This window comes from Fundulus heteroclitus, chromosome 7 (assembly GCF_011125445.2).
Source record: "Fundulus heteroclitus isolate FHET01 chromosome 7, MU-UCD_Fhet_4.1, whole genome shotgun sequence".
Lineage (NCBI taxonomy): Eukaryota > Metazoa > Chordata > Actinopteri > Cyprinodontiformes > Fundulidae > Fundulus > Fundulus heteroclitus.
The window spans coordinates 30,951,424-31,070,195 of NC_046367.1; the positions used below are offsets into that span (position 1 = coordinate 30,951,424).

The 118,772-nt window shown below is 38.5% G+C and overlaps 4 protein-coding genes across 8 annotated transcripts; 2 read left to right on the forward strand and 2 right to left on the reverse strand.

Moving 5' to 3' along the window:
• The first annotated feature begins 7,840 nt into the window (after positions 1 to 7,840).
• LOC105931887 (indian hedgehog B protein) lies at positions 7,841 to 20,242 on the forward strand. Its single transcript, XM_012870772.3, has 4 exons — positions 7,841 to 8,643; positions 10,691 to 10,848; positions 11,099 to 11,202; positions 18,199 to 20,242. The coding sequence occupies exons 1-4, from the start codon at positions 8,338 to 8,340 to the stop codon at positions 18,933 to 18,935; spliced, it is 1,305 nt and encodes a 434-aa protein (XP_012726226.2). The 5' UTR covers positions 7,841 to 8,337; the 3' UTR covers positions 18,936 to 20,242.
• A 1,612-nt stretch (positions 20,243 to 21,854) lies between these two features.
• Positions 21,855 to 47,130, reverse strand: LOC105931896 (myc box-dependent-interacting protein 1). 5 transcript variants are annotated; one of them, XM_012870783.3, is made up of 20 exons: positions 46,769 to 47,130; positions 43,905 to 43,985; positions 43,740 to 43,794; positions 43,553 to 43,647; positions 42,221 to 42,316; positions 41,852 to 41,962; positions 41,682 to 41,774; positions 40,097 to 40,182; positions 39,876 to 39,951; positions 39,426 to 39,481; positions 37,022 to 37,066; positions 35,024 to 35,093; positions 33,115 to 33,237; positions 32,827 to 32,910; positions 29,893 to 29,913; positions 27,346 to 27,732; positions 26,802 to 26,864; positions 26,355 to 26,435; positions 26,149 to 26,250; positions 21,855 to 25,241 (listed from the first exon to the last, which is right to left on the reverse strand). In XM_012870783.3, the coding sequence occupies exons 1-20, from the start codon at positions 46,853 to 46,855 to the stop codon at positions 25,140 to 25,142; spliced, it is 1,914 nt and encodes a 637-aa protein (XP_012726237.2). In that variant the 5' UTR covers positions 46,856 to 47,130; the 3' UTR covers positions 21,855 to 25,139. The 5 variants fall into 5 exon arrangements, with proteins under 5 accessions (XP_012726237.2, XP_035995376.1, XP_012726254.2 ...); XM_036139483.1 differs by lacking the exon at positions 37,022 to 37,066 and having other exon boundaries at positions 46,769 to 47,129; XM_012870800.3 differs by lacking the exon at positions 32,827 to 32,910 and having other exon boundaries at positions 46,769 to 47,128.
• Positions 47,131 to 49,418: 2,288 nt separating this feature from the next.
• tmem198a (transmembrane protein 198a) lies at positions 49,419 to 93,867 on the forward strand. The gene is made up of 7 exons (XM_036139485.1): positions 49,419 to 49,878; positions 72,230 to 72,479; positions 77,368 to 77,606; positions 79,682 to 79,908; positions 82,877 to 82,986; positions 88,181 to 88,494; positions 90,680 to 93,867. Exons 2-7 carry the CDS (start codon positions 72,341 to 72,343, stop codon positions 90,827 to 90,829), a joined length of 1,179 nt encoding a protein of 392 aa, XP_035995378.1. The 5' UTR covers positions 49,419 to 49,878; positions 72,230 to 72,340; the 3' UTR covers positions 90,830 to 93,867.
• A 6,118-nt stretch (positions 93,868 to 99,985) lies between these two features.
• desma (desmin a) lies at positions 99,986 to 108,279 on the reverse strand. The gene is made up of 10 exons (XM_012870834.3): positions 107,585 to 108,279; positions 105,777 to 105,837; positions 105,539 to 105,634; positions 103,566 to 103,727; positions 103,358 to 103,483; positions 103,138 to 103,248; positions 102,830 to 102,939; positions 102,669 to 102,721; positions 101,827 to 101,909; positions 99,986 to 100,679 (listed from the first exon to the last, which is right to left on the reverse strand). Exons 1-10 carry the CDS (start codon positions 108,163 to 108,165, stop codon positions 100,638 to 100,640), a joined length of 1,425 nt encoding a protein of 474 aa, XP_012726288.2. The 5' UTR covers positions 108,166 to 108,279; the 3' UTR covers positions 99,986 to 100,637.
• Between the last annotated feature and the right edge of the window lie 10,493 nt (positions 108,280 to 118,772).

Here is a 118,772-nt window from a genome sequence, read left to right on the forward strand (position 1 = left end):
TTATGGGTCTAAGTCTGTGTGTGTGTGTCTATGTGTTTTAGCTGATACCTTGCAGCATGCAAACCATTTAAATCCCTGGAAAAAGGTGACAGGAATAGCTTAGGTCAAAGAAACTGACAGTTTGATAAATGGGGTTGGTGGAAAAGGAAGATTTTGGTTGGAGATCAGGCTTCCATTTGGTTTGATCTGATCAGAAAGCTGTCTGCTTGAAAGGCCACGGTGTCTTTTTAGGGGAGCAGAAGTTAACTAAAAGATGAATAGATTTAGGGAGAGATGACTGGATTGGAAAATGTGACCACTTCTGAAGCATTGTCGTCAGCCACACTGAAAAAAAAAGACGGTTTTCCCTTGAGCCACTCCTGTATTTATGATCTTCAAAGGAAGGATGAGACACACACTCGCGCACACTCTGCACCAACTGGCACCCACAAAATGCTTTTACTTAAAGGAAAAGGCATGTTTGCACAAGCGCAGGTTCACATAAGATTTGCATATAGTTTTTCACTTGCTCACGATCAACAAAAAGTTTGCTCACGCTTCTATCAAATTCATTGTAATGGATAATTACATACCTCAAAACTGATATACTGTTTTTAATTCAGGCATTCAGCTTTCTAACTGACACAACTGTACTTTAATACTCAAAGAAAGAGGAAGAGCTCAATGTGTTTTTTCATACTATGTTGTGGAAATTTATGTTGATTTCTGTTTGGCAGATTAAAGTTGGGAAATTTATTAGAAATTGTTACTCGGCATTTTGAAAATTATTGGTCTTCTTCAAACCTCAGGCAGCCAGTTTGTTTTCCTCCTGGCTGGTGAAGCCTGATGAGTCTGGTGAGAAATAAAAATAGGCTTAGAGATATTTGAAGGAAGACGTTTCACTTCATGGAACATAGTCTGGGAGGAGGTCAGAAGTCTTCTATATATTTTATGTATATATATATATATATATATATATATATATATATATATATATATATATATATATATATATATATATATATATATATGCACACATTCATAGATACAAAACAATATAACCAGGGAGTTGTGAGTAGATCTCTTCTCAAGTTTAAGTGGAACCACTGCTGTATTAGTCTTTTTGTACATTTGTGATAATTTTAATTGATTTTATTGGTATTGTTTTAGTTTTACTTTATTGTGTCTTTTTGTTTGGATGTCAATGTGGGCATATTTGTCTCTCCAATTAAGTCATTATATATATATATATATATATATATATATATATATATATATATATATATATATATATATATATATATATATACACGTGTGTGTGTGTGTGTGTGTGTGTACCTATGCACGTTACCTTTAGTCCCCCCCTCCCACAGAACTTTCTTTTCTCTTCTTATTGTTTCCTCTTGTAGTGATAAGAAAACTACATCGTTAACATTTGACACCACCCATGTTTTGTTCAAAAAACCTGAAAAATAAAGTATAAAATCAACAACAGAACTCCTGCCAACATGCTCATGTCTGGCCATACGGGCAAGTCCATCATGAAACAGGACCTTAAAAAGGCTGGAAAATCTAACATGTTATTACGTGACCTACAGCGGGCTATTGCTACTGTTGATACGAAGGTGCATGCCTGTACTAGTTTAACTTCCATGGGAGGTGTACAAGGAGGAAACATTGGCTCCCGCAGAAAACCACGGCTGCCAGACTAACATCTAACAGAGAGGGCACAGACAAAGATCAGGAAGACTTGAACAGGTTTCTTTGGAAAAGTGAATCTAAAATGACATGGGCACTGGAAAAAACACTTTTTTTGGCATACACCAAAATGCAGCATTCCAGGAAAATAATAATTTCAATCATGCAGCACAGAGCTGGGAGTGTCATGGTTTGGGGATGTTTCGCTGCAGCAGGACCTACCCAGCTGATGCATGAAGCTGTTGCAGGACTGGAGCACTCCTTCAGTGACAGGGACAGACTGCTGCATCCTAGCCACACAACGGATAACTGCGTTATCGCAGAACACCAGCAGCGGTTAGACTTTGTAACCATCATCGCTTCCAAGAAACTCATTAAGTTGTTTACATCCCTGCTTTTATTGCAGTTTTTCCGTGTTCTTGGAAAAGGTTTGTTGCTGTTTTTATGCACAAATACACATTCTGTACGCTTTTAAATCATCTTACTGAGTTTCTTAAGCTACTTAATCTCAGTATGCCATTTTAATATCTGCATAGTATTTTTTTTCTGATTTAAACCTTTCCTTGCTTTCTGCTGATGTACCTGAATTTCCTCACTCTGGGACAATTAAAGGATTAATCTATTGGATCACCATCATAGAATCCATCATTAATTCACACAGGATGCCTGAGAGAAATGGGAGAAAATATGTAAAAAAGAAAAGCTCTTGCAGAAATTGACCTTGCAGCAGGGCTGGCTTAAGGTTGTTTGATGCCTTAATCGAAGTTTGATTTGGGGCTCATCTTCCTGTTAAGAACATCACTTCCATATTAACAACATTTCAGTTCAGATTTGATGAACTTTAAACATGATAATTGGTTATTTGTTTATATATATTCATGAACATGTTAACACAACAATCAAACAATATATTTTATTCTTTGCACTTTTAAAAAGTCTAATAGCCAATTCCTTTACATTTTATACTATTCAAAATTGTTTAGTGTATCTATGCTGAAACAGTCAAATCACATTTAATAGTGTTGTTATTCTCAATAAACCAATATAAATTTTAGATAAATGATCAGAGTTAAAAATCAGGCCTTTGTGGATGACCCTTAGGGACCCAAGAAGCAGCTTATTTCACATGTGGCTGGTGCCCACAACATGGCAGTGACCCACAACATTCAGTAAATCTAATAAGGACCGGCTGAGAAATAAGGAATAAAAATACTGGGGTGAGTCAAAGATCTGTTTTTTCTTGAGATGCTGTGAGGTGATTACCTGACTCCGCCAGATAGATTTGCTCCGCATATCCATCTGGAAACCTTCCGTTGAAGTAATTTTGGGAAGGGGCGAAAATACTGGTTAGCTGATTGGCCTATGTTGGTGATAGACAGGCCAAATAAACCAATCAGATTCCTCGTCGCTCTGTTACGAGCGACGACGAAAACACAACCACAAGCCAAGCTACTCTTGCTGCTGCAGGTAAAGGCTCGTTAGCTCAGCAGAGAAATACTCTGTAATTCCGATAAAACTTGCTCGATAGCCACGCTAACGCTAATTTCATCGGCTGAAGCCGCCATGTTCTTTAGACTGAACTGTCGCGCTTCCCGTTGCGTCACATCTCAACCCGCCTCAAAGCCAACGCTGATTGGACGTTCGTTTGGTGAACGGCTCCAAATTTTCTTTAACGGAGAGTAGCCAGACTGATTTGCGAGTGAAACCTTGAAAGCTCGCGAGATCAGGATGGTCTCACGAGGCTAGTGAGGTGACTTGAGCCTGGATGTTCATCCAAGAAACACCTTAAACATCACAAGGGAAGACTGGGGCAAACGTTTCTCAGACCGACGTCAGACAGCAGTGGATAAAGTGTCTTATTTAATATTTTTTCCCTGAAGGAATTGAAATTAGATATTAAGGGGGATGGTGTCCTACGTTATTCCTTATTTAAAAAAACAACAACAACAACACAATAGTTTTTTATATTTTTAATGAGTGGGGAAAAGCTAATTGTTGATGAACACTTGTAATTAAATTCCTTTTCTTCCAACAGATACATAGAAAAAGATTAAGAATGGGCATGTGGACATTTCTTTCAAAAGAACGGAATATTTCATTAGGTCTTTTTTTCATAAGACTAAAATTTCCCAGAGCAATGAGTCGTTTGCTGCCAGTGTTCATTGACTCAGAAATAAATGTTTAAGATCCCTTTGCCCTCCGTGATTATAGCCAATATCCATGTTATACTCAAAATTATTTTACTATCACAGAATAATTAAATAGGTGTGCACCAGGGTCTTTAAGTCAGGGTCGAAAAGGGCCTAGAATGAGATACATGACTACATGGGGAATATAGACAGACTACATTTAGTCCCTATTAATTATTACTAAAGAAAATAAGGATGATCATACCCACCTTTTTAGGAGTGAATATCTGTTTTTAACCCCTAAAGAAAACAAGAGTCAAAGTAGAACCATGAGACCATTGTCATTTTTTTCTGTCAATTAAAAAAGAACTAATAAGCTTGATTATATACTAGACTTGGAAGATGAAACATAGGCATTTAACATTTAAATGCTTGCCTTAGTGCACAAGTATTGTCTGGCAATGACTGAATAAGCTTATCAAAGGGAATCTTCAGACTCATTATTATATGTTGATGAGTCCAGAAAAGGGCCAGACGTATTACCACAGATCTCACACACCCAGGGAATGCCCTTTTGGACCCACTTCCATCAGGTGAACGCTGCAGAAACTTTAAATAAAAAACTAATAGACCCAAAAGCAGCATCTTTCCAAAAGCTGGAAGAGCTATCACTTCCATCTGAGAGTCAATATTATATGATACATGTTACAAACACTACTGGTAATGCCTATTTTCACAATCTAGTCTCTCATGAAATGTCTGGCTGGACAACCATCTGTGCAGATTGCACAGTTCTGTAATTTGCAGGTTTAAAATTATTGCATAGTATTTACTGCAGGCATGGGTGCATCATTGATGGAGTGTTTGGATAATTAATTCATGCAGCAATACAGTAATCTATAATGTTAGTAAAAAGACTGCTATCAGACTTTTTTAACACTTTAAGCTTTTCTAGAAGCGTGTTGGTCAGTGCAATCAACTCATTTCATAAAAAGTGTGGAAATATTATGTCCTGTTGTGTCTGCATGTTATTTGTAATCTGTGCGCATCATGAACCAGCGTCTAGCTAATCGAAATTTCACAATGGTAACACATAGGCACATTAAAGGTTCTGGATTCTTGATATGTGCTTCATACAGTTGAATTTACATCTGATTTTCATTATTCTCCTTGCAGATGTAGTTTTGAAATGTTTCCATTCAACCGACAAGTCTGTTTCTGATAGGAAATGAGGTAAAAAGATTTCTCAAAAGATCAGAAAAGAGTGCAAAAGCAATACCTTATTTCATAAAAAATATGGCTTTTAAAATGATTCTCAATAATCAACAGAAAAATCTTTACCATGTTGTTGACTTGCTTTTTGCATGCTTCCACTGGTGTTTTTGACAGTTGATTTTTTTTCTTTGAGATTGCTGTCTTTTATTATCTGGCTTTATTTTCCAATAGATGCTAACTACTGGACCTGTTTTGCACACTGCCATACAGAGCTTAACCAAACCAACTCTGTCTCGCCTGGGAGAGTTTGCATGAAATTGCCCTCGCCTCCCCAGTCAAGAGTTGTTTCATCATTCCTTTTAAAGGTTAAGCCCCCATCTGGCACCTCGCACCCTGACAAAAACATGTCATTTATGAAAAAATGCAAGGTGTGAGGCGCAATAACCAAGATAACCTTTGCTAATTGCCGAGCTTCGCTGATGATAATAGGTGGATTAGGCAACCTTTGGACAGAGGCAGGGTGTCTATTATACTCTGTCGTGTCTAAAAGCTGGCTCACAGACTTTTCCTGTTAACCCGAAAAAAGTGACCATGTCCTCTACAGTTTGCACTTTCTTTAAAAAAAAAAAAAAAAAAACATACTCCAGAAGTGCTTCTTTATTATAAAATAAATGTCCTGTCTGTTTTTCAAAGAGATTTTCATGTACCCAGGGCAAAGTTAAACTTTATCACAGCCTTTCTACTACACGAAGGTGGAAACTTTAACACCTCGATGGCAATTTTCGATTCTTTCATACTTGTTTATTTGTTCCCTCCCAGGAAAGTTTCAATTTACACAAGTGTCCAAAGAGGTTCTATTTTAGCTGGAGGGTAAACAGAGCTATAGATGGTTGTTTACTGTTTGGGAATCCTTCTCTTTGCGCTCCTCTGTTCCATCTAGATACGTGAAAAAAGCAGTGGTGCAGCAAGAAATTCTTTATGGTGTTTACACCCACAAATAATAAAACACAAATTGTGGAAAACCCTCAGCTCTGCACAGTTCAATTCATTCAAAGGAGGCAGCCCTGAGAAACAGTGGTGAGACCACTGATTTTCTGCTGGCAAATATTTGAAGAGCTAATTTGGAGGGGCTGAGTTTGCCTATACTCATGTGTATGTTGGTTTTCATGTGTGTCATGCACATGCGGCCAGAAAACTAGCAACTAAAAGGTATCACATTAAATACATGGAGTGTCTCGCAAAAGTACCTACATACCTTAAACCTTTTTATAGTTACAGCCACACATGTCATTGTGTTTTATTGGGATTTCATGAACAAAATAATCCATGTTTGTAGGGAGGAAGGAAAATGATAAATGGTTTTATCAATTTTGACAAATAAAACGGTTATGTCACAGCTGAGCCATAATGTTGTAGAACTATTTTTCATGGTAACTTAAAACTGGAAGCGCTGAACTTATGTCGCCAACAGCTTTGCATATTTCCTGACTGATTTTTTTTTAACATTGGTCTTTGCAAACTATCTCAAAGTCAGTCAGATTGGATGGAAAGCATAGGGGGAAAATGATTTTTTAAGTTTTGACACTGATTCTCAATTTTATTTCTGTATGGACACAACTATGCTGTGATCTAAACCATTCCACAGCAGCTCTTATGGTATGTTTAGGGTCTTTGTCCGGCTAGAAGCTTTCCAAACTACCACCTTTTGCAGCCTCTGGCAGATATTTTTCCAGGATTCCTCAGTATTTAGCTCAACCCATCTTCACTTAAACTTTGAACTGCTTCCCTGTTGCTTGCTGCATGAAAAGCATACCCACAGCATAATCTTGCCACTTCTGTGTTTTAACATAGGTTAGAGTTTGAGTGATATATCTTAACCATCACACTCGGAGTTTCAAATGTTGGCCACACTTTATCTGACAAATTCATGAAGACCAATGTTCTTTAGTCTTCATGTTTTGTTGTTTTTTTCCCCCCCCCAAAAAATCATGTCTGACAAATCTCTGAGGGACAGGACAACGATGATATGACATGATCCACAAGTATTAATATTTATATATATTAAAAATGTGTCTTCTGTGGAAAATTAGGGGTGTTGGATATTATTTAAAGACATAAGAATGAGGAGGTCTGAATTTTTTTCCCCAGATTTTTATTTCAAAATATTTTATTTTTTATTTAAAAACTATGTCTTACTTTTCTTCCAATTCATAATTTTGCAGCATTTTGTGCTGATCGATCGTCCCAATAAATATATTGCTGATTATATTTGTAAAGTAAACAAAACGAGAAAAAGTTGAAGACGTGAAAAGTTTTGCAGACCAAACGGTATTTATATTATTGCGTGGTTGGTGGTGGTTATCTCGCACCCTCTTTCATACGCTGAGACTGCTTTAACTAAATCAAAGACTTTCAGTCAACCAGTAAAACGATTGGTAATTTAAACAATTCTCCGTTTCTATTGGTAAACAGTGAAACAGCCAATCCGTGTTCACAAGGGATCGCAATCCAGTTGAAAGAAACTGCTGGCAGCCTTGTCAGCTTTGCAAAACTAATCAGATTAATTGATTTTGTTGTTTATTGTCAAAACTGTTTATCAGCATGGAAAGCGATCAGGGACAAAGACAGTGGCGCAGTGCTGTTCTGCCTTCCAGCAGACGAGGACCGGACTCTCCAGTGCGCCCTGTGCCCAGGAGGGGCGGGTTTGGGTGGCAGAGTGCAGGGACAGAGAGCGCAGAGGGAGAGAGGAGGAGGAGGAGGAGGGGAGGGCAGGACTGGCAGGGTGCGGTCTGAAGTGGCAACAGATCACCGTGGATCACCCCAATTCCCTTCAATTCAACTGGAAAGCTGCAGCTTTTCGCATGAGGAGACAGAGCTGGGCATCGAGTTAAAAGAGCGCACACGGGGCTGGTGTTCTTTCAGATTCCCTGGTACACAAGAAAGAGGAGGGCAGAGAAACCACAACACTGCAACTTGGATGTCAGCAGCCGCACTCTCTCTCTTTAACTCTCACACCCACCAAATCGACTTTGAACCTGTTTGTTTAAATACACAGACTTTACAGCCTGCACACTTACTGCTGATTCAGTCAGGCAGTTCAGAGCGGAGTTCCTCTAATCTGCAGGCGTAAAAAGAAAAGCTTTTTTTTTGGTATTCCTATGGTGCCTCATGGAGACAAGGGGATGACCTTATTTCATCCAACATTTTACGCTGCGGTGCATTATTTTTCACGGACAAATGGAAACTGAACCGGAGAGGCACTGAAGACATCTCTCTCTCTCCCCCCGGGAGAGTCCTCCCTCCTTTCCCCGGGGCGATGCGGATCTCCTTCCTCCTTCTCGCAGCCTCTCTGTGCGCCTCTGTCCTCCTCCTCGCACCTGTCACGGAGGGCTGCGGGCCGGGGAGGGGATACGGCAAGAGGCGGCTCCCCAAGAAGCTCATCCCGCTCGCCTACAAGCAGTTCAGCCCGAACGTGGCCGAGAAGACCCTGGGAGCCAGCGGGCGACCCGAGGGGAAAATTACGCGCAACTCCGAACGCTTCAAGGAGCTCACACCGAACTATAATACAGACATAATCTTTAAAGATGAGGAGGACACGGGCGCAGACAGGCTCATGACTCAGGTAAAGCTGGGGAGATGCGTAAAAAGACCTTATTCGTGCGTAAAGCGATAGACGTGTCATTTTCTTAATCATTTTGTTTATCAGAAGGATCGTATTATACTGAGCTGAATGAACCAGATTAGACACACTGCTGCTTCCAATTGTCTGCTGAATGTTTGCTGTCAGTTAAATGTTTAAACCAAAGTGATTGATTCCATTAACCCTTTGTTTCACCTCTGGATTCTGCTACCTGACATGCTTTGCTGGTGAGGTTGCCTTGAAGTGTTTCCTTCGCTGACCCCAATCTTGACATAATTTTCCATGTGACTGAACATACGTGAATCATAGGGAAGCAGCCCTAACCCTCGATTCATAGTATGCTTCTTTTTCCATTAAAAGAGTCAAATTTTATTCAGGTTTTATTCTGCCAACCTGAGAAGTGCTTATAAATAAGCTCACATATTTGCAAATCATTAAAGCGCATGTCCACTCCTTGACTTTCAACCTGGTTCGTGTATGCGGAGTGAATAAATCTCAAGCAAACACCACAATCACAGTTGTGTGCACTTTGACCATTTACCTGACACAGTTGGGAGTTGCAGCTATTATATAGAGGGCAACTTTTGATGTGTTATTCTTAAAGCCTCTGTATTTTGGCTCCTGTCTATAACTTATTTCTTTTTGTGATGTTTCTGTTTTTTCATAGCATTTATGAAACGTGATTATTGACTGGCGACATTGGCTGCCAAACAGTCAGCTCAAACTTTTCCATTCTTCTTAAGATAGAGGAGTTAAAGGTATAACTTTGTCTCTTTACTGGACAAAGCCACTGAACGAGATAATAGTTCAATGTGCTAGATGTGCTGTCATAGATTGTACTACTGGCACAGCTCTTTTTGTTTAGCAGTGTTGCTCTCCTAGACAAAGCCATTTTCAGAGTCACATCTCCCACAAACTCTGTATACTCCTTTGATTCAGTTTTCTTTCCTATATGCTCTGTCTACCTAATCCCCGGCTAGTTCTGACATATGGACACTCTTACTGAGCAAGCTTAGGCTAGAGATTTCTTTAGAGTCGTTTATTTCCACTGTCTCCATGTGCTTGCTCATAAAGAGGGAGACAGCAGCAAACTCAGTGACTCTGTGCAATTTTATGGGATACCATAGATAAATAACTTTTTTACTACTTGTAGTTTTAAACTGAATTTTTAATTTCACTGACAGGGTTGTTTCGGTTAATAGGGAGTCAGTCCCTTCCACTGTTGCCTCATGCTTGATGAGGGACTGCTGCACAATGAGTGACTCAATGCAAAAGAATGGACTTCCTTAGACATTAAAGTTTGGCGTTATGAGCTTCTCAGAAATTCTACTCTTTTACACTTTCAGCTCGAGTTTGCTGTTGAACTTTCCTATACAGACTCAAAACCAAAACCAGAGGTACGAGAACCTTCTGGACTGTGGCCTGTATCTGTGGAGTAGCCTATCTTTGCCAGTTAAAACTGCTCCTTGACCGTTCTTTTTAAAATCCATGCCAAAACCCAAGTCATCTTGAATTTCACTGTTATTTTAATTATTAGTTTTATCAATTATTCAAGTTTCTCGACACCAAATGTTTGACACCTGTAGCCGTGGATATGATTGGAGCACCAGAATCCATTGATTTGTACCCCAATACTTTTGGCAATATAGTGTATATAACAGTATTTTTATTGGCTCTACATTGCTATAGTAAAACATTTTTCTTGTTATCAAGGACTTTAATCAGTGGGTAGTTGATTTTAAATGTGCTATATAAAAAATGTTGATTGATTAAATATGACTGATCTGTATTATAACTATAATCAAATACAAATGTATGTAATTTATTTAAAAATTTCTCTAACTAACTAGATAGTTTTGGGAGGGTTTAAGTATATATTCTTTTTAATATAAATTTATCCGACTAGTTTTGTAAAATGCTTTGAAAGGGTATTTGTTGTGAGTTGATGCTATATAAATAAACTGAAATGAAATGAAGCTGAATCATTCCTCGTTTTTTTTCTCATTTCCTTTGTATTTGTCTCACCCAGCGCTGTAAAGACAAGCTAAACTCTTTGGCCATCTCTGTGATGAACATGTGGCCAGGTGTGAAGCTGAGGGTGACCGAGGGTTGGGACGAGGACGGTCATCACTCAACAGACTCGCTGCACTATGAGGGCCGTGCTGTCGATATAACCACCTCAGACAGGTGAGAGCGCCAAAATGCACACACCTTTTGAATCTAAATTGGCCAAACAACGTTTAAACTTTTGAAACTAGCAATGATCTGTTAACCCTATCAATAAACTAAGTACTCAACCATTCAAAAAGAAAACTAGACATACTTTTGCCCCAAAATCTGAGTGTGGAACTGAATATCTCCTGACTTTTCCATATGTTTTTTTTTTTAAAAATTATGATTCATACTTATGTTTTTTGTTTTTGTTTTTTCCTGAAAGGGACAGACATAAGTATGCCATGTTGGCCCGCTTGGCTGTAGAAGCTGGATTCGACTGGGTCTACTACGAGTCCAAAGCCCACATTCACTGTAGCGTCAAGTCAGGTAAGAACTATGTTTAAGAAATCTGTGTATTTAAAAGTGTCTTTTTGCATCTGTGACCAGCTGTTGTAGCCACTAATGAGGCTGATGCTAGACACCTTGTTGGGTGTCTGCCTACTTGTACAGGATCCCTTTGAGCACCAGTGTTGTCACTTTTGAGGGTGTTTGTGTGTAAAGCCTACTGGGAACCAATCAAAGCAGGATGTGCACCTGTGGTCTTCGCTTTTTGCAGTCTCACCTTATGGTCAGGTCTCATCATAAATTCATCAGTTAGCCAGATTATTGTATATATAATACCTGTCCTACATACCTATTCTTACATAATGTAACGCTCTAATACATTTACAGTATCTTGCAAAGACATTCATACCCCTTGATCTTTATATTTCGCTTCTGAAACACCACAAAATTCAGTATTTAAGTTTTTAATTGGGAGACTATGTGACAAACCAACACAAAATAACAGACACATTTAAATGTGGAAGAAATTAATAAATTATTTTAAATTTAATTTGCTCTTTCTGATATATAAACAAAACATAGGTAAAATGGAACATGCATTTATTTCCAACCCCATTTACTCTGATACCCTTTATAAATTTCTGACCCAACCAGTTGCCTTTAGAAGTCACCTAATCAATAAATACAAATATAAAGACCACTGCTTAATCCAAGCCTCATAGGGATCACAGAAAGCATGTGGAAGAAGGTGCCCCTATTAGGGGAGACCTAAATGTAACTTTTTGGCCAACATGGAAGATCACCTTTAACCCAATATCTCCACCTGGAAACATGGTATTGGCAGTATCATGGTGTTGGGGTACGTTTTTAACAGGGACAGGGAAGCTGTTAAGGATTGATGGTAAGGTGAATAGCTGTAGGTCCAGGGCAGTCCTGGAAGAAAACCTTTAGATGGTGTAAAAGTCTTGTGACTTGGGTGAAGGGTCATCCTCCACCAGGATGGTAACCTTAAACTGATGTGGTCAAGGGGTATCCAGATTCAGTCATCCAGCAATCATCCAGCTACTACCCAGCAACTTTTAGATGGCACACTGATGAGGGAATCCAATTTAGGTGTGCTGTAGAATGGATGCATCCAAAAGTTGCAGAATAGTAGCTCTTGAGGACTGAACTTGGGCAGTCCTGGTTTAGATCAGACCATGTTCATGTGTTACAATGGCACTGTGAAGGACCAGAGCTAAATTTAATTTAAATTCACAGATGCTCTCCATCCGCTCTGACTGAGCTTAAGCAATTTTGCAAAAGAATGGACAAAGGAATCTGGGTCTGTAGATGTGCAAAACTGATGGAGAGACAACCCAAAAGACCTGGAGCTCTGAATGCAGTGAAAGGGGGGGGGGTTGGAATACACATTTTTCAGATTTTTATTTGTAAAAGTAATGTGAAAACTCTGCCTTGTTTTTTTTTCTTCACTTCCCAGTCATGCACTTCTTTTTGTTGGTCTGTAACATACAGTCCTAACAAAATGCGCTTAAGGTTGTGTTTGTCACAAGACAGAGTTGAAACAGTTTAAGTGTTGTGAATGATTCTATAAAGCATTTTATGCACATATTGTGTACATTTGAAGTAAAGTTTGAATCCCCTGGATGCATTTCAGTGACAGACAGCTTGCTTTGCCATGTCTTATTGTTAAAACTAGGTTACATCTTCCACCACAGATACTGTATCAGATTAGGCCTTCCTAAAGACAATGACTGACAGCATTTCCCCCTCCTCCTAATCTAAAGTTTGAGACATTTTAGAGACCTGCATACCCACGTCTGGTACCACCAGCTATTTGATGCCAGTCCACACTCTAGTAGTCTGCCTAGGTTAGCCGGCTGTGAGATGATTAACTCTCTCTTTGTTTTTGCCGTTGCTTTGCCTCCAGTGAGTTTCTTTCAGATCTCTTATCTGAAACTTATCACAGCCCTCCTTTTTGTGCAGCATTCAGGCTTACAGACCCACACACACCTTGGACAAATATTTGGCTGACTTAGGACTGCCTTAAGACAAGGCTCCCTCCCTCCCTCTCCCTCACATACATACACACACAAATGCACACGAACAATTATACTGATTGATTTCTTATTTCAGTCTGATTTGCCTGTGTTGTTTTAGTTCATGGGAATGAAAAATAAGGGTGTCACTTGGTTTAAATCTCTGCAATCCAAACAGTATCTAGAACCCATGTCTAAGTCTGTGTACTTTCCTGCCTCCCTGACCTCGGTCCGTGCTTTGACTGCGGTGATACAATCAGCTGGTTATCCATTAGCTCTCGCCGACTACGCTTTCTTGCCACCTCATCTCACTGCATCTTAAAGGGAACATTAATCCAGGCAGAGTTAAGCAGAATATATTCTGAAGGCCGACAATAGTTGGTGAAGAAATACACTCACAAACGAATACCTAAATAATTACATCTACCGTTTAAAACAGCTGAAAGTGGGTAGTTATTCAATCTGTAATAACAGACAAAAATGTTTGACATAAATTTCAGTTTATGGTTAGGTGAATTAGGAGTACCAAATAGTTTTTTTTATACCACAATGATGAATAAATAACTTTAAAAATCCAATTTTATTCCTTTCTTTACATTCCAAAGGTTGCTAAATGGATTACAAAGCTTTTAAACAATTTATGAAAGCCCAGATTATGATTGGATGTTTGTGTAAGCTTCTGACAGAGGAGGGAACATGAGGCACATGTCAGGTTTATTTTTCGAAATAATTTCCACCTGACGTTGTCAAATTCATCTTTTCATGAATAGAGAAACAAGAAACAAGAATTTTTATTGTCACCATGTGTTGCCATGGTGACACATCAGTCATAAGATGTTCACACTTTTTAAAAATATATTATATATACTATAAAAAATGCTCTCTCACCCACTCCTCATACTCCTGAACAGGGTGGGTGGCTCTCTATTTCTCAACCTCAGGGCCTCCACTAGAGGCCTGAGTTCTTAAGGGTTCTTCTTAGGATCTTAGCTGTTCCTAAGATTGCACTCTTCTGGACTGAGATGTCTGATGTTTGTCCAGGTATCTGTTGGAACCACTTCTCCAGAGTGGGAGTTACTGCCCCGAGTGCTCCGATGACCACGGGCACTATTGTCATCTGTGTGTGTACATATATATATATATATATATATATATATATATATATATATATATATATATATATATATATGCCAGTAGTGTGATTCTTCACATCTAACAGACCACAAACTTCTCTGAAGGGGCTTACAGTTTTTGGAAAGAAGCTGTTTTTGAGTGTATTGGTTTTTGTTTAAATGTTTCTGAGTTTATCTGATGGATGTTGGTCAAACAGTGCATTGGCCAGGTAGGTGGGATCTGTGGCGATACGTTTGCCCCTTTTCTGGACTCACGAAGCATAAACCGTGTCCAGATCCTGTAGACGGCACCCCACTATCCCCCACATTGTCCACACCAGCCTTGCCAAATATTTCCTCTCCTGCACTGTGTAGCTCTCATACAACACAGTTATGCTTAGACAAGAAATGCGTTCTATGGTAGCTCTGTAGAAGTTTTTTAACCGTATAGTGGAAAGTCCGGTTCAGTTTCCTGAGAAGGGAGAGACATTGTTGGGTCTTCTTCAAAAGGTGTGAGGTGTCCAAACAAGTAGATGCAAGTACACCCATGAATTGTGCAGGGACAAAATGTGTAAAAAAACAAAAGCTGACTGAAACTGGTACAATGATGTCACAATCCACATAGAAACGAGTCCCCTACTAACATGGGCTGAAAGGGTAGTATTCAGCGAGAAGAAAGACACAACTTCAAAAGCAGTCCAATAAACCAGATTGTAGTTTGCCAATGCACTCAGGGACAAAAAAACCTAACTCCTTGAGACATGTCCTCTGGCCTGATGTAGGGTTGTTGGATTTTAATAAAAAAAGGGGGAAGATGAGAACACCATGCTATTTGAGAAGTACAGTGGTGGCGACATGTTGTGTGGGAGCTTTGCTGCAGTAGGGAGTGGTGATTTGTACAAAACGGATGAGGAAAAATTATTATATGGAGTTAATGATGGAGTTTCTTAGCAGATGTCTCAAGACATCTGCTAAGAAACATAATCCTGGGCACAAATTTTCAACAGACAGTGACCCTAAGCATACCTCAATGTGGCTTAAGGACAACATAGTCAATGTTTTGGAGTGGTCATCACAAAGCACTGATGTTAAGCTGAGAAAATGTGTGGGCTAAGGTGAAAACAAATTGTGGTGAGCTTGCAAAAGGATACTAAATTATTTCAGCCAAGACAAACAGTTTAAAAGGCAATTATATCAAATACAATACTATGCAAACATCTGAATTTGAAGAAAGTTAAAATAAAACATTATCTCTTACTATTGGTAAATGTCATGTATTATCAAGTCCCGAGGACCCTAAATAGCTTTAAACAACATTCAGCCACAGCAGCGCTAGTTCCTGCGCCACCGTCGCCCCCTCTTGAATGCTCTGTTCTTGCATTTGGTTAGTAAAAATAACTTTGGAGCTACTTACTTACCTAAAACGGGAAAGGTTTATCCTGAAAAAGCGTTTTTTATGCAGAGTCCTCACTGGATATAACAAAAACCTACCATTAGTCATAACAGACAAAGATATGACTAATGACATTATTAATTTTATCTCAAAAATTGCATTCAGTTTCATCTATAAAGCACTAATTCAAAACAAAGGGCACTTTACAAAACATACATTTGGTACAAATAAACAGACATATTCAATGTCAAGTTTGGTCCTTGCTAAAAAACAATGCAATCAAGTTCAGTTTATCATTCAAATGGTAAAAAAAAAAATGTTTATCTGCGGAAAACTAGCAGACTGTATCGAGACACTGACTTGCAGCAATAGCTCCCTTTGAAACAACAAATGGCAATAGGCAGTCGATTGAACTGAGTGGTGTATTTTGTAGTAGTCCTCCATACTGAGCATACACTTGGCAGCAGCAGACAAAGCACTTAAAAAGAAAGATATTTATTTTAAGTTTTATTAGAATATTTATTTAAAGAATAATCATGGAAAAAGAATTAGCACATATCACATCCAATATCAATGCATCAATGTTGACCTATTATTTACGGACTGGCTGAAGAAAAACAAAAAATGCAAGCCTTATCAACTAATAAACAAAAGCAAAGAAATAAATAGATAAATTCATTTGAGGGAGTGAAATTTTAGTCCTCCTTTTCACCAGAGAAGAGAGATCAGAATATGAATTAAGGCAAGAAGAAAACAAAGGCTTTAATTTCACATTAGAATCTGCCCAGGATGTTCGGGAAAGTGACTTTTGTGTCTGACGTGGGCTGCAGTGACAGCTGCTAGTGAGACTGGCTGCACCTCTCTGGATATGTGGCTCCTTTTCTGCCACCTTTTTGGCTCAGAGACACATATGGACAGCCCTGCCCTGGTCGGCAGAACAGTGGTGTTGCTTTCTTTTACGCCAGGTTTGAAGGTCCTTCACTTTTAATTTGAAACTGTGTTACGCAGAAAAGGCTAGATGATAGATACAGATGCCGTTACATGTTGTTCTTAAATGATTTGGGGAAAAAAGATGTGCTATAGAGCTTCCCTCAGTAACAAAAAAACACGTGAAGCACAGTGTTAAAAAAAGCATTGTATCACAGCTGAAGCTGTAAAGACCAGGCCAGGTTGTCTTTGCTCGCTTGGCTTTGTTCTTCCTGTTTGTTTTTTTTTTTTTTTTTTCAATTTCAAACTCAGAAGGCAAGATTTCTCATACAGAAACAGACCCACATGGGTAGCCAGCCATTTAAGAGTGGAATTTGGTGCTGCATGGGAGCTGTGTCATCTAGCTAATGAGCTAAAGGATACCTGAAACTAGCCAATAGGAGTTTTCCCTCTAAAACAACAAAGAATGCGACTGATCTGACATTCAGAAAATATTTTCTCTTTTTAACTAAAACACTTTCTGCTAAGAGTTTCAGGAGCAAAATCAGTTTCACATTCAGAATATTGACATTATAAACATTTAGCTTTGGGTCTCAGGATGATTCTTCTAATTAAAAGGGAAAAAAAATATGGGTAACCATCATGAATTCATGAGACAGCCCAATGTGGCCTCAAGTGATTCTAAATAAACATACTGATACAACACACATTTGGGTTGTTACAAATAACATTACTATGCTTATAGACTACTGTAATATTTAGAAATAAATGATTTGTTGTATCCAAATTAAGTGTTTAATTTGTCAAGCTAATATAATCTAAAAGGCCGTTGGAGGTGGGCCTCTTTAGACCCCTAGTTAAAAGTCCAATATATGGAAATGTATAACAAAACCATCAAGAGTAGGTTTTACTTGTCTCGTCTAAATGTTTCAATATTTTGCTTCTTTGCAGATTGAAATATTTTAGACAAGACATTGTTAAATTTTAAATCCATGTTTGAAGTGGTAGATCGGATCAATTGGTCAATTTCCAAAGTCTTAGAATTTTGAAGCAACTTGCAATAGCTCCTCCAGATAACGTCTACTTGTTTTTTGTGTATACAAGATAAGTGAGAGTGGGAACAATGCTCATAAAAAAGTCAAATTGTAATCTAACAACCACTGCTAAAATGCGTCTCTGAACTTTGTTTCTGGTCATGCACTTGACTTCCAGTCATAATGGGAGAGCCCAAAGGTAGACAGAGAGCAAATAGTTTAAACCTGAGTCATATTGCACACAAACGTTAACGATCCCCCAGTGATCCAACTGAGATAACGTTGTTCTTGAGTCCGTGTCAAAGTCTCACCTGCTTTATGGATCCCTCAGTGACCTGGAATACTGTGCAGGTGTAGTGAGTGAAGAAGGTCAAACTCTGTAATGCTGTGGCTTGATTTAACTGTGTTTTACCCCGTTCTTGTGTTTCCTTTTTCTTGTTTCAATATCAAACTAAACCAAGCAATAAAGATTGCAAGTTCTCAGAATTATATGAAATAGACTGATCATTCTTTTTCTTATTTCACTCACTCAGAGCACTCTGTGGCAGCCAAAACTGGAGGATGCTTCCCCGGCGATGCTCGTGTCATCGTCGAAGGCGGGCGGACCAAACAGATGCGTGACCTCCGCCCCGGTGACCGTGTCCTGGCATCCTCCTCAACAGACATTAATGCTCCGCTGCTCTACAGCCCCATTGTGTCCTTTCTGGATCGCCAGCCGAACGCTACGAGGACTTTCTATGTTATCGGGACGAACGGAGGACATAACATTACCCTCACGGCTGCTCACCTGATCTTTGTCACAGACTGTGCCACCAGACCGAGCAGTTCAGGGCGGGAAGAAATGTTCCAAGAAACCAAGCCTTTTGGTTCCATGTTGCAGAGGAGGGCGCATGGGGCAGGTATGAAGACAGTTTTTGCCAGCGAAGTCCAGCCTGGACAGTGTGTGTTTACATCGTCTGGTAGATCAAACTCACATCCAAGACTCTCAGTTGTGACCTTTGTTGAGGAACAGACAAGCACTGGGTTATATGCCCCTCTTTCCCAGCATGGGTCTATAGTGGTGAACGGCGTGTTAGCATCTTGCTACGCTGCCGTGGACAGTCATTATTTGTCCCACTGGGTCTTGGCTCCATTAAGACTCGTTTACAGAATAATAGGACCCTCACAAGTGCAGAATGACGGGCTGCACTGGTACCCTTGGATTCTGCAAAAGCTGGGGAAAGTGCTTCTTGGCGCTGAACACTTCCACCCCTGGGGCTTTGATCAGTGACACAAAAGAGAGGAAGAGGGAGAAGTTTCAGGATGATGGCATCTTTTATTCACCTGCATGCAGGTTCACAATGAAGAAAAGCACAAACATATTTAGAAGAAATATATATTTTGTACTCACTCCAAGTGCCTGTATTTGCTGTACTCCAGTAAATCTCCTACATATGCTGTTGTGTAAGGCATTAAGAAAGGAATGATTTGAGTTTGCAATAATATCAGAAGACTGACAACTAAAGCTCTTATTCAACTAAAACAGGTCTTGTCATTCATGTTTAATTCTTACTGAAGACAATTCCCCATTTGTGTGTTCTGTTGACATTTAAATATAATCCCCATTTTGTGAGACTGAAAGGAGAAGGTGAGTACAGAAATATTTGAAGAAAAGTAAGAGAAAGATTGAGAAACAGTTTATGCAGTTGTAGAGTTTTTTTCATGTAAATAGGTATTTATACACTTACAACCAGATAGGAATAAAATACAGTTTCGTTCAAGAATTCTCTTTCTTCACTCTTTTTCAAATCTAAACTTTTCATTTCAGGGATTTTTAAGTCAACATTGCATGATGCAGATCAGTGATACACAGATTTGCAAAGTAGTTGGCAGGGAATGATGGTGTATACAAAATCAGAAAAAATCTCTTCCCGAATAGATACTTTAAAAACATCTTTTCACTTGTTTATTCCATCAGCTTTCAAACAACTTGTCTATCTCTGTCTTATCCACATGTTTCATTTACAATTTTTATGTTTTTTATCAGGTGTATTATTGAAGAGATTAGTTTTTATGGTTTGAGGGTGTCACTTTTCAGGTCAGTAATATGACTCAGGCTCTATTCAACTACTGTATTAATTATGTTTTAGGCATCTTGTTAAATGGCAGTATATATTTCAATTAGTGGGTTGAAAAGAGTTTCTAATTTAATAATGGCGATATTATGCTATTTTTGTGCTAATTTCCTTTTTTAAAACACCCACATTGGAGTAGGAAATTGTTATCATAAACAATATACATTTTATGGAAGGCTGTATAGAAATGTTCAAATCTCTAATATATATTTCAGATTACCTAAACTGTCTTTCGTTGACTTTAGAATGCTTAATGACAAGACACAATGCAATTATTTTGTAACTCCAAGGCATTTTTCTACATGACTGCTCAGAATACTGTCAAATATGTATATTAAAGCTGTTGGAGAAACTATTTAAAGATCTATTTTTAGAAAATTGTTGTATTATTATTATTGTTATTATTTTTGGCAACTTTGTTTATAAATTTTGTATTTGACACATAAAAGTTTTAAATAATTAATTGTGTCCTGTCTTCTTACCTTTTTTGTTCTGTAATGAATACTTAAATATGATGTCTGATCACTGGAAATGAAGCGTTTTTTATTATTATTATTTTTTTTACATTTTGCCATCTGGAAGAGAAAAGCGTTCCCAGCATATATATATAATGCAAGCTCAAACAAGAACCACTAACTTGATTTTTGCTTTGATAAGGAATACACCAATAAAACCAGGACAATGGAGACACAACATGGATAGCTGTGGTTAGAGGGTGGGCTGCTTTTTGGTTCAGCACCATGGACAGCCACACCATGTGAAGTTCCTCTTTTCTACTGTAGATGACAGGGGCTTGTTTTGTTTACCTTCTAGCATGATGAGTGAGTCTTTGAAAACAGCACACTCTGCTGGAAGTATCCATATATGCAAAGATTCAAATCTTAGCACACTGGAGTCCCTTGTAAAGCAAAAAAATAAATAAAATAAAAACATTCATATCACCTGAGCTTTCCCCTTTTGTGTTGTGTTCCACCAGACACATGTTTAAACGGTATTTTATGTGGCAGACTAATACAAACTTGCATTTTTTTCTGAAGTAAATGTGAATTGGCTGAAAAATTATATAAAAATTTAATTTTTTAAATTCAAAATTTCACAATTTAAAATCTTTAATCTGTGTAATGCTGTTTTATTCTGTCCTCTTTACTCTGGTTACTCTAAATAAAATTTAGTGCACCCATTTGCCTTCAGATTTGACCTTAACTCTGGTGAACACAAGGCCTACAGATGGCCAAAGACAGCAGACTAGGCAAGGATAACAGTAATAAGAGAACCAACCAAGAGAGCCGTGGTAACTTTAGAAGGGCTGCAGAGATCAGCATCTCAGTTAGAAAAGTCCGTTGTACCCTCCACAAATGTGGAATATGGAAAGTGCAATTTAGGCACAAAGAAACTCATTCATGAAAATAGGTCAGACTTGATAAGAAGATAATTTGATATAAATACAAGAAAATCTTGGTTAAAAATCTGTCAGAGACTACAAAAAACTTGAGCCAGTCTAGAGACAATGTCTAGCCTGTATTTTTGATTAATGTTACCTTAATTGAAGATGATGGTGCTTTTTATTCAAAATATAATGACCTATCTAAGTGACCCCTAACTTTGAACGGTAGTGCATATCCTTGGCTTATCTAGATGACACAGTGATTTATTCATAATGGTAGGCATGGTGTCCTTCTCCACTTTAATTGGCCAAGTAAAATTAAGTCACCAAGGAAATTTTTTTGGACAGGCGTTCCATAGATTTGCTTAACACAGATGTAAGAGCTATTGGTCTAAGGTCATGTAAAGCTTTTGCTCATGCTGTTTATGGCACAGGGACAATAGCAAAGGCAGAATTAAAATAATACAAAACAAAACATATTTCAAAAGGTAAAGTGTGGTCAACCTTAAATTTCTCAATTATGTGCTACCTTTTGATGGCCTATCATATGCGAATAATTTGAGGTTCATGGTTGTAGCATTATAAACTGTGAAAAAGTTCAAGGAGGTTGAATACTTTTGCAAGACTCTCTACTTTTGTTTTCTTCCTAAACGTGATTGCACTCAATACAAAGGAGACTAAAAAACAGTAAAACGGGTTCTAAGTAATTTTTATTCTTACTGGTCATTTCGGTACAGGGAAAAAACAAAACAAAACCTTTTGTCATATCCCAGAAATCACCATCAGAGACTGATCCATAAAGTTGGAGACAGAACCAGACCCAGGAAGAAAAAAAAGTCCAATTTATACACAAAATTTGAGAACAAAACATGACTGAGTCATTTACCCAAATAAGAAAGTTGTTATTCTCACATATGAGAATTTCTTTATTTTTTTTCTTTCAAATACAGGTTGGAAAAAATAAACTAAAAAAAAGATCCACAGTGGCTAAAATACTGAAAAGCATTTAAAAAAAAATCTGTGCACCTGAGTCTGGTTGCATTAACTTTACCTCTATGAGTCCTGCCTCCCTGTTATTAACTCTGTTTTGGACCACGATACCTAGAAACATTTTGAGGCATGGCAGATGGGAAAAAAAAGGATAAACGTATGAGAAAAGTTGAAAAACAAACCCATGTAATGCCCGCACCATCTCTCTTAAGAAGAGTAGCCATAAAAAAAGTTAAAAAAAAATTGACACAAGAAAAAAATGGCTTGTTGCAACTGCCTCAAAAGTGACCCAAGTATCACTGCCTTAAATTAAGGGTGTTCCCACAACAACACATGGAAAGTCAGCATGCTCACAGTTACTCACATACAGATATGAATGTCTTTTTAGAATATGTATCTGTCATCACAGCTTGGAAAGAAATTACACTTATACACAACAAATGCACTATAACACCTGGAACCATAATACCAGCCAGTGGAAAAAGACCTCATATGTTTGACTAGGGTACCATCATAAAACCTTCCCATTGATACACGGTTGACTCTTTCCCTCTGTAAGCGGTTGTGGTACTGTTAATGACATTTGCCTATAGATAAATATTTGTATTCCTCAAAAAACTTGTAACACACGCTCATGCCCACTCACATTCTCTCTCGCGCGCCTACTACACACTGATAATGACATTTGAGACTTTTAAGTTAGAGACTGAATGAACGACTGGGTTAGTACATGTCTATGTATCTACACTGTGAGCAGTGAACCCCAGATAAGTAGAAAATACTCCAGATCTTCCTCAGTTGGCAATTACATCGACATAGGCTATATGTAACTTGTTGCTCAGCAGCGTATAAAAATAAAAGAAGTTGCTCTGGTGCATAATCTCATACATCTGCATTGGAGATTAGAAGTCTCTTTGCAAACATAGCAAACTGTATTCGGCACATTTTTTTAATGAGTTAGGCTGGCTCAGTTGTTATATATTGGACTATATTTAAGGTGTCATCTATCATACTACCAGCAGCAGCTTCTCTGTGATGTTGGCCAGCTTTTTTAGCTGGCCTGAGAAATGCATATTTGGAATCGTGTGAAAACAAGACCTTTCCAGAGAATTTCTAATTACTTCACAATATATTATAGAGGTTTTTATTGTTTAACTTCATAGGAAACCAGAATTGTCTAGGCTGGAGTCCTGCTGTCTGTCTATCTGTCTGAATTAGCTGCTTTTTGCATATGCCACTCTCTGAATTTTTCACAACAGGGTCGTACTACTTGTGCCACCACAGACTCTAAACTAACACAACAACCAAAGGCCTGTTTTCCACAAGTAAACAATGAAAGTAGGAATATAGGATTTGCTGAACAGGTCCTGAAGGCAATGCATAAGGAGTTTAATTACTGGTCAAATTAACTCCGCCTGCAACGCGACAAGCATCTTATCTGATGGGGCTAGAGTGTTTTCAAAAGTATTTTTTTTTTTCAGTTTGGATGGGATGAAATAACAATTTCTGAAGTGGTACTTCTTTTATCCTGCTATGAATATTCTAATCTGTAAGTTTTTTTTTTGCCCTTTTAGACTGTTTGATAATAGCACCTTTGCCCCCTTTTTTTCTTTTTAAAACATAATTCAAAGCTTTTTTTCACAGGTAAAATAAAAGTACACCCTCTTTCAGTTGTACAGGTTTATATACCAGAACTGAATCCCTCCAAAATTATTTGCTCGTTTTTGGAATTGGTTAATAGACTTGAGCCAGTATGACACCTAAAATATGATTATTTTGAGTTAAACTACTATGATTTTAACAGTAAAAAGTTTAACATGAACTAATTGCTTTTGTTTAAAACAGAAAAAAATAAACATATTTCCCTACTGCTACAAAATTAGTATAGCATATAGATTAATCAGAGTAATACTTTCTATAACTTTTATTCATTCTTAATTAGATTTTGAATCACAGAATGAAGAAAAAATTGAAGATAAACTGCCTCTAAATTCAGGACAAATGTTGATTGCACAGGAACATTTTTCAGCTTTTAGCATTTCAACTTTGTTTTAAACTGTTTTACCTTTGTAAAAATGATGGCTGGTGCTCTTTCACATTCCATTTCACAATCTGTGTTTTTTAATGCCTAAAATCAGTTAAAATCAGCCAGATTTCTCCATCTTGTAAGCTGTGAAACAGGGTAGGAGCCTTCTTTCAGTCAGCTGACTGACAGAGACTCAACACTGCATCACTCTCTAATACACACAGCCAGCTAAAACTTTTGCACAATACAGTAAAAGGATTTAAAACCCTCAGAGACGTAAAATTGAGTATCTTGTAGTTTTAAAACATCTAAACACCTTAATACCAATAACTGGCCCAAGGTAGTTGGTTAAATACCACCTCTGGCGAACAAAAATGGGATTTGTTGTACAAAGCTGTTATTTATTTACCAAAGCGTACAACAAAGTCTAGAAGTAGCATCCTGACAGATCCTGACTAATCTGTGCACTTGAAAGAGGACATACTTATTTTTTACTGTGATGATATGTTTTTTTTAGGGTTTTCTATTACATCTGGCATCAACCTACACTTTTACACTTTTCACAATCTGCCGCAGAAATGACAGCACAACAAATCGTATATTTCAGCTGATGAGACGTGACAAAGAATGACTAATCAAAAATTGATTTTAGTTGTAGCCACTGTATAGGTTACGATCAGTACATTTTGTCCTGAGTGAGCAGGACTTGTCAAATACAGAATAGCATGATGGCAAACAGAGCTATGAAATGGCTACATCTGTTCATAAAAAAAAAACATAAATGAAAAGAGCCACAGTGTAGCAGACCTTAGAAATACATGACTTCATCCAGGGCTGTCAGAGCTCTGTTTATATGGCCAAAGTCCTTGTCAGGATACAGTATGGGGGAGGGGGGGGGGGGGGAAAGGACATAAATAGGCAAGAGGAACGGAGTAACAACAAAAGAACGTGCCCCTTCTTTCACAGCCTCTGTGTGAAGTTTTCAGGAAATACTCCTTTACTGGCGTTTTCCTTTTTCTGCTGCCAATCGTCCTGCTTTAGTCCCATCAGCCAGCCATCATCCTGCAGGAACAAACATGAAAAATAAATGGCACAACAGTTTTTGTGCTTCTGGGACACAGACACACGCATGCAGGACCACTTAAAACTTTACATACATCCATCATGGCTGTGAATCTCATATCAACGTTGGGCTTTGAAACTATTTACTCAAACCAGTTCTTTTTGCAGACTGAAACAACCATGCAGCCTAAACAAGTATGAATTCATTTTGTATTTTCTCTAGATAAGAAAAATGTATAACAAAGACTCAGCTATTTAGACACCGTGACCAGGACTATAGTTAGAGATGTCAAAATGAGGCTTTCAAACTGAAGTGGCAGCATTATGCTGTGGGACTCCTTAGCTGTCAGGCGTAACGGTGCATTGCACAAATTGAATGAAAATGTGCAGCTAAATATCTGAAACTTGGACACCACTGGGTGAACCAGTTGTGTGTAAGTTTTAAATAAAGGATAATAAGCAAAGCCTTGGGATCAAATTGAACCAAAGTGTTCCTAAAAGTGGGATCCATTCCAGGAAACCAACCATTTAAATGAGATCTACCATTTCTGATAAGAAATATAAAAATTATGACAGAAGCCTGCTAAAGGCGACACACACGTGGTTGACGTGCGATTTACAGATATATTTTTAAGCAAATTTTAGAAGTGGTGTATGTTTATAATTGAGTTTGTAAATTTAGTTTGTGTCCCATTATGGAGTAGAGAAAATTCACAATAAACCCGGACTTATGCACCCAATTCTTGTTTTCAAAAATATCGAACATGCCCGTTGGAAAACCATTCACTGTTGAAACCAAGAACAGTTGAAATAAATAATCGAAATCCAAAAATGAACGTTATTCACGACCATATGTGAACTTTGACTGCAACTGCATATATATTCTAGTGATAGTGAGATCACATACCTGTTCTTCAGGATTGTCAAATGTGACTACTAGCACCACGTCACCAGCCTTCATCTCCAGTTCATCTGTGTCATTGGCGGCGTAGTCATGCATCACCTGGACCTTTTTTAAAGCAAAATGTGATGTTAAGAAGCTCTTCAAATGTATATATCGCTTACTTGATGGTCAGCCGTTTGCGTTCTTTGTGTTCCGTTTTTTTGTGTTACCTTGAACAGGAACCCGGGCGGCATTTCTGCAGTCTCTGATGAATCTTCTGTTGGTTCTGCTGCGGTGGCAGGAGTCTGCAGCTGTGACACAAAAAGAGGCAAGAAATTGCTGACAAAGCATGTAAAATGGGGCACTTTGTTATAAATGTGTGACATGGTTCTTTTGATCTGATTTACACATAGCAGAGAAAAAGTGCGCCGCCACCTGAATATATAAACATTTTGGCGGAAAAAAAATGTTCCTCATAACATAATTAACGACAGGAAACCCATGTTTAAATGTGTATATATATATATATATATATATATATATATATATATATATATATATATATATATATATATATATATATATATATATATATATATATATATATATATATATATTTTTTTTTTTTTTTTTTTAAATCTGCTTCATACTCATTAGATTAATTGCTCTTAACACACCTCCTCTGCCGCGGCTTCTTCTGCTTCAGGTGCAGCAGCTGATGCTGAAGATTCCTCCTGAAACTATCAAAGCAAACGTTATTAGGAGATTAAAAAAAGGCTAGACCAAGAAAAAGGAGGAAATAATAAACGGGTGAAGACGCAGACAAAACAGGAGCAGACAAAGACACAAGGCGAGAAGTCTACACAGTAAACTCTGCTACACAGAGTAAGATCCCAGAAGTTTCAATACTTTAAAAAAAACTTTTGCATACCAACAACGGTCTTGCATTTAGCAGACAACGAAATCAACTGTTCAGTCGAGAATAAAATGTCTCATTTTTTTTCCCTTATCGCTTCTGAATTTCTTTGCAGCCTGATCGCTTCAACCTCATTTTGATGCATCTAAGCTTCTGATCCAGATGCATCCTAAATCACTCCATGTCGACATGTAGTTACAAAACACATTTACATAGTTTCTGCATGCTCAACTCTCCTTGCCAATGGTTGATGCATCCATTGTTTTCGTCCAGATGCATCTCTCCATTTTTATGTCCTCAGTTACCTGACCCTCTTTTTCTTCCAGCTCAGGAGCAGCTGGGGCGTTGTCCTCCTCGACAACGTCCGCCGGAGCCTCGTCTACAGGTGTTTCAGCTGCAGCTATCTCCTCTTTGACAGGCTGGTCCACGTCGTCGGCCCATCCCTCCTGGGCTTCTTCAACAGTATCATAGTGAGCCGGCTGGCTCCCGTCGTCCTCCCATTCCTCCTGCACTGCAGTCACAGGGTCATAGCGAATGGGTCGGGTCCCGTCATCCCCCCAGCCCTCCGTGGCTGCTGCTATGGGATCGTAGCGGATGGGCTGTGTACCATCATCCCCCCAGGCCTCTGTAGCAGCAGCAACAGGGTCATAGTGCTTCTGAGTTTCTTCTTCCGGGGTATCGGCATCCTCAGGCTGAAGGGTAGGGGTCAGGTTTTAAGCGGTCAGGAGACAAAAGGAATACTTTTTTTTTGATACAGAATGAAGAGGCTTAAAAAAATGAGATGGAACTGAAAAGGTTTTATTAAAAAGTCTAAGCTAAATCAAATGCTCAGTGAAAACTGTAGTCTGAAAATTATTCAACCCAATTAAAAGATTTGTAGAGATAGATAAATTGCTCTTGTTTAATTTGTTTATTGCAAACAGCTGCAAATTCACATCTTTTGCTAATAAACCAAATTGGCATTGACGGTTGAATAATGTTAGTTGCAACTGTACAGTGGGAAGGTAGGAGAGGCTTAGGGTTCACAAGGGTTGGGTTGTACCTCTGTTTCCAAAAAGGTTGCATACTGCGATAAATAAATAAATGCTTCTTGAACTAAAATGCTTAAAATGGCATACGTAAGCGTTTAAAGAGGAAAATCGGTGCATGTGAAGAAGTTCCCCATCTGACAACCTTTATTTTTCTGCATGCAGAAAAATAAACAGACAAAAATGGACAAAAAAAAATGAACTCAACAAAAAAAAGTGCAATTCAATTGCATTCTGGATGCAGTACAGCAGGAAGATCCTGGCATAAATGAGCTTAGATAAAAATGCTTAAAATAAATGTTTTCAACTTTATACCTTGAAAAGAGTAAACAAACTAACACAAATCTTCTCTACGCAGATCATGGGCTGCCACTAGGCATTCTCAAAGCGTAAGAGAAAATAAAAAAGAGGCAAAACATTATATGCACATCATGCTCATTTTTCCCAGATTTACAACTTTTTGGAAACATGACTGTATATATCAATAGTTACAAAAGGGTTTTGCTGTAACAAACAAACAAACAAACCTAAAACAGTAAATAACGAGGTTAATACTTTACATACTTGGAATCTGGCTACTTATAAGTAATAAGAAATAAAATTAAGTCTACTAAGAATTTTTAATTTGATTTAGGTTATTTTATAAATTGTGGAGCAAATACATTTTGCAATTTATGTTAAAATAGGATTATAAAAGATAGCATAATGGGAGCATCAGATACTAAGATAACCATGTTAGGATCCAAGAACATTGAACATAAAGTATTAACCTTTACATATGTTATACAGTTGTAATCAAAACATAAGGAAAATTAGGTAGGGCAGCATTGACGAGCACAAATGCAGAAAAAAAGACAAAAAACAAAAAAACAATTTCACCTTAAAATAAATGTTGAATATATGCATTGCTGTTATGGTTTTTGGACCTTTGCATGATCAGAACACTTATGATTAAACAATGCTCTACCCAGAGTTCTGATATACAAGAGGCCAGTGATTTTTGAGACACATCTCTCTCATAGAGTGGCAGAGACTTAAAAAAAAGGGGGTTAGTCAATGGTCGCATGGCCCACCAATGTTCGAGGCTTGGTGAAGCTGCTCCTGAATTAAAAAAACAAAACAATTCATAACAACTGTGAGCAACTTCACCAAGCTTTTTCATCAAACACAATCCGTGTGTGTGCGTGTGTTACATGTGAGCACGAAAGTCACATGAAAGTGTTAAATGTTTGGTTATAAAAACATGTGAAAACACAAGGACGTGAAGGAAAACCAAAAGAAAAGAGGTAATTCAGTTACAAATTTTTCTTACGCCACATAGGTCCAGAAGAGTGTCCTTTTTATTTGCCTGACTGTTAATCTGGGTGTTATACGTTTTACTATCCTCATGCTGTAAAATCTGAACATCAGACGTAAAGCTGCACAGGGAGATCCATTTTATTGGTCCACCATGTCTACCAGCAATCACTCAATATTCTGTCAATTTGGAACTGAATTGACTCAAGTTCATTCCCAAGTTCAATTTGTGTTGCGCCACAATATCTTCAGTGTTATGCTACTACATCAAGCACTGCAGACAGAGACAACACTCATACAAATTTGGGAAAACAAAGAGAAACCAAAACATGGAAATCTTTTTTTTTACTCGTATTAAGAGGAACAAAGACAAAAGAAACACAATGAAAAATGGATTTTGTGATGCATGTAAGGGTAAAAAAATGTAAAATAATGAATGGCTATTTTATACATAAACAGTCACAACAAAAATTATGAGCACATTCTATATTTTCCTGATGACTCTTGGACATCTTGAGCTATACTTACCCGTGAGTCCCAGTTAGCAGGCTGTGGAAAACATAAAAAGCAACATAATTTATATATATATCAATTTTGGTATTAGTCCTGCATTTATTATAAAACTTCCACACCAGGACCCATGCTTCAAAAGTACAAGCCAGTGGTGCTGAGTTTTCAGCTGAAGAAGAAGTGCAGAAATTAAGGTGCTGATAATTTAAGGAGGTCTCAAGCACAGATGATTCTGCTGAATAATCATTGCACATCTGAAAGGGGTTTTTGCAAAGCAGCAAAGCTTTTTGGAAAGATGCCGACAAGAAAATGTTGACGTTAATAAACTACCAATAAATTGGTCAGCCTCGAAACTATCAACATCAAGCACAGAGTGCACTTTTTGACAGGCTCTTTTTTCAAAATCTTTTTTGTAAAGCTTTACCCTGCAAACTAGCACTCTCTCTTCAGTTCTTGTCGTACTAAAATGATTACAGTGTTCTTTTCAACGTAAAACATTCACTATGGTTTGCCCCAAATGACACCAGTTTAAGTTGTCTGTCACCGGAAATATAAAGTTGTTGAAAAGAGGCTTTGTACAGACAGTTATGACTTGAATTTGTGTTTAATCTCGTTCCCTTCGTATCCAAAACAGCTTTTTACCTTTAGATAATTTCCCCACACCTTAAAACAAAGTAAAAAATGCAAACAAGTTAAACTGCATCAGTTCCTTGCACGCACACACGCGTATACACACACACACACACAAACTATATCATTAGATCTGTTAAACTTCAGAATTGTTAATTTCGTCATCATTAACCACAGGTACAGCGTGATGATTAAAGTTATTTAACTATTAAACCTAAAGCTACATTTGTTAATTCCATGAAGAAAACTGCTCATTTGACACACATCTGCATTGCAGCTAGTAGTGAAATCTCTGCATGTTCTTTACTGTGCAGTAAAAACAGAAAAACAGCAGAAAAACAAAAATAATCCTATAAAAAACGTTTTTGAACTGGGAATGCTAACTCTCACGCTCCTTCGCTCGGCAAATGCTTCCAGAGCAAAGACATGCTTTGACCGGTGTTATTAAGCTGTTTTTCTAAGCTGCCTTGATGTATGGAGAGAAAAGGAAAAGTTGACTGGCAAATCTGTGGGTCAGGCAAATGAAACTCAACATCTGCCAAGCATCGATGCATTTGTAGTGGCAGTGTATCATATTTTCAATATTCAATACTATTTCATACAGCAAACCTTTTGCATGTTTTTTGAACATTTCTTCCATTCAAAAAGAAAGTGCAACAAAAGAGTTTGTTCCCAACAGTATGAATACCAAACACACTTTGTGAGTAAATTTTAGGTGGAGAAACCCTGAGAATGTGGCAGTTGTTTAAAGAACTGCAAAATTGTAAATTTTTTTGTCTAAGGTTTGGTAACTGATGTTACCAATGCAGTGACAACTGGGTCATGGGTCATCCTTAACTACAGTAAAAGGAATTGAAAAGGGGTTGATGTTCAAAATAATGTGCTCGTTCTACGTTGAGATGTCCCAATCTGGTCATTAACTTGACAAAACCATTTTCTTGTTTGTTTGTTTTTTGCTTAGGTCTGACGTTCCGATTCCGATTTTGGCCAATGAAAATTTTCTTTCCAAGGCACACAAAGTTACTTGTGTCAAATGTCTTGCGATTCCTCGAGAGAAGTAATAGTTTTAAATCGAACAGGAAGTGGAGAGATTCCAAGATTATCCGATTATCCATCTTTATGCCTCTAAGCATAAGTCCCGATACTATGTGTGATCTGGACTGAACTCAAAGCAAAACACATTAAAGGACATGATGTTTGTCCAGCTGTATATACTAAAATAAAATGTGTTTTGTTGCAGTTATTCAGTAAAAAAAAACAAAAAAAAAAAACAACAACATTTAAATAATGCTTGAATTTCCAGTACACGCCAATCACCAGCCAGAGCCAATCAAGGGAAATCTGATTTTGTTAACTAACTGACTGGTGTTTTCAGCTCATTTTATTTTATTATTAAAGAGCTATATTTATTTTGGTTATCTCCTTCGTCTAGAATGTAATGACTCAGGCACTAGTGTGCATAAACTAATGCCAAAACAGTCTAAATATGTACAGTGCCATAAGCCAGTTGTTGCCCTGGGTTGGTATTTTTTCTCTTTGATGTGTTTAACACATCAAATTCCAGCTCTTATTCTTCTCAGAATAATATGTATCATGAATGTTTTTTTTCTTTCACCAGCCACCTCTGGCTTTGTTGTCTGGTGCCCAGCATATGTTGAGGCCGAATTAAACATTGTGCATGTGTTTAAATAATAGAACTCAATCAAAATGTCTTGTATTAAGCATTATGACTAAGATTTTCAATCTCACCATTCAAATAAATGGTTTGGGCATTATTAGAAAATTTATATTTCTGAAACATAACGTCTTATGTTCTCTACTGTAATTTCAGATTTGTCCAGTGCGAAAGAGAAACAAATGACATCACAGCAAGATTACAGTCTGGAGTTCATGCTGAAAGTGGTCCGTGAAAATAGTGCCAAAGCAGAAAGAAGTGGTCACTAGAAGCGGGTTTCTAAAGATCATCATGCCATCATCCACCTCAGGTTCAGTTGTTTTGGAAAGAAGCAGAACAGGCAAAAAACCTCAAACTGTGCCGAGCTTAACAAGTGATTCCACACTCTATTTGGCCTTAATAAGCTCATTTCAGTATGTTTTAGGTCAGTCAACGTTTGCACAACATGCTGCACATGTCATATGATATTAAAAGTATAAAGTTCTGACATCTTTCATTGGAGTCACAATGTGACTGCTGACAATTCACAAATACTATGAAATGAACTTATAGGTAATCTGAACAGAAGATGAAATCTCTTGTAAAGGCTCGCACATGTTGCGGCAGAGGTCTCTACGGTCGCTAAGTTCATGCCATGAATGGTCCACCTGAGAGACTGTGGAGACTTTGGTTGCGTCACTGAAAGAGTCCAGGTCCATATCCAGCAGGTTGCTGACTGCAGGACCGTCAAACTGACAATGACAGGAACAGGAGCAGTCATTGGCTAACTGGGTGGAAGATTTAATGAGTTAGGATAATAGAATATAATAGAATATAATAGAATAGAATAGAATAGAATAGAGGTTTTTAGGAGACCAGAAAATGAGGATCTGACCTGGAAAAGGGGAAAATTACAGGGCTGTTTCAAAGTTTATTGAGAGCATCTGTTCACTTACCTCTGTAGGGGAGGTCACACTGATATCAGGATTTGCTGCAGCATCAAACAGGTTGATGATGTTCTCTGTTTTTAACTCCTTAGAAGGAGTTACCTTAGGCGGCGGAGGCACTGCTGGTCTTAACTAGAATTTGAAGGTGGGAAAAAATGGTCATTACATTTTTCTGTGAGCCAAAAAAACAGAATCGGTTTTCGTAGTTTATGCATCCTCAGATTATATGTTTCCGTGTTTAGAAAATAATAATTGCACTAAATGATCTAAGATTTATTATGAAGTGAATTTATGCACAAATAAGGGCAGATAAAAGCTTGAGTCTGAAGTTACTGCCATTTTTGGTTGTTTGTAGGAAGAGTTCAGTGTTAACAAGCAAACAAGAAAATGCATCAAAATGTTGTTAAGGTTTTTCTTTCCTTCAGATATATTAAAGACAAACAAGGAATAAATGTGAGTCTCTTGTGCCACTTGTACCTCACGAACACTAGCATCAAGATAAAAATAAAGCACAATTAAATACCATATTTTTGCATTGATTATATTTTAGAAGCAGAAAACCTAAAAAATCTTGAAAGTATGACACATAAATAGATCACAACCTTCCGTCACATTTTCTTCTTTTTTTTTCAAATCATATAAGCGATTTTGAAACATCTGTTTCTGGCCGTTAAAACCAGATTTGCACTTCCATATGTGGAAGATGCAGCTTTGTTTTATACCAAACTGATTAGAGGCCTGGGCATAAACAAATCTTTTCTATATGGCATATATTGAATGGATTGACCACTTATTGGTGACACAGAAAGAGGATGTAGTGAGCTCTTTTGGTACAAAGATTATCCAGGCAGGAAAAGAGTTTGGACGCCATGGAACCAAATGAGTAAAGACAACAGATTTCTCCTAATCTACCAAAAGCATCCTGTCTATTAGAGACACGTTTATACCCAAGATTATGAAACAACTAAAACATTTTGTTGTAGGAAACATAACAACCCCAAGCTGGGGGAAGAGAACACAACATTGTTCATGCCATAGCTACAACAGGTACCTTCATTTGAGGGTAAACAGTGAGGCGACCGAGGTGTCCACAAGTGTTTGTAAACTTAACTTTCCATGTAAAAAAATAAAGTTTTCTATCTTAGCTGGTCCTCTGCCACTTTTTAGGGTTTAGCTATGATTGACATGCAATCTAATCACTTTACATGGACACTGTGAACTCTATTGCACTGACTGTACTATTTGCACCATCATATTCATTGTTGCAATTCATCCTGTTGCTACATAAACTTGCTCAATTCATATGGTGTCACATGTAGCTTTCTGTATTTATAAAATGTCCTTTTTGGTTTGCCGCTAGATTCCTGAGAAATATAATGAATACCTATATTTATCACTTTTCTCTCTTGCCTTATGTTTTTACTTGGAGCCTTGCAACTAAGTTTCGCTCAAAGGTAAATTGTGAATGTGCATTTGAATGACAACAAAGTCTAAATAGTCTGTCGATATATTAGTATTTTACCTTCCCTTCAATCCACAATGAGTTGCATTAACTTGAAGGGACAACAAATGGACAGAGTCTGAGTTGTTCTTAGAATATATACATGTCTGTAGTTCAGTTTAACCCATATAAAAAATGAGTATTTGAAGAAAAGAGATAGTTGCACAACAATTACATTGATTGCCTAGTTTTACATTCTAAGCATAATTTAATGCGTTTTTTCCACATAGTTTATGCTTTTTGAGTGAATTAAATATTATTCTGAGCTAAGAGTCTGAACTCACCTGAAAAGGATAAGTTGTGGAAAATATAGTATTTACCCTTTAAACACAGCAATATTCTATGTAAAGAAATACTTTAAGGCCCATTTCTTTCAAATCTGAGAAAAAGCATCAGTGTAAAAAAGTTGACATCTACCTTGGATGGAGATTTTGGGATTGGGGGTGGTCCTCCTGGTCTGAGAGTGTGGTTATAGTCCTCTCTATCACTGAATAAACAACAGAAAGATCATGGGGAGAAAATGAGAAAAAATAGATAATATGGAAGCAAACTGATGCTTAACAACAGCACAAAAAAAAACAAAAACAGAACAGCTTTTCAAAGTTAAACCAACTTGTGGAAGGTTACAGAGCATGCTCTACAAGAGTCCAAGCAGAAACTGTTACTGTAAAAGCTGTCATGCAAGAAAATGTGGAAATCAATTCCCGCTGCTCATCTCCCACCATGCAAGCAGGCTTGGTAAATCTAGTACATCCTCATAAGTGAGCAGTGTGAGACACATTTGGTGTTATAGAGAAAAATGTTCTGCAGGTAATAAATGAAAACTCCAGGTTTAGGGTAATTAAAGAGCCAAACATACACCTGCACATCACTGCTGCATCAGGTAACACTTTACAAAGCTTGTTTTAGCCGGCTCAGATATATTTTTGAAAAATCAGTTAATACAACACTGCATTACCACCTGTTGTGGAGATTTTAGGGCTGGGCAACGATTAAAATATTTAATCGCGATTAATCGCACTGATTAATCGCGATTAATCGCGATTAATCGCATTGTATTTACAAACTCCAAGAATGAATTCAAAAGTAGTGTAAAGAGCAGTTTTATTTTAATGTTCTGCTGCCATATGAACAAAAGTGTTGTAACATTTGTAGCACTTATCAGTAACACATATTTAGTGTAAAGCTCAACTTAAACATGTAAAACAAAAAATAGCAATAATAATAAATTAAAGCTTATTGCCACTGACAGGGAATTCTCTTTATGGGGAAAAAATCTACCAAAAACAGGCAATTTCTGAGGTAACAGCAGGGAGCAGCATTACCATTTTATGTTCAATACCAAAGTTTAACTTGGCAGTGGTTCCAACTAACTTGTTTCTGTCATATTCCATGCTGGAAGAACTTTAAACTGAAATGCTTGCTAACTCGATATGCTTGCGTTTATTTGACGTTGACACGCGGTTTTTTGTTGTTGCTTTCTCGCGCGCATATAGTGAATGGCAGGGGGAAAACAGGCAAAAATACATGGATACTTTGAAACGAGAAGCGACTTCACCGACGGCGTCTAAGCAGACCCCCCCCCCCCCCCCCCCCGCTCCGCTCCGCACAAAACTTGTTCCGGCCGCCAACTCACCGCCTCGCCTCGCCTAAGCTCGCTCCCGGTACCTGCGGGAAACACCGCCTTCCGCATGTCAGCTGTGTTTTTTTCCGGCCAGCACCTTTCTTCCTCTTTGAATCTGAGGCTGGGCTGACAGCGAGGTTATTGGCGCATTATCGCCACCTACTGTTCTGATTCAAACCCCTACACCGCAGCAACAGACCTTCACAAAATAAAAGCATGTGACCAACATGCGTTAACGCGCGTTAAAGAAAATATCGCCGTTAATAGTCTAATGAGTTAACGCGAAATTAACGCGTTAACTTGCCCAGCCCTAGGAGATTTATTACTATATGTTCAGTATAATTCGAGCACTACTCAAGAGATGCATCTGCATTGCACACACAGTTAGATTGCTCATGCAGCTGTGTATACTATCACATAAGAATATTTACCAAGTACTTATCCGGACAACCAAGATATAGATATAAGATACATACACTATGCAATCACTTTTATTTGTTCAAAACCCCTACGAGTCAAATTTAGGAAGAGAAGCGACACCTTGCGGCTTTACTATTATGCATCCATCTTGCCTGGTGCAGCATTGAGTAAAAACAGTGCAGGCTTTGCTCGGCTCCTTTTTAACCGCGGCTGCAAACACACAAGTCTCAGATCAGACAATCTTTGCGTGAAAGCACAATCAAGCACCGGTTCCCCTGATCTTATCCACATCTGCAGACTGACTGACATACACCAGCTGTACAGACAGGTCAGGTTAGAAGGACAGACAAGCATCATATCACCGCTGTTACCTCCTGCTCGGTCCTGACGATGCTGCGGCAAGGTCACCTGTCCTTCTGAAAGGGGAGGTTAAGGTGTGTGATTCTGGGTTATTGTTATCTATTCTTTTTTCCAAATATGGTTTAGGCTTTGCCTCAAAAATATTACGATATAGAGGAGTGTCAGTTATTGACGTGCAATATAATTCATGTGATGATCACAACCCGATCCTTTTGGAAATCAGCCCTGTAGATCCAGCAAGTGAAAACTAAAAAAAATATCTAAAGTACCTACAACAAAATAAAATTGTTCACTGCAATTAGACTCACCACCAGCTGTAACTGTATTTTTAATTTCTAAAGGATAAATGCATTTGCCAAACGAGATGAGGTCTTGGGATTTTGAAGAAAAAGACATGTTCTTCTCAAAGCCTAAAAAGACTTATATAACAAAAAGTGATTTATTCTGCTGGGTAAAATGACCTATCAACCAGAGTTTTTAACTGTAGCGAGTTAGCAATCCCAAAAAAGACTCATAGTATTTTGAAAATGGTAATTTTCATTATTTTTTTAAATGTTCATCTGCAAATACAAATTCATAGCTCTATAAATTTCCATTTCAAGCGTCTTTAGTAAAATGTCAACACAAAAAACACAGCAATTTGTGGTTGGTCAATTCTTTCTCTATTGTAACAATGCTACTTGCCTTCAAACTTTTAATCCTTTGCATAGTGTTTTGATTTCCCTTCAAATACTGTCACAGATGTACGGAAAATGCATTTGTTGCTCAGGTTGCATTGATTAAACAATTGCTAGATTCTCTCTGCTGCTATCTCTTGTTTGGTGTTGTTTATTGGCTTGAAGACTGGGGAAAATTTTGCATTTTATTCATTTGACAAACAGGTGCCTCTGTATTGCTTGTGAGAGCCAAACACAGCTACAACACATTTCCACTTCTTCCTCATGCTGGCCACCAGCACTGCTGTGGGATGGCGACCCCATTATGGAGAATATGTCACGTTCTGTTCTGGTTTATGTTTAAGGTATTTTGCCCTCCTTCCTTAGGTTCTCTGGTTGCTTTGAGTTTTGTCTTGTCTAGGTTCTTGTTTACTGTTAGTTTATCCTGTTTTGTCATCAGTTTTAGTCTTAGCTTTATTTTCTGTTTTAGGTTTGTACTTCAGGGTTGTTTTGTTCTTTATTAGATCGTGTGTAGTTTGTTTCTGTCCACTTGTCTTGTCAGCTATTTAGATTTGTCTGATCTGTTCTTGTTTTGAGCCTCAGCACTGATGTCTGGTCTAATTACCCACTCTGCACACCTGCCTAACTCCACCCCTGCTGCAATCACCTCTCACCGGTTTCACCTGCTTCCACCTCCATATAAACTGTTGAGACCAGACATCAGTGCCAGGTCGTCTGTTTGAGTATGGGTGAGTCTCCTCCTGCAAGTTTCTGTTTATTGGTTTACTTTTGGATTTTTGACCCCTTGTCCCCAGAGATCTGAGCCACCCTGTTTCTGTCTGTTCCTGCCTTGTCTGCCCAACTGGACTGTTTGTTTCTCTGCCGTTTTTGGATTTTGTTAATAAATATTATTTTACCGAACCTCTGCTGGTCTAGTTGAATTCTGGGTCCTCTGCTCTGATTCATGACAGAATAGCATTAAATCCCTGAAAGTGGAAATGTGGGATTGCAACTTGTTGCAGAATCTCATCTTGATATATCTCTGCATTGAGAATTTTTCTCATTGCAAAGCCTTGCAGAGATATTGTGAGCCTTTTTTTTTTTTTTTTTCCCCCAAGGAGATAGACGCTGTTCCACAGTATCACCAAAAGCCGTCTGCCATTGGCAGAGAGGATTTGGCAATTTATTTTTATACAACTTAAACCTCATTTCCCTTACAACTGTGGCACCATTTAAAGGGGAATAAGCTGGTTATATTTACAAGTTAAAAAACATCTCTCATTTTCTTACATCTCATGTCAGATTTACAAAAAGCAAAAAAGAAAGGTAAGAAAAATAAAGCAAATACTAATAATGTTCTCCTTCTTTTTTACCCATCTTTCTTAATTTCTCAGGTTAAACATACATTTTATATATATATATATATATATATATATATATATATATATATATATATATATATTATATTATGGGTGTTCTTAGCTCCACACAAATGTTTCTGTTTTGTTTTATTTTATTTTCAAATAAATAAAGCAGTAGTACAATCTATTTTTTAGTCTTTGACTTAAATACATCTTGTGCCTGGTGAGGTTTTTTTTTTTTATTAGGAATGAGGGCAAACTGATCAGATAATTTGTTTTATTTTCTTCTTTTTATCTTCATACTGTGTTTCATGACTGTTGATCCTAAAACCTGCTAACAGGCATTTAGAGGTTTTGTGAAAATATTAGAAACATTTACTATTTCATAGCTCACAAACCTGGTCGGTTCTGTACTCTCCAGTTTCTCCAACACGTCATGCAAATCCTGGTCCAGCTGCAAAAATATGAAAGATGTAATATGAGATGCTGTATTCAATACGTTTTCCCTAATTTTAAAGTCTTCTTCCTAATACAACGCAACAAATCTTATGTTGCATATTATACATGTTTTTGTATCTCTGACCATTTACTGTTAACTGTGACTTCGGTTTATACTTTGCATCATTTTCAAAAAAATTTCAGACATTATAGATGTAAAGCCAAGGTAAAAGAATAAAACCTGCAGTCACTTCACAACATGTCCAGTTCAACTCAAGCAGGACTGTTTTTGTCTCACGGTGTCAACATTTTCCATTACCTGTCACCTGATATGCTGTGTCAGTAATTTAATCCCCTCCTGTATCTACACTCAGTCCTTTCTGAACGGAAAGTCTGTGGAGGGGTCTTACCCGACTGATTTCCTTGTGAAACTTCTCCTCAAAGCCCGCCAAACTCTGGAAGGTGCTGACATAAAATCCAACCCGACTGAGGAAAGCAGAGAGGGTAAATTATACTGATTGCGCTTCTGAATCCATTGTGGGTAATTGTAGCATTGGGATAAAGTAACTACAATGTCTCTGAGCAGGTAAATCAATTAAAACAGGTATTTCTATACAGAGAAAGTACACACCTGTTCCAGAGAGAAGGCAACTCTTCTTGCAAGTCAAGATTAATCTCCTCAAACACCTTCTGGGCTCTTTCCAACTCTTCTTCAGCCTGAATTACAAACACAAACACACACTCACTGTGTGGACAGACGTGCATTAACTTAATTAACTTATTTTATTTGATCAAATGTATTCTCTTTTAGCTTTCTGAAAATTTTGGCAGTGTAGATTTTCAAAACACCGAATATCTAACTGGTAGTGGTGTTAATTGTTTTTACAAGAAACTACTTTACATCTGAGAATACCCAGTCATGCTTTTCACAGCCAAACCTTGAATAAAACTTTATGTGAAGATATTTTGTGAAATGTGCTATAAAATGGAAATACAAACAGTGGTGCCTAGAAATACTCCTTGAATGTTTTTCAGTTAGGCATGCTACAAAACATTTGCTATTGAAACGCATTTGATAGGAACTTTATGTGACAGAGACCAAAACATAGTAGTGTAAAATGAAACCTAGATTTAACTTTTAATATTTAATTTAAATAAAATAATGTCCAGAGTGTAATTAAATTGACTGTGACAAGACTTTAAAATTGATGTCCCCAAACACTCTTCATCAGCTTTGAGCTTGCTCTACTCTGCATCGAAGAATTGGCAAAAAGTTCAGTTTCTAGATGTTCAAAGCTGGTTGAGAAAATATCATTTATATAAAGTGTTCGCCTGGGGGTCTGTGTGCAGTCGCAAACCATTTCTGTCATTATTTTAACAAACTTTGTAAAACTGTTTGTCAATTAATTCCACTTCACAATTTTCCACCATTGTTTGTCGGTCATCCATTCAACGTCTATACCAGCATGTCTTTGCAGGGTCAAAGACAAGGGGGGGGGGGTAGTTGTGGTCCCTAGACAGATCATAGGTCCTTCACAGCGCAACATGGAGACACACAGGGAAACCAATAATTTAGAGAGACCAATTAACCTAATACTCATGCTTGTAGACGGTGGTAGGAAGCCAGAGTACCCAGGAAGAAACCATACATGCACATAGAGAAGATGTAATCTCAAACCCAAAAATCATTTCAGGAAGCAGATGGTCGCTGAGAGCATGGCTCTGTGTGAGTGTAGGCACGCCTGCGCTCTGGGGTTTGGAGAGTAACCTTTCAGCACCTGAGAAGGAGTTGTAGCCACTGTCCCTTGTAGGAAATAGCAGAATGTAATGCTCAGAGTCTAAAGCAGGATATTGGCCAGTCATCTAGGCCAGGAAGTATTTGATCCTGATACCGCGTTTCCTGCTAATTCTCCCGTCTGCAAGTTCTTCCAGCAGTGCAGATGCTTCCACCGCGCAGGGTTACGCACGATGTGGATTTGACCGTTTACAGCAGTTAAAGTGATTGCTGCACACCTTGTCACAATAATCTGTTAATCTGTGGTACATGTCACCCTGGTGACCTTTGGGAGATGTAATGGTGGAAAACCCTGATAATATTGTGTGGATTTTTATTTAAGATTTTAGATGGCTTATGGACTCTTTATTCATCTGTAAGGTCTTTTTGTATACACCGATTTCTGTGTATAATAATATAGCCTGTAAACCAGAGTGAGTACCTGACTCTTAGAGAGACTGGTCTGAGCAAGGTTGTGTGCTGACAAGATACCCTGAGCCCAACCTGGAGTGGCCCTTTCCAACAAGGTGGACGGCTGAAAAAGAAGGAACAAAGTTACACATTAGCCCGTATTAATTTTTTTCTTTAGCACGCTAATTCTATTTGTTTTACCTTTGTAATTTTGATGCCCCCGTCTTTTTTCTTGGTCTTATGTGTAGCAGCATAGTTATGTCTGGCACTGTCGTAATCGACCAGCTTCCTGTCTCTCTTTGCAATGCGAGTCTGAAAGAAAGAAATCAAAGAGAATGCAGTACGTAAGTGCTGAGCTACAGACCCCACCTTCATCAGCACAGGTATTACTCTTTACTAGCATACTGGTTTAGTAACGTGCAAAACTATTTTTTTATGTAGAATACTCTGGGTTTATGAATTACATTAACATTAAATGCACATTGCAATATATAATAAGAATCCAGCGTGCCAGTGGATCAACAAATAAAGCTACTAATCTTGAGCTGAGGTCATGGCCTCAAAGCTTACCTTAATATCAGGGAACTGACCCAGGTACGTATCCATGGAGATCAGAGCATGATCAACCAACTTCTGGTGGTAATCAGTCCAGAGCACATCACAATCCTGCAGGATAGATGAATGTGCACAGTTATATACAATTACAAAGGGCACACAGTCACAACGATTATTATTGTTATTATTACTATTAATATTATACATTTACAACATCATTAAAAGTGGTTAGGTTATTTCATTTTTTTATACATTTTTAAATTGCAATAACAGGTTCTACTAAAATGCAAACACAGGATGTGTAAAAAGAAAGGATTTAAAAATTTCTACAAATTCATTCAGTCTTGAAAAGGGAGTATGATGCAATTTGTTGTATTCACTTTTATTAGTTTCATGTAAAATACAGAATGATTTAATGGCCCTATCATTTTACACAGAACCGGTTTTGTAATGTTATATCTTAAAGAATCCAGACAATCACACCCTCCAAAATTAACCTCAAAGTGCGGGCCTGTTTTAGTACTTTGGACTCTCCATGAAAACCGCTCTTAAAACACTAGACGTCCATGGACAATAGTTCAGGACTCTTTCAAGCGTGTCAGTTTTTGTTCTTTATTGAAACAAGAAAAAAAAAACATTGAACACTACATCTTGTCCAAATTTAACGTTAACATAAATGACTAAATTAAGTCTTGATGAGTACATTTAATCCATCCTGCTAATGTTTCAACCACATTTAGTCACCAGCGGACTTTTTCTTTGCTACCGCATTGATAGATAGATAGATAGATAGATAGATAGATAGATAGATAGATAGATAGATAGATAGATAGATAGATAGATAGATAGATAGATAGATAGATAGATAGATAGATAGATAGATAGATAGATAGATAGATAGATAGATAGATAGATAGACAGACAGACAGACAGACAGACAGATAGATAGATAGATAGATAGATAGATAGATAGATAGATAGATAGATAGATAGATAGATAGATAGATAGATAGATAGATAGATAGATAGATAGATAGATAGATAGATAGATAGATAGATAGATAGATAGATAGATAGATAGATAGATAGATTGATTTATAATAACAGTCTGCTAAATAAATTTAAATAAAAAAATATGTCCTATGTTTTTCTAACCATACACCCTTTGGCTTATGCAGTAGCTTTTGGCCAGAAGCTTTACAATAGCCAGGGTAATACACGTTAGCCACCTAATCAGCTAATGCTGTTGGTTGTGACCTCTAAGTAAAAAGAAATGTATCCTTTACTCTCTCATACACACATAGACCATTGTGGTGTGCTTAGATGCAATAAAAAGGCACTTCTGACCTCCAGAATGGAATCCACTTCATTCTTGCCATACCAGTCTGGCTCATACATGTCACCTAGACAAGCTTGTACGTTCTTGGAGGACTCGTGCATAGCTGAAGGAGATGCATCAACAGAAACACATTACAAGACTTTTCTTTTTTTAACAATGGTTAAACATATGTGGCTTGAATGGAAGTGAACATACCTCTAACTGCCTCCAGGTATGCCCTTAGGTCCCGCTGGAGTTTGCTGCCTTCAGTCTGAGGGTGAGTTTTAACATATTCCCATAGTTAGGTAGCTAGATTGTCTTATGGTCGATTGATGAATATTAAAATTAGACATATAAGGAAGTGTTTGGATGTACGCTCACATATTGCTTGTTGAAGTTGATGACCCACTCCTCAAAGGCGGCATCTTTGGTCTCATCTGCTTTGCCAAGCTTCTGTAGAACCTGTCAGCCAAATAAGTGAGACAGCAACACCATATTAATCTCTAAAGACATAACATTGAGATCTAATGCCTTCTTTTATAAGTGCAAAACCAATCACGATACAGAAAAATATTACACTCCTTGAACCTTTTCACATCGTGTCATGTGACAACCACAGATCCTTTTAATGTTTTTTTTGTGACTGACCAACACAAGGTAGCATATAACTGTGGAAATAACATGATAGATGGTTTTCAAATGAAAATTTCAAAACATTTCAAAAGCGCCACTTGCCTTTAGCCCATCTAAGTCAATACATTGCACAACTCCTTTTTGCTGTAATTACAGCTGCAATTTTTTTTTTTTTTTGCAGTATGTCTCTACTAGTTTTGCACATTCAGATTGCACAACTCCTTTTTGCTGTAATTACAGCTGCAATTTTTCTTTTTTTGCAGTATGTCTCTACCAGTTTTGCACATTCAGAGGGTGATATTTTTTCACCCATCCATCCCACTTCCAATCAACATTTATCAGCTTGGATGTCTCGCTGAAGAAAAGCACGCCCACAGCATAATGGCACCACCATATTCCACAGTGGGGATGGAACGTTCAGAGTGATGTGCGGTGTTAGTTTTCGGCCACATGCAGCATTTTGCCTGGAGGCCAAAGTGTTTTGTTCTCTTTTGACAAAAGCACATTCTTCCTCCTTTTGTTGCTGTGTGGACTTCGAGAGTTGTGGCAAACTGCAAACAGGTAGTCATCTGGCTTTGTTTTCTTCTCAAGACTAGATTTCTTCTTACCACATTCTCATTTGGGGCAGGTTTGTCGATGGCAATACGACATCTTCCTCCAGTCAAAAGAATCTACTCCCTGAGCAGTGGATCTCTGCAGCTCCTCCAGAGTGACCATGGGGTGCTTGGCTGCTTCTCTGATTAATGCTCTCCTTAATGCTCCTTCTTATTAGATTTGCAGTTGTGTCATACCACGTGTTGTATCATTTAATAAACTTAACAATGTTCAGTGGCACGTTTCTTCAGTAATGCTTGTTCAATAACAAACCTGTGAGACCACTGATAGATTATGTTTACCTATTAGTTGACTTTGAATAAATTGTTTTGTGTTTGATTTTATTTGGTGCAGTAATGAGGGTTGAATATAAGTGCAGTTAACAGTTTTCAGATTTTTTATCACCAAAAGCACCATTTCATTTTCAGAGCATACCCATAACTTGAAATATGTACACTATTTTATTGTGAAGCAAACAACAAGATACACGATAAGATAAGTGAAAACTTCAACATGCATTATTGTTCACCCCCTAAAGTCAGTGCTATGTAGAGCCACTATTTTTGGTGTTTACAACTGCAAGTTGTTCTAGATAAGGCTCTATAAGGGCTCGCCACATCTTGCCACTGGGATTTTCGCCCACTTCTCAAGAGGAAACTGCTCCAAATCCTTCATGTTGTGTGGTTTTCACTTGTGAACAGCAATCTTCAACTCTCAGATATTCTCAATTGGATTATGGTCTGGACTTTGACTAGGCCATTCCAACACACTAGAATGTTTCCACTTAAACCACTCGAGTGTTGTTTCAGTCTTGCTTGTTCTGAAAGGTGAACGTGTATTTATTTATTTTTTTCCCCTAAAACCGGGCCAGTTTCTCAGTCCCTGTTGCTAAGAAAACATCACCACACCATGATGACTCCACCACCATGTTTCACCGTGGGGAGGGTGTTCTTGGAGTGAGAGAAGGTGTTGGATTTTCACCAGACATGGTGTTTTCCTTGGTCAAAGTTTGATTTTAATCATTTTTTTTCTAGAGCACTTTCTGCCATACATTTGGGTAGTTGCCTTTTAGCGCACTCAAACCGTGACTTCTTATTTCTAATACTAAGTCATGATTTTTTGGGACACCATAAAGCCCAATTCTATGGTGTACATTACTTATTATGGTCCAATGGACAGATCCTCCAATCTCTGGTCTCTTTGTTTGGTACTGTGTGCTTACCACCTGGTCAACATCAAAGATTTGGATTTTTTATACTTTGTCCCTGAGAGGTTTGGAGAGCTTGGTCTTCAGCGTGTGATGCCTCTTCCTTAGTGGTGCTGCAGCCTCTAATTTGATTTATTCTATCATATACAATTTCACCAAAATATAGTACATAGGCATTTTTGTAACCTCACATGATGTTAATATGCTGAAGAGGCTTTTCTTGCAAGACACTGTATATGACAGTAAAAGGATAGGGCGACACATGATAAACGCCCATCACATTAAGAAATTGTGTTGTAATCTCTTTACAGATAATGTATCAATAATTCCGCCCAGACATGCCTTCTGGTTGATAAACAGCGCCACCTCGCTTTCATTCTGCGCAACGTACAGGTGCTTGGAGGCAAAGGCCTCTTTTTTACCCCTCTTTCTGCAGAAGAGATACATGTTTAATTCTGAAATGATGCGTATCATACAGGAGGAGAAGCTTAAATGAGAAAAGTGCGCTTGTTTAGTTGTTTAGATAAGATCGTTTTTTTATCAGAAATATCAGGCTAAAACATGCGTAGGCCTACACTGAACAGCGTTTTACAAATAGCGTGAACGTTTCCGCTAAGAGAGATAATCTAAAGACAGGACATATTCAAAGAAACATCCACAAATGCACCATCCTTGGTCTTATTATGGTGTCGTGATGCAATACTGCGCCTCAGCGGAGGATGCGGCAGCGCTACTCCGCGGCGCGTAAAAGGCCTACCCACCATAATGCCCCTGTATCTCTTACACGGGCAGGTGAAGAGGAAAATCTTACCTTTTCCTGGGCTCTGGTGAGCTTTTTCTGAACGTTGCTTGCCACTTTGCCAGCCGTCAGCCCCTTTCCCAAATTCAACTCAGCCATCTTGCAGCGCAGATCAGTCTTTGGATGCAGGAGGGAAGGAAATGGATCAACTGCTCCGCTACGACGACCGCTGAAGCAAATGCATCAATGGGGGGGAAGAGGACGATAAATGCAACTGTAATACGTTTTTTGTTTTTATGATAATGCTGACGTTTGTGGGTAAAGAGTGAAGCCTGTTCTCTATGGTGTTGGGCTGCTGTACGTGTGTGCGCGTCCCTGACGGTGGAGGAGGATGCTGAGAGACGATCTTAAAGGTACAGATGCTTTCGTTTTTCCTCTTGCCTGCATGGAAAACAACTGAACTGTGCAGCCGTACGCAATATACAAACAGACGCGGGAGCTGTGTAGGTGAATTCTGGATTTTATGTATTTTTATTACAAGTATATATATATATATATATATATATATATATATATATATATATATATATATATATATATATATATATATATATCTTTATACAGTAGAAGCGCGGCATTACCGCTTGAGTCAGCTATTACTGTTATATAACATGAAGGATCATGACAGGCTTTTTCGTCCCCCAGAAAAGGCTATCCTTAAAGGGCTTCTCTTCTGTTAAATAAATTAATTAAATTATTGTCATTTCCTAAAACATTAAAGCCTAACTGATTCCTGTTTAATGTTCTTGCGATCTTAAAAAATATATATTATTTAAAAAAAATTAATTACGTAAAATATCAAAACATAAATTAAATTATAAGTACAAATGTAAAATGTATAATAGCTCATATTATGCTCAGGTCCATTTGTTATATTTATTTGTCTTCCTAATATTGTAATAGCAGGTTGATTATAATTAAGATTGACGTCCCTACAGCTCCGGAAAAAAAAAAAAAAGCTTTCTCGGTACCACGTGAGCTAACAACTTGACTCTCTCCTCAAACAACACTTTGAAACCCCGCTGTCTTCTCCAATAGGGTCAGGCCTGAAAGAGGTTCAACAAAACAACAGGTTCGATCTGCTTCAATAATGTGCAGTAAACGCCTCTCCAGAAGGGGGCGCTATTGTGCCAGTAATCGTTTACCCAATATTTTAGTGTATTGTGGCGTGGGGAGAAAAAAAAAAAAAAACAGTGTGTACAGACAAAACACAAGGAGTAAACAAATACTATACAAAATAAAACCACGATTGTACCTTTCGATCTATTGGACTGTCAGGTGATGGCGTTTTATGAAGTTCTATGAAAAGCCTGTTTTTCAGTGTTTGTGAGGCAGTCCATCCCAAAGGTGTGTTGTTTCGTAACATACAGAAACAGACTACAATGGGAGTTATGAATGCATAAAAGTATAAACATTATTATTGTTATTATTATTATTATTATTATTATTATTATTATTATTATTATTATTATTATTATTATTATTATCATTATTGCTTGTGCAAATTTTCACTTATCCAGGTTGTCGCAACAGCAAACAGGCTTAAATTGGAGGCAACCGGCCTTTAGCTCAGTTCTTTCTGAAAACGTGTTGACGCCTATCCAGGAGTTATTGTCAAATTATTATTATTATTATTATTATTATTATTATTATTATTATTATTATCATTATCATTATCATTATCATTATCATTATTATTATTATTATTATTATTATTATTATTATTATTATTATTATTATCATGAACTAGGTACTTTACATATCCAGTGGGGAAATATACAAAGGGATGGCCATAACACTGGGGTGACACTCAAACCAAAATCCACTGAATCCAGAATTGTATTGAAGAATTACTGCACTGCTATCAAATATTGTGAGGAGAGAGGGTGGGGAAAATTGGTTGCAATCAATGTACATTAAACAATACAATGTGTTGGGAAGAATTGCTCTGGTCTCTCTTATTAAAATTCGGATGGAGAGATGGACATAATATTTATGGGGACTGGTTATTACTCCCGTGTGGTGGCACCACTGGTAAACAGGTGGATTTGTTCTGAATTGGAGCTCTCCGAGGTTCTGAAGTCACAGGAACCGACAGACAGCAAATTGTGAGAGTGAGAGGGGAAAAAAAACGTAGTCTGCAAATAATGGCCTTGTTGCTTTTTTTTTTTTTTTTGAGTTTCCACTATCAGGGTGTGGGATGTAATTATACATTTGATGCGCAGTGGAGCTTGGCAGGATGCTTGAGACAACCTCTGTTTATACAAGACATGAAAAATGGTGTGTGAAGTAGGCGTCTGTTAGAGGAGATGAGGGATCACACAGTTTCCATTATGACGCAGTGTAAGAAAACAACAACAAAGAAACTCGCAACCTGTTTCCTATCAGTGCACAGCGTTTGGATGAACAGATATGATTTTGTCTTTCTCCTTTCCTAAAGAGAACTGCCCTAAAAAAAAACATCACTCCAATTCAGTTACTTACATATCTTTACCCACTCTCACTTTCTTCCTCTCATCTTCCCCTCATCCTCCCAGCTCCCCCGCCTCTTTATCCCCCGACAATAACAACATTTGGCTACGAGTCACCAAACCTATTCGTTCCCATACACTCTCATGAATAGATCCTATCATCCCCCCCACTGCGCTGCGGCAATGGTTCAACCCGCTGAGAGGGGGAGAGAGGGAGACTAGGCGCACAAAGGAAGCGCACATTCTCATCGTTCTGAAGGGAGGTAATTGGGTGCATGATGTAAACACGGAATAAATATCGAGAGGCATTATTCCATTTTTACCCTCCCTTTACCCCTTCACCGCACTTGTACATTAAAGGCGTTTAATAATATATGAGGTAGTATACAGCCTGCGCGTCTGTGTGTCTGTACAGAGAAAGAAAGGCGGCCAGAGAGTGGGGAACTGAAGCCAAGAGTGGAGGAGAGGGAAGAGGAGTTGCGCTTTGTTTCATCCTCGCTTTGGTGGGGTTTCTGGAGTTTCTCGCTTGCTTTGGAGACGCGATGTCATACTGGAAAAGCTGACCAAGTTCGACAAGGGACGATTTCTTGCGCTTCTTCGGAGGTGCGAAGATGACAATGGGAGCGAACGCCAATATGTTGCATTTCTGAGGTAAGTCTTTGTTCACCTCAAATTACAGCAATTTCAACGACAGCTCATGGTGCCTTAAATAAAAATGGAATGCTTTTGCTTTGTTCTCTCTCTCTCTCTCGGAGCGAGAGCAGCACAGCTTTATCATGCGCCGTCCACACATGCTGTCAGTTTGAACACATGGAGCCTCGGCGCTGCTATTGTTTTTCCTCTATTGTTTTCAAACCGATGGCCGTGAGAACATTCGGTGCTCCAAATCGCGAGACGTGGGAGCACCGAGACCACTCACAGGTCACATATCAGTGACAGTGACAGGAACATTTCCCGGTGTGGGGAATACAAAACAGAAAGAACAATAAAGCCCCAATTTGGCACCTCTGGGCTAAACTGGGTTGGACATGGGGTAAACAAAAAACGTCAAATTTACACGAGCCTGCGGCAAGTCACGTGTAATCAATCAATTAATCAATCAATCTATCTATCTATCTATCTATCTATCTATCTATCTATCTATCTATCTATCTATCTATCTATCTATCTATCTATCTATCTATCTATCTATATGTCTTTGGTTTTAGCACTAAAGATTTCTGTAAGTACAGCACCTTGCAAAAAGTATTCACACACCTTGAATTCCTTCACATTTTTTATCATTATTAATTTACATTTCAGTTTCTTCTTGAAAATTTCTGTTATAGACTTGCACAAAATTGTACACAATTTTGTAATGGATGAAAAAAGAATGCATGGTTTTAAGATCTTCTTATAATTACAAATTTAAGCCCCATCTAGAGTCAATACGTTTTAGGACAAATTTTCTGTGCAGCTACAGCAGCAGATCCTTAGGTGTATGTCCAGCAACTTTAGAGATTTAGCCTTTTGCCCATTCTGTTTAGGAAAATAGCTCAACTCAGACTGGACGGAGAGTGTCTGTGAACATAAATTTCCATGTCTTGTCATGGTTTCTTAATTAGATTTAGTTGAGGAGTTTGACTAGGACATTCTAGACATGGATAAGGGTTGGGAGTGTAACGGTACATAAATACCTACAGGAACTGTTTTAAAGATGAACAGAATTTTCTTATTTACAAACCTACGTGTACTGAGCTACCGTCCATCTCCAAAACAAAGCAGAATGGAAAACTAAAATAAGCTTTTTAAGGAAGGTTAAGTTTTCTGTTTAAGGTGTAGGACAGATGACGGAATAAAGGACCACAGGATTGTCAGCGTTTTTCAACACTTAACCTAATAACTCACCTGAAACAGTTTCAAGCTTGCAAATGCCATTGGAGCTGGAAACACATCAGCTGAGGTCCATATCCTTATGCCTGTAGCAGCATTCAACCAGCCTAAAATGTTGCACAGCAGCAGACATGCCGACAAGATTCCCTCTGAGGAGAGGCCATATCCCAACACTGAACCTCTAAGGAGCATTCAAAGACAGCTAGTACACTGGATTGTGTATATACCAAAGCAACTCCAAGGTGATGTGAAGAATCTTACTGCCAAAGTCCTGTATTATCAATAATTCCTAAATAGCAACCTTGACCGTTAGGTGGGTTTATTATTGTAAAATGTATGCAGGCATTAGCCATACCAGATTATCAGAATTAATTAAAAATAATCAAACAAAGCTGCAGTGGGTTCTGGTCACTCTTTGAAGTTTTAAAACATGACAAAATCATTTTATTTCCACAAATTTGAAAAAACCTTTGTCCATTTCTGAATATAGTAAAAAAATATATATATATCTTAATTGAAACACACAGAAAACATGTAGAACTGTGACTTTAAAACCAAGGTACAAACAGAACTGAGATTTTGGTGTACTTTTACACCCCTATCAAGTATTGATTTCACCATTCCACTAGAGCTTCTGCAATGTGTTTAAGGTTGCTCTCCTGGTTGAAGGAGAACCTCCACCCTATCTAACAGCCTCTAACAGGTTCTCTTCCAGTATTCTCTGTCTAGCTCCATCTATCGTCCTATCATCTCAGATCAGCTTTTGCTCCTTCCGGATAAATGCGTCCCAAAGCATGATTCTACCACTACTATTTTTCACAGTGGGGATTAGACATTCAGGATGATGTGTGGATTTGGATTGCTTCCAAACTTAGTGCTTTGAATGTAGGCCAAAAAGTTCATTCTTGGTCTCATCAAACAAGGGCAGCTTGCTCCACATCACCGATTGTCCTAAATGGTTTATGGAAAACTGGAACAAACTCTTACTTATGGAATTATTTCAACAATACCTTCATTTTGCCTCGTTTCCACAAATGCCAGAGTAGTTAAGAACCTGACTAGTAGTTATCGTATGAACTGATCCCCCCACCTGAGCTGTGGCTTTCTGCAGCTCCTTCAGATCTACCATGGACTTCGCCTTTCAGGCCATTTTACCTTAAAGCTCAATATGTTTGTGAGGTACTAATAAAGATTTTGGGCATAGCTTTTGCCCTGACTGCTTTGTATGTGGTCCAAGAAGAGATGGGGGGACCATGCAGCATAATTATATAAAAGAAACTAGGAGGAAACAAAGAAAACATAAGAATTTATTTTATTTCTTCTGTTTTGGTCTGAAGCCCTGGAGAGAGCGCTGATGTCTGTCTGCAGGCATTCTTGCATTGAAAGATGAAAAATCTCCCTTTAAGAAAACTCTCCTCTATTTTGTGATTAATTTCCTGAGCTGAACTTTCTGTTCAAAGAATTCACCTCAAGGGGAGTAAATAGATAAAAGAATCAATTCTTGAAGCATACAGTGGACTTGATGACTACGTTTTTTGCTCGCTATGTTTTCTTGTATTGCCTACAGCAGCTCACAATTAAAGATTTAAAGACAGAAAAGTCATTAACATTAAGTGCAATTCTTGATGATTCACAAAAGGATGCCCTGTGGTATTTTTTTGTCATTATTGTATGATACACACCTTGATGTTGCTTGACAAGAGACATCACCAGCCTTCAGCTCCTTTGTGGTTTTTAAATAATGAAATTACATTTTAATACTGCATTGGTTTGCAAAAGAAATTATAATAAGGTAGATAGACAGTGAAGCACTGAGTAGGTATAGAGATGTGTGATATGTATTAAGATTTAAAGCCACACATTCATCCCCAGTGAATTTCCCCTTATGGCGCTTCCCTGATATTTATGTAACCGTAACAGAGAGCCAACCAATCTTCATACTTGGGACTTCAGCCAAGGCGACAGGCTCAGTTGATGAGGAGTCTGGCCAGATCTGAAAAGCTCCTAGTCCTTATGCCGGTTCTGTTTTATCCAAAGAGTTAAATCATACCCTCTCCAATAACCCAGTGGGACACCTAAAAATGGTTTAGAGAGGGACGTTTTTAACCTCATAAATATAGCAGATATACTTCAGTTTTAACATTTTAATCAATAAAGGGTGGATCTCGCCATTGATGAATTAAACGAGCTGAAAATGGACACAAGGCAACTTATCATTCATGTAGAGGACGTCACTGTGTTACTATGCCCTCTGACGAAGAGTTACATAAGTGTGGCGAACACAAGCCAAGAAGACTCAGACGGAAGCTGAGTAGAAGAAACTCTGCTGGGACTTGTGTGTCTCGCCTGCAGAAGGCGACCTCAGTGTTTTCCTTTCGTTTGCCTTAAGGAGGAAGGCAAATAATGTGGATGGGCAAAGTCGAATTGGGGATGTATATTTGGAGTTTTAGGAGAACTGACAAGTGAAATTTAAAGGTCAGAAGACAACGCTAGAGAATTAAGTGTTGTTCATGTAAATTTCTAGAAAGCATGTGGAGACAAAGACTAGGTAGCAAAGTAAATAGAGGAAGGATTTGGAGTATGAGGGAGAAAAGCACAGAAAGGGTAAAAAGTCAATCCTAATACCATTAATACACAGTTATGCCCCTTTCCATGCTGATCTTTTTTTACTTTAAAACACACCACTCAAACTAGTGGAAAGGTGTAGCTGAAAATGTTTTGGTGTTAGTTTTCAGCTCACAAGTGTGCTTCTTCACATTATAGGAGCACCTCGGGCAAAAAATCTCTACACAGATCCATGCACCATCAGCGTGATGCAGACGGTGTCACGTTTGGAGCCTCTGGTTTTAAAAAGCTCATTGAAATCCCAGCGTGTCAGAACCCTTTGGCAATGCAGCACGCCATGTTGCATGTTTGTGTTTGGCTTTCATGTTGTTGCTGGAAGGATCTGTACATATCATCAAAATAGACACATTAGGGCCTTTGCCTGTTACCATGTAGCAGGTTTGGATAACCTCACATTTGGTGCTGTGAAAAAGGCATTCACACCCATTGAAGATTTTTTTTTCATGTTACAACCAGAAACTGTAGTTTATATTAAAAATAAATTTGTAAGTGGTACACCAATACAAAGTAGCACATGATCCACTTTTTCTCCCTTTTATTTATTTATTTTTTTTACAAATAAAAACCTTGAAAAGTGTGCTGTATTTATACGTTCAGTGCCCTTTAATGTGCTGCCAGTAATAATACCTGTACTTAAACACTATAAGAAACGTACCTGTGGGTAATTTAATCTCAAAATGCCTCATCTGAAAACGTAGTGTGGCAAAACTGCAAAGCCATTTAGACACAACCATCCATCTAAACTGAGCCCAGACAAGTGGAGTGTTCATCCTAGAAGCTGCGGGGACACCCATTGTTACTCTGGAGGAGTTACAGAGATCCCCAGCTCAGGTGGGAAAATCTGATCACGGGACAGGTGTCCGTTATTCACTTCACAAATCGGTCCTTATGGAAGAGTGGCAAGGAGAAAGTCATTGTGAAAGCCATTAAGAAAGAAATATTATCACGCTGTGGGAATGAAGCACTTAAGAGGGGAAGTGAAGCAAGTCAGAGTTGATGAGAATAACTTGGAATCAAATACATGGGAATATTAGATGATTAAGACTGAGTTGGCGGTGGAGTTTGAAACAAGTCAACAGCCACAGCTGTATTGGAAAGGTTTAGATCAAAGCACATGCCTGTGTTAGAATAGCTCAGTGAAAATCCTGACCTAAATTCTGTTGAGAATCTGTAACAAGACTTGAAAATTGCTCTTAAGTGATGCTCTCCATTCAACCCGACTGAGCTTGAGTTGTTTTGCAAAGAATAACGGGCAAAAATTCTCAGTCTTCAGATCATGAACAAAGGAGATGAGAAAAAAATGGATTCAGTTGGCTGGATATAATTGCGTGCCAGTCTCTTTACATTTTACATGTGTAACACTTTTTTTAAACAATCACGTTTTATTTCACTTTCACATCACAGTTTTTCACTGTTTAAGGGCGAACCAGCACATGAAATACCATTAAATACACTGAAGTTAGCGTTGTAATGTGACAAAATATGAAAAAGGTTCAAGGGGTGTGATCACTTTTGCAAGCCACTGTGTTTGTGTTTTCATGAGCTGATTCGCTCAATTTTTTTTTAAATTTAAATCCAACAGTGCAGCTGACAAAGTGAAGCGGCCAAACAGAGTTTTCATTGGAATTCTGTTGTGCTCTACAGAGGGACAGACGTATGAGCCGCAGAGTTAATAGAAACAGTAGGTGACAGAAGGTGAGCCAATTTTCAAGATGATGTGTGTGTTGTTGTGCGTGCTCCTCGAGGAATGACCCACAGCTTCTAGTTGTTCGCTCCTACAGACAAAACACACATTTTCTGTTTCGCTAGAAAAAATAAATCAAATTCATTCGCTCCCAGGTCTCAGCTTGGCTGAAGCACACTGAGATGTCTGTAATAGAAATAGGAGTTTATTCAAATCATTGCTAATTTATACCCTAATTCCATACCCAAACAATGCAATTTCAATCGGACACACTTTTATTTCATATGTGCAATAAAAATCGTATCCATGTTCTGATCAATAGGTTTTGTCTTTCTAGGTAAGTATTTCAACAACCTATGGAGATAAACAGTCCTAGAATGACTCAAATCAAACAGCTTTTTGAATTTAATTGTATGTTTTCGGATTTATTTATTTTTCAATTTGTATAGTTGGAGCTCAAAAGATGTGAAAGATTATGACCTGATACCTCTGACCAGTATAACTCTGAGTGATATCCTGCTCATATATATTATTTATTAGGCACTCATAACCATATTTTTCCTTTACTAGAACATGGGTAGATCATAGAAAAATTTATTACTGGTTGATGAAACTGGTTGACCTAGATAAATGCTTACACAAATGCTATTTTTTCATACTTGTAAAATACAAAGAAAGAAAAAATTAACTGAACTGCAAAATTAGGAAAGATCAAAGGGTCAAATTGATCACTACTTAGCTTCCAAGTCTCTAGTTCACACACTAAAATTCAAACTCTCTTCCTTATTCACAATATTTTAACTACAATTAATCTAATGTTTTAGAAGCTATAAATAGTAGAATCTATTCAAGTTCATTGCATGCAAAGAAAATCTATTTTTAAATCTAATTAAAATTTGATGATGATGTGGACTCTATGGTCCATTAGTCTTGCCAAATATAATGATGACAAGAAGGGAATAAATTCATGGCATTCATAGTCTTTATTTTTGAAGTCCAAAAATTCCCTTGTGATACTGATATTGACAATGTTACTGTAATACTGCAATACAAAAAAAGTTTTGATGTCAAGCAGACCTGAACAAGGTCTGCTTGACAAAGTGAAATGTGTTTGCAGCTGATAAAGAAAGTAGATCAAAAACTGACAAGCTTTCAAATCAAAACTATTTTATTATTCATTTAGCACATTTAACAACCAAGTGCTGCACTGAAAAACAACAAATAATATATTTCAACAGGAATTTAGATGTAAAAACTGTTAAAACACAAATATTTAGCTTTCCAAGTATACCAGTGGAGTTATGTTTTGTTTAACGTACTGCATCTGACATCAAGATCATTTCAACAAAATGCTGTTTTTAATGTGAAACCACAATCTTCTCACTGGCAGATAATACATATTTTATTTTTTTAAATGTTCTTTTAGCTTGTGAAAACACCCACTGTTACATTTTTAAACCTCCATGGCTCTGTATGTGCACAATATACTCTTGCCACCAAAAATAGGTGCCACCTCTGCTTTACTGGTTCTCTTTGCCAATTAAAGACTATTCTCAAGCAAAGATGAATTAATTTCTAATTATAAATCTATAAATAGTTGAGGTGCACTGCAGCTTTTACCATCACAATGACATTTGTAATAGGATTTGGAGCAGTTGTCGCTATCAAAAAAATGAAGTCTTTGTTGCAATCAGAAGATGTTTAACTTTTGTTGTTTTGAAATAGCAACAATTCAGTCTATGAGAGCTGCAGGGCAAAGGATGTGGACCATAGTGGTGTGGTGTTCCCAAAAGCCCTCAGTTGTGGTAGATAAGACAAGAATCATGGGAGACAATTTGGCTCACCAGAGCTAATCATATTAAAACATCTCCCTCCATTCCACTGTAGCCCAGGCCAACAGCCACACAATATGGGCCGGTTGCCAACTACTCATATCAATAGATCTTTTTTTTCTCCCCCCAATCCTACTGTTTTATGTTATTTAGCACAAACACCATGTACGAATCATAGGTAAAAAGTAAAAGAGTTTATGCTTGAAAAAACAAAAACATCGCCTGACCTCAAATGTCTGAATATGATAAAGCAATTAAAAAATAAAGCGTCCTTAAAAATTATCCCACTCCTGCATTTTGAAGAGCCACTTTCGGCCCAGCTCGGCGAGGGCAAATGAACCCTTGTGGGATTGGAGACAAATTTAATGCGGTTGCTTAAAGCCGGTCCAGTTTTCAGCAAAGCAGGGAAAAGAGGAGAAGTGGAGCCAAGTGGCTGAAAGCAGCCGGGAGATACTCGCTGTTGAAAAGAGGGACGGTGAAAGACGGAGAATGAGCTGTAATCTGATGAAAGCCTCTTTACTCCCCTGTCACCTCACCTTCAGGCCCTGAGCGATGGCCAAGGCTTACACATGGATCAATGCTGAGGTTACCAACCTTTACGGACACACAATTACATTAGCATCACTTCAGAAGACATTATTGCGGCTCATATTAAATTTCCGGTAAACATGACCTTGGCGCGCTTTGGCCGGTAATTAGCTGTGTGGGACTGTTATTAAGTTGCTCTGTCAGGCATCACAAGCGGACTTGTTTTTTTTTTTTTTTTTTGTACATTTTATCTACTTTTTAAAGCCTCTCGTTTTAGTCAGAGTTAAAAGACTCAAACTTTGTCCCACAAAACAGTATCCAGTTTCAGTTAGCATGTTTCTTTGTCTGGTGAAGTAATTTTAAACTGCTTAAGACAGTAGTGGGCTACGACATTTAGGAACGTCTCTGCAAAAAAAAGCTTTTAAAAACCTCAATATATAGATTGTTCAGACCTTGACTGAATCACCGACAGCCGTTTCATATTTGATTTGTGAAACTTTCCCTCTGTTATTGAAAAAAGAAGTTATAGGATCTTCATTTTCCCAGTGATATTATCAAAGTCAAATTTTATCAACCAAATATGCTGTATGGTCATGTCTTGGAGCTTGATGTATATGTGTTTAAAGTTAAAGTAAATGTAGCACAAAACCAGTCACTAAAATATTTTACACACACAGTATGTTAATCCTTTTTTCAGTTTCATTTAAACAAATTACTTTTGTAAAGGTGTGCTGTATGTGTTTATTCCCTTATTTGCCAAATGCTGGTGCTAAAATTTGATGTAATTTTGAATTAATTATGATGTATTATAAATGCTCAGTTTTTTAAAAAAAAAAAAGAAAGAAAGAGAAAAACACGTGAAACAGAGCTGGGATTTATGCAGGAAGGAACTTCATAAATACTTTCCCAAACTAGAGATGCATATTTACAGAATCCTAAATGAGCCATATACAATTTTTTATGAAGTGTCAAGGTATATTTCATTTTGCCTGTTCACTGATATTGCATAGCTGCAGGACTTGGATATTCCATATGAACAGAATCTGCACAGAAGGTAAATTTTCCAAGTAGGCAGACCAGTCAATCAAAGATGATACAGTGAAGGCATTTTCAATAAGGCAAGGCCGTCTGCTCCTTTCTGGTTACTATGCCAACTGTGATTACGGGAGGCGATGTTCACTGTTGCTCTACGATCTGCTTTGTTACCGTCCCTGCATCATTGTCATTAGTGACTTTATTGACAAATTAATGGAATATTCTGTCTGCAAAACACTCTAGAGGGCATAAAAAAGCGCAAACATGCAGCATGAATAATTAGACTAAATATGCTAAAAAAGTGCATGTAAATGGGTGAATGTTTGGACTTTTTTTTTACTGAAACATGTCAGAGCCTCAGTATAAGCATGCATAATTGCTGAATGTCATTGTAGGAAGTATTATTAGTAAACGTTACATCAGTGTCATCTCGAACATCTCACAGAGGTCAATAGTTGACATGTACGGATGTTTTATTTAGTAAGTTGCTCTCATATCAGGGTCATCATCAAAATAAAAAAAAATCATCTTCAAAATGAGCAGAATTGATGTAATTGTTAATAAGCGAATAGGATCTCTGTAAAGGCACTCATTCCTCGGTGCACATTGAGCAGACATGGGACTGCAGCCTCATGTGAGATTTGTATTGAGCCCCGAGCAGACTATGTTGCTCATCCTGCAAATCGCCAAACACACACAAGCACACAGTAGTAGTCTTCCCAGCGGCAGATGGCCTGGACTGTGGCTCTGTCTCGCTGTTGGTAATCATTAGATCAGCTCTCGTATGCTCGTGCTTGCTCTCATTTTCTCTTTTCTTTAAATGCTGAATTTAACTGACACCACTATCAAACACATAGTGTTTCACTATGTTAATCCATGAAGAGTTACTGAATGGTGGGAAGCTGAACAGAGAGAAAGAAGGCCTGAACAAATATTGTAAGTCTGAGAAGTGGGAGCACATAATAGATATTCTGAACACAAAATCATTGTTTTTTTTCAACTATGTGTACGTTAACAGTTTATCTACCTCATTTATAAACAACATTTAATGGTAATATGCAGTGCAATAATTATTTTTTCATCTGCTTTTAGATGTTGTGCTGCTGGTTCTGTCATAAGACTGAGTGATTTAAAATAATGTCCACTGCATCAGTGTTTGACTTATGCAGATTTTGGAAATACATTTTAATTTAATAGCCTACTAAGTTGATCATGCCCTTCTTTTCTCCCTTTTTCCTCATCAATGTAGTATCTTGTAACCTCATCAGGTAAACTAGCTTGACATTTGGGTATTAGCTTTAGTGGTATTAGCAAGGTTTAACTTGGAAACATTTCACTTAAGACGGATTGGATTTACACTGCTGCCACACTGTTTCGCATCTTGCCAAGTATACTGATGTGCTGTATCTGAAACACTTTTTAAATGGGTCCAAGCATGAAGTATAATATTGGATTTATGATTGATGTGCTGTGATTGACTGGCGACCTGTCCAGGGTGTACCCCGCCTCTCGTTCAATCCCTGCAAGAATAAGTTGGTATAGAGACAACTGATGGATGTATGAATGATGGACGTGCTTGAATTGGGATGATTGATGTTTACAGTTTGCTGCTGTTTAACGACAGAGTAAAAATACTTTTTTTCTCCATCATGTCATCGTCTTGTATTTTTATTTTCTCAAACTCATTCATCACCGGGCCATCAGGGGATGAAAATTCATGCCTTATACCAGACCCTCCTGCAGAAAGGTCAAGATTTGGGCTGTTTTTGTTTTGTTTTTTTTAAGTTGAGTGAGTTTTTCATTGTATTTGTACTGTATGAGTCTATCAGTTAGATCTGGTAACCCCGAGTTTAATGCTTTGTCCATTCAATTAACTCAAAAGTCAGGCTTAAACATGAGCATTGATGTCAGGCTGAACACTGACTGAAGTAAACATTCACACAAGAAGAGGTAACTACATCACCAGAGGGGCACACGGATCAGAACAAAGCAGTGCTCCCTTCTACCTGCAAGTAACCCAAGTTTCCTTCCATTTGGCTTAGCTTGTAATGATTAATGCTGGTGAACCACATATTCAGCCGGACACAGAGTTATGTTTTTAAAAGGTTTATTGTGAGGATGAATAGTGCCTGCTGAGGCAGGCAAGCAGAGTCAGACTTGAACAGATGAGTTATGGCTGATGGTGCAGGCAGGCAGGGATGAGCAGGGGACCAGAAGAGAGCAGAACAGACGATGTGGACCGGGGAACCACCAGAACTGGCAGAGAAAGCAGCTAGAACTCAAGGGACAGGCAGACAGACCTGTGCAGCATGCAGACACAGGTAACTTTCTTCAGAGAAGCGAACATAAGAGCCCAGCTGGCTGAGCACACAGGAACTGGTAGAGGCAGGGCACATCTCACAAGACGAGATGAGAAGAGACGTTCTGGCAGGGCTGAGTTGGCTGAGGCAGGTGTGTGTAGACAGGTGAACAGAGTTGACTAATTAGTGCAGCAGGTGGATCTGATTAAGAGCAAGGTGTTGGCTGGAAGGAGACTGAGCTGACTGGATAGTGGCTGAGAGGTGAAGGCTGTTCCAAGAAAAGTCCAGAATAAACAAACAAAAACCTAAATCATGACATAGCTGCTCTGATCGGTTCTGGTCTGATCGGTTCTGCTCGTTGTGCTCCTGGCTGCCTGAGCTAACTCTTCTAGCAAGAATTACTCCACTGTTGACTTCAGTGTTGACGTTCCCAAGAAAAATGAAAGGCGCTGCTTCCTGCTAGCTCTCGTTTGCTCAGTTGTCACTTCTTGTATTTGTTTTCAAATGAGTCCAAATATCTATGCCGCAATGACAATGACCACAGCCATCTCTGTACACTACAACCATAGGACTCAGTGACCCATCCCTCTCTACCTGTAACTGGCTAGCATGTTGGCTTCAGTCGTTCATTTGATTGGTTGAATTGTATAATTAACAAATCGAAATAGGAATCATAGAAAGTTGGCCACTCCGACGTAAAAAAAAAAAGCAATGCCCAGCTTCCAGTCCAGGGTGGGCACGTCCCCCCAATGCCCACCCATGCCGCCCAGACTGCCCCATACATTGTCCACGAGTGGACCGTAGTGGATTCACAAAATGTTATAAGTTAATAACACAGAAAATAGGTCTGACTAACCCACCATATCAATGATGAAAACATAGCATAGCATGAGATTAAATTACATTAGCAATTTACTGCTGCCACATTGAAATTGCATTTTGTTACATTTTCTCGCACTTCTGGCATTCATCGCAGTATAGACGCTTACACCATAGAACATTGTGAAATGTCCAAAATAAATCTGTGGCAGATCCGCTTAGCTTAAGGACACTTTACTAATCATCCAATACTCAAACAAACTTTTAATCAGCAAATGGTTAAAAAGCTAAACTGTGGTATCCCTTACCAGCTGGAGCCGCACTACCTACTGCAACTCGTCCAGAAGGTCAAAAATGATCCAGAACATACAAGCATTGCAGGCATCCCTTGTTGGTTCAATAACAGGAAGGTTGGTTCAATAACAGGAAAAAGACTGTGGAAAATTTTAACTATGGAGGACTTGCAAGACAAAAGAAACACAAATGTCTATCTCACATATTCTGATAAATGTCTTTATGGTCCCCGAGAATTTTGACAACAAATGCTGTGGTTTGACAAGACAAAAAAAAAAAAACTTGTATGTGTGCTTCTTGTTTTTGGTGGGCTTCTTGTTACATCTATAGTAAAACTAACACAGCATTTTAGAAATAGAACATCAGACAGTCAGCGGTGGCTGCTTTGCTGCTTCAGCTCCTGGATGAACTGTCATACCTGCTGGAAGCATGAATTGTGCTTTCTACCAGAAGATCCTGAAGGAGGATGTCCTTAAGCGCAAGCACACTTGAGATATGCTGCAGGACAATAATTTAAAGCTCTTTAGTGAGTCCATCTCTGAATTGCTTAAAAAAAAAGGTTTTTGCAAGCCAAGACAAAGTCTGAACTTAAATCCAATTGAGATGATATTATCTTTAAACAGGCCTTTAACCCTCCAATATCACAGAAATAAAATAATTTTGGAAAAAGGGAGCAGACAAAAATGTCTCCACGCTGATGTAAAGTTCACCTAAAGTCATGCATCTTCAGCACCACAGAAACGTAAGACAGTTATGCAAAAGTGTGAAGGAGGCATTAATCTTCATCTAGTTTTGCCATACTGATCTGTAGCTCACTGAACTAAGTAGCAGCTAGTTCATTATAGCTATGTACAAAATCTCCAAGAGGAAAAATTGTTTAATACCAATTAGTTTTGAACCCATGCCACATATATTTATTAAAACCACCCACAGAGTTACTGGCTCAGCACGCTTTTTACACAAGAGTATTTATTTGCAATCTACAAATTTATTAGATATGAAGAACTTCCTAAGTTTGCTGCTGGCTTGATGAAACCCTAATGGTAGCTTAAGTCTTCAGTTTTGATGCATAAACAATCATTTCTGGGAAAGCAGAGAGTCTGGTAACTGTCACAATCTCCAGAAAATATGCTGTCAAATAATTTTTTAGGCCTGTTTCTATAGTACACAGGAAATGGCGTGGCAGCTTTCCACAGTATGTGCTGCTTTCCAAAGAAATGACAGCAAAGTTTCCCGAGTTGAAGCAATAACTTCACGGATAAATATCTCAAATCCATAACTTATCCCAGCACAAGCTGCTCTCCTAGATGGCAAATTAAGTTTTATTCCGTTTTTTTTTTTTTCTTTGCACCAGCCTGCTGAGTTTTTAACTTTTATAAAAGAAGAAAGATGACAACTAATTTAATTTTGTGCTTTAGTTTGGCAAAATGGTAACAAGTGGGATTTGCAGTGTTTGCGTCTCAATTATAATTTTCTTCCGGTGAAGATGGTAGCTGCCGTTCTTACTTCCTCCCTCGCTCTCCCTGCCTGTCCAACTCCACCCGATCTCCACCAGGAAGAGCGGCGCGTCCCCGTTCTGGCCGCTGCCACTCAGTGTGCAGCCTTTGAAATATTCATGTCGACACACATGCACAACACACAGAAACTCACACTGGTTCAGACACTTTCAAACCCTTCTTGTTTTTCTTCCTGTCAGTTTGCTCCGTATCATTAGAAGAGTAAAACAAATACAATTTATCTCACAGCGGTGGGTAGAAAAAAGACTGGGAAATACATATTCATTTCACAGTGCATCATTACAAAAGGAATGTTTTAAAGAAGATCCTGCTACAATTTTAGATTCATGCTCTGTTTTTGTTTTTGAAGTGTTGTTTGTATGCAAATACAAAATCAAGCAGTTGGATCGTCAGTAATTTATGGCGAGTCCGATTTAAACTATTCGTTCCAATCGCGAGCGTGGAGTGGGAAAAGATAATTTCCTTGGTGCGAAGCTTTAAAGATTAGGAAGGTCAGCACGATGGCAGAGGTAAAGTCATGCTTCACAGTGAATGGCAAACACATTTCTTTTGGCCTGAAGTAAAAGCTGTTATACAGCAGATGAAATCTTACAGAAAAAAAAATTGCAGTGCCAGCATTGTTCATGTGTGATCTGTAGCCTTGTAGTGTCTACCCTTTTTCTTTTAGAAGAGTGGAAGAAGAACCAGGACACTGAAGGGAAAGTGCATCAATGTGCAGAAAAGTTATTACATTGCCAGTGGTTTTATGTGACCCTAAATTATTGCCCATGTTATTACCGATGATGGAAGTGAGGATTGTGCGCTGTGTTTTAGGGCTGGGGTGCTTAGGCTCTTTGTCAGCAGGAGGCAGAGCAGGCTTGTGCAGCATCATTTAGATGTTGGTTTTTTAGTGCTGTGTTCACATGCCACGGCTCATGAGGGAGCAGATGAATGCATCATTTTATGTTCTTACGTATTGTGAAAACAATGGTTTGACTCATGTGACAAAATGCTGTGTTTTATTGCTTTTGGGTATTGTTTTGTGTTTGCGGCGTAAATTTGTGGATGATTTGCAATGACTCAAGCTTGAACATACAACCTGTTTACATCTGAAGGAGAAGTTATATTTTCAATACATAACACCAACATATAAATCGTAGACGCATTAAATGCAGTTGCCTTTGTAGATGCACAAAATAAATGTGACCAGATGTCTGTGGGAACAATGTGTTAAAGTCGAAGAAATAGCTTTTCGTTACATAGAAAAATCCAGATTAATGATGCTAAGTTTATGGTGCGATGACTTTTCTTCATCGGTTCATCAAGTTTAAGCACATTTAAGCAGTTCCCACAGCACAGAGGCATCTGTGGACATCAAATTCCAAGCCTTGCCACAGATTCCCAAATAAAACTTAGATCTGGACTTTTTACTGGGCCGTACTGACATAAATACGGTTCGTTAAAATTACTCTATTCTTTCTCTGGCTCTCTATTTAACGTCATTGTCTGCCCCAGTCTTAGGTTCCAGCTTTTAACAGATCGTCTCTCAGGATTGCTCTGTATTTAGCTCCACCCGTCTTCCCATTAACTCCAAACGGCTTCCCTACAGCTGCTAAAGAAAAGCATCTCAGATGTTGGGCAAAAAGTTTTGTTTCGGTCTTATCTGACCAGAGAACTACCTTCCACAAATTTGTTCTGTCCCCTACACATCTGAAATGGTTTTTAAATTAGGCTTCTACTCAATCCCTTATCAATAATCTAAGCAAGGCCTGATGGGATGGCCTGTGAACTGTAATTAAACTGTTCCTTTTTAAGGGTAAACTTGCAGAACAGTGTATTTTGTAAATTTCCTCTGAAAATTTGGTAACATACTCCGAAGTTGCTGTTTCGTCACTTTAGCAAAGTGTGTTAGCGCGACATCAGTAGCTTTCTTCTTTTTTCTTATTTCTATTCTCACAGTTTTATGTGGACCTGAATGTGTCACAGGAGTGCAAGTAAAAACGTAATATCTATCATATGTGCCACATTCAAATGCTCACTGTTTAACTTCATATTCAGTTTGAGAGCAAAAACACACATAATTGAAATTTAGGCCGTAAAGGGCTATTAGAGAGTTGTGTTTAACTATGAAATTCTGTCTTTTTTACTATAAGTATGATGATTTAGACCAGACTTATTGTTATGTTGGCCACAGCCGTTTAAACCTTATTATGGAGAAAGATTAGAAATAAACCAGCGGTATCTGGATTGCAAATACTATGTAATGACGCTATTAACATACTAATTTACACATATCTGTAAATTTTAGTTGAAGACTTTTTCCCGACAGAAATTCAAAGTTATTTTGAACTAAATGAGGGCACCTTTGGGGCAATGGATTTACCTTGGAATATTTAAATGATACACTATGAAGATAAATGTATTCGTTTTTTATCGAGCAAGTTAAAGATATATGTGCGAGCCGCACATATATTTTGTGAATGGTTACTACGGCAGTACTGAGCAAAGGGTAGCTTTAGGCTATACTACCTCTGTGTAGGGTAAATGAAGCGCTTTCTCTGAATACGGCCTTATATTTGAGTGAATTCTAAAAAGGCACTAGCTGAATAGGGTCAGAGGTCAGGTCTATCTACAGCTAGGAGTCTCAAAGGAGACCATCGTGGATCGGCGCTGTACATTCCCATGGAGACGAGCCCTATGACCCATTTGCAAGGTCTTACTCTTTCTGCTGGTTGTTATAGCAACAGTTACGACGTGACATCGTTGCATAATATGCTGTTTTTAACTATTCCTTCTTCTGACCTCACTAGGTGGCTTTTATCTAACTATACCACCATTTATGTGGTTGTAGCCTGGGGTGCCCCTGGGGTCACAAACAAAACACGATTTAAAGTCCTAATAATTGTGCAAAAAGAACTTTGTGCAAACGAAGATTAATACAATGAGTCGGTTTAAACAAACTTTGATCCTTTCAGTTATCATCCGCTTCAACAAATATGTGTTGGCTTTAATTTAAAGAGTCTCTATTTAAATTTTCTCAATTTCGTTAAGTTGATAAGACAATGAATCTTTACATCCATCTTTGACTGAGAGTGTAAACTGCTCTAAACTTGGCAAGTAGTTTGCTTATTAGCAGGGGTAGCGTATCCAAGCAACAGAACACATTTTCTAGGAATTTATCACTTTATGCTGCGAAGAACTGTGGGCCTGCCACCAAAATTGAATGCAATAAATGAAAACCAATGGAAATATATAAAGAAAGAAAAAAAGACAAGACCATTGTGTTAGCTTGTGGTTTATAAAAGAACAAGTAAAGATTCGTAACAAAATTCAGTTTTAATAAATTGGTTATCACCCAATTTAAGGAAGGAAGTTCTTAATCTGTCAGGTTAAGGAAATTAAAATTCAAATGCTAGAGATCCTGGAAACCGTGTCACCTTACAACATGTTTTTTTTATTATTAATTTCTGAAGTAAGCGCATAATCTTTGCTACTACTACTGGTGGAAGGTTTATAAACATTTCTCCGGCTCATTTATTAAAATCATGCATATTGTTTTTTTCATAAAATGTGCATAAAATTCACACTGAATAATTTTATTTTAATTATCTACTGCAGATCTGGGTTCTGGGACACATCCAGGAATATGTGAAAGTTTTCACTAGTGTTACTTATGTTAACAAACAGCCAAAATAAAGCTCTGGTAGATATTTCTCATATTCAGCTGTTTAGTTGTGTAGCTTCAGCAGAAATTTTGTATTTATGCCAGGAAGAAATATTTTGGATCTCATTAGCTAAAGTTTTTTTCAAAGTGTATCAGTTTTACTACAGTTATTTTTTTTAAAGTAGGTAGAGCAAAAGACCCCATCACCATCCAAACATTAGCATAAATCCATCCATTTACTGCACATGGTTTTCTTTCCCATCCATCCATCCATCCATCCATCCATCCATCCATCCATCCATCCATCCATCCATCCATCCATCCATCCTCTTACCTGCTTATCTATACATGATCACATTGTATCTCCCTGTGTAATTTTAAATGGTATTTTATTCACATACCTCTGAATAAAATTCAACCAGTTCCCAAAAGTCACCTAACTAGTGAATAGTAACTAGTCCAGCTATGTGTTATTAAACCTCAGTATAAATGCAACTGTTCTGTGATGGCGTCTGATTTTAAAGAGCAGTAGTGAACAAATAATTTAATGAACACTTAGGAACTCAGCAGACAGGTCAAGGAGTTATGAATAGGTTAAAAGTAATGTTGGGTTCCAAAGCAATATCCCAAGCATTCAACATTTAACAGCACACTGTTCATTTTATAATCTGGAAATATATAGAATATGGCACCACTCCAAATCCATTAAAACATGGCAGGTCCTCTTAAACTAACAACGCAAAAAGGCGAGACCTAATTAGAGAAGCAGTCAGGAGACCTCTGGTGACTCTGGAGGAGCAGCAGAAATCCACAGCTCAGGGTGAATAATCTGTGAACAGGACAACTAATGGATGTACACTCCACACATATGGCCATATAATGTTAGAGTTGAAAGGTAGCTATGACAAGTCCCAATTGTTGGATGTCACTAGCCATGTAGGGGACACAGTAAACATGTGAAATGTGCATTGTTCAGATGGGACCAAAATTGAACTGTTAGACCCACATGCAAAACTCTCTCTCTCTGCAAGCTGACGCTGCACACAACCCTGAATGTATCGTTCTCACTGGAAGACATGGAGGCAACATCATGTTTTAGGGCAGGCCCCTCGGGGGCGACAAGAAAGAACATCTGATTGAGGCTGGAAAAATACTTGAGAGTAGAGTGATGGTTCACTTTCCAACATTACACCCTAAACACATACCTGAGCTACAAAACAATGACTTAATTCAAAGCATATTTATTTGTTAGAATGGCTCAGTTAAATTCCTGACCTAAATCCAATTGAGAATCTGTGCTAAAATGTGAACACTGCAGGTCACAGATGCTCTCCATCCAATCTGACTAAGCTTGAGCAGGTTTTCATAGAAGGACGGGGAAAAATTTAATTTTCTATATGCGAAAAGCTTGAAGAGACATTCCTTAAGGGACCTGTAGCTATGGAAAAATGTGTTTAAAGTTTGGACTCAAGAGGAATGAATACTCATGCAGGCCACATTTATAGAGGTTAACCCTAACCCTAACCCTTGTTATACAAAAGGTTTTGTATAATATTTTTTTTTACATGATAGTCATATATCACTTTGTTTCAGTTTGTCATGTAAGACTTCAATAAGATGCATAAATATTTTTCTCAATATGACAAAATCTGAAATAATTCTTGGGGTATACATCTTTTCTAAAGCACAGTTGATTAATCTGTGTGTGTGTGTGTGTGTGTGTGTGTGTGTGTGTGTGTGTGTGTGTGTGTGTGTGTGTGTGTGTGTGTGTGTGTGTGTGTGTTTGTGTGTGTGTGTGTGTGTGTGTGTACTTGCAGCTGAGTGAGAAAATGTTTTGCTAATTTTACTAGTAAAGTGAAGTTTTTGATGTAAAGTGATTATTTTATTTTGGTCCTCACTTTTTTCTGGGCTAGGGGTTAGCTTTATGCCCTGGGGGTAAATTAGGTTTAGATTAGGGTAAGGGTTAGGTATGTGTTGGTAAAGGTTGGGTATAAGGGTCAGGGTTAGGCCATAGAAAGGGTGGACAATGAATGAAAGTCAAGGCACGGTCCTCACTATGCATTTTAAAGAAGGACATGAGTGTGTGTGGGCGTGTGAATTATGTGCAGTCCACATTTTTGAAAGATCCATGCAGGTGTGAAATAGGGAAAAAAATATGTGGGTTTGTCATGTGTACTCAGACATGAAAGGTTACGTGACCTGATCAAGACAACATTTTGAAGGTCATGGATACAAAGAAACAACTCTTGACATTTGAGGTACAAACCTTTAAATCCTAACATCATTCAAAGGTTTGAATCATGTTAACCCCTAAGCGGTTATAGTCAATAAATGGATGGACATACAGAGAGTGGACTGCAGAATTTATTGCATCATGTATTGCTTCCAGTTGGTACATAACTCATAACAGCAGTGGAAGGATGTAACTTTTTTTTAAAATCAACAGCTTCGGAAAATGCTGACATAGCATAACAAACCTTTGCATAATTAAAAGTGCTCCTCAAAATCATGACCAGGCAAAAAAAAAAAGTGTAAAACATGCGGTCTTCATGAACCTCATGCTAAATGAGCTGCTGCATGAAATACAGCACAGATGCTTTTATTCGAATGCATCTACCACCGAGTGAGTCTGTTGACTAAGAAGGTCCTAATTTGTGTCTCAGCTAGAAATTTAACCACTGGGATTTGGTACATGAATGAGTGCGGAGCTGTGTGTGGGTGTTTGGCAGGCAGCAACAGTCTGTGCTACACGAAGAACACACTGCACTGCAACTACAGAAAGAAAATGTGTATGAAAGACCGAGCTCCATTTATTCTGTTTGTGTTCCATTTGTTGTTTTTTATGCTGCTGATTACCCCTGGCGCAACCATCAGTGCAAACATCTGACAATAAGGCTTTTAGTTTTACACCCACTGGTCAAGGCGTGGGAAAAGATGGATACTGGATAAACTGAACAACGCAGAGAGAAAACAAAATGTCCCTTGGAATCAGGAAGTCAGCAATGGACAGATATTCATTCATCCAAAAGACAAGAAGGGAAGACTTATGAGAACAGGGATTCCCAACCTGAAGGTGTTCATCTGAATGGAATCCAAATTAACATCAAACAGCCCTGTTACATGCAGAACTGCCGTCAGGAAGTAAGAAATAGAAAGCAAAACTTAACCATAACTTTATAAACTGTCTGCACTTATGTATATTATTAGTATTATTGTTATTGAAATTTTATTTTTTGAGGAAAGTCAATACAGTTTATAATTGATCAGGCCAAAAAGCAGCTGCATTTTTCTTGAATCCACCATGTGTAATGTGAATCTAAAAATGGAGGAAGGGTATCAGGATATTTTTATAGAATATACATGCAACCTATTATAAGCCCACTTGTTTTCAAGCTGTTTCACAGCAAAGAAGATTTTAAACAATATTAATGAGGAGGGTCGTTTGGTTGGTCACTTTCAGGTTATTCTTGTATTCAGCGTCGTGTGTGTGTACGTGACGTGTGTACTTATCGAGAAAAGACTTGCTGCTTCATCTGTGTTAAGACATCGTCCATAGATAAATGCTGCGTGTAAGGAATTAAAATGAGAAAAATAATCTTGTTTCTGAATTTTTTCCTGAAGCATAATTACTGTCAGTTTTTGACTGTGATAATTCAGTGGTATATATTTTAATGTGGTTCCAGTGTATCAAAATCCACAAAGAAAAGGTTTCACTTTTTCAGACAAACCTACGGGAGGGTTAAAAATGGTTTTAGAAAATATTGTAATTTCTTTGGAAGCTGAGCTTTTGACATTGTTAGATAAATCTTTTTACTTCTATTTTATTCCTTACCCTCTTGGATAATTGTGTATAGACTGTCGAGGCTTCATCAGTGGCAGAATCTGGTTAAGGATACTTTAAATCACACTTTAACCGGGCTTAAATTAAAAATAGATTTTTTTTAATATGCTCTTGGAAGTTGATTAGATGTCAAAAAATACTTAAAGGTGTTAAACTTATTCAAGATTTTTAACCTGACAACGTAAAACAAATTGATCTCATTAAAATGCAATGTTATGGATCAATAATTCAAATAGTTTTTTGTCATTTCTTATTTGCCTTTGCTGCTGTAATGCATGCATGCACCAAAACCTCTTGTTTGGGTACATTAAAATATCACACCTATAACACTATAACCACTTGTGGCAGAGAAAGCATTTTCCTCTTCACACAGCAAACCTCTTCACTTTCAAAGCTGTCAGAATCTAAGAAATGGGAGCTTATATTTAACTGTGAGCAGTGATGGATAGAAACTGATCATCCTCATTGATGTTCAAGGAAGACAGCATTAATTAGTACCTGCAAACATCTCCTATTTGTTTACTACAATAGCTACCGGATTGTTTCAAATGAGATGACAGAGCGCAGATGATGCAAAATAATTTTAGTTTGGCTCTTAAGTCTTTGAGAACCATTGCTTGTACGACATGCAAAATGCCCACGAGGTGTCTTGTACTTGTGCCACAAATTTCCCACAACGTGTTAATGTATGCAAATGAATTCTGTTGAGCTTTCTATAGCAACTATTATTCGTGCCGCACCGTCCTCCCTATTTGTTGCAACACGTTGATGTATACATTAGTGAGCGACGCTGGCTGCATTGCATTTCAGTTTAAGTAGTACTCATGTGAGCTTCTCCACTCAGAATGTTTTGTTTTTCAAAATTATAGCACATGATTACTGCAGCGTCAGCACTCACAGCTGAGTACTTGGAAGAGCAATCAATAATGACTCCTCTTTTTCTCTCATTCCCTTGTCCATTTCCACGCTGGCCGCTCTCCATCACTCTCTTCTACACGCCTCCTGTTTGTAGGCAAATACGTCTCCATGGGTGAGGTCCACTGATCCAGGAATCCCTGTGTCTCTTTCTCCCTCCCCGACTTCCTCGCCACCCTTACACCCTTCCCCCTCAAGTGGAGCCACAATGACTTCCACCAGCCAGCTCCTGGGTTTAGCCGAGATGGGCCTAAAGTGCGAGCAGGAGATCGAGAGGAGGTATGAGATCGTGCCCTCGGTGGTCTGCTCCATGTGTTGCCTCTTTGGAATCATCTACTGCTTCTTCGGTGAGTGAAGCTGTGAAAGCAGAACGTCAACATTAACTTAATGAGAGATTCATAATGAAATCAACACTGCTGTGTGCTACATAAACATCTATAACCTGAAGCCAGTCTATAAAATGATTATGGCATATGAGAGGTTCACAGTATCAGGTATTAGGGCACAATCGAGGCTTAGATTTGTGCCCAGGCTAAAACCAGAGTTTATTAACTCATCAGTTGGGAATTTAGGGGTCAGCACACAATCGATTAAATAATGATACTGAATTTCTCCAAGGGAATGCTTAATGTGATAAAGGCCCTTGCAAATGTGATATTACACCATTTAGTTTTTTTCACATTGCAACAAGCTGCAGTGTATTTATTCGTAATTCTATGTGATAGATGAACACAACGTGGTGTGTGGTAGGAGAGGTAGGGAAAGGATACATGACATTCAAAACCATTTACAAAATAAAAAAGTGTTGTGGGAATTTCTATATCCAATATAACTTACTCAGTTACCTTCACACAAAATTTTTTTTAATAAAAAACAAAATATATATATATATATATATATATATATATATATATATATATATATATATATATATATATATATATATATATATATATATATATATATATATAGGCTATATATATATATATAACATTAGTTTTCACTGCCAAGCAAGCTCAGTTTGTGAACAACCCATTATTTTCTCAGTTACTGTACACAACTGTTCATCATTCAATAAACCCTGCTGGTCTTCTCATTCTTTCATTTGAGACACAGTCTGCTGTGATTGATCAGGTGATAAATTAAAGATTGTGACAGGCGTGATAAACCTCAACTCAATGTAGTGAATAATTGGGAATTGAAAGGAAACCTATACGTGTTTTTGTTTTGTATTTTACAAATGATGAAATGAACAGGGTGGGCACCTGACTTAACTGTAGTCTTGTTATAAACACAGCTGCTCCTTGAAGGCCTAAGAGAGTTCCTTCAGAATGTCCCCACCTGGGCCTTTTTTGCCAGCCCCAGTTTGTGCTGACCCAGGAGCTGGGGGGCTTTTATGGGGATCAACAGCCAATAGAAACGCTGTGAGCACCATGTTTTGATCGGTCAATTAAAGACAAAAAACATCATATATTTAAAAAATTAAATTAAATTAAAACAGTTCTTTAACCACACTAAATTATCCTTTTACCATCAAGGTAATACAAGCTCTAATTTTTACATAGTTTAGAAAATGAAATGTTTCCCCATCCTTCCATGCATAGTTTATTTTGAAATCACCAGTCACTGAGTTTAAGTAGGTTAATGCGACACTTAAAGCTACTCCCAAACCACGCAATTTTGTGGTGATTTGATAAACATTATTTCCAACTCAATTCTGTCTTTTAATATCTCCAGTGGGTGTCAATAAATCTTACTCCAACAGCTGTTTCTAACTCCCTTTTTTAAGCAGCTGGTGTCGATGAGAGATCGTGAAGTGTTGACAAGCTGGTTGTTTGAAACAAGCGTTAATAACTAAAAATGGTGATAGGAGTGCATCTATTTCCCAATAGACAGTGGAAAGATCAAACAATAAATTAGACAGAGATTTAATATTGCTCATTGCTAATGACATGGCTCGGTCTTGGTGGAAAAGCAAAACAGATTTTTTACAGAACCTGTTAAGGACTCCCTCCAGCATCAGCCCTTGAAAAGAACTAGAACCTCGGGTGGAAAAGGCTTAACTGAGAACATCAACCTGTGGGCAAGCTGGTCAGAGCACAACTCGCTTTGGAGAGCAGAATTTGCAAACTACTTATATGCAAAGCATATTCCCTTTTTTTTCCAATGTTTTGCACTTAAATTTTCTACTATAAATTGACGTGTTTTTCTGCTAGTTTAACAAAATTCAAAACACTTTACAAGTCCAGAGTAAGAATGCTTGACATGTTTTTTTATAGGCTCGGTGTGTAAAATTTTCACTCACAAGACTCACCATCTTGTGGTGCGCTAAATTAATTTGCCATTAAGCGCGCGATAACTACTACAGAAGCCTTGGAGTGTCATAAATGTGGCAGTGTAAACACGTCCTCCATGTAGTAGCTACTGCTAGTAGCTAATAGCTACGGTCATCATGTGAAATGTTTTCTGACACTGTTGCCAAGTCTGCTTGTTTTTTTCTAAAGTCGCCTATAAATTCTGTTTTTTAGGGGGATTGTTTTAGAACGTGTAGTCGCTTATTTGGGCTCTAAAACGCGACTGGCATTTTAGTGCCAGTCTATAAACACCGGTCAAGAGACCTGGTCTTGCTGCTGAACTACAGACTCCGCCATTAAAAGCCAGATTAGTTACACACTCTCCCTTTAGAACAGCACCTTGTCATTTTAGCCACTAGGGGCGCTATACCGGTAATTTCCAGGTTTAACACCACTCAACCCCACTGGCAAATCTGGACTATCGCAAAATTAAACGGACTCCATTCATATTTTGAAATCTGATAGCAGACCACTTTGGAAGTCATTGATTTACATGTAGACAAGGCCATATTTAGTCCTCTATATTAAATCCTACATTAGAGAACCAAAAATATGTGCGATCAGGTGTCATATCTGTTTTGTGTTGTTGTTATTGCAGACTGCCATACCCTAGAATAGGTCATGTGACCTAGAGCAACGACAGATCCGACCCTCTCAAGTTACGTAGGCGAGTTTTTGAGAAGGGCAGCCCACCCTGAGCATCAATAAGCGCCAAGTGATGTACATTGACCATCTCAAATTAAGTTAATACATGAGTCAAAACTTAAACAGTCCTGCTTTTTATATTTTAAAAAGTATCAGAAATGAGTTTTCTATTAACTTTCTTTTTCCCACAAATAATAAAATCAAGATTTCTTTGAAGACAACCGCTCTGTGGATGAATACTGATATGTTGAAGCTTTTACTGGGCTGTTGGATTCAAATAGAGAGAAAGTCCCTGAAGGTTGATGTCCTGAGACAGCAAATTGCTCATATGTCTCAGAAGCCCCTCAGTTAGGGCCATTATTTCAGACGATAAATTGCTCGCTTTACTGAAGAACGTGGAGCTGATCTAAGACTGGATGGAAGAAAAGTAGATTTGCATTTATTTAGTTCATCCAGAAACAGTTAGTATAAATCAAGGGTGAGGTTGTTGAAATAGGACAGATGAAGCAAAGCAAAAGGGAGATAATGTGAGGGAGGACATGAGCTGATTAAGCCGGGATGAACAGATGGGATTGGCTGATGGCTGGAGGAATAGAAAGGAAAGAGGCAAGCAACAAAAGATGAAGAGGGAGGGAGGAGCAGAGGAGAGGAGTGGTGGAGCAGTTGGAAGGATAAACGACTGAGAAAGGCAGAGGAAAGGATGAGTCACTGAAATCATTCGCAGGAAAAAGGAAATGACATAAAAATATTATTTATTGATTGATGGGAATCATGAGATCTTAGATATTATTTAATAGCTAGAGATCAAATAAATGCTCAAAATGGAAGTAGGAGCTTGCATATCTTCCAACATAATGTAACATACGTTCAAACCTCTGTCAAGAACTACAGTGTGTTCAGCAAACATCCCAGTTGAAAGATATTCAAAATCCCACAGAGAATTGTATACAAGGAATAGAAAAGCTATATGAAGCATGTCAATTAAATGAGCTATGGTCACAGGGGAGAAGCTTGGACATTGGCTTAGATAAGAAAAGAGTATTGTGCTGCGCAGCAGTGCAATGCCTGATTAAACAAAGATAATAATCTGAGGTTGGCTACCCTTGAGACTGGTCAGAGAAAGAAAGAAAGAAAGAGCTTCAGAATAAAATAACGAGGAGGTAAATATTAATAAACACAAAAGCAAAGGCCGAAGAGAGTTGAATGGTCGATAAATCTTTTTTCTATCCGTTCATTTGAATATAAAACATCTAAAAAGGCAAGCGCACATGATGGGAAACATGATTTAAGAAAGCAGCTGTTTTATGGAAACTTCTTAATGGATGAATGTACACTGCAAAAACAGAACTAAAAATAAGAAAATTCTTCTTGAAATGAAAATATTTTTCATTTATTTGAGCAGGTAAATAGGACTATTTGCCAATGGAATAAGATTTTTGCACTTAAAATAGGAACAATTCATCTATCATCTTATTACAAATGCAGTATGTATAATTAGGTTATTTTAGGGGTAAAAGTACTCATTCCATTGGCAAATAATCTTATTTACCTTAAAAAAGAATTAAAAGAAACCAAACCTTTTAGAATCCTTTTTTGCTGCGGCTACTTATTGTACGTGGCCTCCTTGTAATAGTTGATCTTCTCTGGTGAAATCTGATGACCTGCTTTTAATTTCCGGAACTGTTGGCATCTCTAAAGTGCTCTGCAGTCAGTCCTCATGCTAAATGGAAGAAACAGGGTTGCACAGTTCAATAATGAGAATTAGTAAGTATATTAAGGAAACCCTACATGCGCCTCTCATTAACGAGGTTCTAGTGTGAAGAGCTTTTTTTAAATAAAGAGTAATTTTCTCTCTGGGATCCCACAGTCATGTATCCTCCATCTTCCTTTTCAATCCTTTGCGTAGATTTGTATTAGCTGGCTGCGATCTTCAAAAAAAAAAAAACAAACAAAAAAAAACAAGATTTTTCCACCTTCATGTTTTTGAAATGTTAATATTGATCAGACTATTGAAAGATAAGTTGCTTTGAAGACAATGTTAATAATGAAACAGTATCGATGGATCAAGTCTCACTTCCCTTTAAGCAACACTACTAATCCAAACGGATCACTGAACATTCCCAAATTCAGTGCCTTAGCATAAACAACATTAATTACAGTTTGGAGTCATACAGCTTCTTAATGTCTAACACGTGTGTGTCTGTCTGTCTCACGGTGCTCTATTTTCCTCCTTCAGGGTATCGATGCTTCAAGGCAGTGTTGTTCCTGACGGGCCTGATGTTCGGCTCTGTGGTCATCTTCATGCTGTGCTACAAGGAGAGGGTGATGGACACTCAGCTGAGCGTAGAGGCGTCCGTCGGCATCGGCCTGGGCATCGGGACACTGTGTGGCCTGGTGACGATGTTGGTGCGCAGTGTGGGTCTGTTTATGGTTGGCCTGCTGCTTGGCCTGCTGGTTGGAGTCGCCTCACTTGTGGTAATTCCCTTCATTTTTATTTTCCTTTCTTGCTTTTTGTGGACATCTGAAATGCATTGAGGTAGCTGAATAGTTATTATTATTATTATTATTAGAGATGCACCAATCCAAAACCTCTTTATGTTTGTAAAGCTTTTACCCATAATTGTTTTAGGACTGACAGCTGGAGATAGGCACCAGCCTGGCTGTGGTTGTAATGTCATGTCTTGAGCAAGTCAAGACAAAGAAAATTTAAATAAGTAAATAAAACATAAAATGAATGACCAGGAATGAGGAGCCTGTTGAGAGATGAACACTGAACTACATGGGCATTAAGGCAGCAAACCCAGATCTAAAATCAAGGCTAGAGAGAAACTTTTTGAGGTGGGTTTGAAAATAAGCTTCAAAATTTAAAAGAAGATATATGACCAAATCAAAGAAAAATGGCAGACAAAGTAAAAAACTAAATAAAAATAAGAAGAAGCATAGAAAATTAAGAAATTGGAAAATGCTAACAAATGTCCCTGTAGGTCAAGACATTAGTCATCGACTCCATAAAATCTTGAAAATTCATGTTGAATTATTAGCTTCAGTAAAGAAAAAGAAACGCTGGATCAACTGAGGTAGAAATGCGGAAACTATTTCAATGTGCGATCTCCAATTTTGGTAAAGCTTTCACCTGCCAATATTTCAGACAACTCTGATTCCAGTATGAAATCAGTCATGTACAAAGTTAAAGGACACAACTGAAAATATTTATATAGCCTACCTGCCAAGAGTGGTCATCAATTAGTTCAGGGTTTCTGCTATATGCAATTGATCGTGGTGCACTGCCACGGCAAAATAAAAGCCGCTACATCATCAGAATAAAGTTTTTTTAAAAATATATATATCAAAACGCTGTAAAACATATGAGATATATATCCTATATTATGTATAGCCTATATTTGCGCACTTATAGTAGCCATAATCAAATATTGATCCATAAACACACATTGACCCGTGAATACTTTCTATGTTACATGGTAATGGCAGATGATCTGCCTCCCCTGGATGGTATCACAGCTAACAGAACACAGGGTTAGTATTAGCAGGGTTAGCATTGTTAAAACCCATCTGTGGGTTCCTTAGAGCAGTGGAAACCTGTTCCCCATGGCCCTCAGTCCTTCATGCTTTGAATACATCTCTGCTCCAGCACAACTGATTAAAATAATAGCATTACCTCCTCAGCCATTTATTTATTTCAGGTGTGCAGCAGCACAAGAATCCCTAAAACAAGCAGGACAGTGGGCTCGAGGACCAGGGTTGAGAAACACTACTCTAGAAAACATAGATCGGTGGATCCATTCCAGATAGAGGTTAAAAGTTCAAAAAAAAATAAAAGAGCAAATTTGCTGTGCTCCACTCAGCTCTCCTGTTATCTGCTAAGTGTCTCACTCTCCTTCACACTCTGAATGAACAACAGTTATGTCTCCACATATCATAAAAAATATAGTTTCATTTTAGGTAGCTTCAGATTGAAGAGTCTCCTTGTCATCATGACCATATGGGGACCTAGCATAGTGTACGTACTAACTGGAAAAAGGTTGGATCACAAGTCATAGCTGATTAAAATAAAAATCAAATGACTTAGGCCACCAGCCAAATTACAGGTGCATCTTCTAATTCCAAGCTTTTTTTTTTATTACATTCTGTAACTTCCCAGATTAGCACAATCAATGGTTGTGAAGCTGTCAACCCACTGACTTTTTTTTTACTTAATAACTTCTTTAATTAAAACTTTTGTAAGGTTTGTTTGATCTTATTGGCTTCTAGGATGAAACAAAAGTTAGACAGTGTTCTTTGTAGCGAACCATTCCGAAGCGGAGAAACTAGGTTGGTTGGATCGGAAAGTTATTACTGCTCAAAGTGACAGCTTTTCCCAATACAAAGCAGCCTAGAGATTATTATCTGCAGCTTAGAAAGAGAACAGCTTTGAATGTCATATTAGGGTTGATTTTCTTTTACTAATCTTAATGGTATAACATGCTTTTTACAAGGGACCATAGAAAATAGGAACTACTGAACAAATCTGCATTTTTTCCCCTCCTTTTCAGGTTATGGAGGAATTCTATCACCCTAAAACAGTGTGGGTTCCTCTGGGTATTCTTCTGGGCTCTGGGACATTGTTCGCCGTCCTCACTCTCCAGTGGCAGCGCTGCTTTGTCACCTTCTCCACAGCAACATTTGGCTCTGCCATCATCACAGTCACAGTGGATTATTTTATAGAGCTGTTTGCCTTGGTGCACTACATCTATGAGAGACTCAAGGTTAGGACTGCTGCGTGCAAACGTGTGTCTGTGGGAGCGAGAGTTTTCTGAATGTAAATGCATGACATGTTAATGTGGAAGTCAGATGCACATCGACAGGTCTGCAGGTATGCGGATAAAATCTTCCAGATTTGCCTCAATGCAGTGCTGCCAATGCCACAAGTTTTAGAAGGGTAACCTTGGTGAATTTGAAAGAGATTATTTTATTTAGGAACAAACAGCTCGGATAACAAATTTGTGTAAATTTCCATAAATAATGTGGTTGTCCGTGTTCTTTACTATATAACATGTAAAAGTGGCTTGATGATTTAGAAGATAAATATCTCAATAAATACTATGCTTTTGTACAGAGCCCGGGAGAGCTCACTTTAAGTGATATTTTTTTTCAGGTCGTGATAATTTGTGAGCACGTTTCCTTTTATTCAGCCCTCGAATTAATAAAATGTGCACACAATTTATTTGCGTTTTGGTAGATCGAGATCTCAAACATACTATAACATGCTCATGTTTACATGTGTCAAGACAATATTGAGTGCACGTTTTACATATTGTGGCCACGTTTAAGTAGATCGTGCACACAATGTTCTATAACCATGTTCACTAAATTGTGCTCTCGTTTTAATAAATTGTGCCCTCGTTTTAGTAAATCGTGTGCTCTTTTGAGTAAATAGTGCACTCGTTTAATAAATTGTGCCCTCGTTTTACTATGCTTAAAATGAGAGCTCAATTTAGTAAAATGAGCTCACACTATAGTAAAACGAGAGCACAATATAGTAAATTGTGCACACAATTTAGTAAAACGAGAGCACAATATAGTTAAACGAGAGCACAATTTAGTAAAACGAGCGCACATTCTCTCAACATGCAAAACATTTTGCGATGACCCCCCTAGGGCTCCGTACTTTTGCTGATTAGATTGAAGCTGCATACTTTCATGATCCCAGCTAATATAATTGTGGCAGTGTGTGCTGGCAAATATTTTATCTGTCAAGCTAGGTCAAACAAATTATGATTTTTTGTTCAGTTTTTCTAACCTAATTCACAACAAAGATTTGTCTTGATGGGTTTTTGTCAATTAGCTAAATGGAGAGAGAGGAACAAATCTGGAAAAAGAAAGTAACAGTAAAAGAAGGAATAACCCCTTTAAAGTCATCTAGAGAAAATAAAAACAGACTTTCATCAGAGAGACAGAAATGTATTAACCTTTTGAGTTAATAAATAGAAATACTTGTTTTTATAGAAGACCATTATTCAGTTTTGGTTTTGTACTGATTCAACCCGTTTCATTTCCCTAGGCACATGGTCATTACAGTATATTGTATTTGTACGCTGGTGTTTCAGAAACTAGAGTTAGCCATTGGCATGTACAACAAAGACCTCATTCACACTTGGCATTAACATCCATTCAGAGTGTTTATGTCGCACCCAGATAGACTTAAATACAAGCGTCAAAAATGTCTGAGGGCGGTTTTCCTCAGTCCGTCATTAGTGGCAGTCTGTGACGCTTTAATCTAGTCCGATTTGTCAGTTTAAGCAACATTTATCCTGAGACACTGAAAGATGTTCCACTGACCTGACACAACTCCCTCCATGCTGTAACCTGGACAGCCTTCTATTGAAATAATATTAACTCTACAAATAATGTTTTGTTTTTAAACGAGTTGCCGCTGCTGCTGGGTGATTAAAAAGGTATACAGCTGGAGCAGGTTAATTTCTAAATAGAATTTGGGATCAAATGGATTATTTGCTTTGAAAACCATTTATAATGTAGTGTGGCATTCATACTAATCATTTTCAGAGCTGACTGCGGGCTACCTGCTGGTAACTATGTGGCAGAGTCCCCTCTCAATCATATAACCTGAATATGAGCTCTATCATCTCTCTGTCAAACGTTTAATCACATCGCTGCTGGAGGTTTCTTCCTGCTAAAGGAGAGTTGTTCTCTCTGCTGTAGCTATATGCCTGCTCAGTGTGAAGGATTGCTGCAAATTCAACCACTTGATGCAATCCACTCTCCACTGTTGTTGCATGGCCATTCAGGACGAGGGATTGCTGCAAAGTCAGCGACTTGATGCAATCACCTGTGTTTTTTCCTTTCCTTTGAATCTGTGTTTCTGCTTGGATTGAATTAACTGTATATTTCTGTATGTAAATTGGATTTTTCTTCTCTGTATAGTGCCTTGAGGCGACGTTTATTGTGAATAGGTGCTATATAAATAAACTGAATTCAATCGGTTATGAATGCAGCACTCTCTGTGAGATGAAGGTGTCTACAACAGCAGACTGCTATCAGCGAGTTTCCAGATGTATCACTGCAGTGGAACCAAAGTGCTGAGCTCTAACTTACTTTAAATATTTATTTGATCATATAGCTGGTAAGCTACGTAATGAAGCTCATCAACATTTTTTTGCCCCCAATAACTCACAACAAAAACACAACCCAGGAGAATCAACTTTTCTGATTTCTGAATAGCAATGTAGTTTAAGTGTTTTAACGGTGTTGCAGAAACACGAGCAGACCTGCTTGTACCCTACGCCATGAATACGTGTTTCTTTGCATGTAAAATGGGTAACCAAAACTGGATTCCTCAGGATGGATTTTAATGAAAGTTGTGAATGACGATGGCCAAAGAGGAGTTGTTACCAGATCTGAACAAGATCATACGAGCAGACCTTAAACGATCTGCTCTTTAGCAGCGAAACCTTTCAGACCCTCTCAGGTCTTCAATCTACATCAGAACAAGAGGTTAAAAATATTTTTTTCTAACTAGACAGAGATGGTCAGAGCTAAAATATGACTTTAACATTTCAGTGATTAAAATGTATAGAAATAGTACAGCGTGAACAAACACAAAGTTGCTAATACCATGCAAGCAAAACATGAGGAGGAAATGAAGTTAAGCGGTGTAATTTCACAACATCCAATAAAACAAACATTTTAGAAAATTGTACCGATGTTATTTGCAGGTGGCGCCAAAGAAGCCCTGTCTGCTGGTTTACCTGGGTCATCATGGGGGTCTGGCCAGTCCTGACCCTTCTTGGAGTTCTGATCCAATGGAAAGTTACTGCAGAGGGATTTTCTCACACAGAGGGTAAGCCTGTGAAGCTAAATCAGTAAAGAATAATTATTTTACACTCTCTTTTAAATAAGAATTCAAAGCAAATTTATCTTGGACTGCGTTTCCTATTGCAAACCACAAGAGGTTTCATGAGCTTATTTTTTTCTTCCTTATTTTATTTAATTAGCCCTTCTTTCATTATCTCAGATCACTCATGCACTTGCAGGCAGACTAAATTATTTAAATGTACCAATCGGTGTCTTAAATGTGTTGCTCAAAAGCAAATCATGTTTCATTGCCTTGTTGGTCAGTTCCTCGGAAAGCAGAGAGACAGCAATCAGAGTTCACATAACGCCAACCGTATCCTGAAATACCATGTGGGTAATTTGGTAGATTTTACTCTTGCTTCAAGATGGGAGCAGAAAAGGAGAGAGTGAAAAAACCTTAAACCAATCAACAATTATAGGTATCCAGAACAATTTGCAAAAGGTTTTAATCCTTTCTTTTAGGGGCATATCAAAACTTTCAGAAAATCCAAAATAACAAGAAAAAATGTTTTAATTCTTTTCCATTGTTTTTATCCAAAGCTTGGCTTCAGCACACACCAATTATGCTAATTAGAAATATAGCTGTTGTTGATGGAATTACTGATTCCTCTTCTTGGATCTGTTTAAAGCATGGCATCCACTGACGAGAGTCTATTAAGCTTATCCGTTTGTCTCTTAAAAGCTGAATAAGTTGTGTCAGTCCTCATGTAACTAATTAAATGTCCAAAGCCACGGACGTGTCTCGTTAAATAAACTTAGAATCTATGCTTTGGTAAAAACATTGTGTCAAACATGTTTACATGTGGACTTTCTTAAAAAGAAAAACACATACAATAAAACATCAAATCTTCCGTGCCTTAGGCTTTCTCCTTTTGGAATGGGCTGTTTGAAACACAACTTGCAGAATGACAACAATATTCCACTGGAAAAGAAGTCAAGCCTGGAAACAGAGTATGTTTTCTTCTTAAGACTAAATTTAATCAGCATTGTCAGCTCCAACTGCGAAATCCTTCGAGGGAATAAAAGACAAGTGGGAGTGATTTAAACAGTATCACCACAGGTGGCAGACCATGAGCTGATTCAGGGGAGGCAGAGAGAGGACAGAGACAAGCAAATGCGACGTCTCATGCAGTTATATGCAGGACTGACTACAAAGCAAAGATAGGAGACGGGTTATTTCAACTCTGCGTGAATTTGAAAGCAATCGAATTTCTTTTTTATAACATTTGGCAGATGAAGATGGAAACTGAAATAACAAAAAAGTTCACCACAGTGGCTGGGGCATTTAAATAATTTACAGCAATAGAGTAAAAGACACATACGTTTGAAAATCTCCGGTGAAACAGAAAAAATCAAATGAAAGAAACTTGGAAAGAAATGAATTTACTAATATATCATTTGAAGAACATGTTACACTGTTTATATCAGCCCTCACAGATGTTTTACTCAATTAGATTTGGATTCTCCAGCTGGAAGGCTCAGCAGATCAATTAAACACCGCCTTACAAAAGTGCCCGTAGCCAAAATTCTACATTCTGAGGCTACAACCAGAAACATCAATGGTTTTCTATTTATTTATGTGAAAGAGCAACACAAAGTAGTGAACAATGTCTAAGTTGACCAAAAAAAAAAATATGGTAAAGTATTTTGTTTGAATTAAACTCTGAATAGGGTTGCATTCATTTGTATTTGCTCCCTTTCAATCTGATGCCCCTAAATCAAGAGCGGATCACCGTCCAAATGGAAAGATTTAGATCAAAGCATATTGTGTTACAAAGATTTAGTCAAAGTGCAAACCTAACGCTCAAGTCAGACTCTGTAACTTTGAAAAAATACGTTCACTTATGCTTTCCATCCAGCCTGGTTGACCTGGAGCTATTTTGCAACAAAGAATGGGAAAGATTGTATGGCTTGACGGGGGCCGAATACCAATTCGCAGCAACATTTTCAGACTTATTTGCAAACTAAAAGCCACAAACAACTTCTCTGTAGTTGTTTGTGACTTGCGCCTTTTAGCTGATGCACAAACTATGCTATTTCATTTTTTCTGTTGCACTCATGTTTTTTCCTACACTGATGCATGATAACTGCAGAGAATTCTGGGAACCATTTTCCATTTGGGCATGAAGTCCTCCCCTTTTTTTTAGGAGAAAATATTTAAAATTCAAGGTTTTAGTTTGAAAAATGGCGAGAAACAACATGTCCCAGAAAACATCATATTTGATGTTTTACCCATGTGGATTTGTTTTCACTACATGCATCATAAATGGGAATCTGTTCACATAAATATGCAAATTAACATCAATTAGTTTCAGACATAAACTGAAAGTCAGATGTAGGTTCGGCACTGACGTGGAATCGGGTGATGGATGCACTCAGCAGAGCCTGATTTCCAAAACCTGTTTCAGTGATCAGACCAGGAACACTTCAAGCTTATGTGATAAAGTTCATCTTAAAGTAAATTATGTCCTTGCTTCAGGAATTAGATCCAAAATGGGGACAGAGATCTGTGTGTGTAGGTGTGTGTTTGTTGTCTTGGGATCGAGTGTCTGAAAATACCGGCAATAATGATTTCACCAGAATCTGTTATTGACAGAAACAGCCTTAATCTGTTCTGAAAGCAACCACAACACAGATGGTCAACTCACACTTTCCTACACACACACAATTTTCTGATTCCTGTATATAATCAAATGTGGGGAGTTACACACTGGCTCAAATAACGGGATAAAACTTCAGGCTGCCATGGCTACCACATATAGGACGTGGGAAAAGAGTTGGAGGAAGCTGTTGTTGCTATTATCATAAAGAAAAAGAAAAAAAAGCAAATGTATATTGTGAAAATAGGCTTAGAAAAGGATGGCAATGGTTCCCTGTAATTCGTAAACATAAAGGTAACATTGAATATTGGCTGTTGTGTCTGTTGTTTTCTGCCCTTTATAAAAAGACACATAGCCTTATTTTCCCTGTCTTACATTACTTCGGCCAATTTCAAAATATTACTAATATTTCATGTATTTTTATTTAGAATTTTAGAATTGCCTCTTGGCTTTATGGGTTGGGACAAACATCCGGGGAATCCTAACGAGGAATATGAAAACAACACTTTGCTGGAGCTTGTGCCCATTTCTTTTCACAGAACTGGTGTAAACAAGTTCGTAGACAACTTCGCTCACAGAACTTTCTAATGAAGGTATTTCTGGTGCTCGGATCAGAGCTTTGTGATGTCCATTCCAAAAGTTTGACTTTGTTGTACTTTACATATTTTTCATTAATTTGATGGTAAGACCTATGCCTCATGATGCCATTTATTGCCTAAAGTGTACTAGTCCCTCCTGCCGGAAAACATCCACCAAACTTGATGCTGCCACTTCCATACTTGGGACGGCGTTCTCAGGCTTGCAGTATTTCTCCTTTTTCCTTCAAAGCCAATAATAGTCATTGTGGCCAAACACTTTGGCTTTTTTTTTTTTTTTAATCAGACCAGAGAACACGTCTCCAGAAATTCGGGATTTTGTGTTGCTTGTGTTAGGAAAATCTACCCAAAATTGTAGAAATAGAAATAGAAATATTTTGTGTACTCTTAACTGGCCTACAACAGGCAAGGTTCAGTATTATTTAATGTAAGACAGGGAAAAGTGTCTTTCTATACAGTGTATTTAAAAAAGCATATTTCTTTATATATTTTGAAGTGTGCGAGAACAAAAATTCCCATGTGCATCAACGGCATCATTTGATACAATAAACAAGTGAGTGTTTCACTTAAGTCAGCCATTTCTTTTTCCAATTATTGAGTAAACAACACGTAAGCACTACCAGATTGTGAAAACACTTCTGTCTGGAAGTTATTACTGCAGGAAGAAGACTATTTTAATGTAACCTGTGTATAAAAAGTTGAATGAAAGGGGGAAAAAAAACACATTACTTTAAAACTGCTACCTGGGTTAAAGAAGGCACACTAATGCTTTTCAAATTATAAACAGCTACAAGAGTGTGTTGTGCTGATAAAAGTGTCCTATGATGAAACCACCAAATTGGAAAATAAATAGAATGCCTGAAAAGGCACAGAGTAATGAGGGAGCAGATGTAAGGGGGGGAAGGGCTCGGGTGAGGGCTGCAAAATGGGGCACAATGGGTAAGCAGGGGCGCCCAAGTGAAACAGTGAGGGAAATCATCTGCTCTGTCGGAACAGTGAGTGCAACACAACACAACAGGAATGAATGAAGTAGGTCAAACGGTAGACTCGTCTCTTTTTATTTTCCTTTTCTTTTACAGAAAGAAATAGGGCGAGCAAATAACGCTTGTGTACTTTTCAGGGCTCTCACTCCTCAAACTGTATTTCAGTAAGGTAACGCGGTATCAAAGCGTCCTTGCTAAAGATGTGTTAAAGCTGATGTTGCTAGCGCCCCACCCCCCACCCCCACCAAACACACAGACACACACACACACACACACACACAGAAGCATGTGCAAAGACAGATTTGACGTAGGGTGAACTAAGAAAGAGAAAAGGAGGGGGTATCATTACTCATTTTCCCTGGCAGATGGTGCCTTGTGTCCACATGCACAAAGGAGCATTAATAGGCCTTGCAGTGTCTCTGTCTGCGTGCAATGTAAGGACGCTCACAAATCTCAACATACAAATGGAAAAGAAATTGCAATTATATCGATATAAAACGACTGAATCAAGGCTTCTAAGTATACTCACATGTTTGATGAGTGGACGACAGGACGAAAATGGATTTTGGACATTCTCTCTTGAAACGGGTGTTGAAATAGCCAGATCTCACACACCCACTCGCAATATGTCAGGAAACTGAGCAGCTCAGTGGAAGTAGACGCAAGGAAAATTACTCACCTCACAAGCTAGAAATGTCAAAAATCTGGCCAAATGTATCTGTGTTTTTCCTACACTTAAATTTCTTTAAGATGCATTTTGTATTAAAGAACTCATATAGTAATTCAAGCTAAATAATACAGGTAAAGGGGAAAAAAAATCACCTGATTGGTATTCATTTTTGCCACTTTTTTTAACGGGTCCTCTTCTTGGTATAATCAGTTATGTTTATTCCTCACTGCTTTCCCCTGCTACAACACAGGCCCTCCCTCCTGATTGCCTATTGTTCCCTTTCTCACCTCCTTCCACAAATAATCAACATGCTGTTCTTTTTGACCTCAAGTGGTACTGAGTCGGCAGCAGCGGCGGGTCCAGCTCATGCGGATCCGACAACGGGAGGAGAAGCTGAAAAAGGAGAAGGAGAACAAGAAGAAGAAGAAACGTCACAACCAGAAGCCCACCCTCAAGCAGAAGGCCCATACCCATCACCACCACCATCACCAGCAGTATCACCACCCCGCGGCAACCCACCCTCATCAACAAACCCAGAGCTCTCAGCAACCTAAGGTCCCGCCGCCTCCTCCTACGCATACAGAGCCTGGCTACCACCGCAAATCCAATCCTAAAAGACGCTTTGACGGAGATGTGCTGTCTCCGGTAATATGACATCGTTATTCTTATTTTTAAAGTGAAAGACGAACAGGTTTTATTGACGTGTATGTGCAGTTAAACGGTTGCATGATTTTTGTTCTTTGAAGTTTATGGTCCCACAAAACCACAGATTTTACTGAAATCCTACATAACCGGCTTAATGTCAGTAGTAGCCTTGAAGAAGTATGTTTTACCATTTCAAGTTGTCTACATTTTATCATGTTACAATCAGGTGTTCAAATGTACTTTATTGAGATTTAATGTGACGGTCGAACATAAACTGTCACATAATTGTAGTGTAAAGGATCCTGTATCCTTTACACTACAATTATGGATTGTGTTTAAGGATTTTCTATGAATAACAATCTGCAAAGTGTGGCATGCATTTGTATTCAGCCCCCTTCACTCTGACACCCCCAAATAAAATGAAGTGCAACCAAGTGCCTTCAGAAGTCACATGATTAGCACATTTAGTGCAGTTTAATGAGTAAACTATGGCTGTTCTGTTAGGAACTCAAAAACACAGCGTCATGATGGCAGGCCAGATGGGTCATGGATAAAGTTGAGGAAAGGGTATTTCCACATCTGCAAACCTATCTAGACTGGACTGTCTGCCTTAACCCTCAAGCCAGACAAGAAGAGCATTAACCAGAGAAGCAGCCATGAGAAATATAATAACCAGCTGCAGCAAATATTATATTTGCTCAGATGGGAAATATTCATAGCTCAGATGGGAGTATCTGTTGATGCTTTTCAGTTCTTCCTTTTCACACTGAAATCATTCAGTTGTGGTCTATTTAAAGTGGAAGTGCAATGCTTTGGTCTGAACACCTTGTTAATTTACCCCCACGTTCCCCCCTTTTTACCCCTGTTCTGAGGTGCATCTGAGAGCAACTTGTTTTGTTGCCGTCTCATAAAATCTAAAAACTCTTCACACCCTGCCCCCCTCCAGGTCATAGAACGTCCCCCTTCTCCCCGTTCAGCCATTTATGTAGTACATGGGGGTCGGGGGGGGGGGGGGGGGGTATAATGAACAACCAAACATTTTGACTTATCCACTTGTAGTTTCTGCATCCTTCAGCTTAAGCTACAAAATTACTCTCAGAAATACAAAAGCGGATTCGCATAATTGGTTAGCCAGAAATCCATGACCTTGTTTAGCAATTACACAGAAAATACTATGACGTAACTGTTCAAACAAAACAAAAAAAAACAAAAAAAAAACAAAAAGAGAAAAATGAAAGGCTTGAAAAACATGACCCAAAAAGAACAAAGATATCCATATAGTACCTGGAGAGACAACAGTCATATTTTCTGCTCTCCTGGAGACTTTTAGTACACAACAAAATGTATGTAAGGGCTAAAAAAGTGGATTTTGCATAATTTATCCCCTTTGACAAATCTACCTTTATTGGACAGTGGAAATTAGAAATTCAAAGGAATTCATGTTTACAGTTTGTCACAAGTAAGGAAGAGGATATCATGAAAATATGGAGAAAATATTCTGGTCAGATGAGACCACATTTGTCTTTAAAACCTATATGGGATTTGCAAACCCAACACTTCATCTTAAATACACAGTCTGCACTGTGAAATATGCCGGTAGCATCATTATGATGTGGGATTCTTTTTCTCGGTTGTGACGCTGAAGATGGTCAGAGAAATTTTTTTTTGTTTAGCTTTTTCAACATTATGTGAGGCTGCGAGATACTTGAGTGTTGAGCAGGGATTTACTTTTCAGCAGGAGAACATCCAAGTCAAACAGCCAGAACCACAATGAAATTGTTTGGATCATAGCATGTCGACAAGTAAGAATGGCCCAGTTGGTTCAGACCAAAATCTTGTATGAGTTTTATTGTTTTTTTTCCCCACTACTTTTTTCACTACTTTGTGTTGGTCTGTCACATAAAATCTCATTAAACTACATTCAATTCTGGTACTCGTAGTAGTACAAAATGAGATCAAATTCAATGCCCTATTTGTTCTCCCTGGGCAACTATTTCATACTTTTGGAAGCAATAAATTGCAATATTTGGATTATACTGTGATAGCTGAGTCAATTGTAAAATAGTATAAAATGTTTCTTTTTATATCAGTATTTGAACCCTCTGTTTGTACGACACTGTACCACAAAATAGCAACACTGCTGATAATCATTGGCATTTTCCCCGTATTTTCTGTCCACCCACAGAGCTACATCAGGAGTTTCAGAGACAGACAGACTGAAAGACGGGCGTACTCCCACACTCGAATGAGCCGCTCTCGGATGGCTCAACTGGACTACGACTGCGGCTCTCAAGTGCCTCTCACAGTACCTAGTGGACAAGCAGTTCGGATCTGAACACATTTACACAATCACTGCCTCCTTGAAAGACTCTTATAGCCCAACACGAATAAAAGACCTAACACAGTTCAATCAACTGCCAATTTACCCAACTGAAACTCATGTCCTGAAGACTGTGTGACCCCGATTGGTTCTGTCCTGTTTGGTGTTTTTTGCCGGCAATTTTGTTATTTTAGACAGGCAAGGCAGAAAGAATTTTGTTTTGGAGAGATGACACATTGGTGAACCATCAGATTCTTAATTTAGCTCCAATGTAGCTTTTGCTTTCCTTCGGGGCGCTGGATAAATCGGACCCATTTAAAATGTGATCAAGCAAACTGTTTCAGTAATTTTCCAGAGTGATTGTTCTGGGAAGGAGATATCTTTGTCAATGTGCTGTAATATTTGAGCCACGGTGTTACTATGTGTATTGTAAAGTATCGGGAAAATGCCACTTTTCTATCACCATCAGTAACTTTTTACCTTTAAGGTGATTAAAGAATGATAGACTTTGTTTCGAGGGTTCAGAGCAGAGAGCTCAGTGCTAAAAAGGAACTGAAGATACAGTGCAAACACTGGAACTCAGAGCTCTTACTCTTCGGAGTGAAATGAAATATTTATTTCATTGCCGTTATAGTTTTCATCACAGCTTGTAAATACAGAAATTGCATTTTTTTTTAAAGAGGGGACGAGTTGCAGGTGTGAATCGGACTGAACGATTCAAACCAAAGAGGGTTTTTTTTTTCTTGTAATTTCCTAATTTTTTTGCATCTTGTGCCATTTTTCTATGGCAGATGTGTTTACATCTCATCGCTGACCTCCCTCCATGCTTGATCCCAGACGGTCGGAGTGGACACGTGAGCCCTGCAGCTCATGGAGTGGTCCAATTATTAGCAAACACGAGGGGGAGTCATTTAGGTCTCTGACAAGCATGCTGTACAATTCTCTTCCCCCTTCTTGTTTTGCCATATACTGCGTCGCCTGAAAGGATTAACTTCTGAAGGTTTTTTTTTTTTATGACATGCTACTTGATGAAGAGGAGGCCTTAAAGAAAGATTATCTCCTTGAAAAGAGGAAGGTAAGAAGAACAATGCATTTGCAAATGGCGCCCTCTAATGTTTACTGCTGGACCTGTCCTTTAGACCTTCTCTATGTACGTTTGTGTCAACATAAATTTAGATGTTGATCTGTTCCTACTCTATGTGCTTCTTGCAATTATGCTGTTGAGCCATTATCCAGAACAGAACAGGTGAATTGTGATGTTTTACATTAAGATGGTATATTTTTATTTCAGCCTTACATGAACTGAAATGTTTTCTACATGCACAATTGCTACTTTATTAAATATTACAGTGAGCACCGACAATTAACCTTAACAATGATGCAAAAAAAAAAAAAAAAGTGATGGATTAAAACTTGACCCCTGAAATTTAGGGTATTTTACTGTTTGAAATTTGAACAGAGCAAAGCAACAGTTAAACACTGACACCAATTGAACAGTTCTCTGTTGGTGAAGGACCACATATTTAATACTGCATTACTGCATGAGTAAACTTGTGTAATCCGCTGTGTTGTGTAATTGTTGCCATGTGAAAACCCCAGATTTCCATCTTATTTTGGACCAAGGGTGCATAAACACCTCTCCCTCTCTGTATGTTTACATAGTCAAAGTTAAAGCCTTTAAAAGGACACATGTTATTATTAAATGGATAGTTCAGACAATTTAAAGTCAGGTTCTTTTGCTGGGTTACACTCCGTTAATATCTTACCTTCAGTATAAATTCGGGTCTGTTGGTCCGAGAGGTTAAAGCTAACGGCTAGTCCGAGAGGGGCCAAGACCAAAGCCGACCTCCATTCTCAAAAGCATCATAGAGATTTATGAGGGTGCTATTTTATAAACTTTAAAACTGTCATCTCATTAGCATTTTGTGGCTAGTTATAAAGAAGCCAGTGGGAAGGAGGGAGGATGTGGCACAGCACCAATGGATTTCCTGCGTGAAAGGTGCTGAAAATGTAATATATAAACCGTTTTTGGTCAGAATCAAAAAGCCACAAATATTCCAGTGGTTTAAGGGAATGTTTTTTTTATTTTTTATTATTATTATTGATTTTTAAACAGACTTACTTTTCTATTAGGTGGTTGATCTGACCAGAAAATGCTGTACACGTAATGTTCTCAGTCCACATATTGAACGTGAGAATCACTGCAGTGCACCACCTACCGTGTAAATAAGCTGAAACTTGGTGACAGTTTAAAAGTTTATTAAAAAGCGTTTGTATAAACCACTTTGACAGTTTTGAGACTGGAGTACAGAGGTCCAAGGTAGAAGTCTACTTTGGTCTCCTCCGCTCTCGGATCAGACTTCAGCTTCAGCCTCATTGACCAGAAGATCTTCATTTATACTAAACGACAATGCAAAAAAAAATGTTGTCCAGTGCGGGTTTGGATAATACCCACAGAAGAAAACTGTGACTTTTTAACATAATATCCCTCAAAAATATCTGAACAATCCCTTTTAATTTAAACCACCTCCTGTTCTGTTTTACTGTATTACTCTGACGGTCTTTTGCCGCAGTGTCTGTAGTAGTGTGACTTTGTTTTTGCTCGTACCAGAGTCCTCTTTTTTTTATCTTGGCTGTGTCTTTACTGTAGTGGTGATGTAAGTTATCATGTATAGATGCTAATCATTGGTTCTTCTCTTGTTTGTAATAGGGCGGGGGGCTAATAACTCTTTTACATATATTGCTTTCTCTTTTTTCATATAGTACATATACAGTTTTGCTGTATAACGCACCGTATGTTAGGATAATAATTTGATTGTAGATACTGACGTAAATAATCTTTTAATGTCCAAATATTTGACTCCGGATTTATGTTTTTAACATTATATTGTGTTCCGTTTTTGCAGCTGGATGTTCTTAACGGAGTAGACCCGTTACGCTGTGATCCTGCTGTATGTTTTTTTGATTTGACTTATTGTAAATATGTTTCTCACCCTGCTGTTTGAACCTGTGATGATAAAATTCAGCAGACCAATTTAAAACTTGGAATTTAAGCTTGGCTCTGAGTCTTCTTTTTTTCAAACCCATTTTATATTTGTCGAACAGCACATATGCTGCTGTGCGCTTGTTTAAACAAAGCGAAGGTCAGGAGTCACGGTGACACGCTTGGCATCCTTGCAGACACATGTTCCTGGGTAGAAAATTAATCACAGTTCAAATTCTGATGAAAAATCTCAAGGCTTCCACAGTACACCAATCATTGGCCTTTTCCACATTTTGTCACATTACTGCCACAAACTTCAAAGTACTGCATAACAGGGAAGTGGAAATGTGGAATGACACTCTACATATCCTCCCCAGAGCGAGACATGGGGGGTGTAGCATCATGCCGTTGGGGTGCTTTTCCTAAGTAGAGACATCAAAGCTAATCTGAGCTGATGGTAAGATGGTGAGCTAAGTCCAAGGCAACCTCAGAAGAAAACTTGTTAGAAATAGCAAAACACTTGAACCTTGTGCGGAAGGTCACCTTCCAGCACCACAACATAACAGTTAGTGCTACGATGACATGGTTTAGATCCAAACATCTTAGTATGTTAGCATAACACCCAGTAAAAGGCAAATGTCTCTACAAAGAGGTATGGGCAAATAATTCAGTTGGTAGAGGTTTAAAGCGGGTAGGAACGTGACCAAAACACTTTTGCATAGGTCAGGGTAGCCTAAGGTGGTCTTACAAAGTATTGACTAAAGAGGGCAGAATCCATATAAATAAAAACACACTTTTGGATCTGTAAAACAATCTGAAAACTATAATGTACTTCCCCTTCGCATCTAGGCACTCTTTGACTTGGCCCATCATTTAAAATACCAACAAAATGCATTGTTTGTGATTTTACCCTGACAAAATGGGGAAAATTTCGAGTATGTTTTTATCTACAAGCTATAAACATTTTTACAATGAAATTTATTCTCAAGGATTTTTAAATGTACATTCTAAAATTCATGTCAAGGAGCTTTATCATGATAATAATACACTTTATTTGAAAGCGTCTTTCAGAGCACCCAAGGCGCTGTACAAATTCCACAACAAATCATGATAAAAACAAGTTAAACAAAAGTTTCAAAGAATAGACAATTATAGTGAGTAGGAATTCTTTAATAAATATGTTTTGAGTTTTAAACTGAAGTTAGAGAAAGTGTCAGTTTTGCGGATGTGGGAGAGAGTTCTGGAGTTTGGAATCAGAGCAGGAGAAAGCTCTGCTCCCCGAGGTCCTGAGGCAAGAAGGAGGAACAGTGAGGTGGAGAGAGGAGGATCTAAGGGTGCAGGAGGGAATAGAGACGTGGTCTGTTATTGACCTTCCTTGAGTTCTATTCTTGTGTCCGGTGTGCTTTTTATGTTGTATCTCACCTGCTGGCTTTCACGCCCATCTTGAACCGTACAGTTCAAGATGGGTATTGAATCTGCATTTGTGTCAGTAAACTTCCTGGAAACATGACGCTGTCCTTATTTAGGCATTCAGTATAAAAATGTAAACTGTAGGCCAGGCAAGCTATATAGTCCTTGTTTTGTTTGATTTTTTTACTTTGTTTTAAAATGGGATTTTGGCTTTAACAATCACAATCACAAAATGTCCTCACTGTATTTTCAAACTTCGGACAGGCTTTTCATTTGTACACTGCTTGGCCAAAACAAAATGTCGCCACCAAAAAAGAAAAAAAAGGTCGCACTGATATTTTGTTGGACCACCTTTAGCTTTGGTCACGGAACACATTCACTGTGGCATTGTTTTGAGCTTCTGCAACGTCACGATTTATTTCCACCCAGTGTTGCATTCATTTTTCACCAAGATCTTGCATTGATGATGGTAGAGTCTGCCCAAGTCTGCCTTTATGCTCCCTAGCAAACTGAGGCCTTTTTTTTTTTTTGAGTTAGCCTCACTGATTAGTGGTTTTCTTAAGGGTACACATTCATTGGAAAGTTCTTAACCCAATTTTGGTAGTTTCTGAAATCTCCTTAAATGTTTTCTCTGCTTGATGCATGCCAATGATTTGACCCTTCTGAAACAGACTGCCATCTTTCCATGACCACAGGATATGTCATTCGACATGGTTGTTTAAGCAATGAGAAGCAAGTCATTGCACCAGTTACTTTTAAATAACTTGTTGCCGGCTGAAACATAATCGCCCATGCAGTAATTATCCAATGGGAGGCTCGCACCTATTTGCTTAGTTAAATCCAGGTGCTGACTTTCTTTTCTGGCCAGGCAGTGTCAATAAAGAATCAAAAATCAAGAATGAAGATTTTATTGTCACCATGTGGTGACATTTTTTTTTTTAGACAGACCGGCTCAGGATGCACACAACCAATATATGCAGGTAGACACAGTAGAGCTTTTCTTTTCAATGGTTAAAAAAAAGGAAAGGCATAATGTACTAAAATTACTACCTAGATCAAGTCTTGCCAGTTTCTTAAACTATTTAAACATAATTTCAAGATTATAGAAAAGCACACCAGATTCCTCAATGTCATCAATAACTGAACAGAAATTAAGAAGAAAATCGAAAAGCTGTCAGTGACCCCAAAAAAAGTCCTTGCTGGTGTGATAGCACTGAAAGTGAAAACTTGCAACCAGTTTCTGATAAAATGCCCTTGATTAACTTATCAGCAGCTTGTCTGGTCTGGAGCATACAAGTGTGTGTTAACACATTGCCAGGGAGAAATGACATCAGCAGTGATTCACAGAACAAGAATTCATGCTGTCTATGTAGAGATTCAACATGTTGGTATTAATATAAGTCCTTTGTGATGCTCAGTGCAATAAAATCATAGCATAAGCAAACAAATGTGCTTTGTTAGTTTTGGTTTCTCAGATATGATGACAGAAGAGGTAAATATTTGTATGACATGTATATGATGTATTGCTTATGGTTGCTGATAAGAACATTTTTATACAAAAACTAATACAAAAGATAATAGGGGGTGAAATTCTGTCACCTCATCCTGCCTTGAAATGTTTCATTCATACACTTTACTTAAAAATTATGTAAACTCGTTGCCTTAAATTTTTGTCTCTCAATTTTTGTGTACTTAAAAAGTATTATGTGCACACATTAATTTTGCACAACTCAATAAATGTAAGAATTTTAAATAGATTTAACTTAATAGTGGCAGCTCTTTTTGGGGAATCAGCATTTAGAGCTTGCAATTTTGCATTTGCAGTTTGACAAGACTCAGGATACACATGCTTAGCCTAAATAGCCCAGATAGTGTAAGAACTCTTTAGTCAAAGTGGAAATGTGTCAGCGGTCGCCATTATAAGTGCTGTCCGCATAAGATAAGATAAGAATTCCTTTATTGTCCCGCAGTGGGGAAATTTGGGCGTGACAGTTACACATAATTATTAGCAATGCAAGATGACAAAAGAACAAACTAGTCTAATCTAAAATTAGCTCTAAAGAAACACTAAGAGTAGAAGATAAAAAGTCAATACCAGAGTATTGCACAGTAAAAAAAAAAAAGTTTACCAGTGGAAAAGGTTCTAGCCTATCTACATAACACTCGATACCACGATATGCAATGTGCATGATAGTGCAGCAGCATCCTGAAGTAGTTAAGGTGTGTGCAAGTTACCTCAGCATCTGGGGATAGTGTGAATGTTTGGATCAGAACCTGTGCAACCATTAGTATGATGTAAACAGTGATTGAGTCTGTTGGAGCAGCAGAGATTATACAGTCTGACTGCAGCTGGGATAAATTATGGTACCTGTGGAAGTGCTCCCTAGAGTATCTAGTATGCAGCACTCTGTCACTAAAAGAGCTCTCCAGCTCTGCAACAGCTTCATGCTTGGGGTGAGAGACATTGTCCCTCAGTGATGGGATTTTCCTTACAGTCCTTCTGTCTCCCACCACCTGCACTGGGCCCAGGGGGCATCCCCAGAAAGAGCTGGCCCTCCTAATGAGCTTATCCAGCTGCTTCCTCTGCGCTACAGATACGCTGCTGCTCCAACAGACCACGCTATGGAAGAAAACTGCACTCCAAAAGTCCTCAGCCTCATCAGGAGGAAAAGTCTGCTCTGTCCTTTCTTGTAAAGAACATCAGTGTTTTGACTCCAATCCAGTTTATAGTTCAGGTGAACCCCCAGGTATTTATAAGAGTCCTCTATCTCTAGGCCCCGACTTGACTCTTTTCATCCATGTGCGTTTCCATCACATAATGTCGTTAATGGGTTAAAGGCTGTCCGGAATCAGCGCAGTAGTCCGAAGCTCCTTTCCTCCCCACGCTTGTGTTCTTACTGTTGACCACATGAAATGTTACGGAGCAGGAGCTATAATCAAGGCTGAGGCTCTTCAACTGGGTGAAGCATTCATGCTTGATTCTTCAAACAACCAGCAGATCACAGTGTTCAACTTCTTAGGAAATCCAGTGTTCTACAATATTGATTTCATCCTATTAATCAAAACAGCAATTTCCTTCATCTGTCTGGCCACACCCATGTCCAAAGACTTATTTTAACAACCTTGTTGCCTTTTACTTTATTATACCATACTGCCTGTTTACAAAACTTTGTCATGAGACTAATTGTCAAAAAAGTAAGAACATTAGGTAAATGGATAATCACCTGGAAGTTCAATTATGTTATTATGTGTATAAATATAAACCCAAGGTCCACTGACTGGAGTTATTCATCAGCTGCAGTGGAGCCAGGCTGAAAGGATAGACTTGTCCTTTTACATGATAGTTTTCTTACAAGACAATGTCAGAAGTGACCCCATATAATGGTTTTTCCTTGTTTGCCATTACGCTCGAGCACCTTATTTCATGCTTGAATTTTACCAAACACCCCAGAAGTTGCATTGACTCCTATTCGGACCCCATTCCCCATAAGGCCCACAGCCATTTGAGGAAGAAAGATGTGAGATGACGTTAGATCTATCACTTTATTTGGGATGGGTTACAAAGCAAAAACTTTCAAACTTGGAATTCATGTTTGTGTTTTTAATTGCTGTGCAACTCACCTCCCAATTAATATTTGCTATTGTATTAACCAGTGTCTTTCTTCGTAATTTAGATAAAAGGCTTATAGCACTGAAAAAAACTGGAAGCAATGTGTAAGAGGAGATCATAAAGTAAGCTGACTTCATTTTAAACAAGTAGACGGTACAGCAGGAATGTGCTGCCCTTTGCTGCTGACCTGCAATGTAATGAGCAGGATGTTTTTGACATGGCTGCAAAAGATACGGAACATTCTGGCTAGTGCAGCTCACACTAATTACTGGAATGCCCATCACAGTCTTTCTTTTTGAGCTCCTTTATAACACACTGCGTACTTTTGTCACCCTAGTTCTTCCTCTCGTGTCTTTCTTCTGCCCGGATAACCTTTTTATTCACTTCACCTTCTCCATTTCTCTTGTTTTCACTCCGCATCACCACCTCTCCCCTGTTCTTCACTGAATGCTCATTTATTGTTGTGCGTTTCATTCCTGTCTTCCACGCTCACGCCCATGGCCCTTTTTTTCATCTCTGTTGACATTTTCACTCCAGTGGTTTCGGAGACAAATGACACAGACTGTAAGTCTCGTAGCTTTCTAATCTGCTTTCTGCTGGAAACAAAGCGTGACCGGGGACAACTCATTAGCCGGCTATTGTTCACGTTTCCCCCGCTCCGAGATCAGGCAGGGCGCTGATTGTTTCAACCGCTCTTCCTTGCTTTAGGTGAATTAAATGTTGGTTTGAAAGCCATTTGCTTAGCGGAGAAAGCTTGTTTAATTGCAGCTCATCATGGGGTCAATCAAAAGACGTGTGTGTCATTTTAGAAATGATCAGAGCTACGGTGCCTTTCAAAAGTATCCGTACCTTCGGAACTTTTTCATATGTTGCATTACTACATACAGTAACACAATTTATTTATTATTGTTGTAACTTTATGTAACAGAGCAACCCAGCCTTCAGTTTACTTTAGCCTCAGAGAAGTCTTCTTCCCTTTTTATTTAGCGTCATCCATCTTCTGACCAACTTTGAATGATGCTCCCACCGCCATGTTTAGAAAAAGTTAAAGGGCTACTTTTGTAAGAGTCTGTATGCGATCTCAGACAATAAATATATAAATACAAAAAAAAACTAAGATTTTTGTTCTTAGGTCTCAAAACTAAAACAACATAAAACCACACAGCTATGCACATCTTCAACGAGGTTTATTTGAAATGAAATGTCATACCACTGTTATCCTCTCATACCCAAACACTAAAAAACTTGCTACTGAGCTCAAACCTTAAACATGACTGAGTTCCCTCTTTGTTCAATGTTGTTGTTATTTTTCTGCTTTCCAACCTGACACATCCCTTATATCAGCAACAAAAAAATCGCTCCTCATTTATAATATGCTTGAACTTCTGCACCAACAGACCTTGGAATATACACCGTGAAAAAAAAAATTCCTTTCCGTTTAACTTTTGACCACAGTGCTTCCAGCTCGCTGGTCTGTCTTGAACCTCAGAAACTTTTCTCATGCATGTGAACCATAACAGTTTATTAAAACTGAAATGCAAAAATGAGAAAAAGTAACATCTGAGGCTCTTTTGAAATAGAAAGTAAATCTAAAAAGTTTAAAATCCTGGAATGGCCTTCATTTAAACCCAGGCTAAAAGCACCGTGCCTGCATCCATCTCATGATACGGTAGATTGCAAATACGTTCATGACTTGAAACTTGCATTCTAATTTCTATCTCCAAACGTTGGCTCAGCTTATATTTTCTCATAGTCATGGTAGGAAACAATTTAGATACTTGTTAATTTTTTTTATTGTTATTTATATCATGCTGCCTCCTTTACATGATGTCCTGTTGATGCTGTGTTGACTCGCTGACGACCTGAGGAGAAAGAAGAATTAAAACCAATTAACAAAAGCGACAATTTAAGCAAAGCAACCGATATGTAATGCAGAAAAAGTGCCGATTAAAGTATTATAAATTGTGCGGGTATTGCTTGGAGTGAAGTGCAGTGCAGGCCAGTGAAGCCAGCTGTTCAGGGAAAACAGTGTTGCTCTAATTGAGTGACCACTAACTACTAAAAGGACTTTCCACATTTCAGTACTATTGTCATGCTTATATACAGAAAGATTAGAGCAAATCTTTAGAAGCACGTGATGAGCTGATAGGAGGTAGGTGGAACAATAAAACTAAACTTACACGCTGGGTACTGGCACCCTGGCTCATGGAATATTTCATCTAAGAATGTAACATATTAAAAACTATCTGTCATAACAGAAACATGCACAATTGCAGTATTTTCTAACTATGTTTTTGTTATCATAATTAATGCTGAATCCCATTACACCTATTATCTCTCAACTTTAGGCCTTTACCACATATTTCGTAGGGTTAGAGCATCTCATTCTGTTTGTGGAGTAGGGCTAGAGTCACTTTTAAATGCCAATTTTCATGGATTCAAACTTGGACCCAAAGGGTAGAAGCAAAGCTGTCAAATCCACTCGCGAATGGAACAATTTTCTAAATTTCAAATGTCAACAGAACAGCTGTAGTGTCTAGATTGACGTGTCCTGGTATATTCCATCTGATATCACTGTCAATTTCAAACAATTTTTGGCTAATTTATGTAATTTATATCAACATAAACTTGAAATAAATGCAAATTATGATACTTTTGTTATTATATAGATATTGTATTATCAAAAACCTAAATACATTTCAAATACATCATAGAAAGAATTTTTTTTTCTTGGTAGTACTCTTTATTATATTTTCGTTTTTCCTTAATAATCAATAAAACAGACTGCTTACATAACAAACCGAGCCAATGCAAGTTTATGCAGCAGGAAAAAGGAAGAACAGATCATGTTTTCACTCCTTCTCAAAGTTAAGGGTTGTATTTCTCAGTGGACTAGGGAGAGGGATTCAGCCTTTGTTTGCAGGTGAAACACGTTAACAGCTGCAAGTATTTGCTTGGACTGATTCGTTTCTGTGTCCTGTGGGTGTGTGGATGCGTCTGAGCTCAAACCTCTCCATCGCGGGTCTCAATGGTCTTGATGAGGACAGTTTTCTTGGAGTGAACCTCCGATCCGCGCTGGGACTCACCGCCCTCTGTAACAATTAATTTACCTAATTAGCTCGCAAAAGAAGACTGTTTACGGTTGTGCAAAAATGTATTCAGTTAATTCAAAGACATTGGTCTTAAGTCATTATTTGACTGTGATAGCTACTTGTCCAAGCTTAGGCAGAGAATCAGAAAAGACATTTTGAAGCTGCTGGTTGTTTTCTCTTCCTTGTGTCAGATCATGAAACTTTCCTGGTCAATCTGTTTTGATTATGGCAGCAGTGTGGCGTTTTTATTTCAAAATTGGAAATTAGGATTTATTAATGAATGTAAAAACTTTAGAGTTTGAAACTGAACACATGTTGAGCCAGTTTCCAGTAATTATTTCAAAAGAAGCAGCTTCATGGACTTTTTTAAGTCCTGCTTAATTTGGCTCGCATCAAGTTAAAAAAAAAGAGTCTAGCAAGCCAAATAACAGTGTGGATAAATAACTAATTTAAACTGTTAACACATCAAATGAGAAGAGTTATATAGTTGTATAAGTCTGGATTGCCTTTCTGTGAAATAACTAGCCTTCAGGGTTGTTGTTTTTTATTTTGTTTTTCTCGACTAACATCCCCACGCAGTGGTCAGTATGTGTAACTGCTGGTACATCACACATAATGACCTGAAAATAGCATCCACCATATTAAGTCAAAGGCTATAATTAGATGTTTCTTCTCCTTTTTATTGACTCCTTTGGATCATAAAATGGATTTAACAGATATCTGTGTGCTGAAAGAAGAACGTGTTGCTATTTCTGCTACCTCTGAATCCAATGGAAGAGTAGGCAGACTGTACTGGCATGCTTGTGGTAATCCTGAAGGGTAAAGAATCAGAGAATAAAGAACATTTTAGTAAAAGTTAGGTCTTCTGAGTTTGATGTTGTCTTAGAATATGCTGAAATGTTAATAACACATAAACAGACCTGCTCTCCTCTCCTTCCAAAAGCTTGCGGTAGGTGGCAATTTCAATATCCAGGGCCATCTTCACATTGAGGAGATCCTGGTACTCCCTCAGGTGACGAGCCATGTCATCCTTTAGATCAGAACATTTTTAATCAAAAGTCTTATTGATTCCTGAAAAATCTAATTAAAAAAAGCAAACAAAACAACAAAAAACAAGCTGACCATGAATACTGAGATTATCTATTGAAGCGGGTCGTTACTGTTAGCTGCTGCTTTTGTTATCTGCTGTCGCATTCAAAGTGACATTTGAGATGTTAAAGCTTATTACCTTCATCTTGGCAATTTCTTCCTCGAGCCGGGAAATGGTATTCTGGAAACCAGAGGCTTCATTGCCCATACGATCCTCCATTTCTCTCATCTGGCGCAACAGAGACTCATTCTGGAAGGAAGGCAAGGAGATCATGTCAAGTTTAAACCAGAACAAAAGCAGAACAGGGCTGTAATTTTTTACAAATAACTGGAATATTGTGAGTTAACTAAATACTGACGGTGCCCTTGAGAGAGTCGATTTCACAAGTGTAGGACTGGATCTGGTGCCTGTACTCCATGGATTCCTGCTTGGCCTGGCGCAGAGCGTCATTGTTCTTGTTCACAGCTTGGTTCAGATCGGACACCTTGACCAGACACCAGGTTAGTTTTTCAACATTTCAGCAACAGAAGACGATTCCTTTCACGCGCACAGTGCTTCTGACCTACCTTGGACTTGTACCATTCTTCAGCCTCTGCAATGTTGTTTGCAGCAATGGTTTCGTACTGCAGGCGGATGTCCCTGAGGGCAGCAGTCAGGTCGGGCTTGGACATGTCCATCTGGACCTGGACCTGAGTGTCCTGCATCTGGCTCTGCAGCTCTCTGATCTCCTGTGAGGTGTCCATGGAGAGAAGAGATTGATTTTAATGAAAAATAAACTTGTCAAAATGATGAATGACAGCTTAGTTTTCAAAAAGAAAAATTATTTATAGATGTTTCTGTGAGAAATAAACTGCAGTTTATCCTTTACAGCCTTATGAATTAAATGATGGTCAGAAAATTCTGTATTTTGAAATTCTTTTGCTGGATGTTGTACCATAATTCATAAATTAAGTGGTTATGGTCATGTATTTATGTGTTCCTGACCAAAAAGATATGGATTGTATGGCTTAAAAGCACATGGCAGAAAGCTCCCCAAACAAAGAACTGCTACAATAACAAAACATATTATTGACTCCCTAAAGTTTCACAATTGACAAACACACTTTCACTCCAGAGCAGTTTGTTCATTGTTGTATGACTCTATTGATTCTTTTTGTGAAATACTCCCTTTTTTGTGTTGCCATTTCAAATAATAATAAAAAAAAGTAACTTCATAAGCTTTTATTAAAAGGTGTGCGTTGATGAATTGGCCCCAGGTGTTCCACCACAGGGCAGAGGACAGGTATGGGCTTTGAAGTATAGGCAATGATTTGGTACTGAGTACCAAATCATTGCCTGGCTATTGTTCTGTTAATCCAGATTAATCTAATCTTTACTTAATCAGTACCTGAATATTACCTACTCTTTTTGTGTACCCTAAATTAAAGTGAAACGTCATACCAAGTACTTACTGAGAAACCAGTCAGTACCTCGATATTACCAATCATTACTCGATCAGTTTGACTATCATCCAATATTAACCAATATATGTTTGATTTCTTACAAATAAAATATGTCGCTAACTAATCTGTTAGATACAATTTCTATGATGTAGTACTGGTTAATTAGACTGGACTGTGTGTTCCCCAATAAGTACTGGTTAACTACCAATTAGTACATGATTAGTTCCCATTGTGTTCCATAGCAGATTGAAGTGTTACAATTTTTTTTTTAGAATAGAAAAAACAATAGGGCATAGAAAGTAATTGCTTAATTAGTTAGAATAATTACATGACCACAAAAGCCCAATGTAAAAATATTATACTAAATATAGAGAACGCCAGAGTATGTTTAAAAGGGGCTTTAAGGGGGATAAATAGGTAGACGTCTCAGAAAGAGAAATGTTTAGTGTGAAAGGATTAACATTTTCTTTTATTTGTGACCTCAATACCGTTGACGTTTGACAGTAAAATATCTAGAAGCTGATGAATGCTTTTTTTCAATGTGCACAAGGAAGTCATTTTAAAAGCATACATTCTAAAAATGGCAAATGCAATCCTGCCGTTTTAGATATGGATTTTTTAATTTTGTCAGCTTTGGTTGTGCTCAGCTGTCGTTTGGTCTGATTTTAAAATAGCTTTGCATCTGTTGTCACGTACACAAGCGCACACACTTCAGCTATGCCCCACAACAGCTGGCGTGCTCTTTTAAACCAGTCGGCACTTCAACATTTCTGGTAGGTCAAAGTTGAGACAAAGAAGACAAAATGACAAGACGGGGCCTCAGCTGTGCCCTGAATCTGAGCTTGTGCCTCACCCAGTCCCTTTGATCGCCAATGTGCAAGTTGCTGTTTTTTTTTTTTTCGTACCAAGTCAAAGAGAGTGTGATTTAAAATTGGAAGTTTTAAATCACACTAAAAGATTTGCATGCTGACGGAAACTCTGATCTGATGTTGCAATTTCGGAATCTGGCCCACAAAGCTGCAACGTCGTTCTGTACCAACCCTCCTGGGGACAGAACAATGTATTTGTGCTGGCATCATTTTAAAAGAGTAACAAACCTCTTCATGGATTTTCTTGAGGAAGGCAATTTCCTCTTGCAAGCTCTCAATGCGTCTCTCCAGGTCCAGCCTGGCCAGAGTGGCACTGTCAACATCCTGCATTCAAGCACAGAACAATTACATCAAGCAAAGGCACAAGACTAAGAATTTGTCACAAAACAGAAGAACAGATGCAGAAAGACAGAGTTTTTTTTAATTGGTTAAACCAAAGTGCAAACATAAAAACATGAAGACATACAGCTCTGAAAGCAGACAGGTTGTTCTCAGCCTCTTCTTTCTGGTGAATCTCTTCTTGCAGCCTGTAAGGGTGGCACAGGTATGTCAAAGGGGAAGAAAAAAATAACGACAAAAGAAAGGGTAAATCTTTCCTGCCTCTCCTTTCTGTTTGGCTGCAGGTGAATTTGTCCTTTAATAAAAAAATCTAATAGACACAAACTGTATTCTATCAAGCTCCCCTTGTATCCAAGCACACTCACAGACACACCTCTTCACTTGCTCTTTTAGCCCTGAAGCTTTGACGCAGCTGCTCTCACACTGTTAGAGGCTGTGGGGTGAGAGCAAGAATTGTGCAGAGGCCTGGCCTGAGCTCCTGCTGTTTCCACATTTAGCATATCACCAAGCACTTTTAACAAGAAGGGTATTTTTAAATATATGTATGCACACATTCACATAGAATTACAGATATCAAGATTTGGAAAGCTTAATGACTGATTGTCTTTGGAGGACTGGAACACATAAAAAAAAAATATTCCATAGAAATACCTGCGTGCTACCTTCCAGTGTTTTGGATGTGTGCAGGCAGGAGGTTTGTGTGAGAGTTTTGATCTCAGTGGGTGCAGCGAGTGCTTTCACTGGACTCACTCACAGCTTCGGGCAGCTGCTCAAAGAGGGCTGATAAACAGAATGTGAAGAGCAGGAGACTGTGTACATGCCAAGTGTGTGTGTGTACTGGAAGCTGACTGCATGCCGTGCGTGTTCGGGTGGATTTTTATTACACACTTTAATGTGAGCGATGATGCATTCAGCGACATGATGGAATTGCCCCAGAAACACAAAGTGACCCAGACACTTCTGGCAGGCAGATACAGGCGTACGAGCACAGGACACTTTGAATTTAAATTTAGTCTTCTTTTGTTTTGCTATAACTTTCTAACAAGACGATATATTTTTTTTTTCATCTGCCCATCCCTCCTCTTGTCTGAATGCTCTCAGTCTGGCTGAAACTTTATCTGTCTGTCTAAGGTTCACTCGTATGACTCAGCAAGTCATAGGAGTGTCATATCTCTATTTTCCTCTTTGATGTCACCTGGGAATGAATGTGTGCAATTATAGGAAGCGGGAGAACTGTAGAATTCACTCAAGCATGCATTGCCTACTCTCAAATTCTCCCTGGGTTACCCGAGTTTTATCTTTTCTCCAAAAGAAAGAGAATTTAACAAGCTATTTCTACTAACAACATCTAATTTGGTTTTATTGGACAAGAGGAAAAGTTCGTCTCTGCATGAGGAAAAAGGTTTTAGACTCCTAGTGCTTGTTTTGTTCTGATTAAAGATGACCTAACTGCAATGGGAGCAGGGGAGGTAGTGGCCATTCCAGTTAATATGCCTTCATTTGTTTATTCGTTTCTAAATATATTGTTATGCTTTTTTTTTTGTCCAACATATTGCCTCCTTTTAGATATCTGCCATTCACTTTTGGCCCTGTCCCATTGTAAACATTGGAGAGGAGCAATTTGTAAAGTGACGTATAATAAATTTTAAGGTGGATGAAAAGATTCACTTAATAGTTTAGATTTTAGGTATATAAATACTTGAATCATGAACTTACAAAACAAAACATCCAGAGAAAGATCAAGGTTTTATATTTTTTTAAGATGACCTATAGTTCAAGTTCCCAATAAAGCTAAATAAAGTTCCCGAAAATCTGTTATCGGTTGATTATTAGTGGCCCCTCTGGTCTCCCTTATAAAACTTTCTGGATCTATCCCAACTCATCGTTCATTCATCTTCATATTGACGCACCATGCCGACATCCATCGGAACCTACCTGAGCTTTAGTTTCTGCAGATCATCGGCCAGGTTGTCCCTCTCCACTTCCACCCTTGCGCGTTGGTTGGTGAGCGCCTCGATCTGCCTCCTCAGCTCCCTCATCTCCTCCTCATACAGCTCGGCCACACGCCCGGGCCCCTCACGGACCCTCAGCTTCTCGATCTCCACGGTCAGGGCGGCGTTCTGCTGCTCCAGGAAGCGTACCTTCTCGATGTAGCTGGCGAAGCGGTCATTGAGGTGCTGAAGCTCGGCCTTCTCGTTGGTCCTTGTGTTGAGGAAGTCTTGGTTCATGGCGTCGGCAAGGTTGAAGTCGAGCTTCTCGCCACTGTAGGTGCGCATGGCTTTGGAGGAGCCGTATCCTGCTCCCCCGGCTCCAGAGGAAACTCTGTAGCTGGAGAAGGAGGGGATAGAGGCATTCTTGACTTCGTAGACTCTGGAGGACATATGGCTGGAAGAAGCACTGCGGCCTCCTCCCAGGGAGGAGAAGACAGATGACATCGGTGTAGAACCGACACCAGAACCAAAGGTTCGGCGGTAGGAGGAGGCGCTCTGGGCTGAGGAGGAGTAGGACTTGCTCATGGTTGCTTGACTGTTTGGTTGGTTTGTGGGTTCGAAGAAGCTTCTTCAGGTGCGGAGACCCCAACCGTCCCACCAGGCGACTGGAAGGAAAACTTGGTAAAGAAATGGCAGGCGCTGAGAGCAACTATTTGTAGACCATCTACGCCCACCCAACCCCTCCTCCTGCTTCCCTCTATCTCCTTTCACCCCCTACCTCTACTCCCACCGCAAACCCCCCCTCAAAGCGGAGAAGTCCTATCCGTTTGATATATTAGACAGGATGTTTAGAAAACATTAAATTAGGAATTTCACTTTCATTGATTTTTGTTTCAGAGGCCATCTGATCATGATGAAACTGTTAATGTTTTGTTTTTTTGTTACAAACTCAAAATTTAAAGCTTTTACATGCCGTTTACATGCCAATCATTGCTCTGTTTTTACATCAGTTTATTGTAGGCTTTTGATATGTATACATTTAGATTATTTAACCTCTTTAGCTAATGATACTGGCTTCAAAATCTCCACCCTGCTGACATATCAATCCCCCACCTTGTCTCGCCTGTAGCCAGCCCTGACTAGATTCAGCTGTCGAGGGGGTCCAGTTTCAGCTGCTGGTGAAGTCGATCAGCTATGCATTCAGAGCTGTCACCTCTGACACATGGACCCTTGGAGCAATTATATGCCTGATTCATTCAGTGACTGCGTGAGTATCAAGTTGTTGTAAAATTGACCGCATGCTTTGAAAAGGAATTATGTGAAAACATTTCAGAGATTGGGTTTCAAAATGTCAGTTTTAAAAAAAAACTTTTAAATGTTGGTTTTGAAACTTTTAAAAAGTTGAAACTTTTTGATCATAGGAAATATTTATTACATCAAAAGCAAATGAAAAGTCTGAAACGGTGCACATTGCTGAGAGCGCTGCAGGATGAATCCCAAGCATTTAAGCACTAGGAAACAAAACATTTCTATAATTTAAAGTGTAGCCAGAGCCTATAGAGATGCAGGCCGACACAAAGTAGTGCACATTTGTACTTTATATTTGAGAACTGAAAGTCACGCATCTTATTGAGACTTTGTGCCAATAAACAAAACAAAAATGTTTTTGTGTTCAGCTTTCTTTAATGCAATGTCCCTGAATAAAATTCACTCCCAACAGATTGTCTTCATGTGTAAAGTAATTAGAAAATAATGTCCGGGGTTTTTTTTACGTATTTTTCCACATATATATATATATGAGGTTAATATAAACATAGCTTATCTGTAAAGGCTACAAATGATTTCTTTTGAGAGCATTAGTGGAAAAGCATGATGAAAACCAAGGAACAGAGCAGACAGGTATTGATAAAGCTGTGAAACACAGCTGTGTAAAAGTGTTTCACAGCTATATATATATATATATATATATATATATATATATATAGCAAAAACAAAAAAATAATATTGGCCTCCAGATGTGCAAGCCTTATACAGGTTTCCAAAAATACTTGCGGCTGCACTTGCAACAAAAGGTGATTGATTTGGTAGGGCTAATAACTATTAAAATAATAAATATAAGCTGATAATTAAATCACAATAAAATAAGCATTCAACAAAAGGCCTGTTTAAAAAATAATGTTTTTAACTGCTTCTTAAAGAGTCCACAGAGTAAACTTAATGTAGCTGCAGAAGTAGACTGTCCCACAGCCATGGACAGAAAGGCTTGCCCCTTTGCTCTTATTCTGGTACGTGGAATAACTAATCGAACCAATGCACAACTTTACATCCAATCCCAATAAAAGCCAATTAAGTTTGTAGGTGCAATATAACAATGTGTCAAAAGGTTCACATTTTTCATAGGCACTGTATCAGAAGTGTATGAATGAGACAGTCAGTAAAAAAACAACAACTTGTTTGTTGTTTTTTTACTGACTGTCTCATTCATACAAATAAATAAAATGGAAACCTCCAGCTACCTAAAAAACAATGTGGTCTTTTTACCTTTGTCTTTCTCCTACACTACCCTATAATATCTGACCTAAGAATATGACTTCATGAAACCAAATTATTCAAATTTAATCAAAGAATAAATGTATGACTCCCTTTTAAAACCTTACAGGACATTCATCTGAAATCTCCCTATTCTATGATATGAATGTTTCAGAACTAATTATACGCATTATCACAATGCTATGGTACTCAGGCTATGTTATTCTTGTGGTATATATTTATTCTTGGTTATATAAGAAGCAGCAGAATTTGACTGATTGAGCTGCCAGGAAGGTCACACGCTACACTTAGTGCTTGTGACCTTGATCATCTCTTTTTGGGACTCACACCCCATGCATGAGTGGTCAGATGCATTGCTTAAATATTTGGCCACACTAAATGCAAGTTAGGCATCAATGTGACTTTGGGTGTGTTCACATAACTTTTTTAGTTAAAAAGTCATCTTACATCAAAGCCGCCCTGCGGCATTTGCGAGCTTAGCTTCTGCAAAGGGCATCATACCTATCAGAGCTGCCAAAGAGAACTGAAATCATCATGAAAAACAGTGATCTCAAAATGTTATCAAAAAACTGTATAGTTTAAAATTAGTGTCACCAGTCTCTATTTAAATTTAAATATATTTTAAATGTGTTTAAAGGAGCGACAAGCAATATTTCACCACTAGGTGGAGCATGAGCATCGTCTGTAGACCAAAACAAGAAGTTTAATTAGGCCACGCCCTTCTTTAACTCGCTCCAGAACAAATGCACAGCAGAACAGCATCACCTTTGCGGATGAACAAGTGTAGTGAAGAAGTAAGTAACTCATAACTTTATAATGATATTACCATGAGAACATTTTGATCCCTGGGCGTGCTCTACGCCATTTTGTGCCTGGCAGTGGCATTTTATGGGGGGGTTGTGGGTAAGCCCTGTGTGGTAGCTGTTCAAGTGCACGTACGTGCACAGGTGTGCGTGTACATGCATGCACGACTTGCCTGGCTAGGTAAACAAGAGTTTGGAGAACAACACATAGAGATAGTGTGTGACGTTTTAACCACAGTCCATCTAAAAAGATACCTTGAGTCCTTCACAAAACTACTTTTTAGTTCTTTTTATCTAAAATAATGAAATTTCGCTCATTCCTCCTTTAATTTTAAACTTTGACACTTTTTTAAGGTATGCCTGTTCAATGGCTCAAACTGACCAATTACACGACAGCAACCCATTGCATTGAATCACTGAAGCTTGTCTGAGTCTTTCAGTGAATGCTGGTCTGCTGGGCTTTTCACACATGGTCTGCTGGGGCTAACAGACATCTGAAAGAGAGAAAATATCCAGTGAGCAGATAAAGCTTGTAAATGTCAGAGGAGAAAGGGCAGACTGGTTTTAAATGTTAGGCAACAGTAGTTCAAAACAACACTCATTAAAACCGAGGTATGTAGAATACCATCCCTGAAAGAGCAGTACTTTGAGCCTTGAAGCAGATGGGCTTCAGCTGCAAGAAGACCACATAGCGTGCCACTCCTGCCAGTTAGGGGCAGGCAATTGAGGCTACAATTCTCAATGGCCCAACAAAATGAGACAGTAACAGATCTATAAAAACATTGTCCAGTTAGATGAGTCTCAATTTCAGCTGCAACGTTCGTGTGACAGAATCAACGTTTTGTGTACACAACATGAAAGCTCGGATCCATTCATCAGTTTCGGCAGGGCCATCAAACCGTGTAAAACTCATTTCTTGAACTCTCGTACTCAAATGTTTTCCACTGTTACGAGATCTCAACCCAACAGAGCACCTTTGGGATGTGGTTGGACAAGATATTTACATCGTGGATCTGCAGCAACTGTGTGATGATGCCATGTCAATATGGACCATAGTCTTTGAATAATGTTTCTGACACCTTGTTGAATCTCTACACTGGGAAATGAAGACAGAAAATGAAGGGTGTCCTCAATAACAAGCCGGTTTGTCATGATTTAGGTTTTTGTTTGTTTATTCTGGACTGTTCTTGGATCAGCCTTCACCTCTCAGCCAGTATCCAATCAGCTCAGTCTCATTCCAGCCAACACCTTGCTCTTAATCAGATCCACCTGCTGCACTAATTAGTCAACTCTGTTCACCTGTCTACACACACCTGCCTCAGCCAACTTAGCCAGAACGTCTCATCTCATCTTATCTTGTCTCATGTGATGTGCCATTCCTCTACCAGTTCCTGTTTGCTCAGCCAGCTGGACTCTTCTGTTCGCTTCTCTGAAGAAGGTTACCTGTGTCTGCATGCTGCACAGGTCTGCCTGTTTCCCCATGAGTTCCAGCTGCTTTCTCTGCCCATTCTGGTGGTTCCTTGGTCCACATCGTCTGTTCTGGTCGTTCCCTACCTGCATCTTCTGGTCTCCTGTTCATCCCTGCCTGCCTGCACCTTCAGCCATTATTCATCTGTTAAGTCTGGTTCTGCTTGCCTGCCTCAGTTGCCACTACTCATCCTCACAATAAACCTTTTAAAAATGTAACTCGTTACACTGTTAAGTGTATGTCTCTGTTTTTACATTTTATTCAAATTATAACAGTTTTGCAAATAAGTCCTGCTGGTAAGCAATCCAAATAAAACTGAAAACACGATGGCTCGTCAAAAATGTTTCGCTAGAATTCATTTTAGCAAACATTGTCAATGCCTGAGTGTTCTGCACGACAAGTGTTTAATGTCTGGACATGTTTTGGATGCTCAGTTTTATGTGCTTTGTCTCAGGTTTCCTTTTAGCATTAACAACTGGCTAAGTGTGTTAAGAGTTCAACAGACAGTGGCTGGAAACAAGGCAGCAGCACAGATCAGGGCTCCACGTAGTTAATGCCAGCAAGTACAAGGTCCCCAGCAATAAAACTATGTAAGTTGAGAGGTCATCTGTAAAAACGACAGCCACTGTGCACATTTTCAGTTGAGCGCTGCAGCTAAAAACAGATTTAAGAGGCTACTAATTCCTGCCCCCATTCTTCTGTCCTGACTACAGCTGTGGCCTTATGTACTGGAAGTAATGATATCTCTAAAAATTACTCCTGCACTAACCTTTGGGAGCCATCTACCAGGTAACTGCAGAGCTCTTACCTGCTGTAATTGAACCAGAAAAAAAGGGGGACACAACTGCTGTGAGTTGACTCTTCAGAGCTATAAGATATCTGCCAAGATTAAAAAAGAAGCACTACGTTCATGAGTCTGCATTTGTATTTATAAATACATATGCAGGAGGGCTCATTGTGTGTGGTCATGCACATATTTAGGTTTCACAAAGCGTGCCTGTCAGCTGCAGTAGGTGGTGCAGCTCTATTTTTAGATTTCCCGTTCGGGGCTCAGTCTCTTTGGCGTCTGTCCCAAAGGACCAAAAATGTAAAGACAATTCATAATAGCACCGATTAAAGAAATGTGCTATTTGTTGTGTTTTTACTGCTCTATAGTTAATATAACTGTCTATTAAGTAATGTTCAGCCTAATGTTAAATTAGGCTGAACTTAGTTTGCTTCACAGATAAAACCAAAGGCACTTTTATGTTCACATTTCAAATTAAAACAAGGCAAATTACATAAATACTGAACGTGTCTTTGTGAAGAAACAGGTTTTCAAGACAGTTCTTCTCTGAGCCCCTCCTTCAAAATCCCAGGCCCACCCAGCCTGTAACCATGAAGCTTTGAAAATAATCTTTAGAAACCTGAGCTATTACAATAGTTGCATACACCATCAACTTCATGTAAACTCTGGTTGTTGATATCAAAATATTAAACATCTTTGTTTTATTTGAAGTATAGATTTAAAGAAACTTTAATTTCAGTCTTTTATCATAAATTATCGCCATAGCCATGATTACTAACATATGGACATTACTGACATCAGCTTTTCCCGTGCCCAGGTCTACCCCAACAAGAAGCTCTGGATGGCCATTGAAGTGCAGCAGCTACTGAAGGAGAGAAATTATGCCTTCTGGTCAGGCAATAAGGGTCTCTACAGTACAGCCCAAGCAAAACTGAAGAAAGACATCAGAATTGTCAATTGGACTGTGGGAGTGTGTTCAACTTGACTTGTGTGACCTACAATGGTGCAGGAATCACTCCTAGTAAAGGAACAAGGAGTTTGTCCTGTAACTGGTGGATTGCCAGTTCAAACCTCTGCTTTGACCACGTCAGTCGTCGTGTACCTGGCAAAGGCACCCACCAGCTTTGCATGGGTTAGGGTTAGGTCCACCGACGGCGGCGATTGTATGGCAGTCTGACCCTGAGCAGTTGTGGCTACAATGTATGTGTCAGTGAATGCTTGAATGTAGTGTAAAGCGCTATACAAGTACAGGAAATTTACCCTTTTACTACATGAGGAGAATCGAGGGCCCGTGGACAACAACAAGAGCAATCAGGTGTGGCAGGGGATTCAGCAGCTCATCAGCTAAAAGACCAACCTTAGTGCTGTTAATGGCAACGTCTCGCTTGCAGAGAAGTTGAACCTCTTTGTTCTTTGTTTGAGGGGATGCAATGACAGGCAGCTGCGCTAAAACCCTACAGCCCACATCAGCTTATCCCTCACTATGGAGAAGCATGAGGTGAAGCATTTGCTGCAGACTCTCAAGCCGAGCTGCAGGACCAGACGGGTTCTCTGCACAGGTGGTGAGGGACTGTGCTGACCAGCTGGCAGGAATACTCACCAGGAGTCCTGCAATTGTCCACCCTGTCTGAAATCCTCCACCATTGTCTCCCTGTCCAAGAAACTCCAGATTTCCTGCCTTAATGACCAACCAGTCACACCAGACAGCAGTGGTCATAAAATGCTCTGAACATCTGGTCAGCTTACATCACATCACTCCTCCCCAAAACCTGTGACCCCCACCAATTTGTATACTGAGGATTGGGTCAACATGAATCTTGCCAAAGGGCCCTGAGCTTCAGCTCTGGTTCTCCACAGGGTGTGTGAAGAGCCACCTGCTGTATACCTTCCACACCTTTGACTCACGACAACAACATCACTGTCAAGTTTGCAGGTGACAGGATAATGGTGGGGCTCATCCCTGAGGGGAAGAAGTCCCCACATAGGGATGAGGTGGACAGAGAACAACTGGTTTCCTCAGCATCTCCAAGACAAAGGACAATTGACCATGGGAAAAAGAAAAGACAAAATTTTTGCCACCGATGATCAGCGAGGACTGTGTGGAGAAATGGACGACCTCTGCTTCCTAGGAGTCCAGGTTGTGGAGGTTCTTACCGGGAGCATAGTCACCTGTGAGTTGCTGACAAAGGTTCAGCAGAAACTCCTCTTCACAAAGCTGCTTGGGAAAAAAAAGAATATCACAGAGAAAGGTAGCTGGTTTCCTTTTATCAATGCTCTATTGAGAGCATAATGGGCTATTGACACTGTGTGCGGTACACCAGCTTTGCAGTGGCTCAGATGTAACTACTCCAGAGGGTCATTTACATGGCCCACACAATCAATGGTTACCTCTTCCTACACTTGGGGAACTTCACAATTTCCGCTGTCTACAAACAGCCCATACCATCAAAAAGGTTACTTCTCACCCAGGTATCGATCTGTTTGAACTGTTACTGTCAGGCAGACTCTACAGATCAATTAAAGAGAGGACAAGCAGATTTAACAACAGGTTCCATCCAACAGCAATTACTATCTCAATACAGCCAGACTGTAAAGGGAGATGCAATGATGGAGATTATGTAAACAGCATAAATGCGTGTATGTGTGTTTTTTTTTATTTTATCTATTAATTAATTAATTAATCTTTTTCATTTTTTATAAAATATAACTCATTTATTTCCTCATGCTCTGACCTGATGCTCTTCGTGTTTCTATTCCTGAGACAATGACATTAAAGGGTATTCAGAAATAATTAAAATGTTTAAAAGCAGCTGGAGCTGTGACAAACAAGGCTGGACGGCAACCCAAGTCTAACTTTCCACCCTGTATAGTGAGCAGGATGATAAAAGAGGTTTTAGAAAAATCTCCAAATATCACTGTTAGGTCCCCAAGTTTCCACAACAACCATACGACACCGTCTACAAGCTAATTGTTTGCAAGGCATGTGAGGATAAATACCTTTTTGTCCTACCACTACAAATGTAACATGTGGATTTTGCTAAATGCTACTGGGATGACAACTGAAACTGTGTATATAGGCCAATGCATACTAGGCAACAATAAATAATGTTCTTCTTTCTCATAGGTGTTCATAAACTAAATTACATATTTCAGTCGTGGATTACATATTCCTGCAGTTTGTTCTTGATACATGTTCAAGACAGAGTTTTTTTCCCATATGGTGTCCAGTATTGTGTGATTGGGAAAAAGCTGAAGTGGGCGTGGTTACAACCGTGACATTTGTTGCAATGAGTGCAACCTATGAGGAGTTCCTAGGAGTCCTGCACTTTAGTTCTTGTCCTGGCCAGGAAGAAGTTATTGTTCTTGCTGGAGGTTTTGTTCCTTCCACCTGGAATAAAATAACACATTTTGTTGTTCTTGTGAAGGATGTGCAGGCCTTAAGAGTACTATTTTTAGCAACAAACACTGTGAAACAATGAATGAGAACGTGGGAGAACACACCAACTGTTAGGTATTGTGGAATATGTGCAATGCTGTAGGCCTCTTTCTCTTCAAATGATACTTTAACAAAAACAACAAAAAAAAAAAAAAAAAAAATGGGTCATCATTGGATCTTTCAGCAGGATAATGTTCTAAATCATATGGCCACATCAACCCAAAAAATGGTTCACCAGACCAAAATGAACACTGCTTTATAGTCCTCACAGTCGCCTTACCTAAATCCGATGTGCTGTATAGCTATCTTTAATACAAATGTCACCAATCCTGAGGTCCTTGTTGCCATTAATGCCTTTAGTGTGATGTCTACATTGATATCTGAACCAGAATAACTGTGGGGGGGTTTTACCAGCAGAGATGAGTAACAATGTTACATGTGCAGGATGATGCCTAGCTGTGAAACAAACTGCTGATATGAGATGAACAGGCATCCAGGTGGTTTCCAGTTGAACACTACATCATGAGCTTAGGACAGCAAGTGGTTGCCTAACAGCGGCACAGAACCAAACAACCCTGAACTGTAGCCCAGAAAAGACGCTCTTAAATTAGCGCCCAAATCCCAGAACGACTGCTCGAACAGTTATCACGCAGATCCGGGAAGGAAAAAAGTCTCAGAATTCCAACAGCACATGACAGGAGGTACTAAACTTAAAATCCGCGACTCACTATTTGAATTAAGACATTATATAAAAACGGCGAAAGAATTCGGAAAACTAATCAAAGTTAAATATTTTAGTAACGTCATATGCAAATCTTTGTCAAAAGAATTTTCACATATTGGGTAGATCATACCCATTTTGTGATGCAGCACATGAAATAAACCTTGACATGATAGTTATTTACCTGTCCAGGGTTGTAGTAGCAGCCCTGACACTACACTATAAGGCTCTCCGTGCCATCACCCCACCTCCAAACCTCCCCAAAATCAGTCAGAGGAGGCTAAAGTAAATGTGACATCTCAGAAAAGTTGTGTCTAATTCTCAGGCTGGCAGTAAGGTGGTGAACTCAGCCAAGGACTCTGAGGGACATGATGGTATGTGCTCTTATTTAAATTCTTAAAGGTAAATACATAACAAATAATGCAGTCACGGGTGGATGTCCTTGTCAAGCTATTTGAGTTTCCACATTAAAATGTACAAAGTGTAGAAAAGAATGCACACAAATAAGATGTAAATAATACTCATTGGCGAGGAGGGGGCAGATGGTTTCATCATTTACACAGGCAGTTTCTCTGTTGCCCAGCAACAAACCCAACATGCATACACATGCCAAAGAGTTGAGCCGCTGCACAAAACTGACCTCATGATGAAACAAGGCGAAAAAAGAAGAAAGAGCAATACCGTTTGTGTGTCCGTATCACAGCTTTTGCACGTTTGTGATTGCATGCAAGTGTGTAAGATAAAAGGCCCAAGCAGCCTTCTAAAAATAACATATTTTTAAGAGGAAACAACTTGTTCCATATTTTATCCAGATCTATCTTTGGAGAGATATGATATCAAGGTGCTGCAACATCACAGTGTTCCTGAAATGAAGGGACCATACTTGATTTAGTGCAGGCGGTCCACTTCAATAGATACAACAATGAGCCTTATTTTAACAACACTTTATTTGACAAACATACCTGACAAAAAATGTAAAACCGAAATAATACAAACAAGATCTGACATTACCGGTACAAACAGAATGCCAAACCTCTCTGCTTTTCTGATGCTGTTTTGGCATTTTGTACTAGTTCTGATCTTGCTTTCTGTAAGGGATATGTACTCAAATAAATGTTAAAGAACTCTACAATGAGAACAGAGACATAGTCAAATTTTAATTAGGTTAAGGGTTTAAATAAATCAAATCCAGGTGCTCAAACTGCACCCCTTGCTGTGTTCACTCCTGTTATGACTTCTTGGCAGCAAATGAGAGAAATCCACTGAATGACTCACTAAAAACCTTTTTTTTTTTTCTTTTCAATTAGGCTTAACTCCTAGTGAGATTTTCACCTTGAAAACCTGGAGCAAAATCAATATAGTTTTACAGTTTTTGCACAAACATTTAAAACAAATTTTATTATTTTGATATACAGACTTCAGCAAAA

What these genes read in the sequence shown, in the direction of transcription:
- LOC105931896 (XM_012870783.3), bottom strand. Translation starts at nt 46,855, where the DNA reads ATGGCTGAGTTGAATTTGGGAAAGGGGCTGACGGCTGGCAAAGTGGCA. An exon ending in CCAGTCTCTCTAAGAGTCAG is followed by an intron (nt 40,183 to 41,681) that starts GTACTCACTCTG and finishes TTTGTAATTCAG; the next exon opens with GCTGAAGAAGAGTTGGAAAG. An exon ending in AAGTCTCCACAGTCTCTCAG is followed by an intron (nt 29,914 to 32,826) that starts GTGGACCATTCA and finishes TGTTTTCCACAG; the next exon opens with CCTGCTAACTGGGACTCACG.
- desma (XM_012870834.3), bottom strand. Translation starts at nt 108,165, where the DNA reads ATGAGCAAGTCCTACTCCTCCTCAGCCCAGAGCGCCTCCTCCTACCGC. An exon ending in TTGGAAGGAGAGGAGAGCAG is followed by an intron (nt 102,722 to 102,829) that starts GTCTGTTTATGT and finishes TTTACCCTTCAG; the next exon opens with GATTACCACAAGCATGCCAG. An exon ending in CTCTTCCATTGGATTCAGAG is followed by an intron (nt 101,910 to 102,668) that starts GTAGCAGAAATA and finishes TAATTGTTACAG; the next exon opens with AGGGCGGTGAGTCCCAGCGC.
- LOC105931887 (XM_012870772.3), top strand. Translation starts at nt 8,338, where the DNA reads ATGCGGATCTCCTTCCTCCTTCTCGCAGCCTCTCTGTGCGCCTCTGTC. An exon ending in GATATAACCACCTCAGACAG is followed by an intron (nt 10,849 to 11,098) that starts GTGAGAGCGCCA and finishes TTTTCCTGAAAG; the next exon opens with GGACAGACATAAGTATGCCA. An exon ending in TCACTGTAGCGTCAAGTCAG is followed by an intron (nt 11,203 to 18,198) that starts GTAAGAACTATG and finishes TCACTCACTCAG; the next exon opens with AGCACTCTGTGGCAGCCAAA.
- tmem198a (XM_036139485.1), top strand. Translation starts at nt 72,341, where the DNA reads ATGACTTCCACCAGCCAGCTCCTGGGTTTAGCCGAGATGGGCCTAAAG. An exon ending in AATCATCTACTGCTTCTTCG is followed by an intron (nt 72,480 to 77,367) that starts GTGAGTGAAGCT and finishes TTCCTCCTTCAG; the next exon opens with GGTATCGATGCTTCAAGGCA. An exon ending in TTGGAGTCGCCTCACTTGTG is followed by an intron (nt 77,607 to 79,681) that starts GTAATTCCCTTC and finishes CCTCCTTTTCAG; the next exon opens with GTTATGGAGGAATTCTATCA.